We start from the raw sequence: 102,311 nt of genomic DNA on the forward strand, positions 1-102,311 counted from the left end.
CGAGCTTAAAGCGTTCGTGCTGGACATGGAGAAAATCTCGTTAGGAACTCGAGGAGAGTGTCCCTCTTTACGTAGCTCTGCGGACGAAGCAAGGAGCTTTGCTCTGTCTCAAGGATATCGGGGATCGACTCAATCTTAGAGGCATATTCGTGATCGTCGAAGCGTGCTACAAACCTTACTACCGTCTTACCAGTTACCTTAGAAGATTGAAATTAATTTCGATATTGGACGATTGAAAACTCCTTTTACCTCTTACGCGGACCATCGTCCTCCTCTCCAAATTCTCGATACGAAGATTACCAACAGAGATAGTTGGTTCTCTCGTTTTCTTTTTCTTGCCAAAGGGAGGAGGATACAGGATACAGGATACAGGATACAGGATACAGGATACAGGATCAAATAGAGGGATTTGAATATCCAGCCCTTTTCTCGAGAGGCTGTTGCACACTTTGAAGAGAGTCCTTTGCTCGGTCAAATCCTTTTTCCTTGCTGCGTGCAAATTATTCATACATTACCGAATAGAAATTAATTTCACGGGGCGGCGAGGCCGTAAATCAAAAGCGTTCCGCTCTATAACGGGTAGACCCTAAATCACGTCGCGGTAATTGCAGTACCGTGCGCGCGTTATACGTACCGGAACCAACGCTTAACGAACAACGGATATCGAACGGGAAAAATCGAAAAGTAACCGAGACAAATTCTACGAGACAAGGACGAAAAAAAACTTAAAAGGAAAAAGCGAAGCAGGCGTGCAGCCCTTAGCGAACGCGCAAAGGAATATATTTTCTACCCTTATCGTCGAGGTTAACAAGGAATAGCTCGAAAAAATTTGGAGCTAGAGGCACGTCAAGGTACGACGTATCGAATTCAACAACCTATCTCGATTCTCGGGTCAGTTTAAGGGAACCTACGCAACATACATATATAGAACTCGTTCTTTTTTCTTTCGCGGGCGAGAATATAAAAGACCGACCGTCAGTTTTACCACCCCCGTTCGGCAACAAGGCTAATTTTTTCCCAAAGACCCTTCTCCGAATCGAGATCACGTATGCTATTCTCGCCTCCGGGCACGATATTCCTTCCTTGCAATTTCACGCATACTATTCTTTAGCAATTCCGGAAAAATGTTGGATTGTAATCGTGTATTTTCGCGCGAGAAGAGATAAAACTGTCGCGTCTAGTGTGCGTAGAGTGATCAGGAACGTGTCTCTCGGTCAGAAGATTGCACTCGAGTACAAGCTACGAAGACGATCGAGCGACTCTTGGGGCTCCAGTAGAGGGAGGATACCGTGAAAGACGTATAGAGACGTTTTTCGACTCTGATAGAGAGAAAGAGAGAGAAGGAGAAGGAGAAGGAGAAGGAGAAGAAAGGACCGTGGCTAGTGATTGGATTACAGTCAGGGAGTCCCCGTGGACTCGCCAAATGACCGGGACAAATTGCCCCTCGCCTTCGGGAATACTTATATATATCCAACGGCGATCGAGCGTGTCTCTTTCTCTTTCCTTTTCGCGAAAGAAACGTCGTTACCAAGGAGTCTTGTATATTCTAAGGAATCTTCAATGAACGAATACACCTATGGCAACGTTTCTTCTCGAGTGATATCAAGTCAATCGATTTGGTATTGATCGATATCTCCGTAGAAAGGATCGATGGATCCTCCGATCCTATTTCTTCGTTCACGACGTAATAACTGGGCGTTTACCCCATTGTTTATAGTCTCTTAGGATCGTAAATCCTAGTAGTGCTGGTGGTGGTGGTGGTGATGGTGGTAGTAGTTAGGTGTTACTGCTCGGCTAGAATTCGAAAGGATCGAAACGACCGACCGAGGAAAAAGAGGTTGGCTCGCTCGTTCGCGGACGATAGTTGCATCGTCTCGTTGCTGCACCAACCACCCTGTGCATTCGTAAAAAGGGGATGGTAACGACTCTCTCAGGATCTCTCGAAGCGCTGTCGTCGTCGAAACGCTCTTGATTCGAGCTTTTACATGCTCTCGCTCTCTTAGGACGTGTAAAAAAACAAAACGACCTGTCACATAAGTTTCCTCCAATGAGTCATATCTATTGTCCTTAATATTCTTCCAGGAATAAAATCTCGCATTGAAAGTGCGTGGATTAGAAAAAGTTGAAGGAGAAAAATAGACTAGAGTAAGACGGTGAATCGAAGAAACTAGACAAAGGTTCGAGTCTCTGATCAAAGGTACCAGCAGCGATTAGTTCGGCCATTAAAGAAATCGGTGGCTATGGGAAGGTTATTACCCGGGTAGAAATCGACGGTATTATCTCCGCGCTCAATTAGATTTCTAAAGAATCGCACATAGTCCATTTGGTCCTCTCGTGTGATCAACCCTGGTCATATTTTTGTTCTTTAACTGAGATATCGAGTTAATAATTCCTATCTTATTTTCTGCTTGCGACGTAAGACATGCCTGACAAAATAAGTCGAAAGAAAGGAGTTTCCCATTTGAAACAAATAGGAATGCTTGCGTCAAAGTTGCGTTCGTTTCTCTCGTTATTGCTAAAGTATTTATCGTTATCGTCGACCGATTGACTAAGGATTTACGTTTAGACTTTTTCGAAGAACGACTATGAGAATTTAATCGTTACGAGATAAGCGTTGCGTTTTCCGTGAAAAACTTTTCGATTGGCCGTACTGATAAGACCCTACCAAGAGTAACGCGGTTCCTTTCATATTAGGCTACAAACAGACAAGTATTTCCTTCTCCGTGTCACTGACTTGTATCGAATTTGTATAGGTCTGACTTGTAGCTTCGAAATAGAAATAGACTCTGACTATGAGATCTTTCAGTAGTAAATGGGTCAAAAAAAGAAAAAAGAAATGAGAGCAAAAGGGAAGATAACCCCGAATTTCGAAGCAGTCGATCCATTGTAGTCTTTTAGTATCCTTTGCGAATCCTCCCCGAATCCTCCCCTTTCTCGGTTATATCGCGTAGGGTTATAGATTCAAGATATCCTGTGTTGGCCGACTTTCTATACGAAATAGTTCATTTTCACAAGAAATATTTTCTACTCGAAAATTAAACAACGATCCTTTTGACAAAAATGTACAATTCTATTAAAAATTACCAACGTGTATAAACGTGTATACCAAAATGATAAAAATTGATTGAGTCGTACATCATAGATATCGGAAATCATTCTTATTCTATCAATAGGTTAAAGAGAGAGAGAGAGAGAGAGAGAGAGAATTTGGCCAATTAAGTAGTTGTAGTCCTCCTCTCCTCCCAGTTGACGAGAAGAAGAAGAAGAAGAAGAAGAAGAAGGAGGGTGGAAAGGATTTACTGCCTTTTAACCCCACGGAAAGTTGTTCGATAAATAAGCTATACAAGCGGTGCTTTCTGAGCCAGGGATGCCAAGAGGAAGGAAGAGATCGAAACGAAGGGTAGGACCACTCCGTGTTGTCCCAACAGAGGCGATCTGATTGCCCGTTAACGGACTCGAGTTAGCGTCAGTTCTGACTTTCACGGCTCTGTGCAAGCAACAGAGAGAGAAAATCTAGCTAAAGTGTTGCTCCAAGGACCAAACTCGTTTCGACGAAGAGAGAGAGAGAGAGAGAGAGAGAGAGAGAGAGGGCCGAGTGCAAGCTCCTGATTAGTGGCCATCGTTTGGTCCTTCCAACAATCGTCGTTCAATTTAGCTACCGATTCGATCTATTTTCTGCCATTTCTCTTTCCTCGAGCTCTTTCAAGCTCGATGATCGATCGCGACCAAGAAAAATCCTTCCTTCTTTCGGGGACTTGAATGCGGTAAAGCAAGATCGTTTTTGAAAGAAGAAACTTGGTGTTTTGTTAATTTCAACGAGAGGGAGAGAAACGATAATGTTCCAATGGTAATCAATCTAAAGAAACGTTCGAGAAGATTTCTTATCGAAGCTCGTTTCTCTTCGAATGTTTTCCTTTTGGCTCGAGACTCGGTTCCCCGAGGTGCATTATCTAATTGCTTTCCTCGATGATTTTCCGCAAGAGCGAGTAGATATCCCGAGTACATTCCCATCCAATTGGTTTACGTTCGAGCAAATGTTTGTCTGTATCTCGCTCGATCTCGCTCGATCTCGCTCGTATGTTGATTCTTAACGTTCGAAGAATCGTTCAGAATTTTTTATGAAAAAAAAAAAAAAAAAAAAAAAAAAACTAACATTAGCATCCGGATAAGAGTGGGTGGATTACGTGAATGGTGCCGCGAAGAAAAACTACTCTCGATATGATTGAAGAACTTTAGTCGAATATTTGGGATAAATTGAAATATGCCCGCGGTAGTAAATCCTATCGCTTTTCGATCCCACCACCGGCACGAATCATATAACTGTCTTTGAGAGGGGTAGTTGTTAAGGGGTTGGGGATGGGCCAGAGGTTGACATATTTCTAGGTGAAGGGTCGTGGAAGGCCTTAAAGTCGTAGCGTGGATAGTCCCAGCATGGATTTAATATGGCAACGATCTTCTCTTATCCGAGCAGTCACTAACTCATGATCTTCGACGTTTTAGGAAGTAAACGGCTAACCTCTTTGGAATAAAGGCCAGACGACGTTACAAACTTTAGCCCCTTTTTCTTCTTTCGACTTCTTCATCCTCCTTTCATTTTTCCTCCCTTTTGTAGGTTAACCAGCAGGGGCCAGAGAGAAGTGAAGGAAACGAGCTAGAAGAGAATCACTTTCAAGAAAGCATTTCAAAGGTGTCGCAAGTTTTTACTTTGAGAGCTTTTCTAAAGATTTTCCTTCGGTTGTTTCTTCGCATTCGCGTTTAAAGGCATTATCATTGGTTATTTATCGTGTAATTGTTACGGGTCAGTCCCAATACTTGGCTCGAAAGAACTCGTCCAAGTTATCCACGTAAAAGATATCTACCTAGCTACATACATAGAGAACATATAGATGTATATGGGTGGTGGCAGGTGTAGCGTTACGGACAAAAGAGCAATACTCGCTTGTTCTCTCAACGGTTCCGATAGCGTATTGTCGTTCTTGCCGGCAGCGTGCAACGTGTATTGTCCTCGCCATGGAGGTCCACTTGATCACGATCCAGCGGTACTTTAAGCTCGCTCGTGTACCAGATAAGATGTCGATTGAAATTCATGCAGACCTCTTGAACATCTTCCACCCCCGAGGTAGCCTCCTCCTCCTCCTCCTTCTCCTCCTCCGTAGTAGGGCTAGGTGGCGTAGCCCTACTCTTGCCACCTATCGCTGCCGTAAATCGCTGCACGAGTATTGTTTCCGGCCTCGAATCCGCAACTGGATCGTCCGATTCAAACACACGACTCCATACACTTCTCACCTTTTCCATCCTGGGAAGGATTTACATTCCTTCTAGCAGTTTTCCTCTCGACAAGAAAGAGAACCCTTGAAAAACGAACGAGTTTGGTACGTACGGCATTGCGTTTTGCATTGTCTTTTGCCTTGTCTTTTGCATTGTCTATCAGATTCGAGATAACTGACTAAGTTGTTCAGCGAAAGGATTTGACTTAATAAAAGTGTGTGTAGAGCGAAGGTCGATAACGATTTACGTCGGTAACGTTTGGGAGCACAAATTCTCAAGGATCGATCAAAAGCTCGAGCAAGTTATATAGCAGAGGAACCTCGACGAACGACGAGGGTCCTTTCTTTCTTTCACATCCCCGAGGAGTAACTAACTGAACGAGAGTCGGGATAGAGGGTGTTAAGGTAATGCCCCATTAGTATGTGGAGCCCGTAGTAACACCGTAACACCACCACAGACGGTGGTCAAACCGTGGTTTGTCCCTTTTTCCTTGCACCAATACGTATACAAACGTAAGGTCTTAAGCACTCGTCTCTCGGATTTGTAGGAAGCAACGTACGCCACACACGTATGCGAACGTCGTAGGAGAGAACGAGACCTGTCAATAGCCGGCTTGTTACAGCGACAATGATCGGCTTAACCAACGGGAAAGATCCACCCGCACGTACTGGATTTTCACGAGAAAGGACACGGGATAGCGATGTCAACATCGTTTCCTTTCCTCTTCTTAATTCCGCAAAGATCTCGCGTCATCTTTCTTTCCAATTTCTTTCCAAATTTATTAGGGATACCAAACGAGGATTGATTTATTGATTAATCGAACGCATCATTCGTTGAAATTCTTTTTCAAATCTGTGTAGATTATTGTTATGCAACAATGTAATTTAAGATAAGGGAGCAAGTCTCAAGAGGCGTAATAAACTAGCATAGAATTTCCGAGATTTGTTCTCGCTCGGAGTCGACCGAGAGGGATTAGGTTCTCTATATTTTCTTCTTCGTAGGTTCGTGGGTTACACGAGACGCGTGCGTGACGAGAAGCTAACTTGGTTATCAGCCAACGGAGAGGCGTACATCGGCTATCGCTAAAACCACCGTCGCCATCTCTTTTGCTTTCGTCTTCCGAGAAGCAAAACTCTACTCCGCTATCAACTGTACAATACACCTATACGCAGTAGTATACCAAGTTTACGATTTAGATTTTATTCTTCGTTAACGGACACATCTTAAACTATTGACTTTTCAAATGATACCTATGAGAAGACAATTTCTTACTCGGTTACGATTATTTTTATTTTGAACCCTTCTTAACTCGCCAAACTTTTGGAGATAGCAAACGCTTCGTTCTTGTTTCACGACAGTTGTTAAAATCGTTCTATCGCGATCTTCTTTTCGTAACGTGCCAATCCGATTTTCCTCTTCCCTTTAGAGTTCTCCTACATACGTTTTCTTCTATTTTTCGCTCTTCAAGATAAACGCAAATCGACTTTCAAAAATGATATTGTTCTTTGCTTGAAGAAGAATACTCGAAGAACATCCGTGCGAACACCCGTGCGAACACCCGTGCGAACACCCGTGCGAACACCCGTGCGAACACCCACCCACAAACTTATTTTTCAAAGGTCAAAAAGACGACATAAGGACATAAGAACTAAAAGAGATAAAAAGATATAATACCAGGTCTCTCATTGTGTACTCGTTTACTTTATTTTCTTTTCCATAGTTTTCCAAGGAAATGTAATTTAATCCCTTAAATCTATAGAGAAACTCTATCCTGAGATTAGATAAGCTTCGCTCGGAGTAAGGACTTGAAACGTAGAAACATATATAATATTTTGTGTGCATCAATAATGTCAATAAATCCCTAAGAGGCCTAGTTATATTCGCGTATATACTTTTCTAACTTTATAATATGTACTCGATAACACCTTATCCTAGAAGGTTGTAGGAAGGAACGTGACGTAAGTAGAGGTATCCTCTTTCGAGAGCCACCACCCATCGACTTATCTCGATTCTGCAACAAGGATGCAAGTCACCCAACACGTACTATAGGAAGACGTTGATGTGAATTAATGGAGGCTTTAGTCATAGTTAGCTCGCACGAGAACGACCGAGAAAGATAGGGGTGGGGATTTGTCGGCGGTACGATATTAATTAACTCGACCCCAAAATCGCTTCTTAACCCCCGTGAACTCTCTTCTAAACGATGCCGCGCTTCTCTCGTGCCGGGGGAACGTAAAAAGGGGGAATGTCGAAGACTCTGCACGCCGTGATTCTCCTTTAACAAATCTCCCATAAATATTACCTTCTTCTCTCTCTCTCTCTCTCTCTCTCTCTCTCTCTCTCTCTCTAATACAAACATGGCCCGTTTGGTGTGGAATGATATAGTCCAACGCTTTTTCTTTTCTTTCATATTTTCTGGAAGTTTGACAATAATTATTGCGATTGTAGGTACTCCGATATGAAGCAAATTGAAGTTGAAGAAGATCCTCGACGAGTAATAGGCGTCCGTAAAGGAAATAATAATATTTCACGTATTAAAAGGATCGAGCTTCTTGGTGTAGGAATGATTTAATAGGAAGGAGGAGGGTCGATGGGAGAAAAGGATTTCTCCGAGGAAAGGAAAGAAAATGTTCAGGTGGAGAAAAAGGGGTGTGGAGCGAACCGAAAGAAAGAGGGACGGATCGGCCTCCAAGAGTCCGAGGGAAGTAAAAAACCAAATTTATAATCCGTAAAAACAATTATGGAGAGCACCGCTACTACCATCGCCATCGTTCTCTGCAAAAACGGCCAATATCTTTCCTTTGATTTATACCTCTCAGTGGTGATGGTGGTGGTGGTGGTGGTGGTGCCTTCGTAGTTCCCACCAAAGCCCTCATATTAAATAGAATATTCAAGATTTAGCATGTCCACCTTCCGATCCGTACAACTTTTCCCAAATCGTGCATGTGCGTGTGTGGGTCATTATACGCAAAACTTCGACTACAAATCGAATTTGGCCAGCGAACGTCGGTCCTAGCGAAATCAACCTAGTCGTTTCAATAAATTCAACGCCATAAATCTTACGTGGGACATGCTATATTCTTTATATGCGTAAGCGTGTCTATATATGTGTGTACGCGGCACATATGTATGCATCCTTATGCATATGCCGCCCATGCCCATCCGGTGCCACGACGTTTTCGCATTCTACAAGTTGCCTACCCTGGACAGATCCAAACTTTCGACCTTTTTTGATTTTCTTCTACTTTTTCTTTCTTTATATACGAAAGCTCGCTGATTTATGCTACATCCGATGCAGTAGACGAAAGTTATGGGACATTTTTACGAAGATTAACGGTCTTAAGAAACATCCTTGACGACATTTTTTTCTTCGTACAAAAATTCATTATGATTTATTCCGATTGATCATTTAATCGAATTTTCCTATCCCTTCCGTCGAGGGCGTCAAATTTGTACGCGCCTTTTTTTACACCTCTTGGAATTTGTCCGTTAGTACGTTCGTCCTTATCTTTCGTCGAAGAGCATCCCCTTCTGCGGTCGGGCAATAAAATCGGACTGTGGGCAGTTTCGAGCAGGCGGGACGAACGCCTTATTGCATGTAAAACATTTATGTTCCGTCGATATTGGTATAGTCTCGCGTCTCTTATTCTTTTTGTCTCTGGAAAAAAATGGAAACGATTCGCTTAGGAAAAGGAAAAGAAAAGGGCAAATAGTAATTTAGTAAGATACGCCTTATTAGGCATGTCACGTAGCATAGCACGCGTCCCATGACGGGATTATAACGAGCGATTCTCGCGTCTCCCATAACGCAACGCGCCGTTACGTTGAATCGGTCACGTTGACGTTCAACAGTTGCGTAGTGCGTCGCGACGGCCGACGTTAATAACGCGTCGAGACGTCATGCGGACGCCTCTGCCTTCCTGCCATTTTCCCCTTGACGAACTTATTACCCTCGTTACTGCAACCCAACGACGACAACGACGACGACAACGACGACGACGACGACGACGATGACGACGACGATGACGACGTCCCCGATATTCCTTTTCTAACAGATCCTCATGATTTTTAATATTTCTGACAGAGTTACGCGGCACCACCATAGATATTCCATAGGTGTAGGTTAGTTTTGAAATCAATGTCCCACGGCGAGCATAAATAGCGTTATTTTGAGTAGGAGGTGGACGTTTAGGGTAGAACGCTTACGATCGCTTCGTTGCTTCCGTGCCACCACGTCCATGCCCCTCGTCTAGGGGGTGGTGGTGGTGGTGGCTACCCTCGAAAGCTCGTCGTGGCGGGCTTACACGCTTGAAAATTCGATTCACTTGACAGTCTCCCCGCTTGTCGCACCCCTGAAAATTGAACGCGAGTTTGGCGCACCCAGGGACCGTTTAAATGCCCTTTACCATCTATTTTAAACAATCGTCTTCTTATCCCATTTGAAAACTCGTATAAATCAAAGTCTCTAGTGGATATTCCTCGGCGTTTGCTTCAGCCCTTCATATTTTTCTTCCAACATTCCTTTCGAGTTGTTTAGAGTTAACGATCAGCTGTTGGCTCGTGTCAAGTATGATCCAATTATCGCTGACCCTTCACGCTATTGACATAATACCCCGTAGAAGGTAAGAACGGTATACGCAGTTTGCGACACACACACGCACGCACGCACACATTGTGGGGCTTCGATTGGCGTGGTCCCGATGAGGTAACTTCAACCACATTTTCACCCTTAACTCCAAACGGTCTTACCCCTCGCGTCCGTTGCAACCGTGTGAGGCTTCCGTTCTCGACTCAATCTGCACCTACTTAACCTTATTCGACCGCCGTTGAATTCCTTCTCGTGTGTCCGAAAGCGTAGCAAAAATACCAATCTCCCTGAAAGAGAAGAAAAAGAATGTAAGATAAGTATTTGGAAAGGAAAGAAAATAATAAAAAACAAAAGGAACAAGTCTTTGTCTTCGGTATCGAGTTTTTCGACTAGGTCCAGAGATCTCTAAAGCCTTCGGTAAATTTCTTTTTATGGGCCGAATCTCTGACATCATCGACACCCATAAAATAAGACAGACGAGGACCTCCTTCTTCCATTCTCTTTTGTCTCTTTCGAATCTTAAAGAGATTCGACTAAATCAATCGTACTTTTGTGACAAAAAATAGCAAATTCTTCTTCGTTGCTCGATCTTTCGATAATACACCAGTATATAAAATACAAAATTAAATACTGTGCCGACGTTGAGATATAAGATGGGATCTAGGAAGGGGATCGACGTTTACCAATAGATCTTTTGGGGAGAATGCAGAGTGAAACACAAAGTGCCATATGAGTTTGATTTTTTGGAAGAATGCCATAATGATTCGAGGGAGAGAAGACACCCTCTTTTCCATTCCCTTTTCTACAAACTTATCCACCGGTCCAAAGCTATCTGATGTCGATGCTTGCTATCTTTATGGCACTGGCGCATACCTACGTATATACCTATGAAACACGATAGAGAGAGAGAGAGAGAGAGAGAGAGAGAGAGAGAGATGGAAATATATTTTTAGCGCATTAACAATGGTGAACCGATTAAAATAGACACGATCCCATAAATACGTACCCTATGCTAATAAGAAAAGTAAGTTGGAACAGTCGGACATTTCGTAGTACTTTTCTTTGTCCCTTTTGAAAAAGTGCAAGAGAGAGAAAGAGAAATATCGTGAACGGCACCCTTCTTTCCGTCTTCCAACTGTAGCAAGGGATGATCTGGTAGTGCGGCGATCGCGCAATAATACTAAAAAGATAAAACCTCTGGGATGAAGGAAAAAGTAGTGAAGCAGGGTGGTTCGGTCCACCCTTCGGTCCACCCTTCGGTCCACCCCTCGGTCAGTGTCTCAGTATTGCCTCGAAGGCTGGCAAGAAGGAAAAGTAGGAGAACCATAAGCTGCCGACCACCAACTCGCTACGGGGCTAGCATTGCGTGCTTTAGGACGCACACTAAGATTTCCTAGACGATCGGACGTCCGATCGGGAGCGCGTGTTTGTGTGGTGCGCTAATAATGGGCGGGTGGTTGGTTCGATCAGCCAGTTGACCGTGACTAGATAAAAAATACTGCCGGACTGGTCGTCCTATCCACTCCTCTTTCACCCCTTGCAAACTACCACGAATATATTGTAGGGGTAACTCGCAAAGCCGTCTATGTGTGAATAGGGTGGAAGGGTGGAAGGGTGGAAGAGGGTAAAAGAAACTGTCGTCTACTACTGTCGTCGAACGCGTTGTCATGCTAATCGCGTACGAGTCAACGGTGATACGCGATAGCCTTCCGCACCATGCCGATGTAAGTTAATGTTTTACGAAGCTACCAAAAGGAATAAGAGTAGCGCCTTCGACACTCGTAAATCCAAACTACACAATGAAAAAAAATCCAAATCGTATCCATACCCTTGCGAGAACTTGACTTATGAATTCTCTCGGAGGATGGACGACGGTCAGATGCCTCGAGACATAATAAAATAAACTGTCAGCGGCAGCTCGCATAAAAATGCTAAAGAACCCGATAGCCCATATCGTTCCCTGCGCGCGTGCACCGCACAGATGTTCTTCTCCGTTCTCGAGTCAAAGAAAATCAAGAAAAATTTCGAAATAGAAGCTCGAGCGAAAATGTCTTTTAATGTTTTATATTTTTAAATAATAATATTTAATAGTCTATATATGTGTACGATTTCAAATGCCAATGGACTTTACCAAATGGAATTGTATCTATCGCTCGATGGTCATTCGCGAGTGCGTCCTTGATAAACGCATCGTAGATCGATCGATATCTCTATTTCACCCTCCACTAAATCATTGCCGAAACATTTAACCTTTGTATCGTAGACGACTCCGTCGCCGATTCCGTCCTATATCGTAACTATCCATTCATAAATTGGTCTTTCGTCCGATTCGTTGCTATCTTTGTTCTACCGAGTAAAAGAAATGTTCTATGGTTACAACGGCCAATAACTGGTAATAATAATTAATGATATTCTTATTATATTGGAGTGTTGTTTCTACGCTTTAAGGAAAAATATCTACGTATATTCCAATTTGAAATATCGCTACGGATTAAAGAATTTGACTAGAGTAGCAAGAGGGGATGGGGTGAATAAGGATAATCGAAGACAGCGTGCTTGGAATAATGATGATAATAACTGGACTCTGGTACTCTGGGTAAGTGAGAAGTGGGGAGGGTAAAGGAAGAGAGATGGTCGAAGGTTGTATCGCGAGTAGGCGGAGCAAACGGTGGCTGAACTGGCGCCAGGCGCCTCGATCGCAAACCAGGAGTACCAGAACCACCCTACAAGCCGATAGGTATTTCCCTGTGTCTCGTGGGAACACCTCGTGAAGAGCGACGGCGCGAGAAAAGCTTGCTACCCTGCTACCCTGTTACCATCTCCCTCTTAGACCCTCTCTCGGTCTTTGTCTCTTCCTAAAGTATTAGTTAAAGTCTTACGCGATCATCCTTATTAAAGGAACAATTTCAACAAATTTCCTAATGTATGCTTCATTTCACGCGTACAGATAGAGAAAGCTAAGATATACGCTCAGGGATGCGTCAGGGTTGCGTCACGATTGCGTAACGGTGAATGAAACAAAAAGAGAGGAAAGCGAGAAACGAGAAGTAAGGGATGGACCGAAAAGATTTTTAACGAGATTATCGCGGTAGATTGCACTCGCCTTCCAGGGGTTTACGTCTTTTAAAACCGTTAACGATATCACTCGTCAATCACGGTTGATGACGAGCCGATGAATGAGTGATGTACACGAAGCGAGAAAAATGTGAAAAAGAGAACAAGAAAAGGAGTTGAAACGCAATCAAATTTGTCTTTTGGCGGGGGGTGCTTCGCACCAGTGGGTGTCCCTCGTGGCTATTCGCATGAACGAACGCGAATCGAATTCACGACGACGACGACGGCGACGACGACGACGACGACAATAAAAGTAATTCCATCTGGACCAAACAGACAAGAACTGTCACGTTTGATCTCTTTTTTCTAAAATTTTTCGTTGCATTAAAAATATATACGATATTTAGGATAAAAAGTAAGGAATAAAGATTGTGTGGTTTTCGTCGAGGCGTCGTCCTCCAATTGCCACGAACAATTTGGATCTCACCCCCTTGCTATTTCTCTCTCTCTCTCTCTTTTTCTGCACTCTACTCTTAAAGGGAAAAACGAGTGCTGGCACCCCGTAGCTGTTTGACTTAATTTTATGAGGGGTCGCTTGGGACGTTGGGAGGGTGCCGAAGTCATCCTCCACCACCCTCCAGCCTCGTTCACCAACAGTACCGACAACCAAAGGACTTCTTCCTTCTCATCTCGTGGTGGCAATCGGCCCTCGGTATGAGGACGACGAGGAGAGGATTGGGAGATGAAATCTACCAGCGTGGTGGCTTAGCGGATAAAAATTATCCGTTTAAAGTTGAGAAGCGCTATAAAAGTGTAGTTAAGCTAGACGACCGAGAGAAGCGAATCGCGCTTTGGGTGCTAAGGACGATAACTATAATTGGTAAATAACCAGGCAAGGGTGGCATCTTGAAGATTGAAACTTCTTTATATAAATTACATTTACGACGACGACGACGACGACGACGACGACGACGACGACGACGACGACGACGACGACGACGACGACGACGACGACGACGACGACGACGACGTTTATTTTTGCTACACCAAGAAAAAATATTTTAAATATAATTGACGGGTAGAAAAAATTAATTAAAAAAAGGAAGAAAGAGGAAGAAGATAAGATAGAAAAAAGCTGGTCGTTTGTAAAGAATTGAAAGAAATCCGAAGACGAAGAAGATGAAGAAGAAGAAGAAGAAGAAGAGAAAGGGATGTTCTCGGTAGGGAGAAGACGAATGTGCTGGTAGTCCAGTAAGCTTGACTCCCTTGGTCAGAGGTCACACATTGTTCGAAAAAGAGGAAGCAGGACAATGCTATCGCGTTACGTCGTCTCACTTACGCAAGCACACTCGTCTGCGTGGTAAAAAAACACCTGATATTTATGGTCCAGCTGATCGGATCGCACTAAATCACTAGCGGTCTACGCCTAGGAAGGTCCTGGCTCCGTCTGCTATGGTTGGAACGAGCCCCAAGTATTTTTCTAGTAGCAACGACGAGATTGAAATTGAAAAATGTTTCTTCGTTTGTTTCTACTTTAAATACGAAGGATTAGATGAACTAGTAGTTGCCGAATTAAGTAGCTCGAATCTATCTGAAATGCGTGAGATGTTCGCGTTGTACGAACCACTCGATCGTATCTGCGGGCATCCGCGAGTGGTAGGGTAGTTTGATCTGATTAGCGAGTATCGATCCTTTTTGACGAGCCGATTCTACGACTGGGTCAGGGTAGTCTTGTTCAGGGTCGTTACACCGAGGGATCTCCATCAATGTCTCACCTAATATATCTGCGACAATTGTTGAAAGGTAGGTCTTCGATATTTCAACAAATAAACCTATTTTGTAACACGCTATAGTAGGCGTATCTCTGTCAGGAACATCAAGAAGAGGAAAGGAAATAAAAGTCGGAGGACAAGATTTTCGTTATCGATCTGCGATTGGTGGTCGACGAGAGACTCGGTCAAGGTACTCGTCTTCGTGATCTCTTTACTTCCGCATCTCTCTGCAGGTTTCGTTCATTCCTTCATTCGGTGAATGCGGAAGCTTCCATGTGTTCCTACAGGCGTGTGTACGGCTGTGTGTACGGCTGTGTGTACGGCTGTGTGTACGGCTGTGTGTACGTCTGTCTGTGTGTCTGTAGGTACGGATATAACGTACGTGCCGCGTCATCAACCACCGCGAACCTACGTCGTCATCAGAAGTGAAAGATGCTGGCGTCGCCGAATCTTCCTTTCTCTGGCTTCTCCGTCGCGGAGAGAGTAAACGTGACGTCACCGGCTTAAAGCTGCGACGACGAAATGAGCTGGACCGATTGATTCGTCCTTCCCTCGACCCTCTTTTCCCTTTCTACTTCAATCCTTCTTCGAGTTTTTTCACCTTTCGCGAAAAAAAAATATTTTTTTATCGGTCGACAGTTCGATGTCCTCTTCGAAATAACTTTCGCTTTTAAAGAAGCTGAAACGATTTCAATCAGAACAATAGGAATTCTACTCTTTTCATTTCATCTAATCGGTCACTGGGATAACACGTATGTGTATTATTTAAAGAGAAAGAAAGATATGCATACAATATACATTATATTAGTTACACGTGTGGTCCGCGATAAGATATCGAGGATTGAAGATATCGAGTTGCAAGAAGAAATATTTTCGAGATTAACTACTATAAACAATGAACGAAATTATTCGACAAATAGAGAGTTTATTATCAACGTTAAGAAAGACGATAAACAGCGTATCCTGGTCTGATCTTTTTTGATATTCGATTTAATCCAAATTCGTATGAAGAAGAAAAGATAGACAAGATGCACGTGCACTGCGCTATAGCGCAGGAAAAAAAGAAAAAGAGGCAAGGTGGTCGAGAAGAGTAGCTACGGAGAAGGGATGTTGATAGTGGGAGGTGATCTACGTCACGAACGAAGTAGAGAGAGAAAGAGAGAGAAAAGAGACTGCAAGAAGGGTGAAGCTGGTAGATAGAGATAGGCCACGATGCTGGCGTGACTTGACAATAAAGCTCGTCTCACCTCCAACTCGTTTCCTGCCTTGTCCTTTGCAACCCCTCGCACGCTCTCTTTTTACTATTTTTTACTCTCCTTCTGTGCAACCCCTTTGTAACATTTATCTCTCTCTCTCTCTCTCTCTCTCTCCAACGTCGTTTCTACCTATCAGAACGTTTTTCTTGTAGTTTCTTGTCAACAAAAATCTACAAAATTGACTAATTATACATTGTGCATATTTAAAAATTTTGTAAAGATTTTACAAATAAAAATAATGAAGGAAGGAACCTGTTGAAAGTTGGAACGATTAGTTTTAATCCTGTCGAGCAAGGAAACAACGTCTGTAGTTAGGGAAGCTTGTTCGAAATCAAAGACAAGCCTATTGTCAAGCAACCCTCTGTGGACTAGTCGGTTAAATCCTCGTTAGAAGTTTATCAAACTTCAAGCCTGTCAGTGGGCAGCAGCAGCAGCAGCAGCAGCAGCTCGTGCAAGAGCAGTTCGCGCTCTTCAACGTTGGAAGCTTTCATTCCAATGTAATATGTCAGCTAAATAAATGTTCCAGTAGGGTCTTGGAAAAATATGTAGTTGCGTTAAAATTCACGCTTAAATAATAATACCAATAATATATACATAGATGAAATAACTCCATAGAGAATTGACGCAGAGATGGAAATGGAAAAAGAATCGTGCAACGCAAACTCGAGCAAAGTTTATCGCGAGCTAGGGGTTTGCTAGGGAGGTGATGCTCGTGGAGGTGGATGGTGGGGTCAGGTTGGAAGAGGTGAACGTTTTGTTTACCGACGTTCCATCCCGATGGATTCATCGTCGAAGCGACGTAGTCAGCAGAAACGGCGTTGCAAATAAAGCGAGGGAAGCGCGAGAATGGCAAAGCTTCTCCATATCCATTTTCTCTTTTCGTTTTCTCTTTTCGTTTTCTCTTTCCGTTTTCTCTTTCCGTTTTCTCTTTTTAATGCGTCTTATTTTCCTGAGTACCTCTACTCGTGTACAATTTGGACATAGAATTTTAGAATTTGACATTTTTGTTAGAAAGAAAATCTGGAAAATAATATTATTCATTTGGATATGAAAGTTGACAAAGATAATCGTACTTGGAATTCTTGAAATAAAGATTAACTCGATGCGTGACACATAGCAAGAGTATTTAATTACTAAACGTAAGCAAGATATTGGTTTCGCTACTTGAAATTCGAGTAGGTAGAATGCGCGAAAATGTGGCTGCGCGAGGAGAAGGAAATTTTTGTTAACTGGAAGAGGAAACTTTTGCCTTGTTTCGGTTGCGTGCGTGGACTGGAACGAAACGCTGACTCCACGATATTTTTCTTTTTTCATTTTATTATTTTTTCTTTCTTACATTAAAAGGTAGTAGTTAGGGTAGTAGCAGGTAACGCCGATGGAAGTAATAAAGTAACTAAGGTCAATCCAAGGAAATGGTTTTGGATGTTTCGAAATAATATACCATACTCCGACGACTATCTGAAACTGTCGGATTGCGTGTCGACGTTTATTTATAATAAGAAGTATAATAATTATTTGTATGTACACACGAGAGACGATGTAACGGGAATTAAAACATTCTTAAATCGAATCGGACAAGTTTCGGCCAGTGTTGTTTTGGCCGAACGTGACCTATACGAGAAAACAATAATATATTTATATATATATATATATATTTATTTATTTTGTTTGTATATGCATAATATTTTTCTAATTAGGATCGGTGGCGTAACTTTACGCGCAAGTTCTCTCGAAGTTTTGTCCTTAAAATATGAACGATTAGCACCGACCTTTTCATATTTCGTTTCATCTAACGGAATTATTCCTTTTTCTTTTATTTATTGTTTTATCTTATCCTACATTCGCAAAGTTACGCCATCGTCTAACGCATAAACTACTCGACTTCTTCTTCTTATCGTCAAATTCGTAGAATAGACAAATGGAGATTCTTTTTTCGTCGAAGAAGTCAAGTCGTAGAAATACCATACAGGTATACCGTATACCGCGATTACTTTTTGTGCCATAATCATATTAAAACGATATATGTCCCTTTTTTAGCCCACTTTGGCCGTTTGCGCGTGTGATCTGATTGCGCGACAATGTACATTCACAGTCCAAGTTTCCTTTTTCGAAACAACTCTTGTCTACTCGACTCGCAAATGATACAGACCCCCGACCTATGATAGATATAATTATAATAGCGTAGGTATAAAAATATAATTTAAAAAAATAAACAAAGTAAAAAAAGAAGACAAACTTTTGGCAACAAAATAAAATTTCAATTATTATTCAATTATCTATTAGTAAGAAGAAAATGAATAAAAGGAGTCCTATCTTGTATCAAAACTTATGCAAATGTCCTAATTATAAGTTAAATTGACGTTAGAAGAGAGCGCGCGAGTTCTTTAATCGCGATAATTCTTACCAAGATCCGATAACTATTCCAAGCGATGCGATCATATATTACATAAACAATGTAGTATGAATCTATGTACACGCGTAGATCAAACGCTAGAGACGAGATTTTTTCATAAGTGCTTAATCCTACATTTGCCTTAACTTAATTCTAGACATCTTCTTGTGTCCTCAGTGTATCGTCGAAAAAAGAAAGGAAAACTACAAAAAGAAACAAACGAATAGCCAGCCATCCATCTATCCTCATATAAAGTTGTGTTTATAACGTTTATGCACGCACGCACGCACGCACGCACGCACGCACACACGCAAAAGAAGTGCTTTTTGCTTCTGTCATTTTTCGGAATTATTTGATTATTTTGGTGTCGAAATAACGCCCAGATCTCAGAGGTATCGGTCGAACGTTCTTCCCCATCAATCTTCCTCCCCATTTCTCGATCCATGATCGTTCTCGAAACGCTGTAAAAAAAATTGATCGAGAAACCACACAGAGATGAAAATGAAAAACATCTTGCAACCCTTTTGATTAGTCAATTTTCAAATGAACGAAACAAAACTTTCTAACAGAAAATATTGTGGATCGTGGGAAGCAACGAGGGATTACAATGTTGATCCGATCCGGAAAAGCTGGTTGCCGCGGAGCTTAATCTTATTTAAATGCTGACCCCGAATCGACCTCGGCCTTAATATCGTTACAGCGCGTAACCGCGAGCACAAAGTTAACGTTTCTTTTTTTATTCTTTTTTATCCTACGAAAAACTAGAAATGAAAAAGACAAAAAAAAAAGTAACGATATAATCGTTTATAGCGGCATCAATCCCGTTATTTTTCCGACGGAGGGGGCGCAGCCTCAACGACCACGATGATAAACCTGTAACACTTGGGAAACAATGATGTAATAGTTTTTACGAAGGCGTTAACGCGTCAGCCGTCGCGTCGTTTATCTCGTTGCACATCTTTCCGCGTAAATGCTTTTAAACGAGCCCCAGTCTGCGACATTATCGCCACACGGCAATCCCTGCTTTCATGAATTTTTATGCCTTGATACACCGTCCGAACTTTACATTCAAAATATTTACCAAATCATTTTTTTCCCCGATGTTTCTTTTTCATTTGGAACCATTGGACTCACCGACTCAAGTATTCGACTATCGAGATAATTGCGTTCAGGTCCAGCAAGCGCCTCCTCGGCGCTGTCGATGTCATAGGTAGACTTCAGGACTGGCCGGTGCCGGTTGTTGTTGTTGTTGTTGCTGTTGTTGCGGAGGTGGTGGTGGTTGCTGCTGCTGTTGTTGTTGCTGTTGCTGCTGCTGCTGCTGCTGCTGCTGCTGTTGAGGATGTTGATTTTGCGACTGATGTTGTTGCTGAGGTTGCGATTGCGTTTGCTGTTGAGGAGGCTGAGGAACTTGCTGTTGATGATGGTTGTGATTATGACTGTGATGATGACTCTGACGAGCCCTCAATATTTCACAGCGTTGCTTGTAGAGATCCCGCTCTTGTTGGGTTCGAGCCAGCTCGATTTTTATTCGTTGAAGTTCGTTTTGCAGATTACTGTTGGTCGTCTCGAGATCGTGACGTTGTTGTAATCGTTTGCTGCGACAGTTTTGCGCGTAGCCCCGGTTCTTCAAAGTTCGACGTTTTTGCTTCAAGCGGACAACCTTCGCAAGAGGATCGATCGCTTATAACGTTTTCGTTCGTTCACTTTTCTGTTATCTACATTTCTCTTTCTATCTCTCTTTTTATCTCTCTCTAATTCGCGGAACGATCGATCACCACCTCGAGAACCATAAACTTTCGTAGGTATTATCAGTATAGACTGATGAACGAATTAATTTCAAGTTCTCGAGATAGTCGTAATCAGTCGTTTAAAAGCAACAAAGGTAAATTCTGATCAATCTTTCTATGAGACGCGTATTAGGAAAAAGCGATTTGTTGATCAAACTTATCTCGTCATGGTTGTTTTAAAGGGAAAAAAATAAAAAGGCGAAAGCGATCGAGATGTTTTACCCGTATTACCTTGATCGAATGTTTGAAAAAATGAGAGACCTGACTCACCTCTTCCCGCGGGCAACCATGGAGGCGTTTGTTCAATTCGCGTACGGAAAGCGACATGAGGAGCTCGTCGTTCATAAGCTCTTCCTGTGAATTGGCAGGTCCACAACTCGAATACAATCCATTGGCAGTTCTGTGAGCAGGACTAGGACCACTGGCACCACAAGAACTGACCGAGCAAACGCTCAAAGGCCTACCCGGTTGCATGGGCATCGCATGCATGCTATCCTCCATGTTCTGCATGACACCCCCGCCCGCGGGAAGCATCCCGCCGCCTGAACCTGGACCACCATAGTATTCGATGTGACCGGACATCGTGATGTACCCACCTACGAGCGATAACGAGCCTCTCTCGTCGTTAAATTCTCTTATCCGATCGCGTTAGTTACACTACATAGAATCGCTCTCTTTCTCTCAATGAATTCTTTCGCGTATAACCAAGTGAAATATGTAAAAGATATATTACCGGGATGCCTGGTATGTCTCGGCAAGTGTTGAAGCTCCTGAAAATGATGATGATTGGTGGTCGATGAGGACCAAGCTTCGTGATGAGGTTCTTGCGCTTGTTCCTGAGGACAATGTGGTCTCAAATCGAGGGGTTCTTGCCTGAGGGATTGGGTTAGCCAGCCCATACTGACGCCGGGTCCAACTTGCATGTCATCCTGTAATATGGATCCCGGTTGTTGCAGATGCAAGAGGAGTCCACTGCGTTCGCGAGGATCTCGCTCCGCGCGTTGCAGCTGCAACGGGGGTGGAGAGGCAGAGACCGGTGGCGTGTCCGGCGGGGTGCCTGGATGCGAAAGGGTCGTCAAATGCGGAGCACCACCGGGTGGTGCCTTTACCAGCACCCCGTGTTGCACTTGTATATGAGGTTGCCCGTACAACGGATGGGGTTGTTCTAATTCGTGGGCCGGTGGGGTCAACGGTGCAAGAGCTAGGCCCTGAGCTTGTACCTGTCCTGGAATTTGCACCACGCTTCCGTTCACCATTACGTTAGGCGAACCCATTCGTACCTGAAACCAAAAATAGCGATATCGTTGACTTGAATTATTATCTAAAATATTTAAGTATCTATGATATATCGATATAATTAAGGGAATCGCATCAAATGAATTCTCACGTAATAAATAAGTTTAATCAAGGTAATATCGCACAGTTCAACGATACGATCACAGTTACGTGGAATAAGTTTTGCAAAAAAGAATATCGTCGAAATTAATGATGTTACACGCAATAATTGAGCGAGTAGCGATATCGTCGTTATCTCTTGAACTTCACTAATGAACTTCAACTTTTATTAACGACACCAGGGAGATAAGGATTTATAAACGTAATACTCGGACCGACCGACACGCTGCACCGTCATCGATAATTTCGCATTATGCAATTAACTTAAAGATTTATTCTTTAACGTTACGCGAAGAGAAGAAGCACGTGTGCGTTGACGGACCGGCAAATGCACGATACTCTCTCTCCCCTCTCTCTCTCTCTCTCTCTCTTTCGAGTCTTCTCACGATTCGTTCGTCCATTTATAAATATTTCTCTTCTTCTTCTTCTTAATTTATTGGCAAACACGATTTTTTCCAATTTTATCGTCCTTTGAAAATATAGTCTTTTTTTTACATATAATAGGAGAATGAAAAAAAAAGCCAAAAGAGGAGGAGCACCTCTCGCTTGACGTCGGCGGGATCGAGATGATCGAGGACAAACTCCTGGACGTATTCCCTCGCTAGGTGGTCCTCGGCTTCCATCTTAACTTCGTCGACCTCGACCTCCACCTCCTGCGCCTCCACCTTCTCTACCGCATCCGTTGCAGCTGCATACGTGAGCGTCTCCTCGGTGACAGCAGCTATTTCTCCTCCAGCTCCTCCTTGACAACTCGTCGCTGTTTCTAACGTCGTGACCACCTTTCTTGGCAGCCTTACAGCCGAAAAGAAAACAAAGTAAAAGAAAAAAAAACAAACAGAAAAAACGAGTAGGTAATTATCCACGTGAGTTTCTTCGACGATGCACGAACAACACGAACAATTTGCCTCCTAAACACTTGACACTTTTCCTTGCACTTCGATAACACTCGAAGCTGCTTCTTCTTCTTCTTCTTCTTCTTCTTCTTTCCCGCCAAATAATAATCCCTTTTCTTAGACCTCCGAGCGGACAACTTTTGCTCGTCAAAATACGCGGGTGTACCGAGCGTAGTTATCACTCCGAGAAATATTTCGATATTAACACGATAGACGGAGAAATGGACAAGGGGGGAGACAGAGAGAGAGAGAAAGAGAGATGAATAGATAGACAGATAGATAGATAGATAGATAGATAGATAGACAGATAGAGAAAGAGAAAGAGAGAGAGAGAGAGAGGAAGAGAGAGAGAGAGAGAGAGAGAAAGAGAGAGAAAGGTATTAAGAGAAAAAAAAGAGAGGGATGCGCGCCGGCAGAGCAGAGAGATGCGTCGTCGTCGGTGTCTCCGTTATCTGAGTGGTGGCCGATACGCTCGAGCGCAGCGCGCCGCTCCGCGCCGAACGTGACGGGGGTGACATGACATTGGCGCGCATGTCACTAAGTGACGTCACCTTTGGGGTGGGCGTACTCTCTGGGACCACCCCAAACAACGGTCATGAGTTGGGATTCGTTCGGTTGCCGCCATTTGCTCACGCCCCTTATCTTCAACTCCTTCCATTTTCAACCACTTATTTTCTTCTTTTGTTCTTTTCTTTTCTTTATTTTCTTTGCTTCTCTTTCAAAGCGTTTCTCTTTTCCAAAAACTCCTATATTATATACAAGGTTGGCCCACCTAACTGAAACCACTTCGACATCTCTGCAAATGTTAACTTTCATCTAAAAGCCTTGGTTGCACGATGCACCCCTTTCAATTTTCTTTTTCTCTTCTGAGATCTTTTTGCAAACGGTCCACCCTCCCCCTCTCGATATTTTCTCAATATGTCGCCGATAAAAACTTGCCTGCTTTTGGCAAAATACGAAGAAAATTGTAAAATGAGTAGAACTACTTAAACTACTTATTTCGATTGATTCCCTCGATGAAAATCGCTCAGCAATAGTCTCACTTTTTTTTTTTTTTTTTTTACCGTTAAATTGGAGCGTGAGTATTTTCACGCGAAAAGTACAAGGGAAAAGAGAAAATCGCGGCTTCGTATCTAAATAGGTTTTCGCAGACGTCCACGGGTCTTAACCTTTAGCCCTTCCTCGTACCCATTTCCGAGATGCCAGGACTTTAAAATACTTCATGAATATCAAATTTTCCTTATTCGCTGTCGCACCTACCTCTCGAACCCTCATCTTCCTTTCCTTCTTTTTATTCTCAACTCTATTACTTCTTCTTACGAGTAAGATACCAAGCAAGGTTCTTTGCCATTTTGCTTCTAATCCTTTACAAAGGTTTAATCGAATCGAATGAACGATCACGAACGAACGCGGAGAAGATGCAAGTAGTTGGATGCGTCTAAGTCATTTCTCAAGGTAGGAAGCTTTAAGGTTCTATCCGTACTTTAATCCTAGGAAAGAAGAAGGTGACGCGAGAAATCGGAGAAAATTTTGTTGGTCTAGACGGGGCGAATGTCGGCGAGGGTCGAAATAGAAGGAACAACGCCGATAGGATTGGCCATTTTGTTTGAGCGAGGAATTTGTCGACGCTGCACCGCTGCTCCGACGACATCCTTCGACCCCCTTTTCCCTCCTCTGACTCTTTCTTTCGCACGATCGTCGCTTACGATTTCTTGACGTGTTCGCGAAATTTTCCATTCACGATACCGAATCTACCTCTGTATTGACTAAATTGTTTGTCGACTTGAAAATATGATCAAAAGTCAAATCTAATTATATCACATTGATTACGCTTTTTCATCGATTATTCTACGAAAAAAATAAATATTTACCTATATAAATGTCGATGGACAAATAACTTGCAGTAGTCCTAATTGTGTGAAGACGTTTTAGATTTGTCCGTTCGGTTCGGTTCGGTTCGGTTCACAAAAACGAGAGAAGAAGAAAAAAAACCATCGAATCGGAAGATGCAATCGGAACGACGTTTGCTCGATATCTATGTCAGAAGGCGAGATCAATTTTCCTCAAAGGCGAATAAGTTTTGCTTGACTTCGCGCCACTATTAAATCTTTATACCGCGAGGTCAAGAGACACTGATCTATCGTATCGTTTGGGAGGGAAACGTCTGGCATAGACCCGGTATAGCCGCGGGTATAGCCGCGGTATAGCCGCGGTATAGCCGCGCAACTAACTTTACCGCGAGATTTACGACGGCAATTGCATTCACAAAAGCAAAAAGAACTTTCAAATCCGACCAATCGTTCTTTTCATCTTAACTCCAATGCCAATCTTCGAGTCGTTTATCTATCGGCATTCAACATTTCCAAAAACTACTCGCAAAATTACAGACTTATCTGATCTTTATATACCTAAAACGATAGAAAACTTGTTCGCTCGCGCGAGATTTATTTTATATTAGTCGACTTTTCCAACTATTCCAACTAATCCTACCAACCAAGTGGGGGTATCTTTAAAAATCGAATTAAAGCCGATACTCTCCTCCGATTTTGTTTTTTGTTTTTTGTTTTTTTTTTCCTTTGGCGGTCGTAAAAATTAAGTCATCCTCGTAGGCTCTATGAAGGTACTAAGAAGGTTAAGTTTATGGACGAGTTTCGGGATGATGTCGAGACCAAGGCTATCCTAGGACAAAGAGAGAAATTGGAGGATGGAGGAAGAGAGGAACGGGAGAAAGAAATGGAAGAGGATGAGGATGAGAAGGGTAGAGGAGGAGAAACGAGGGAGAGTGCTGAGCCAGCATAGCCGGCTTGCCAGGCTGCACATCGATACCAAGCAGTCAGCCAGCGAGCCAACCTACCGATGAACCCACCTCTATACTCACCTAACACCCACAACTCTCTCTCTCTCTCTCTCTCTCTCTCTCTTCCTTTTATAAAAGAAGACGCCATCGACGACGATAGGATACAAATTATTGCAGCGATATGATACAAGAGAAATTCTCTCAATTTTTAAGAACGTTCGATATGATCTATCGTAAATTATAACTCGATAAAAAAATCGATATAATTTATATCTAGTAGAAACGGCGGTTGCTGTTTATCCAATGAATAAATTATTTCTCGTCGAACGAGAAGAGTACTTCAATCGGCAGTTACTGCTACAGTTGACTAAATATTATTCAAAAAAATAGATTGCAAATTTCAAAACTACCCCTTTAGAAGATCTATTTTCAAACGTATTACGATGATAATAATAATAAAGGTCTCGGAAGTCGAACGTTTAGACCGTTAGTCGGTCTTGCATCAATTCTTTTCCTCGTGCTCTTCCTCGAAGATGAATCGAGATAATGCCACGGATACGATCTCGGAGGTCTATGCGCAAACTGTTGCGGTGATCGAGTGGCCAGAGCCGATATTTCCAAGGAAAAGCTACACCCTCGTTCCATTCATGAGCGGATGAGACGAGAAAAAGAGAGGAAGACGAAGACGCAAACAGGGGAAACACAGGGGAGGAAAGAGAGAGAACATTCGAAGGATAATCCTCGAGTCATTTGTCTGGCAACCGTTGAGACGTTCATTTGTTCGAAGCGCGATGACGGATGACACAATGAAGTAGAGATCGTGCGACGGTCTTCGAACGGTAGTCGAGAACAACCCTCTCCCTGTAACTCACCCACCCCTACTAGCTTCTACTTTATCTCTCTCTCTCTCTCTCTCACTCTTAGGAATTTGTTTGCAGTCGGTGGTTCAATTATTCTCGGATCATCGCTGCTTTGCATCGGCTTCGCGAACAATCGAATCCTCGTTGCTATTTGTGTCGCAGCGATTAAAAACATAACGTTCATTGACAACAGTTTGCTCCTTCTACGTTTTAAATGGGGGTTGACAGAGGCTAAAGATCGCAACGACCGGACGGAGACGGATAGAGTTTTCTTTATGACAATGAATATTAACAATTTTTGTTCTTATATATATATATATATATATTTAATAGAATAATAAAGCATCCATGCTATAGGAGTAAATATTATATAAAGAAATAATTGAGAAAGGCGGCGATCACCACGCGTGACCACGATGCGGAACACGCGAAAAGAATACGAAACGGAAGCAAACGCATTTGGCGATTTCCGCTGGGTGCCGGAACTGCCGTCATATTTGTCACTGGAACGTTATCAACGAGCAGCACTTTATTATTTCAGCTCGATAGGTATGAGTAAAAAGGGACTTTTGGTCTTTACCAAGATCCTTTGGGATTTCAAGAAAGAATCGTAGCTTCCTCTTTTTTTCTCTTTCTCTATAAATTCACTTTTTATGTAGTAGCTAATAAAGTCGCTCGAATGTCGACTTTTTCGTCATCAATTCGTCAGCAATTGCCTTGGTATGTTAATTAGAGTTATATACAAATAATTATTTCATAGATTTCGCGTGGGAAGGAGACAAGAGAATAAAGAAGTTCTTGGTGTCGAGTCACACCTGGCATCTACGATCATCCACGGTTGTGAGTTCCAGTGACGTCACGTCCGGCAGTGTGCAGAATAAGCAGAAATCGTGTAATCGGATTCCGGCGCATTTTGTAGCGTAGAAGTTTGAAAAAATGAGAGACACGCGCGTTCGCTGCATCGCGAAATACGAATTGAAAAAATGAGCGAACTTTACTAACCAATTTGTTGCGAAAGGAATTTCTGCTTGATAAGGGAAAAAGGAACAAGAATAGAAATGAAATTTATTTCATTTGTTACTATGTCGAAGAGTTTTTCGATATAACTCGTAAACGATTTTGTAACATTGTATACGATCCGACGAAAAACAAAGTTAAAAAGAAAGCGTTATCTTAGAAACGTTGCATTTCTCAGAGGCTATCTATCTTATCGTAGACCTTGATATTTTTTCTATTATTTTCCTATTAATATACATAGATCGTTCCACGTGGCATATTCTTTCTTTCTTTCTTTCTTTCTTTCTTGCAATTTTTCTTATTATGTCGTAACAACGCGTGTCGATCTAAACTGAAACAACTTGTGGTCTAGGAAAGAAATAAGAAGAGCGTACGCAGCAAGAAAAAATACGAGCAGGGAGGAGAGAGAAGAGAGAAGAGAGAAGAGAGAAGAGGTAGGAATGAAGACAAGGGGCCAAAGGGTTGAGAGCAAACATCGTTAATTTGCACGCAGGATGGATCTGGCAAAAGGTCAACATTACCGCGGTATGTATATGCTCGGCAAATACTCTGCACTGGACCGTGTAATCCGTTGGTTCGTACTTCTTCCAGCAGTGAATTTCGCCAGGTCTCGCGCGGCCCTTGCCCTTTTCGGCCTCTCTTAATAGTCTAATTGGCAAATAGATCCCGCTGTTTTCCAATTCCAGGCCGGTCCTATGTACGATCGATCGATAAAACTCCACTTCGCAGCGGGTGTTTCCACGCTCTTCGCCCCCCCCCCTTACTTTGATCCAACATCTGCGAATGCGGATCTAACCAAATTTTATTTATCACACGAACGGATCTTTTTCTGATCATTAACGATCGAATCTCCAAATCGTAGGATTTTAGATTCGTAGGATAGCTTGCTGAAAAGAGACAGAGTCGAACGATTACCGGACAATAGAGTTTGTTAGTGGAGATTCACCTGGATGTATTGTTCTCTGCAAAATGTCTATTCAGCTTTAATCCCGCGAATCGTTTCTTCTCCAATCGAGTAAATCAAACGATGCACATGTGCTTTCTAATTCTTTCCAAGCCTAACGAGTTACAAGGTGCTGAGCATTTAGCCCTTCTCGTCTTAGGCTCCGTAACTTTTCAACTTCCAAAGGATAAGGAAATTATTTTCATCGTTTACAGGTTTTATTGAAAATATTCGGAATAATATTTATAAAATTGTTTATTCAATTTTCATCTTATCTATTTCTTAAAATGATACGAGTAGCTTATGATAACTAAAATATGATACAAATATGGTACTCTGTCTGCGCTCATAAGAATACGAAGCACGGATGCAACCGATTTATGCACTTAGCTGCGTAGAAGAATTAGGCGAATACGAACGCTTGCGCAAAGATAACAAAATCTCTATGATCGGTTCTCTATCTCTCTCTCTCTCTCTTCCTCTCTTTACGTGCCGTTATCTCCGTTAAAGAAATTTCATTTTAGAAGGCATATCTGTATATATATTCCTAACTTAAGATAGATAATCGATTAATTACACATTTACATGTTCGCTTGCGAGATAAATAATATCGTTGACTGAGAGAATCGTGTTCTGCATTTGTGTAGAAGAAACACATGACGTATCTTGCCAAATTACATACGAATAGTACATTTAGGTTTCTTACGAAAGAAACGAAAGTGCATCAATTATCGAGGATCAACCATTTGTCAGTTATTTGTTCTATTTGTTTGGCGAGAATCGGATTTCTAAGACGTATCTTCAATTCGAGCTTTCCTCCTGTTGGCTTCCTTCCCTCCATTAACTGTCACAAAGAGCCATCGTGTTATAAAATAAAGTAGCGGTCATAATATTAATCTTAGGATCCTATGTTATTATTACATAACTTACTGGAAATGAGTCATGTAAAACGCATTTCATCTCGAGCGGATTCAATTTTACTGTCACGGTACCCAACAAACTGTCGCTTCTGAAAAATCCTCTATAACGATACAAACGTATAAATTCAATTAGAAGGAAGATTTTAATCGTTCGAAAAATACAGCATTACTACAGTCTTAACGTTGCTACAGCTTGCTCATGAAGACACTCACGTTAGAAAATCTTGTGCAGCATACGAAAGACAGAGAATATTTTTAAGTGAAAGTCTGTTTTTTTCTTCGTTATTCAAAAGAAGAATTAGATCTTTAATCGAATCACTGTCAATGTAGCAAATCACTTGACAATCAAATTTACGCGATGTGAAATATTTTCAAGTTTTTCGTGAGATATTTAAAAATTGCATCGAATTGATTGAATTAGGCACTTATTTTAAAGCACTATAAGAACAATTATACTTTAAAAGCCGCTTATATGTATAAGTCACATTGAAAACAAAATAAAAATAAATCTGTATTTCTTTAGCACGAAAACTTCATACCTTGGATGAGTGCAACACAGGATGGGGTTCAGCGAGCATCTGTAAGCAACGTCCTATTCCATTTACTATAATAATCTAATACGACTAAAAAGTATCTTGAAATATTCTCGGCATCCAAGATTTCGTGTTATCAAGTTTTAATCAATGTTGAAGAAAAAACATTATAGAAGATTAACAAATTGGGGAGAGAGAAAACTATGGGTAGAGAGATGGGTAGGAAATATTTATTTCTAAACAGTGGAAAATGTTTACTTAATTAGGAGCTGCAAATGATAGCTAGTAAATTATTAAACACGCTAATATTATAATAAAATTGCAAGAGGAAATAATATTAACTTTACCCTTTTGCCCAGACTTGACACTTGAGAGCATGTCGTTTGAATGACCGTTGGCATTGTCGTGAGCTGCGATCCAGAATTCCTGTTATTGGGAAGACAGCTTGGTACTCTGGATTGCAAGTACCTTTAATCGTCGATGTTCTGTCTGCAGGGGGATTCTCCGAAGGATAAGGAAACTCAAACATAACATAAGTATCTGCTTCTCGCGCGTAATTGATACCTCTGATTATCGATATCTCAACATCGCTATCGTTCAAGTCTGTACAACTCCTATCAAGTGAATATAATTGTTATATTTCAGGTGTTTTAGTTTTCTCAGAATGGAAATTCATTTCTCGTACTAACTGAACTATCGCATAAGTTTTAGTTTCATAGTGATGCAACGGAGGCGGTAAGGAATCGCGTCTTCTAACGCGTAACATATCCAAATCTCGAGTATATCCTAGGGCGAGTCGTTCCCATCTGTTATATCCCGGTACGTCTCCCAATTGCTTTGAATGATCTCTCGTAGAAAGGCACCACTGAAATAAGAACTTGTAAATATTTCTACTTCGAATCTATTTTTCAATATTAATTGGAATAGCAATTCGAATAGGTATATACTTTGATTTGTTTAATTAATTGATTCTCCAAGTTATCGTAAATTTGTTCATCACTTCCACCAGATTCCTCCAAACAATCTTCGCTATTGATCAATTGAAAATTTTCATCTGTTTGACCCGTTAAACCGTGCGCACTAAGTTCCATTTTAGCAACCGGTGACAAAGGTATAGAATTCATATCGACTGGTAAACCAGCTATACTAGCTTGAATCAATGGCTGTATTCCTTTCGCTTGTCTTAAATAATCGCGCGCCAATTCTAAATCTCCATCTTTTTTGGCTTTTAACGCGGCCTGTTTTAATTCGTGTTGACGTTGCTGCAACTGTATCATCTGTTTATCTGCCCGTGTGGTGTGCTTTTGATTTTTATTTACTACTTGAAAGAAGAAATATATATAATAATAATTAAACATTGAGGAAGAAAAAAGAAATCTTCCAGTTCTTTTCGCGAATGTCTAATTATTTTCAATGGAGGTGCTCGTTTCCGCGTAAATATTTCAAAGCAAACAATTAAATATATTTATAGACAAATACCTTTATTTGTTCTTAGAGGTGGACTTGGCACACCTGTTTCGGATGTTCCTTCCAAATTAGATTCTGATTTAGATTTGTCATCTTCTTTCGCTCCTTCTGCAGCAGCTTGAGTACTTGTAGAAAGTGGTGGAAACCCTGGTGGAGTAGGAAGTTCATCTAGAGGCACAGGTCTTCCACGTGCGTGATTTTTAAGTGCTTCCTCGAACTGCTTGCAAATACGACCATATCTTCGAGCCTTAGAAGAATTTCCTTCACTTTCTGCAGCTGCTTTCGTTTGTTTGTATACTTCAAGACGCTCTTTGAGAGCGCTTTCTATATCTTCTATTCCATGTCTTTGTTCCATTGCTTCGTCCATTTTATTTGAAGTTGATGTATCTTCTGGTTCGGCATGTTGTTGAATTTCTACGTCTTCTTTTTCAACCGATGGTGACGCTGAATTTACGGCGGATGCAGAAGGCCCAATTGGCGTAGGTGGCATATCGGATAAATCAATCGCTTCTCCAGCATTAATTGCCGCAATAACTATATCAAATTGTTTAGCAATTTTGACATATTGCATAGCCTCTTGCATATTACCAGCTTTTTTCCATGCAAGTGCAGCAACCTTATACTCCTGCTGTCGTTTCTTTAACAAAGTTAACGCTTCCTGATCGATCTGAACAGTTGGAGCAGCTGGTGGAGCAGCTGGTGGAGCAGCTGAACCAGCATCATTTTCAGAACTAGGTGGTGAAGGATTCTCTTCTGGCATTGCAGAGGATACATCGTTGTCTATAACAGATATAGAAATAACAATTAGTAGATTTTTTACAGATAGAAAATGTAATAATAAGTCAAATAATACCTGTAGGTTGTTCTGTGGGTTCAGAAGTAGCCGAAGGAGGTAAAGGAGGTGGAATATCGGCTTCGTTTATAGCGATACCCGACTGAGCATCCTTTAAAAGTTGTTGTAACGTCTTAACTCCTCTACCAAATCTCCTAGCTTTACTAGTTTCATTTTGTTGTTTTGCTTTCTTCTCAGCTTTTTGATAAAGAGTTAATCTTTCTTGCAATAATTGTAATTTCTCATCTGTAGGACTATCATTTGCCTTGTCAAGACTAGTTTCAGGAATTTCTTCTTCGGGATGTACTTCTTCATCCGATACAACCGCCTCATTCTTGGTAATCATATTGAGTTCTTCCTATTGCGAAAAAGTTCTTGCACATAATTGTGCTAATAAAACGTCAGGCCACGCGCGTTACTTTGTATTGAACAAATAGTTGTATATAATTATACATACCAATAAATCTGGATCATCTTCCCCGTCGGACACATCCTCATCTATATCTTTTACACTTTCAGATACCATTGCGTTTAAATCGGATGAATCTATCCTCTGAACTATTATAATGATTTCATATCAAATATATTGACGGTTAAAAGTTAATATGAACAATAAAGGAATATTAAAATCTTACTTTTAGGCTTTTGTTTTCGCGCTACAGTACTGTTACTTGTTAAGGCAGCCAACTCTGCTTCCAAATCCTCGTCATCTTCATCTTCTACAGATTGTCCAAGATTGTCAAAATGATCAGGTACTTGGAATATTCCATACTTCAAATGAAAATAGTATTATTAATAAAAATCAAGTGAATTATAAATAGGTACATACTCATATATATATATATATTATTAGTGAAATTAACCTGTTCAAGATTTCCAGACCTAGGCTGCCTTTTTGGCTCTTTCTTTTTACCAAACATATTGAAATATTCCTCTGAATATAAAGAAAATATTGACCAAAGTGGAAACTCGTCGAAATATTACTAAATTATCAATGATAACAGTAGAAAAATATTAGTGTTACATCTGTCATCCGTGTTAATGCGACGATTTAATCATTTCAACTTATCGATTTTCGTATGATTCAATCTGCATGCACTATCGATACGTTACGATCGTAAGCTATCGATATATCGTAAGCTGTGCATACTTCAAGTTAGATGGAGTTACGTGTGCATCGTTGTGGATGGGACTTTAGAGTAGACTGTAGAGTTGAACGAACCATGTGCTAGTTGAAAACAAAGTGTTTATAACCTATAATAAATAATTTCTTTTTAAAATGCAGAAATATCAGGAAAAACGTTTGACTCCAAAACATTTGGATCCAAAATATTTAACATTTTCATTTTTTACAACAAAAGAAATAGAACAGTTGAGTGTTATGAAAATTCGAACTCCTCTGTCATTCAATATATTGGGTCATCCGTTAAAAGGTGGTTTATATGATCCAGCATTAGGTAATTTCACATTCTATAAATAATCTGTATCATTTCCTTTTTGCTGTTTTTTTTTACTACTACATTATCTTTTATCTAATTTCAGGACCTTTGCTTGAAAGTTCAGATCCTTGTGCAACATGTGGTTCTACGGTATACAAATGTCCTGGTCATTTTGGTCATATAGAATTACCGATGCCTACTGTCAATCCATTATTTCATAAACCGTTATTTATGTTGATCAAATTATCTTGCCTGAACTGTTTTACTTTACAAATCCCAACGCATATAAAGATGTTACTATGCGCAAAACTAAAGATCCTAGAAATGGGTTTACTCAGCGATATAGACAGTTTGGAAGAAGAAATAAATTCAGTTACATCAAAGTCACAAAATATACCTGAATCCGATCTGGTATATATTCAAGATATAATAGAAAATTACATACGAAATCTTGTTAATAAAAAAAAATATGTATCTAACGGTCAGTCGAACGAAACTCTCTTGAATACAAAAAATGTTATCGCTCAGCGGCATTTGTACATTGATAGCATACTAAAAAAATATACCGTTGGAAAAATTTGCATAAATTGTCACGAAGCTATACCAAAAATAACAGCTTTAAAAAATAAAATTATGACCACTAAAATCAGCGATGGTGCTTTTACTTCAACTGATATGATGTCAAATAATGTAGTATATAAATTGGAAAATGTCATTATAATGCCCGATCAATCAAAAGAATACTTGAGAAAGTTATGGCAAAATGAGGAAGATTTTATTAAAATGATTATTCCTTGTTTAAGTAATGTTAAAGAGGAGTACGCGACGGATATATTTTTTTTTGACGTCATACCCGTTTTACCACCCATAGTAAGACCCGTAAACTTTCTTCATGGACAAATGATCGAACATCCTCAGAGTCAAGTATACAAAAGTATCATACAAGACTGTCTTATTCTTCGGAACATCATACAATATATTCAGCATGATAATACTAATCTACTTCCAGAAGAAGGAAAAATGGTTTATGATCAAATAAAGGGTAGTACAGCTGTAGAAAAGTTGCACTACGCGTGGCAAAGTTTGCAAACAAATGTAGATCATTTAATGGATAGAGAATTGAATAAAACTTCAGATTCCGCTAATTGTCTTGGATTGAAACAAGTTATTGAGAAAAAGGAAGGTATCATAAGAATGCACATGATGGGAAAAAGAGTTAACTACGCGGCACGTACCGTTATTACACCTGATCCAAACTTAGATATCGATGAAATCGGCGTTCCGGAAATTTTTGCTCTTAAATTGACTTATCCTGTTCCCGTGACACCCTGGAATGTATTGGAATTGCGAAAGTTGGTTTTAAATGGACCAAATGTTTTTCCAGGAGCAGTTACAATAGAAAACGAAGATGGAACTGTTCAACGTCTTAGTCCTATTGACATAACTAAGAGAGAAGCTGTCGCAAAACGTCTTTTGCCGAGCAGCGATAAAGCTAATAGATTCTTTAAAGGTATTAAAGTCGTTCATAGACATCTTCAAAATGGTGATATACTTTTGATCAACCGTCAACCAACATTACATAAATCAAGTATTATGGCTCACAAGGCACGCATTTTAAAAGGGGAAAAAACGTTACGTCTTCATTATGCTAACTGTAAAAGTTTTAATGCAGATTTTGATGGAGACGAAATGAATGCGCACTTTCCGCAAAATGAACTTGCAAGAAGCGAAGGTTACTTAATCGCGAATGTATCTAATCAATATCTTGTACCAAAAGATGGTACTCCTTTGAGTGGGCTTATACAAGATCACGTGATTTCTGGGGTTCGTTTAACGATGAGAGGTCAGTTTTTTAATCGAACCGATTACATGCAATTAGTTTATTGCGGATTAGTTGGACATAAAGGAGATTTGCAATTGTTACCACCAAGCATTTTGAAACCTGTCCCATTATGGTCAGGCAAGCAAATAATATCAACTGTTCTTATTAATATTATTCCCCCGAATACTGCAAGGATTAATTTAAACTCAACAGCAAAAATTAATGGTAAACAATGGCAAACTAATAAAGCTCGCCCATGGAAATGCGGTAGGGAATTTACAAATTCTGAACAAATGTCAGAAGCAGAAGTCATTATAAGGAATGGCGAACTTCTTTGTGGCGTACTTGATAAAATGCATTATGGTGCAACACCATATGGTCTGGTACATTGCGTTTACGAATTATACGGAGGATCATATTCTAGTAAATTGTTAAGCGCATTTGGTAAACTTTTTCAAGCATTTTTACAACGAGAAGGATTTACTCTCGGTATAGAAGATATTTTAGTTGTATCAAAAGCAGATATGAAACGTAAAGAAATTATTTTGCAAAGTAGAACGTTAGGAGAAGAAGTACAAAAGAGTTTATTGGAAATGCCGGCTGATACGCCTTCAGAAGTATTATCGTCTAAAGTAGAAGAATCTTATTGGGCTGATCCTAAATTTCGTACTCAAGTCGATCGAAAATACAAGAATGTACTAGATGTTTATACTAATAATATTAACAAAACGTGCTTACCAGCAGGGCTTTTGAAAAAGTTTCCCCACAATAATTTACAATTAATGGTACAATCTGGAGCCAAAGGATCTATGGTTAATACTATGCAAATTTCCTGTTTGCTCGGGCAAATAGAGTTGGAAGGTAAGAGACCGCCGTTAATGATAAGTGGCAAAAGTTTACCAAGTTTTCCTGCCTATGATCCAACACCAAGAGCAGGAGGATTCATTGATGGCCGTTTTATGACAGGAATACGTCCTCAAGAGTTTTTTTTTCATTGCATGGCCGGTAGAGAAGGTTTGATCGATACTGCAGTCAAAACTAGTAGATCTGGGTACTTGCAAAGATGTCTTATAAAACATTTAGAAGGTCTAGTTGTCAATTATGATTCTACCGTTAGAGATTCCGATGGTAGCTTGATTCAAATTTATTACGGCGAGGATGGTCTCGACATACCCGCCTCAACGTTTTTAAAAAAAGATCAAATAGATTTCTTAATAGATAATCAAAACGTTATTGTCGATCCGAATCTGGTAAAAAGTTTAAAACAAAATTCCAATTATGAATCTACTTTAAAGTCTGTGAAAAGAATTAAAAAATGGTCAAAAAAGCGTAGCATCTTGCCGAATAATACTACGAGAAGAAATGAATTTTGCATATTTTCCGAGGAAAATTATAATCCTAATAGCGCGAAATCTAAATTTATCGATAGAAATAGTGGAAGAAGTAAAGCAACTCTGTCGTTGTTAAGAAAATGGATAAGGATGGACGAAGAAACGAAACAATTATATAAAAAACAGTGCTCCAAATGTCCAGACCCTTTAATTTCCAAATTCAGACAAGATACTGAATTTGGGGTACTTTCGGAAAGATTGGAAAACTTAATGGACGAATATATGTCGAATAAATCTGTTGGATCTAAAAGAAAAATCGAGAAGAAAGAATTGAGAGATCTTTTGTGGATGAAAGTAATGAAATCTATATGCCCACCGGGTGAGCCCGTTGGTTTGTTAGCGGCACAATCGATAGGAGAACCCTCCACTCAAATGACGCTAAATACATTTCACCATTCAGGACGTAGTGAAATGAATGTTACCTTGGGTATTCCGCGATTGCGTGAAATTTTGATGATGGCTTCGAAAATGATCAAAACTCCTTCTATGGAAATTCCTTTCAAAAAGGGTTTGCACAATCTCAGCAAAAAATCTAATGAATTACGCAAAACATTGACTAAATGTATGTTAACTGATGTTTTGAAAACTATTAGAATTGATAGAGAAATGGTACAGTTACCGAATAGAAGACTCGTTCATACGTTACACATTGAATTTCTACCTTATAAGTGTTACAAAAGTGAATTTTGCGTTAATCCAGAAAGTATTATTAACAAAACCGAAAACATGTTTTTTAAAGCATTGTTTCAAGAAATGAAAAAGTCTAAATTAACCGGTAATCTAATACACGTCGAAGAAGAAAAGAAACAAGGAAAAAACGAAGATGCTTTATTAGACGAAGATGAACGTGAAGATCAAGACACCTCAAAGACACCTAAAACAACAACTAATATTAAGAGAGATTTTGGAGAAGAACACGAATCCTCCGACGAGGAAGAAGTTGCGGAAGATGCAGATGCTACGGTCAAGAGAACAATGTCCCGGCACCAAGAAAATCAAGAATATGAAGAAGATTCGGAAGATACGGAAAATGAAATAGAAGATGGTAATGAAAAAGAGGACAATAATAACGAAACCGTAGACACAAAACTTGATGTGAAGAGATCGAACGAAGATAGCAAGTTGGAAGGAGAAGGAGAAGGAGAAGGAGAAGGAGAAGGAGAAGAAGATGACGAGAATGTAGAATATATAAATAATGATGCGAAGGATATACAAAAGAGACGTCAACATGTATTGGAAAAATATTTGTATGCTTTGGAATACGAATTCGATCAAGACAAATCGCTATGGTGCAAATTCAAATTCTGGGTTAATAAATGATATTGCTATTATAAAATACATATGTTGATAGTATATGATGTTTCGCGTATTATATTAAAATCAAATATTTTCCATTACAGTTGCCAATGAAAATGATCAAGATAGATTTGCCGACAATTATTAGAAAAGCAGCAAGTAAAGTCATTCTCTGGGAGACTCCTAATATAAGGAAAGCATTTACTATCGAAGGTACCAATGGAGAAACTATTCTCAAAACTGATGGATTAAATATAATAGTAAGTAAAACAAATACTATACTATATTACGAATAAAACGATAATAAAAAGATAATAAAAAGATACATTTGATTTTGTCTGTTTTTTGGTTTTTAGGAAATGTTCAAGTACAATGAAATTTTAGATTTATCTCGATTATATTCTAACGACATTTATGGAATTTCGCAAACTTATGGCATCGAAGCTGCTAATAAAGTAATAATAAGAGAAGTCAAAGATGTATTTAAAATGTATGGAATAACGGTAGACTTTAGACATTTGTCTCTGATTGCCGATTACATGACTTTTGATGGTACATTTAAACCTCTTAGTCGCAAAGGAATGGACGATTCCGCCTCTCCTTTACAACAAATGAGTTTCGAAAGTTCTCTCAACTTTTTGCGAAATGCCACGTTGCAAGGTAATCATTCTCTCTCTCTCTTTATCTTTTTTTATTTGATTACAAAGAAAAAATATTATAAATCATGTTGCGTTTTAATTTGTAGGAAAAAAAGATGATTTAAAATCGCCATCCAGTCGATTGATGCTTGGTCAACCATGCAAGTCGGGTACAGGAGCATTTTCTTTATTAGCAAAAATACATTAAGAATGTTTTAATCGCAATAATTAATACTTGACGCGAATAATGTATATGTTGTATAAAGAATATAAACATTTTTCTAATGTTACATCAAATAAGTTTCCATCAATGCGCCTATGGAGGTTCATAAAAACCATGCTTAGTTTGTACATATTGTAAGCCGAGTGCACTTTATTTCGCAAAATTGATATACAAACGGTATGATAAACGGTAAAAAAACATAACGGTGTTACGGACAAAATTTCATTGCTTGAGATGTTATAGTATTGCTTTTAGACTAGTATTCAGAATTACGATCTAATATTTGTGTGACTCGTGCGTGCATATCATTGCTATGCATAGATAGATTATTTAGCTTAAAAATACAACACGTTGAAGAACCATTCGTTTTCATTTATTTGTGAGTTTGGATCGTGCTTAACAACAAATCGTAATTAGCACCAGAGAATTTTTCCAACTAGAACAAAGAATATTGAAATGTACAATTATATTATTGCAATATTTCATTGGAATTATATTAATCGGAGGTTTGCGGAGGAAAGGATACGATGATTATGATAGGTTCGAACTGTGAGCTTTAATTATATTACGCCTCGTCCGATAATCGTCCGATAATCGTCCGATAATCGTCCGCCGCAAAGAGTTAATGACTATTAATAATAATACATTTGGAACAAGGGAAATGTTACACAGAATCTGTAATCGTGCTTAATATAAATGACTAAATATATATTTTCAAAGTTTATACATACCACTTTGCCTTCCTTGATAAAAACAAAAGTAGGCATGTTGGTTATTTCGTACTTGTTAACTATATCTTCACATTCCTCGACATCGACTTTAAGGAAAATTACGTCTTCTCTTTCCTAGAACCAATAAACGCTTATTAGGCGTCATTTGTTAAAGGCGGAAAATCATTTCCTATTGGATAAATTATTGTACCTTGGCTAATTCCTCGATCTTTGGTCCGATTGCTTTGCAAGGACCGCACCATGTCGCGTAAAAATCAATTACGACCAGAGTACTGCCAGCCTTTTCCAATTTTGCATCCAAATCTGCCTGCAAGTGTAAGACAAACAATTCTTTTTATCTCAATAAACGCGAGTGGGTTTACACAGAGCTAGAGGGATATATTGAATAGAAATCAGTTAGCGATAAGTTATCAAACACTTGATGAATTAATATTTGTCATTCAAATAATGTATATACGTGTTAAAAGTCTACCTTTGTTGTGATTACGTGGTTTATAAAAGATATCGAACTAAGAATGAAAAAGATAGCATAGCAAGTAACAATGATATCATAAAACAATCTCGATTAAATTCTTGCGACATAGATACGCGTAATATTACGTTAATATTACTAGTCATCGTGGTGCAGTCCCCCTAGTCGATGCGATGCATAATTATTCTTATTAATTACATTATTAGCGTTTAAGGAGAAATAACGAAAGAATTGCATTAGTTAAAATTAAGCTGATTGAATGAAACATGCATGTTTGCGGCTAAATTGAATATATCAAAACGACATGTTTTTTTTTCTCATTTTGAAGATCGATCTATCGAAGGCCAGTTCCTGCCACGTAAAAGCATGATATAATCATGCCAAAGTATGTCACCATTGCCGCCTCGATGAGATGCATCCGCTTCTTTCGTTTTTCCAAGGTTATGCCATTATCACGTTTTTTTCTTCTTTCGAAAATGGGAAAAATAATCAATAATAATATATTAAAATAAACTTACGGAGCTTGCAACATGTTCGACGGATTTCACCATTTTGCCGTTTCGTTAGGTAGTTTGCCGTTCGAAAGTAGTATTGTTCTTTTGAAAAGAAGTACGTTCGAAGCAGCTAAGTTTTCGTTAAAGACTGACCGACCGCGCTCTATGATCGAACAAAGTGAAGCCTCGCGTGTCGCTCTACACTTTTCTCCTTTTCTCACACCTATGTATATAAGTATGTATGTATATGCGTAATCATTCTTCTTCCTTCCCCCGACTCAATGAAGGAAACCGGTAAGTGGAAGGAGCGTGAACAGGGCGAGGCATAAATGCGCGCGAATCTTCCCAACCAAGCGGGAAGGTCCAATCCAAATCAGACAAGCAATAACAAAATTAATTACTCTAATAGTTTTTCGATTATTATTACAAATTTCTTATCGAATTATTGTTATTATTATTATTATTTTTTTTTTTTTTATATTTTATGCGCATTTCTCTACGTTTTCCTCTAATCTCTTTCTCCCCCTCCTTTACCGATGATTCTTCAAAATGATTGGTACGTTTCCTTTGAATTCTAAGCGCGGGATTTTTAAATGAACGACAAGAGAAACATTCCATCGTTTGATCGTTGAAAGCGTTCTTATGAAGAAATACGTGGAGGTTAATACATTAGAAGGTTCTTCGCGAAGGACAAGTTTGAATTCGGAGAAGGAGAATTCGTCATCCTTCTCTCCTACTCTCCTAGATATTCACGGATTCATAATGCTCAAAAATGCCTGCTGATCTCATGAACGTTCGAGAATGAAACACTTGAAACATGTACGAGTAAAATATGTGAAACGCGTTCTTCTTTCATTCATAGGTTTGCTACAATTAGCTGAGACTAATTGTCGACGTGACAGATTGCTATACGTCACTTGTTTAATATTGCATCAAGTTAGTTAAGTATGACAAATATACGTTATTCGTTGCAACTAACTAATTGCTATGGAAGACAATGACGTGAACAAATGTTTGCATAAAATAGCTTAGATTATCCCTTTTCAATTTTGTTACAAATGCATCGATTACATCAACATGCGCTATAAACAATTTTATTTTTGGATCATGCCTGCAAAAAGAAGATATTTTGAATGTTTACAAAACGGATCATACTTTCAATAGATATAGCATTTGTTGCAAGTGTTCTGATTAAACTGGATTTTCAATGAAAGTATTAAAAACAATGTGTGTTGATTAGAAAAAAAGGCCGGTAATAGTACAAGCGCCGCCATCAAGCAGTAGAATGCCATAACTAGAGAATTTAAAAAACTACTGTTTAGTGGCATCTAGCGTAACAATATGAAGAAGGATTATTACAAATTATTCACATTACCAACAAGTAGTTCTTGCTACATTGGCAGTAAATTCAAATGGTCACACCACATATATGTGTGGTAGAAATATTAGATGTAGAAATGAAAGGATTCTTTGAATACTTTCGTTTGTGCAAATTATAAGGAAAACTCGAATAAGACGACAGAGAATTAATATTTAGGATGAAAAAGTGCATGAGAAGGGACGGAAAACGAGGTGATTGTTTTCGTCATCGAGTTTTGTCGGCAAGTTACGTCGGCAAGTTTCGTCGGCAAGTTTCGTCGGCAAGTTTCGTCGGCTTCGAGGGAAAAGGCTTAGAGCGCAGAATCGAGGAGGGCGCGGATGTCGGGATAGAGAAACGAGAGGAGAAATCGTGTTGCTAAATATAATACGTCGAGGCACGCGGTTTCCAGGACCGAGCGGACGGTTCGTCGAAAAAGTCCGCGAAACTGTATCGTTCTTTCACGGGGCTTCTACGAATCGTCGTCGTCGTCGTCGTCTTGCCCGGACCTTTGCGGACACGTTCGTCAGCAGTTCGTCGTTCTCATACAAGACTCGCCGAGGTTGGAGAAAGCCGGTGGTGAATTGTTTCTCTCCCTCTTCTCCCTTTTTCTCTCGCATTCGATTACAAGGGGGTAAAATTATCACGAACGTATTTTTCTTCTGTGTACGTATTTATATACATATGCGAGCAGGGTGGTGGGTGAGCGCGTGACAACGAGCAACCTAACATTTTTCTCGCTCTCGTGTCTAATCATAGAAAATAGAAGCACGTATTTTTGGTTTTTTTTTTTTCTTTGTATTTAATTCAAGATCGTATATTCTTTCGTAATTAATTTTTCGCGTTAGATTTAGTATCATCGATTGGCCCGTATGCGTATCATATCCATTTTAGGTCTGATGCAATTATTTTTGGCAAATTTTTCTTTATCTAGTTTCGATCCATTTAGTTAAATTATTCGGTAATTAAAGTAATTTGATGATTTTTATCGATCATATGTAACGTATATAAATTGTCATGTCGCGTGGGTGGTAGAAATGAAATTGTTCAGCACAAAATTGAAACAATTCTTTCAGCTGACAGACAATTTATCAAGCCTGTCTTTGAACGTTTCAATTTTACGAACACATACGTACAAATACGTAGGTATTTATGTACATAAATACAAGGTATATAGGTGGTAATCACTGTTTGTTGACGAGTTAACATGTTAAATTTGTTTCTAACAGGCATTGTTCTTTTGGCATTATTACAAGATGCATAGGAAATACCTACATAGTACGAGCTCGTTGAACGCGGCACAACAAACTCCAAATCACAACACGATCGATAGAATAGTAATATAACGATGAATGAGATAGTAATCGGAGAATCTTTGCCCGAAATTGATTCCTTGATGCCTGCGAAGGAACGGAATATTTCAAGCGCTTAAAAAAGAAGAAGATAAACGCGTAATAGAAAAAGAAAGTAATAAAAAACGAAGAATAAACGATTGCATAGTCTTAATGGGTTAGCTCTATCTATTTTTTTTTTTTTTTTTTTGTTATTTAACGTTAAACGTATGCATAATGCGTATGGATTAACATTTAAAAGTAAAGATACGTGTATACTTAAAGAATATGATGACACTGCAAATATTACCGAAGTTATTATCTTTTTATTCTCAAATAGCTTGCATATTTTTTTTTTTTTTTTGTAGTAAAACACACAGTTTAAATCACACGAGTTCGACCGTGATAGGCAAAAAAGTTTTGAAACTCTAAGTGCTTCGCTGTGCTTGTGCACAGTTATCAAATCTATATGATTAATTGGTCATTTCATTCGTAGAAGAAAGAAAGGATTAAAGCCAATAAATAGAGATGAATATTCCGAAAAGCGACGGGCTCCTATCGGTGGTTTTACCTTCCGAAATTCCATCTTCTGCAAGCTCGCAACAGCTCTTTATAAATCAGGACCAACAGGTGTGTTTGTATGATATAGATAGCGCCTTATCTCTCTTCTGCAAACTCTGAAATCTCAACTAAGCTTAATAATAGGACGAGGAAGCTTCGGATTGTCCACTTTTGACCCCGAGTCCACCACCTCCGGCCGTGCAGATTAATAATTCCCTCGAATCGGCGCCGATATACAGGCCTCTCGAAGGAGTACCTTTGGAGATGATAACAACGCCTACGCTCGAGAACATAAACGAAGAGGATGGACTTAATGCTTTTATGAATCTCGTTAACAGTTCGTGCAAACCTCTTCACGATGGTAGGTACTGCGTAGGCAAGGAAAAAAGGGAGGCATGTTCTCTCTTTATGATAGAAAGAAAAAAAAGGAAGAAAGGAAGACTCTATGTGCATTGTTGTTGGTTGACATGGTCGTCGCGCGACTGTAAATACCTTACGTAATCGTACGTGGTCGTCATCGTTGTGTAGTCGTAAACTCAGAGAACGCAAGGCGCCTTGTCACAAGGATCCAGTTTCAATTTATACCTCGATTAATCTTGACGAACTTGTTCTCCCGCTCTCGAGTAGTTCCTATGCAGTCAAAGAAAACAATTCATTGAAAGAAATTGAAATTAATAAGAACGAATTAAAACTAATTGTATCGATAATTGTACGAGTAGAATTCCGGCAGCATTATTATTTCATGAAAATTGGGAACACATTGTCTTGTAAATACTTATTTGATAGAATTATTATATTTGAATGAACTTTCAGAGCCGAGTTCTCGCGATCCGATGGTGGAATCGAGTACAAGCGGTAGCAGCAGCGATACGAACGAGCCGGTTTGCGCTCAATTACTCACGCAGCTGAATACTGCTTATCAACATTTAGCACCAGACGCACAAGCTCTAGTAAGTATTTAATTAAAGTGATTAAAGTATCGCCAATCGAGTTACTTATCGCATCGAGTTTCCTCAAGTGTCGAAACTTGAGGTCTGCCATCGCGAACCCGACTAATACTTATTCTTTTTAAATTGTCAATATTCGCGGGTTATCCTCATCGAATAACGAAACTATTTCATTCATATACAATGGAATCTACATTATTGGTATGTATATTGGATTATGTTCAGCGACATTATTCATTCAATTCGCAAAGTGGGGACGACATCTCACCGGTAGACACGTTCATTTTTATTTTCCAGTTATTTGTTGGCCTCTTTTTTTCCTGCTTTTTTCCTCCTTTTTAGTCGGCTTTCCTCTGGACTAGCAAGCTGTGTGTTTCCTTCCAACTATTAACAAAGTCAGCCGTAGTTTGGTACGAAACTAGTAGTAGTATGACAAATTGTAGAATACGATGAAGAGGGATAAAGCAAAAAAAACATTTTTTAGAAAAGGATGGAGATTGGAAATCAATCCTACCTGTTCAACTACTAATATCAAATTGGAAAGTTATTTAAATAAACAAAAAGAAAAAACCAAAGCTTATAATATATACGAAATGGATTTGCAACAGGTTAGAGACGAATAAATAGGAATGTTTAGTTAAAGAGTCAGTTGATCAGTTAGAGAGTCATCGACGCGTTATACTTACACTTCTACATACGTATCGTATGTGCGATGCGTCCTATCTCACATGCACGCCAATAAAACGATAATGAATCGCATCTAGACGCAGATAGACGCGTTTGCTATACACCGGTCTAGCGTTATTTATAAATCTTTCGCTTGTGATTGACACTTGTAATTGGAGCCTTGGCCGCCGATCACCTGCTTCTTATTTTCCCCATTGACCGAATAGAAAAGTCTTCTTGAAAACATGCTACAAGCGGATTGTCATATGGCGTTGTCTATTATTAATACAACTGATGCTGTGGATCATTCGAGCTCGTGACAGAAATTTATTAATAAAATAGAAAAGATTGTAAAAGAAATTAACGATAATGGAAGGAATATGGTGGGACATTGGCAAGATCAACGATACCGTTAACGGCCATTTAAAAAAGCGTGATGGCCATTAAAAAAAGAGAAGCTTTGAACGATGCCATTGGGACGGCCGATTCGCCCGAAGGAACATATCACACATCGTATCGAGATATAGGCCAAATTATATTGAATATTTGCCAAGGATGTAATGCTTGCTTACGAAATGAAAGAAAGGACGTCGTCGCGATGCCTCAATTATCAAAGTCTCTCTCCCTCTCTCTTTTTATTATTAAGCAATGAAGTTTTGTGTCCGTAGCATCTTGGTATGAAACGCAAAGCAATGTATGTACAGCTTGTACAATGTATGTACGAATTCATAATAATTTGTTAATTCGACTTTTATGTGTTTCGTCTATTAATAACCCAGTGCTTATCGCTTTCTAACAAATCACAAATTATACTCACGCCATAACTCTACAGTTTTACAATCAGGAGAATGGTGGGAAGCCACCGCTCGTTGGAATACAGCTGGTCGTCCCAAAATCTCCGAAAGATTATCGATTTATGAAATGGAATTGGCCTCTGATAAGAAAAACATGTTTTTGGTCGTTGATGTCGGTTTTGGCTGGATGCACCGCACTTGTTATAGGTGTCCTCGCGACGATGCCCAAAAGGTAGGATTTATCATCAATTAATTAAAGAAAAATTAATCCAATTTTTCTAAATATTCATTATCTATACCTTTCAGATGCGATCCTAAGGTAGAATGGTGGCAAGGCAACGTCTTCTACGAGATCTTTCCAGCTTCCTTTCAAGATTCCTCGAAGGGCGGCGATGGTATCGGTGATTTGCGCGGCATTACGATGAGACTGGATTACCTCAAGAGACTCGGCGTTCGTGGAATTCGTTTGAATTCAATTTTCCCAGCACCCCACTATCCAGAATATTATTCGGACGTTAGCAACATGACAGACATAAACGTGAATCTCGGTACGTTGAAGGATTTTGAAAAATTGGTACACGAGATACATCGTAGAAACATGAGCCTTATCTTGGATTTACTGCTTTATCCGTACGTAAAGACCCTCGAAGGTGAGGAAATGGCAACGATGATTAACCCGAATAAAACGGACAAAGTGATCCGCGAAAGAAGAGCTTTGACCAAGGATTCGATACTCGAGGATGTAGTCTTGCAGTCAACGCAACCTGGCTCGATTCAAAAAGTTCAAGAAACTTTGTCAATGGTTAGCAGTACTTTAGAACCCTTCGAAGAACCAAGAGCTTTGCCAGTTTCGTCGGATCTCATAGGTAACGATCATCCGATAAGTTTGGCTATTAAAACGTGGCTCGGTAGAGGGGTCGATGGATTTTATTTGAAGGGTCTCGAACGTTACGTTCACGAAAACAACTTTCCAAGTATTCTAAGTCATTGGAAATCCCTGCTCGGACCTCGGAAGATACTCATTTGTCACCTGGATGCACTAAATGCTGCGATGCATTTTGACAGTTCGAGAAACGCCATTTTGACGAGGATAGATCTGATCGACGTTGCTTTACGCGTATCCAATGGAACCGAGGATATAAAAGCGCAGGTGGAAAGTATAACGAAAGGTATACTTTTCGAAAAAGCATCTTATCCGTGGGTTCACTGGTCCATCGGTGGCGTTGATTTCAGAAGAATCGCTTCCAGTATCAACGTCAAGAACGCTTCGATGGCTGTCTCTCTTTTGGCTCTGATGCTTCCTGGAACACCCAGCATATTTTATGGAGACGAGGTAAACGCAAATCTCATCAATGCATGATAAATTAGTTTCCAAATGTAGGAGTATCCTTAAGTATCCTTAAGTATTTTTATATTTAGAAAGGTATATTGGATTGCGAGTGCGAAGATCATCAGGATTTGGCACATTTGCATAATCTTGCACCGATGTACTGGGAGAAGAAAGATGGATTGGATGATAAATTTACATCGGTTGGGGTCACTGCCTGGTTACCCGAAGCTTCGAAACCTTTGGAAACGAGTCTGATCGACACGATCGCCGAAATGATCAAATTGAGGTCCGATACTCCGCCGATTTACGTTAAAGCTATTGCCAAGGATAACGGAATCATTGCTAACTGTGATATTAGGTAATTTCATTTATGAATTGCTATTAGAATTGGTTAAAGCTTACGTTGATTCTTTCCTCAGGTACACGAAGGATGAGATTATTGTGATTGAACGGTGGTATCCTCGTAGAAACTCGTACGTTTTCGTTGCTAATCTCGGCAACGAGTCGAAATCGAAAGATTTGTCGTCCCTTTATTACGGTGGTCACGTCGTCGTAGGACCAGCCAATAGATTGAAACAAGATGTTTTCTTCAAGGAACTTAACGTTCCACCTGGCGAAGCTTTCATCATCAAATTGGACAAGTGAGAAAATTCTAGCAGAGTTCCTGAAAGCAACAAAATAAATTGTCGACTCATATATTTTCGATGACGCGTCTAGTGCCAAGTGTTATCCTATACGGAAGAAACTTCCTATCGTTGTATTGCACGTCGACAAATTCTTTCTTTAACGACTTGATAAGAAGCAAAAAAAGAAAAAAAACAAACCACGACGACTAAAATGTTCCGTAAGGTTCTACGATACGATCTACCGATCGGATTAATCGTCACGTCTGTAGAATCGTTATTCACATTCCGAAAGAACAAAGACAGTCCGATTTTGTAGATCGAGTTGATTACTTTATACGAATCTCTATGTGTTCACTTTGATAGTCTGGCCTGTGGAACTTTCAATCTAAAGATACAACGAATTGTACATTCTCTTGAGTCTCCACATAATCTTATTTACTTGGAATTGTTAATTGAAATGCGATGAATATTTATCGAAACATTTTACCGTGGTACTTTTAAGTAATACAAATATATAGAAATATTTTCATGAGAATATATGTACCACGATAGAAAAAGAAAAAAAACACATTAATCTTTTTTTAATACGTACTCGTCGAGTCGACGGTAATTTTAATTACGTCAAAGAGTAAACTTTCATTCGATCAAATATTTGTTAACAATTGAAATATATTTTCGATCGATCGGAATTCAAGCAATTTGCATTAGAATTATATCTTTTCTATATTATATATATATATATATATCTTTCAATACGTCTGTGTATGTTATTTCGGAGAAACCTTAACATTCCCGAAAACGTACTTATATAAAAAACATATTGTACATAGTACAGATATTCTCTATCCTAATGTTTATAAATAAATGAATAAATGAATTGGTTTTGTTTTTAAGGACTCGACTCGATAAGCAACTAATACCTTACAACTAGATCCGCTATGGGACGTAAATGCGAACATTATGTGAAAATTGTTGTCGGAGAGGTTGTGCATTTTTCAAACTTTAATCCACGCATCGATTTTCAAGTTGGCAAGTTATGTCGAGAATAAAAAGTAGTTAAACAGTCACTTTTCAACAACTTGATGGATAATTAACTTACGCTCTCGCAAGAAGAGAGCAACAAACTGATGAGTTTTTTTTAGCAACGGCTGGCTCGTTAATATGAGGGAGAAGTATTTCGAATAAAGTATTAAAAGGATCGTGGCAAGGAAAAAAGTTTAGGCTTAGGAATGAATTGGTCAATTTTATGGTCAGTCTATCGTAACCATTAGCGAGAATAAAATGAAAGTGGACATCGAAGTAGGAAATAATAAGGAACTTGATGGTTTTGCTTGAAAGTTTTGTTCGTATATAAAGTAACAATTGTTTGATTTCAGATAGCGAATTTCGAACAGCTTTCCGATACTGTAAAAGTGTTAACATGGAATAGAAAATGCCTTGATGTCGTGGGAATATGGCCTTTGAACGTTCGCGATCCGATATTCCTTTTTTCATTTGTATACTTGTTTATTCATTGTACCCTAGGAGTCATGGATTTAACTAATTACTCGAAGAACTTTGATCTTGTCGTTGCAAACGTTACGGAAAACTTGGTTATGCTAAATACTCTCATCAAAATCACTATTTGCAGACTGCACAAAGATTCGTTGGCGCAGTTTTTGATAAACATAAGAGATGATTTTAAAATTGACAATTACAAGAATCGGCAAGAAATGTTGATATTTTTCAGTTACAATAGATTATCTTTTCTATTCACCGTAGCTGCATTATCCTCTATGGGTTTTATTTCGATAATTTATTTCTCCCTGTCATTGATAACAAACGTGCAAATGTGTAATTATTTGGAACATTTATATTTTCAACGCTTCACTTGATCATTTAAAAAGATCTGCAAATGTGACGAACGGCATTTTTTGCAGTTGCCGATAATTCGTCTTTTGGTTATCAGCTGCCTTATAGGACCAGGCCTATCATAGAAATCAATGGCACTACTACCTATGTTCTTAATTGTTTATATCAAGTTATTGTATTACCATTGATTACCTTTGGTTCCGTTGGTTTCGATTGTTTCTTCATTACATTGTCTCTTCACGTAACTGCACAATTGTGCTTACTAAAAAGCAGAGTTAAATCAGCTTTGGAAGATCCTAATGGTTGCCAAATCGGAATGAAAAAATTGATTAATAAACATTATCGATTAATAAGGTAAACTTGTCCTCGATATTTCTTGGCGTTGTTCATCAAATGTCTTGAATTTTTTTCGCAGCTTGGTAGATATCCTGGAGGATGCTTTTAATCTGGCAATTCTGGAACATCTCATAGGAACGACTTTTAATTTGTGTATTTCTGGTTATAATACGATACTAGTAAGCTTTATTGATTAACAACAACAACAACAACAACAACAACGACAACAACAATATACGAAACAATAATAAACTCTTGCAATGAATTATTTCAGCGTTCATCCAGTGGTCAAATTCTCGAACTTTTTCTGTTTGTTGTATTCTCAAGTATTATCCTGAGCACGTTGTTCGTCTATTGCTATATCGGAGAATGTATCATTCAAGAAGTAATTAATATAAACGTGAATAGTATTTATTACAAAATGTATTTGAAATTGATCAAATGTTCATTCATTTAGAGCACTAATTTTGCCGTGGCTTTATACGAGTACGAATGGTATAACATATCTCCGATTGATTTAAAAATGGTTTTAATTTGTATGATTCGAGCAAACAGACCTCTGCAATTAAGTTCTGGAAAATTTTTCGTCTTATCTTTATACACTTTCACCGATGTAAGTACCTTTTCTACCACTTATCTTGTTACTTTTATACGGGCTTTCATTCTTTTTTCACTTTTCTAGATATTAAAAACTTCAGTGGGATACCTGTCGGTGTTACGAACATTGCTATAACTTATATACAAATTTGTGCTATTCATGTTAGATTAAGTTGATTAAAAATTATAATGTCGTAATATGTTGTTAATACACAAATTTCTCTTTTTCATTATTATATTATCGAAGGAAAATTCACCGTTTCACTGACAGGAATTGGTATTTGTTTTTAAAATAACTGCGACCTTTTCTTCGACGAGAACAAGTAAAAATGTTCAAAAGTACTTGGAAAAAAACAAAAATTGTACATCTTCACGGTTTCCAAAGTTTTTTTCCTATTTTCTTCGTTAGTTCCGAACGTAAGAACTTGTCAACTAAATTATAGGGTAATAAGAAAAGGGTTGATATAATTGTAGAGCCATTATTTTTTTTTTTTTATCAAAGACGTATTAAGTACTTGATTAAGGGAAATTGCATGGTCGATAGGCTAGAGAAGAAAAAGAAAGAAAAAAAAAGTAAGAAAGAAAGGATAGATAACTGTATCATTCATGTGGTATTCTATACCATTCAATTGTGTTGTAATCCATTATTAGAGGCTCGTCGTCTAGCAAACCTATCAATTTTTCTTACCAAAACTTGCATGACTTTTTTTTCTGCTACGAACGTCAAAGTTTTCCTCTAGAGTTGATCGACGGTTCAAGGGCCAGTTTCTCGACAACTTTCGCGCGAATCAAATGGAAAATGACGGAAAAGTAGGGGCAAAATTTTTCACATTTTTTAAATTAGTTTTCTACTGAGAAGTAGTAGCTTTAGAAAGTTGTTTGTCGCGTTGCAGGTTATTGAATCTTCATATGCCATCAAGGTGTTAACATGGAACGAACGATTGCTTCGTATCTCGGGTATTTGGCCCTTGCAAGTACACGATTCGATATTTTTAATATATCTCATTTACGGATGTCTCATCGTGTCTACGAGTTTTCTCGATCTGTTCGATCATTTGTTGGATTTCGATTACGTTATCAAGAACCTTGAAGAAAATACATTAATGTCAACTACTCTTATAAAGATGATCACTTGCAGAATAAATAGCCGACCATTGGCTCGGTTTATGAAAGAAATTCAACAAGATTATTCCGATGAAAATTATCGAAATACGAAGGAGAGATCGATATTTAATAGTTACAACAAATTATCGTATAGATTTATCACGATAACTGTACCATCGATGACTCTAGTCCTCGTCACGTATTTCACTAGAGAAGCTTTAACGTCTGTGCTATCGGGTAACGTTTTACACACGATCGATCATTAATATTTCATTATACGATATAATTATCATTTATTTTAGTTATGTCTAATTCGACTTTGGAGTATCAGTTACCTTATAAAATAAGACCGCTCATAAAGCCAAAAGATTCGATGAGTTTCTTTCTTGGATGTATATATCAGAGCCTGTCCATTCCTCTAATCATTTCTGCTTACGTTGGGGTTGATTGTCTTTTCGCTAGTTTGGCCATTCACATAACTGCCCAATTTGCGATACTGAAACACAGAATTGAGGAAAGTTTAAAGGATAGAGAACGAGGTATAAGGAAAGTAATCATTGAACATTGTCGTCTCATCAGGTAAGAATTTGAGAGGCTTATTAAAGTGCCAATAAATGGAGAAAAACTTGATGATAAATATTTGGAAAATTAGCTTTTTCTTTTGACGCCAAGTCTCAGTGAAATGAAAGTCCTTTGAATTGTTTTTAACGAGAAATCGCGTGACAAGTATAGCTGAAGATAGACGATAGACGACTATTTACTTACTTAATAATTGTAAGTATCATTTCGGAAGTATACTCAACGCATTTCAGATTGGCAGAAACATTGGAAGATAATTTTACTGCAATTATTTTTCAACAATTATTAGCGACTACGTTTCAGCTTTGTTTGACCGGCTATCAGATGCTCGTGGTATATCGATTAAATAAATATACGATGATACTATATACTTTTTTCTTTCTTTTTTTCTTTCAAACAGAAACAGTTTCAATCATTTCTTTATCCTTCTCTTTTCAAGTCTTTGGCCAACAAGGAAGATGATCAAGTTATTATTTTTGTAATACATGCTTGTGGGTTATCGAGTACATTATTCGTATATTGCTACATCGGGGAATGTCTTATTCAGGAAGTAATTTGATTCGAAAGTCATTTGATCTATCAAAACGCTAAGTTATTCGCAATGTAATCAAGTTTGATGATATTTTGTTAACGTAGAGCATGAACTTGAACGAAGCGTTTTACAATATTAAATGGTACGAGACGTTAACGACAAATTTCAAATTAATTTACATTTGTTTGATGCGCACGAGAAAACCCCACCAACTGACGTCTGCCAAATTTCGCGCCTTGTCATTGTACACTTTTACAGATGTGAGCATTTAAATTTACTGACAAACTATCTTTTATACATTCATTTCAATTATTTATCAATTGTCCTTGCAGATACTGAAGACATCTATGGGGTATTTATCCGTTTTGAGAAAATTTTTATAAATTAATTCATCTCACGTTAAAGAGTGATTATACAAATTGTTGCATAATAGACTAAATGTTATAATAAAAATCTTGCTTGTTAGACATAGACGAGGAAACATACGAGGAAACATTATTTTCGTGAAGATATATCAACGATAATTATTGAATAGCAACGTATTAATAACAAAATTCAAGTTAAATTTTTATAATTATTTATAAAAACATTACGCCTGTAGGACTGCAACCCTCGAGACAAACTCGAGGGTTTGAACTCCAAACTGTTCATACACGTGTGTATGACGAGTTGCTTATCTTTCGTTCGGGCAGAACAAAATTTCGTCCCAACAGGTGACGCTCACAAGCAACATTTTCAAAGTGTTTCTGGAGGGTGTTGCATTCCTACAGGCGCACATTTTTATATAATTATTAAATAAATAATTATAAAAATATTGTATAATAAATAATCCTAGTCCTGATACGAAGCACTCGTTTCATTCCCTCGAAACTCCTTGCTTTTGTGAAGGTTTCATTTCTAACTTGTGTGATTGGCACACACTTGTCGTTTAAAGTATTTTGTAAATTGCCGCCACGTGTACGCCTGAAGAATGGTTCTTTCTAATTCAGTAGAGAGCGCTTCTACGTAGAATCTTTTCTTAGAAGAGTTCGCTTCTCTTAAGTTTCCTTGCTTCCCTGTGTAAATAAGAACGATTCTTAATTGCTTCCGGCTGTGTTTTCAACGTGATAAACTCGTTGTATCTCGTGGTTTGTACCACGTGTTCCATTTGTAATATTACTTGTATAAATAAACTTGTTAATTAGGTGCAAATTTGGAATACTATATCAAAATGAAGAATAAGCCGTTGCGACACAAGGAAAAAAATACTTTTCAGGTACTGTAATTACATGACTGTTAAATATCATCTTCTTTGTAATTGAACATTTGACAAATCATACAATTTTGTTCTACAGTTTAAAAAATTTTCCGAACGGGTAAATGAAATAGACATTGATATTTTTCATCGCGTTGTACACAAAAATGAGGAAGATGACGACGAGGAGATTGAAACGTATTTTCATGAAACATTGAAAAAATGGAATTTTCTAAATTTAACAGAGGGTTATTGTAGCTTTAAAAGACAAGTACATGACATTGTTACTCTTCCTCAATTGTTAAATAAGAAGCAGTTTGTAGTTGATTTACTTTTGGAATATCTAAGAAAGCAAGATGTTTTATTTTTGCAACCTATACTTGAGTGAGTATTGTCAAATTTCAATCTTAATTTATCAACGTTCATATATTATTATTAACGATAATTAAATAATAACGTATAACATATTACAGGTTGGTAGTAGCTTTAGCAAAAGATCTACAAAAAGATTTTTACGAGTATTTTTCAGAATTCTTAAATGTCATAGTCAGTTTATTGAAAACAAAAAACTCCGAACAAATAGAATATGCATTCGTAGCTCTTGCCTATTTATTCAAATTTCTATGGCGATATTTAGTGAAAAATGTGAAAACCGTTTTGGATTTATTGTTGCCACTTTTCAATGATACACAACCATATTATATTAACAATTTTGCTGCTGAAAGTTTTGCATTTGTCGTACGAAAAGTTAAAGACAAGGAAGAATTTATCAAATTGTTGTTGAAACTTATGGAGAATAATGATCGTGGTGCTATTGGCTGTGGAAAATTAATGTTCGAAGTTATATCTGGGACGCCAGGTCAATTTCATTCTTGTGCAGAACAAATGCTATTGATTTACTTTCATTCTCTAAAAGATGAATCTATAAACCAAGATCTCGCATATACAATTGTAAAACAAGTGGTTAGTTGCATTCTAGAGAATATACATTATACCAAATGCGATGTACTTTGGAACACTTTCCTTAAAATGTTAGACACAACAACCAAGGATGTTGTTTTATTGGGAAGAAAAAAATCACCTAGAGCTTATTTTATGTCTCATAAATATTGTTCTCAAGTATAAAAATGGAAGATTCCTCAACAATTCTGCACCTTTGATTAAAAAACTGATGATTATGATGGACGATTTTCAAATAAATAATGTTTTATCAGAGATAATCAATGCGCTAATAAATATTCTTCTATCTGACATTAAATTGACTCAAGAAACCTCTTGTAATATACTTGTTAAAATAATGTCTATAAATAATGTCGAATTATTATACATTTCTATTGAAAAATTGATACATTATTCGTCATTCGAGTCTCTGGTATTACCACATTTGTTTAAACGATGTAATACCATTGGAATACAATCTGAAGAAGTAAAGTTACTGGGTAAAATAATAAAACAAAAAGCACCTCCTTGCCTTTGGGGTCTAACGTTGAACAAATGGAAGAAATTCAACCTAGATATTAAAAATATGTCGGAGGAAAGCATAGATTATTTCTTGACAGAATTGAACGGCCTAACGAATTCTACGTCATTAGATGTTTTTTGGATAATAATGATCGTACCACATTTTACATTTCTTCCCGAGGATGTTAAAGGTTCGATAAGGAAACAATTTCTAATAGTTTACAATGAAATACTGCATTACGAAAATACGGAAAATTCGGCAAATAATATGAAACTTAAGAGGATTAATTTTATATTTTTGTTGTTGCTCGATACAATGATTCATATTTCGGAAAAAGATGAATTTGATGCATTTACCAAAACGCACGATATACGGATAATGAATGTGTTAGAAAAACACAGCGATGATCCTTTCATTCTCAATGCGGTAGATCTCTATTTAACATTTTTTTACAATGGATCACAGTACCACCACGACAAATTGTTCAATCAAGTATTTTTTGATACGTTACACAGTTGCATAGTGAAAAAGTTAAATTCGCCTATTCATTTAATTCGTTTGGTCGTAACACATATATATTCATTATTTGCTAACGTCGAAGGTATAATGTTATCTAAAGAAAGTATTGATAAAAATCCTCTGGATCTGATTTATTTAGCTGAAAGTGTGCCACCGACGATACAAAAATATCGAGATAAGTTGTTACATTTACAGAGTTTAACGTTTGACAATAATGCTATAACTAATTTAGACCCAAAGTATTATGAAATTCCTCTTAGATATTTATTAGGCAATTTGTATATTAATTTTTCATTATTATGGGATCCGGTAAATAATATAATAGCAAGCTACGCCACCAAAGCTTGTACTCAATTTTGGCCAGTATTTCTTTCCGAATTAAAAGATGCAAGTGAAACTAATAAGATGTATCAGGATATATATCGATGTGACATCATTGAAAGTTTGAAGTTAGAAATATATAAAGTAGATGATAAACCAGATAATAATAATTATCAAATTCTTCTTTGGAAGTGCATGTCTAATTTTGTTAACTATTGTGAAATGAAAAATAGAGATTTAACTAGTATTTTTATCGAATTTGTAAATATGAACTTTTTCAAATTGAATTCCGAAGATGCTAAAGTTTGTAGCATTAAGAAATATGACAATGCATCTAATACAAATGATAACATGAACGAGGAAGATGATAACGACGATGAGGATGATGACAAGGACGATGAAGCAACCGAAAAAGACGTGTCTGTAAAAGTAGACAATACTAAATTACCTGCACAAGATAGAATATACAAAGTAAAATTATTACTCGCGCAAATGGAGATATACGGAAACATGAGCAATCCTAATGTATTGTATAGGGAAGCAGAAATGCATAAAATATATTTGGATTTGCTTTCTTCGAAAAATCCGGAAATACAAAAGGCCGCTTTAAATTGCCTTTGCACATACAAGTATAAATATCTTTTACCGTACAAAGATCATTTGTTTAATTTAATTAGCGAAAAGAATTTTAAAAATGAACTCGCACGTTTTAACGTCGACACGGAAAGCAAATTTATATTGGACGAAGATCGCGACGGTCTTATGCCTGTATTGATGAGAATAGTTTATGCAAAAATGATCATGAAAACTGGAATGCGAACTGGTGGTAAGGCTGGTGGATTTTTAAAGCGTAAAATAATATTGCGTTTTCTTGCTGGCTCTCGAGAAGATGAAATGATCATGTTCGTTGAAATGGCCTTTAAACCTTTTCGCAGATATTTATCATTTTCTACAAACGCGGATGTCGATTTAAATGTATTAATGGAGAATATCGTAGATACTATTGATCTAAATAACGTCATTCCACCAAAACGTTTACAGAGTGCTGTGAATTTATTAGGAATTATGATTGAACAATTTGGAGCGAAAATGACGAGTAAACTTTTACCCTATTTACTTGGTATACTGATGTGCATTAGTGCTAAAGTCAAAGGAATTTTACAAAGATCGGATCAAGTTCACTCTGGTTATTTATCGAGCATCAAAACTATTAAAACTAGTTGTATCGCTATAATGGCAAGATTCTTTTCTCATTTTGAAGATTATCAATGGAAAAAGCACGAATTAGATGCCGTTTTAAATGTCATAGTATTTCCTTGGTTGGAAAAATTACCCGTGGAAGGAATTCATAGTCCTACAGCTTTGTTAAAATTATTTATATCTTGGAGTCAAAATTCTCGTTATTATCCACTGTTCGTAAGACATCAGGAGAACAATATTGATATTACGGTTCTTCCATACGTTATGAAACTTTTATTGGGAACGAAAACGCATCCCTCCGTAATTAATGCAATTTTGGAAATGATTGAAAAAATGCTAACAATGGAGGATTACGGTAAAAGGAATTCAGATCCGGATCGTATGGATGTAGATACGCCTGTTCAACCATTAGAGTCTGTCCTTACAAATTTACTCCCTTTGAATGATAAACTTTTATCGGAGGGTATTAATTATGGATCCGTTATTTTACTTCCACACGTTGATGATATTTTAGAATACATGAAGAAAAAGCTGAACAACTTTAACAGAGGTATGAACAAAACTGAATTAACTATTCTATCGCGTATTTCTGAGTTTGCAAAAGATCCCGATACGTGTGATACATTATTGCTACTTATTTTACCAATATTAATCAAAAAAGCGGCAATGTGTGAAAGTGAAGACATTATTATAGAATTTCTAACGACCGTTACGAATCTCATAAAACACGTGAAATCACCGGAAATTCATGTTAGAGCTCTCGCACCCCTACTTGCTACGATATCATCGGTACCTGCTCGCAAACTTTTAATACAATTGTACGACATTATTGCTGCAAGATCTGCCAAGGAAAATCAACCATTGATCAAACTAAATTATAACTTATTATTGGGACTCAATGCGTGGGATCGCAAATGGATTGAACAACCTGACTTTCAAAAACGACTGGACACCTTTAGCAATATTAATCATTTAATCGAGTCGAATGAGATGACTTTAAATTGTGGCGTGTCTATTATTTACAATTGTTACTACTTTTTAAAACATGATTCGGATTTAGCCATTAAAGATTATGCTGGTCAGTGCCTTAAGACTATTGGTCCTAATTTGGCAAGAAAATACAAAGATAATCCATCAGATAGACGTTATTTAATGGACGAAACAATTTTACAACTTATAAAGAAAGGAATAAACAGTAAGTCCGAGGTGTTGTGCTTCCAATCAATCAGCTTTTTAGGACACATGTCGTTAGAATGTCCCGAAGTACATTCTATTTTACGCGACTTATCAGTGTTGTGCAATAAAGCAGATCCCGAAGTAGACTTTTTCGAAAACATGCAACATTTGCAAATGCATAGAAGAGCTCGCGCATTGTTGAAATTCTGTAACGTATCTAAGACGTTGACCAAACGACCAAATCCAAAAACGCTCACGCAATTTATTCTTCCACTTGCTTCAACCTATTTGTGTAACGAAACTTACTTAAATAAAAACAACATGATAGATGCAGCTATTGAAACAGTTGGTACCGTTTGCAAACTTCTACCTTGGTATCATTACGAAATCATATTGAAATATTATTTAAATGCATTGAAAAAAAATGTTCAATTTCAAAAACAAGTTATTCGATTAATTGTCACAATACTGGATTCTTTTCATTACGATCTTTCGAAATACAAATCTTTGGAGAAAATTTCCCAAAAGGAATCAACCTTGTCTACCGATGAAAATGAACTGAATGATAATGAAAATGAAAATGAAAATGAAAATGAAAATGAAAATGAAAATGAAAATGAAAATGAAGAAGACACGGAAGAAAAACTGGACATGGAATTGAATAATGAAAATATTCCTGATATAGAAGACAACGATGAAAAACTGCAACAGGCAGATTTGCCATTATTGCAAAGACAAATAATTTTATCGCAATATGGAGCAAAACGAGTTATATTTAGTATATCAAAAAGATTATTACCACAATTGTATCGTTCTATCACAGCAAGGACTCATCAAGATAGTACGCACAAGATTAATAAGAGAAAAGTAATAGCCGATACCGAGGAAGAGGATTTATCGAGAGTTCCTATTGCATTGGCATTAGTTAAGTTATTGCAAAAGCTTCCAGAAGATATTTTGGAGTCCCATCTGCCGGGGTAAGTACAGGTCTCTTTATACCTTATTAATTTTCTCTTTCTTCTTTATTTATTTTTCTTTTCTTTTCTTTCCTTTCCTTTCCTTTCCTTTTAGCATCTTCATGAAGCTCTGTACTTACTTGAAATCTCGCCTAGAATCTGTAAGAAGAATTACTCGTCAAGTGTTGCAAAACATAATGATTACTTTAGGACCAAAGTATCTTCATCATCTTTTAAAAGAATTAAATAGTCTTTTAACAAAAGGTTTCCAAGTTCACGTTCTCGCGTATACGATTCAGTCTGTATTAACTGTTTTGAAGCCACAATTTACGAAATTTGATATCAATAGAAACTTGCAGAGTATTTTATCGGTAGGTTCAACTTTTCTATAATTCGTACGCTATTTCGTAGAAACAAATTTCTATTAATTTTATTAATAATATAGGTTTGTGAAATCGATCTGTTCGGATTAACTGCCGAAGAAAAGGAAGTAATTGGTATTACCAAACATATTTCAGAAGCTAAAGCAACGAAAAGTTATGACATATTTCACATATTGGCAGAATGTATAACAGAAACTTGCTTGATCGATTTGATAATGCCATTAAAAAATGTTCTCGTAAGAACGCATTCGCATAAGATGGTGCAAAAGGTTGTGGAATGTTTGAAAAATGTTTCCCTTGGTTTAGCAGATAATACTTTTATACCGTTGGACAAAATGCTTATATTTTTGTACGGAGTTGTGTCGGAAAGTATTCCAGAATTATTGGCAAAAAGGAAACAAGAAAAATTAACGGAAAAACAAGCAGAAGTATTGCAGAGGCAAAAGCCAGATTGTTTGTTAATACCTGCTGAACCAAAAAATAGAATGGGAATAAAAGCCGCGTCTAAAACAACATCGAATACGAATTGTCACGTGATGATTGAATTTGGTTTAAAGTTGTATCATATATTTCTAAAAAGAGATAAAATATCCGATGCGGAATTTAAGCCGTATTTGGAGCCCCTTGTATCGGTTTTAAGTAACTGTTTGAAGTCCCAACACGTTAAAGTAAAAATTATATATACATATATATATATATAGCTATATTATTATACTTATTGTATTATATGAATGAAATGAATGTTCATTTTTCTCATCTTTTTTTCTACGTTTTACAGTTGTGCACTCTAACGTTGCAATGCTTAAATTGGATACTTAAGATGGATTTAGTATCTGTTCGCGAATCAGTAAGTGACATTTGTTCTTGCATCTTCGACATTTTACACAAGTATGCAGCAGCTGGTTTAAGCAAGGGAGATAATTTTGATCTCGTAATGGCAGCTTTCAAATGCATGTCAGTACTAGTTCGCGATGTGAAGCATTTTACAATTAATGCTGAACAATTAAAAATTTTGCTTTTATACGCCGAACAAGATCTGCACGATAGCGATAAACAAGCAACAGCCTATGGATTGCTAAAAGCTATAATCAAAAGAAAGTTGACAGCACCGGAAATGGATGATATTATGAAAAAAGTAGCTACATTGAGTATCACATCGGAATTGGAACATGTCAGATTACAATCGAGAACCGTATTTTACTCCTATCTCATGGAATATCCTCTTAAGAAACGTCTCGACAATCACATAACATTTTATTTATTACAATTGGAATACGAAATGCAATACGGTCGTATCAGTGCGTTAGAAATGATTCATAGCATTATTACAGGATTTCCATTGGTAAGTTTTTCATTTGATAATTACTTATTTTTGTAGTTATTATTGAGTTTATATAATATTTGTAAATTTGTTCTTTCAGAAATCGCTTATTAAATACTCAGGACTGATATTTTTGAATACTGGTGCCAGATTGGTAAACGATGACGATCCAGTATGTCGAAAACTCTGTGCAAAGTGCATTAAGGAAATGTTAAAACGACTAGGTCACAACGAGAAAGATAAACTGTTTGATATTGTATTTGTCTGGCTGAAAGACTCTCAAGTATTTTTTTCATCTAATTTCAATATAATTTCAATGTAATTTTAAAAAGAAAAAAAACAAAAGATAATGATTGTTTTTCCACTAGATGATTCATCGAAGATTAGCTGTACAGTTATGTGGTATATTTGTCGAGGTTGAAAAGGCAAATTTTGAGTCACGTCTCATAAATATTTTATCTATTTTATTACAACAGTTTAACGAAAATATTTATGAGCTCAATAAAATACAACCTGGTTATTTTGTAAGATTACATTCGGAAGAAAAAACAAATAAAAAGCTTCGGAAAAATTCCAATATAAAAGATCCAGAACGATTAAAGGATCATCACTTGTATCAAGTGTTGCAATTATTATTGAAATTGTCGGCTTATTGTCCAGGTTTTCTAAAAAATAGAAAATACGATCGAGAAATATCATCTTTTGCCGGTTGGTAGTAATTCATTAATTCCAAATGAATTCCATGAACATAATTCATTTTTCTCGATACATAATTAATTTTGTTTTTATTTAGAGTACAGTCAATCATTGTTGGCACATCCACATTTGTGGGTTCGTTTAGGAGCCGCGCAGTTGATCGGTTTTGTACTCTCTGTTCTCGATGTGGACAAAATTGTAGAACTTTTGCAAAATCCCGATAAACACTCGACAATAGATAGTTATATTTATTCTAATCCAGTCGATACGTTAAGGAGTTTATCTTTGGATTTGATTGCGCAACTTCAACCAGATACGACGTTTGAAGAACTATCCGATCAAGTAATTAAAAACTTAATCTTTATTGCAAAGATTTTGAAATCACTTAAGAATTCAGAAAACAACGACAGCGACAACAATAAGGGTAAAGATGATAACATCCTGTCTCTTAATTGGCTAATGAGAAGATTGAGAAAGAGTTTAAATATAGAAATAGTTCAAGCACCTAAATCGATATCGGTGGTAAGTATTTGATTGAACAATAATATTGCCTAAACTTTATGACCTCAGTTAGAAATGCATAAAGAACAATTATTTTCAGAGAAGTGCAGTATTCAAATGGATTGCCGGTGTAGTGGTTACTATACCAATCGAACAATTGAATGGAATTCTTTTTAATTTAATGTCTCCGTTGGTAAGAGAAATGTCAACGATCGAAGAATCGAATGCTCCTTTGCGTCAATTGGCAAAGGAGGTAGCCAACACGATTAAAAAACAAATAGGTGTCGAAGAATATGCGAGATTGCTCAGTAACGTGCAACAAAAGCTAAATAGTAAGAAAACAGAACGGCGAAAGATACGGAAGCAACAGGTAAATTAATTTTAATAAGTCAAATGTTTGTTAGACTTTCCTCCTACTAAACCGTATTTATAATTGCAGTTTGTGACGGACCCGGAATTAGCGGCGAAACGTAAAATTGCGAGACAACAGAAAAAGAAAGAAAGTAAAAAGAGAAAGTTAGATAACGCAAGAGGTAAAAATATTTCCAGGAAACGGCCGAAGAAAGAAATCGATTTGGATAATTTTTAATTATCACGTTAATGTATTAGGTGTACATCGATTACCAATTGATACACCTTCTCGTCGTCTATTGTATATTCTTGTTTTTTTGATTTTTTTGATTTTTTTAATTTCATTTTGTAAATATGTAACATATTTATCTAAAGCAGTAAATATATTTGGTACAAATTTTTAAATACTATTGTGTAACCTATTTGAAAGTTTATATTAGGAAATAGATATGATTTTATCTTATCTAGAAATGGAAATTCGTGTAGCACTTATATCGATTATACACGTGGATGCGTGTCTACTTGCTACGCCATTAAAATTTATGATATCTACTTTTCTTTTGGTGTTCCGCTTAAGTCAATATTTAATGAACTTTGACTCTAATTATTACTAATTTAATGATAATTAAATGACCTTGTTCCTCGAGGATCTTACGAACTTATTCCGTATCTCTTTAAAAATTAATTGCAATTGATTATTATTGTAAAATAATGAAAATTACCTTGACCTTCAAAATTTCCACTATTACAAATATACAATGTTATTAGTTTATCGGGGTTCGATGAGCAACATATCTCAACACTTACACACAAGAAATAGTTAAACGTACGTGTCTGTGGACATCCATATATATATGTTCGCTGAAGTACGGCCAATTAAGAGACTTCTTGTAGCTCCGGCCGACATCCATTATAGTTACTTACGGGCAAAGAGCCAAGTACTTTAATTGAATAACCAGTTAAGATTTTGTCAAAGTGTGATATAATTAATAAAACTTTCACTACTGGTTTGTCCTTTTTTTTTTTAATAACAATATTCATTAACATAATCGTAGGTTAATTTTAATAATTTCAATATAGATTAAAATTATTAAAAAAGTACTTTCATCAAAATGTATGTCAGTGTATTACTATGGACAATAACCATTTTGTTAGTAATTTTTGAGTATATGCAACGACGGAAACAGAAGAAATATCCACCAGGTATAAATATTAATCATCAATATCATAATAACTGCATAAGAATGTAGTTGCATTAATTGATCGTATTAAAAGCTCACTTTTGCTTAATATCTACCCTATATTATAATATAATATTAGAAAAATATTGTTGTTATGTTTATGTTACGTAAATGTAAGCCAATGAATTTTTAGGACCATTTTCTTGGCCATTAATCGGTAGTCAATCTCTTTTGCGAAGATTAACTCATAAGCATGGTAGTCAACATGTGGCATTTTGGAAGCTTGCTCAAAAATACAAAAGCGATGTAATAATGTTGGGACTAGGTACGCGAAAGATCATAGTAGTTTCTGGCGTGAACTCCGTTCACAAATTACTACGTAACCATAACTTTGACGGTCGGCCTTGGAACGAATTTATTAAGTTACGTAATATGGGAATACGAAAAGGTAAAACTATATTTACTATATCTATGTAACGTGGACGTTTATTACTTACTGCAGCATTAATTCACGATTGTTTATTATCCTTTACTTCTATGTGTATATATATATATATATATAGGAAAAAACATTTAACTGAAGATAATGAAAATTCTTTCATATTACCGCGACTAAAATTGATTATATCTATTATCGTATATAAATTACAATACGCGTAGGAATTACAATGAACGATGGGGATGAATGGAAGGAGCTACGAACGTGGGTAGTCAAAATACTAAAAACCCTTGGATTTGGCAAACAAGAGATGTCAAGGCTCATCCAGGATGAAATAGTAATAATTATAGAAAGTCTAAAGAACGGTGGTATACATCGATTGAAGCCAATTATCACACCAACTGTCCTTAACGTTCTTTGGACTTTCGCAACGGGAAAACGAATTTCTGAGTTCAAACAGTTTGTATTCGTATGCTTCGTTTAATATGTCGTTGAAATATTTCATATAGGAAAATATATTTCTATCTTTGCACGCACACACATAGATTGAAATATTTTATCGAACTAATGGAACGTCGTACTCGTACCTTCGATTCCTCCGGAGGAACTCTGTCTAATTTTCCTTGGATTCGTTACATTGCACCAGAAATGTCGGGTTACAATCTTCTCCTTAAAGTCAACGATGAATTGAAGCAAATATTAATAGTATGTTGGGATAGTATCTTCGTCTAAGCCAATTTGTTAAACAATCTTAATGACTTTCTTCAATTTCTTGGTTATTTAGAATACGATAAACGATCACAAAGAGAAATATGTCCCTGGTGAAGAGAATGATTTGATCGATATGTTCCTTCGTGAAATGTATTATGAGAAACAATTCAATTCCATTTTTACAGGTAAAACAAACTTATATATTCCTTTCTTATCGAAGTATATTCCACGTTTATCAAACTATTCATTATTTTCCCAGAGGATCAGTTGCTATTGGTACTGTTGGATTTGTTTATTGCTGGCATCAATACCACCGCGACTACCTTGGATTTTCTTCTTCTGCACATGGTCGTTTATCAAGATGTACAAAAAAAAGTCAAAGAAGAAATATCTTCTAAAATAGGATTGATCGAGTTTCCAAAAGTGGAAGATAAGTCCAAGTAGGTCTTCTTTCATTTATTATACAATGATCCAATGAAACAGCCTAAATTCTTGATTGTCGCAGGCTCAATTATGTAGAGGCTGTTATTACCGAGGCTCAACGTATCTGCGGAATAATTCCAATATCTGGACCACGACGAGTTTATGAAGAAACGGTTTTCGAAGGGTATACCATACCAAAAAATGCCACTATTCTCATAAATCAATACAGCGTTCATATGGATCCGGATGCATTTCCGAATCCTCACGAATTTAAACCAGAACGTTTCCTAAAGGATGGTACATTTCAAATGGATTCCAAATTGACGCTTTTTGGCAAAGGTAACAACTACAAATGTATTTTTCTATCTATTCTAATCTAATTGCATATTCATTGTAACACTGCTCTAAATTAGTTGATTTTATTTTGTAGGAAACAGACGATGTCCTGGCGAGAAATTAGCAAAATCCGTTATTTTTCTTCTGTTCGTTGGTATTATGCAAAAGTATACGCTACTTCCTGTACCGAACAAAGGACCTTACGTCATCGAAATAATTCCAGGATTAACACTTTCTCCAAAACCTTACGAGGTACTAGTTGTACCACAATGATAAATCTTTATGTTATAATAACTATATAAATAAACTTCTTATTGTTAATTTTTAATACCTATAAATCTATTTATTTATACATCAAATTAATTCAATGAACATATGAAACGGAAGGTTTAATTCAATGAGTGCACTTCCATTTCTCTTTTTTACTGTAATGACTAATAATAATTATTATTATTATTGGATTTATTTGAAATAGACATATATATATGTATATATGTTAAACTCAATCGCAAGATCAAGCAATCTGTATAAGCTAAACGACGCCACATTTGTTTGCCGTACAACGCTGACTCTCGAAAGAAAATTTTCGTTAGAATACGGTTTGTTGTTTCAACCGCGTAAAAATCGTTTTACGCGTTCAACGAAATCAAGCTATTTCGCAGAAGTCCAAATCTATCACCAGTGGCATGTGCCACGTGGCGTGCATTTCCCTACTTTATATCGGATCTCATCGAGAGCTTAAGGTAGAACGGTTTCGGTGATATAGTGAAACTATCGTAACCATTCGGATCCGGTACGCCATGCTCAGGTGAGATATCAATATCGAAATAATATATAAAATAAACGAAATATAAGAAATATGTTGAACGAGCAAGTAATTCTCCGAGACAACGTCTCTTTCCTAAAATTCATACAATACAATATGATTAGATAAGGAATGAAAATTAAAAAAAAAAAAATACTTTTAAATGAGAAATCACCTAATCCGAAAGGTATGTTGGAATTGTTTTGACGAAATTGACCGTTCTCGTCGAGAAAACGTTGAGGACGAAATTCTTCCGGATGATCCCAATAAACTGGATCATTGTTAACGCTGACAAAATCGTAGAGTATCAAAGTTTTCTAAAAATAAAGAAACAAATCTTCAACGTCCTAGTTTATACGATAACATTTTTCAAATTAGCTTTGTTATATACCAAAATCTGACCTTAGGTATGCGATATCCATTAAATTCAACGTCCGCAGTGGTCTTGTGTGGTACCCCAAAAGGTGCCATAATCAAGTATCTTTGTGCCTGTGTTAATAATTACTTAAAAACTTTCCTGATTATAAAATCGATTAACGACGATAGAGCAAAGTGATTTACCTCTGCTAAAAAGGCTTCTACCATTGGTAATGAGGAAGAATCTTCGATCGTTGGTGCTCGTGTTCTACCTGTTTGCTTATCCAATTCCTCTTGAAGTATCTTTACCCATTGAGGATTCAATGATAAAAATAATACGGTAATAGCCAACATGTCGCTCGTTGTTTGGGTTCCGGCAAGCAAAAGATCCAGACAGAGGATCACCAAATTCTCGCCTATGAATTAGTTTTTTTTTTCTTTTTTTAAAGAATCAAGAATAAGAGTTTGTAGAGGAAGAAAAAGTATGGACTTACGATCAAACACTTCATCGGGATTGTTTTCTTTGCGAGACGCTATTTCCATTAGAAAAGCTTCGATCAAGTCTCGCGGCTGTTCTTTATCCGTCAAATCTAACTCGTGCTTGACAATCTCATCATCGATGAACTTCCATTGCTTCTTCAAAATTCTCATCGTTTCGTCGTAATTGCACAATTTCGGCGCGATGAAACGTAGAAACGGCATATGAGATAACAGTCCACCCATAGTATCCGCTATCCTATCATTTACAAATAATATACATAGAATTAGTATTTAATTGATCAAATAGTACTTGAAAGAATATCTTAGCACCTGAAAGAAGTATGAACACTTTCTAGTATTTCTGTGGACTTTTCATCGTCGTATTCGAATCTATTTCCGGTTAACATCGCCCATAGTGCATTAATAACGGCTACGTCAAAAGCAATGTCCATCTGTACTGGTCCGTGTTTGCATTGTTTTCGTAAATTCTCTACGAGATATTCAACTTCTTTGGTCAATCTTGTGGTCATCATCGATTGACCAAATCCAAATGTTCGTAGATGACGCATCGTAAATCTTCGACATTGGGACCATGTTCGACCCTCGGTGAACAGTACTCCTTTCTTTTTACCAAAAGAACGGACTTTGAAGAAAAATGATTCTGGTCGACCGTTAAATTCGTCTCGAAGCAAAGCTTCCTTCACTAAATCATAAGTCGAAATAATAACAACTTTTTGCCATCCCAATTTCAATCCTAAAATTGGCCCGTACGATTTCTCCAACTCTTTAACCGCCAAATGCGCAAATCCGTGTTTAGATTGTAATCGTTTGAAAGTCACTAAACATCCTATTATCGGTAACCAAGTAGGACCTGCCAAAATGTACAAATTCGTGTTACTTTATTTTCAAATTGTACGTTCGATAGAGAGAAAGAAAACAAAATTTTACACAGAAAAAAAATATTCTTTGATACACTTTTATTACTGTATTACTAATGATATTTTTGTATATTCTTAAATTATAAAACGTTTAATTGATTCAACGTACCTGGTGGAAAATATTGTGGTTTAAGGCAATCGTAGATGCAGTAGAGGCAAAAAATCGTGAAAATAAGAAAGACCGTCGTTAACAACATCTTTGTCAGCACTGATGATATTTTAATTCCTTGACGACTTATATATTCATAAGTGTCAAAGGAAATATCACATTATGCCTATGTATACAAAATATACAAACAAATTTATGGCTAAGATGTTATCAACGTAATCCTCGCGACCTTAGACGAATATGGTTTCTTGTAATGTAAGAATTATCTCATAACAAAAATCTTGTTTATTCCTACATTTCAAATTTTAACAGCATATGAGAATGGATTTTTATTTTTTTGAACGCTTAACAAATGTTAATCTTTTATACTTCAAAAATAGAGTTATTTCTATTGACGTAAAAATAGACGGGCACGTCGAAGTGCGTAGACGTACGAATAATCGATACGACGTACGATAATAACTTTATTTACATATTTAGTTATTATTTACTTTTAATTCTTTTTTTCACATTGTTTTCGTTTTAAATATTCAAATGAAACAAAATATTTCACGTATTTAAAACTTCTAATAATTGTAGTTTTCGATTACGGTATAAGCGTACAGAAAGAAAGAAGAATTTTGTTGAAGTGGACAGTGTAAACGCGCATAAAAAAATGCTTAACCCAGTGGACTAAAAGCCTATTTCATTCGGCCGAATCAGCAACTCGAAATTACAGGTCATTCTATTTCGTAGAATGACCGACTTATGATGGGGCCTAATTCGCATGCCTAAATAAACATCGTTATAGTTCAAATTATCGTATTAAGCTGAGCTACGAGCAAAACGGCTAATAATCAAATAATTCGGTTAAAGTTAGCAATACAAAAAACCCCGAATAAGTTCCATTTAAGTTGCATGTGAGAGTTTAATGTGTTTTTATTTTTTATTATTTCTTTGAATACGGTAGATCTGGTAATGGATCGATGAGGAAAGCCAAAGAAAGTGAAAATTAAACTGTACAAGTTGTTTTCTCTTTTTGCATTTCGATCGGTACATTGCGATCGACTGAACCCGGTCTTTTGTGTCTCTCTTTCTCGGTTGTAAGCTCCTCTACTTGACCAACGATTAAACTTTAGAAACGGACGGACGGACGGACGGTTCGTCGGAGAGAAGAGGAGCGTGGGTGCCGAACACTTTCACCAAGAGTACGGACATTGTGTACGGACATAACAAAGTTTTCGATACTTTCACTCGAGTGACAAAGGCACGAGTGCGTGTCCGTTGCATCATATAGACAGTGAGTGCGTTGGTAAAATGGATCAAAGATAGGATCTTAACAAAATATTTAATAAACTTTATTTGTAACATCATTAATTAACAAGAGAAGTAAGAAAAAAAAACGATAATAAAAAACGAAAACTGGTAGAAAATGATAAGAGCGATGAGATTCCCTGAAGCGTATAACAAGAGGAAGACTTAGTACCTCAACGGGATATCTTCAACTTAGGTTAAATCTTATTAAGGTAATATATACAAGGACTTATGTTACAGTACTCTTACAGCGAAATGTTTGTACAGGTAGCAGAGTTCCTTCACGCGAATTAACGAGTGCGGAAGGTAAAGTTCGAAGACGCGCCGTTTTGATTAGACGTTGGAACCGGCGGTGGTAGCAAGTTTTCCGCTAATGAGGACCTCCTACCCCCTTGGATGGAAGGAGTCCATCTAACTTGGTTTGCCTCGGCTAGCTGTTGCTGATTCCCTTTATTTTGATTCCTTGCGAACTCGGGATTTAGCGGAACCACTTGCGTGTTCTGTTCTCGATCATCCTTTCGATCGGCCCATCCTTCATTATGATGAGGATGGTGGTGATCCTCGCTAGGGAACCATTCCGATATCCATACCGGTTTCCAAATCTTCTTCCACGCGGGCACCCAAATTTCTTTCCACGCCGGCACCCAAATCTGCTTCCACGCTTCTTTCCAAGCTAATTTTTTGTCTGGTATCCATTCGAGTTTTTTCTCAGTTTTCCAAATTTGTTTCCAAGCTTCTTTCCACTCCAACTTCTTGTCCGGTACCCAAATCAACTTTTTATCTGGTTTCCATATTTGTTTCCATTCTTCTTTCCACGCCAACTTCTTGTCGTCAACCCAGATTTGTTTCTTAGCAGGTCGCCAGATCTGCTTCCAAGCTTCCTTCCACTCGAGTTTCTTATCCGGTATCCATATTTGTTTCTTTGCCGGTTTCCAATATTTTTTCCATACCGGCTTCCAGATCAGTTTTTTCTTCCACAAATCGTGACTGGTATATTCCCAGCCCTGATGGTCCTTACCGTGATAATGTTCACCGGGTATACCAATTTTCACCCATTCCGGTACCCAAAGTTGCTTCCAAGCCGGTACTTGAATTTCTTTCCAAGCTGGCACTTGTATTTCCTTCCACACTGGTTTCCAAATTTTCTTCCATTCGGGTACTTGAATTTCTTTCCAAGCTGGAACTTTGATAGGCACCCATATAGGTTTCCAGATTTTTTTCCAAGCAGGTACCTGAATTTCTTTCCACACTGGCACCTGTATCTCTTTCCAGACAGGCTTCCAAATTTTTTTCCAAGCTGGTACTTGAATATCCTTCCAAACAGCCTTCTTCGTTGGCTCCCAAACAGGCTTCCAAATCTTTTTCCACGCGGGTTTCCAAATTTGTTTTTGAGCCGGTTTCCATATTTTTTTCCAGCCTATTTTCCAGATTAATTTCTTTTTCCAATAACCATGATCATCGTGATGATCGTCGTGATGCTCTTGCGCGTGATGTTCTTCGATGGCTCCACCAAGGTTATCGCCACCACCTCCGAAACCTCCACCGTAATCTTCAACACCTAAACCACCACCGTAGTCTCCTCCGGCATCTCCGTTCCAACCGCCCAATCGTTTATCAGCCGCTGTACCGTACCTGCGTATGTGTGCATGTATCAACATTTATAGCCATTAATAATATTTATTGCAATAATAATAACAATAATTGTGTGTTCATTTATTCGTTCTTGTTCTAGATACACGAGAAAGTATAGAAATATACGTACGGAACTTGCTGCAGTTGCTGCTGCTGCTGCTGCTGCTGTTGTTGTTGTTGCTGTTGCTGTTGCTGTTGCACTTGTAGTTGTATTTGCTGTATTTGCTCCAAAGCCTTGCCCGCCACAAGAGCGATCTGCAGTAGCACTACTAGTGCAGTCTGAAAACGTTGCAATTACAAGAAAATTATAGAATTTCACCATGAGACATTGGTCTATCCACTTCTGTGTCACAGCTTTGGCTACTTCAACTACAAAAGAGAGTATCGAACTCTAAAGAATGCTAAAGAACTTTCGAAATTCACTGACGCACGATAATCAATGACAACCGATTGATCGAGCATAATTCTTAACATAAAATCGCTTTCGCTCTTTAGCACACTTTGTAGAAAATAGATTCCACTAACAAGACTGGAAGTAATTGGAATTGCAAGTTATAATTTTGATTCTAATGACAATATATTGAAACTAGACGAAGTGGGGGATTTTCATTAGTCCCTTTTCAAGTCCATTAGGACAAAAAGGACAAGATAAAAATGACAGAAAAAGGTGAGATAAAGGAAGAAGTTAGAGAATATAAAATAGAGAATAAAGAAGAAAGAATTAGTTCCAACTGACCGCGCATCCCGGGCGAATCCTCATATTTGTTGGAGTGCCGCCCGTTGGACTCGGGCTACGTTCTCTTCTTCCCTAGGCGCTGGAAAACGTGGTTTACTTCGTTCAATCAGTGGAACGCCGTAGTTATATAGGCGCGTATCCTCCCCTGAGGACAGAAGGAAGGAGCCAAAGCAGAAAGTTGTGGCGATTGGAAACGCGGTGGGGCTGCTGGTTAAGTAAGCTGGAGGTAGAGGTGGATTTACCTGGGTGGAGAAAAAGATACTCACTGTCCTGGACACAGCGAGTATACCTGATTCCGCAAGTGTACCTGACTCTGCCCATGTTCGTGTTGGTGTTGATCGTCGCGGTAGTCGAACTCTCCCCTCTTTTGCTTTTTTCTTTTCTCTTAGTCCACCTGCTTTCAATTTTTTGTATCTATCCATTTGTTTTTTTCTGTAATCCTTCTTTCCTTCCTTCCTTCCTTCCTTCCCCTCCGCTTGCCCTCATCGCTCGGAGAAAGTGATTGAGCGTACGATCCAATCTTAACGGGCCATGTATACCGACTTCTTCGCTTCTTTGATCACGGACAAGTACCCATTGTACTTTCGACCATGACGAAGTTCACGGAGCAAGGTTATACGCCAAGGCTATTCCGACTCTTGTTCCAAACTCTTCTTCGAGATTTACTGCCTTCTAAGAAAACGTGCAACATTCGATACTTATCTCGATAAATTTACAATTCTAATTTAGTATTTATCCATAAGATATTGTCATTAAAAATGTACTTTCCTTTTCCTATAGGTCAAGTTTATTGCTCACTGAGAGAACATAAATGACTCCCCGGATGTGGTCGCGAAGCAATTATTGTTAAAAAATGGAAAGTAAGGAAGAAACAAAAATACAATTGTCAACATATCAATCGATGGCTTATACCGGTTTCATCAATTGCCACGATTACGTGGTCGCTCTAGATTTCCAAAGCTAGATAGATACGCGAGAGCAATCCTCCGCATACCGAGAAACGTTTCACCATGACCCATATAGAAACTTCCGGAAAGTTTGAAATAGGAATTATTCAAGTAGATTTGCGTTTACAATATACCGCAATTTTGTGACCAGAAGAAATACGTCTTTAACCCACCCAGGTAATGCGTAGGCGAATGGATCTCGCTTTCCATTATTTCATTGCGCAAAAATACGATTATTGGTTTTCTTTTTTATATTATTTTTAGAACGATGATGTCCCCTCTCCACTAGCGATCTATCTAATATTTGAAAAATGTCAAAGGTGTGACGGTAAATAGAGATAGATATGTATGTATGTCTTTTTAGAAATTCCAAATTGAGGGGTCTGTTTGACGTACGATTCGGCCCAGGACCTAGGAAACACTTTCGAAATCTCTCTTTTTCGGTCCCTTTTGAAATATCTGTAATATAATACGTTCTCTCGAAACTTGTCTTCTTTGATATTTGGGTCGTGTCGAAGGGAAAAGGGAAATACTCCTAATTATTTCTTAGGAAAGTAAAACGAGTTCGTAACATAGTCGAAAGACTACTATAATCTGGTTCACTACCATAAACACGAAAGAATAGCGTGTTGGCTAATCGATGAGATAGTTAGTATTCGATGTTAATTATCAATTCGAGACACGTCCCGATCAAGAATCCTTCCTATGGTGCAAACGTTTAGGTGTAAACAGTATCATCGTGTTACGTTATCGATTACAACAATTTTTCCTTACTGAACTAGATTTGATCTTAGTAATACTTCATAATTATTTATCTTGATGTGCAATTTGAAAGATCGTTAAGTGCACTGTTATATCATGTGCAGTTAGACTAATTCCGTTCTGGTATTTGGCCTCGACAAAACATTCGAACGCGACGGTAAATAGAGATTATGGCTACGTGTGTATTTGGACCCGTGTAAAGTCGAACATCCGGTCGTTTCGGCATAAAAAGAAGAGTTGTTCAGTGAAAGTAACAAGAGCAAGTGGCCAATTGATGTAAGAGCCCATCGCTATTGAACCACGACCGTTTTATCGTTGCGTACCGGACACCATTCGTGACTCCTTATTCGCATTACTTATATTCTAATCATTTGTGCTATGAAAAAATTATTTTACATCGACCTATAGTATTTACAAAAATTTTGTCAAAAATGGAAGAAGGGAAAACGTTTGTACGTTTATACGCTCATACGAAATTAACATTGGACGTGTTAATGTCTAAATTATCTACCATTAACTTTCCTCATTATGACAACTTTATGAAGCTGAACGTATTCTCAAAGATAGTGGAAGTTATTAACGTATAATGTACTATTTACGAGAACAATTGTTACCGAGTACAAGTGCATTGCCATAACTGAAAAGATAGTAGGATACAACTAGTAGCATAGACTGCAAAGGTTACAAAAATAGTACATTTTTCTGTGTCATTCTTTTCATTTACGTTTTCTCGTTTGTTTCATGCATTTACTATATGTATATATGTAAAGAAATTTCCCACGTAGATGGTTCGATGCTCTTCTACCTCAACCTTCGCTCCTTTACTCATGTCCACGGGAAAGTTGCAGATGAGAAAGGTATATAAAATACATATACACGTATATTTTTATTGAATCGCAAAGCCGTATTCCAAAAGGAGTACGTAGAGACACGATACGGCAGCAAGAAGAAGAAAACAAACGTGACGAGCAGGTTTTCGACCTTTTTAAGATACCAATGGTGCACGCGCTTCCGCTATATGTAACGAGCGAGAGTCGCTTACAAGTACAACATATATACTGGTATTTAAGTAGAAACCGGTATAAAGATGTACCGATACGTTCTTTGCTAGTATCACATCTCGAAAGTGAAATTTATTAAGACCTACGATGGTTGATGCGACCTACGAAGTGAAATCTTCCCATAGATATGTCTAATAAATGTTGATGACTAGTGCACATAAGTTTTGCAAGATCCTACTTTGTTCTCCAAAAATGATATATCAATTTTAAATTTTCATATTTTGCCGAGTTAAAAATTGAGAACCACTGTGTAAAAAGAAAAAAAAACCGGATGGAAGAGATCAGAGGGACAAAGAACCGAGGAAAGGAAAGAAACGTGCGCACATGCTCGTCTCTTCTTTGGCCTGTATATATTTACGTGAAAGTGGCCTTGCCACAGTCTCGTCTTACTTTATAAAGACAATCCTTGACTATTCGCGTTCTGCATAACCTACGACAATTGGCCAACATCGAAACTGGCGTTGTTCAAATGTATTTTGTATTGATACTTGTTACCTCAGCGATTTCCAAAAGCTTACTAACGGATCACCGTGACAAACGGTCATAGCATCAAAGTTCCGGTCATGAATCCATCCACGTTTCGCTTTCTATTGAGTAATACGGGTATTCATATAAGTCTTCGTGGGCTATGGCATACCACATATAAACCATCAACGACTTTCGATAGCAGAAAACAAAAGTTCTAATAGATAGAACTACGTAATTGGTTAGCCTAGTCGACTAAAAATACGCTCTAAAATATTAATAAATAAATAATTATTCAGATATGTCAAACTCTATAAAGATAGAGATAGCCTAGTTAAATTTGATAAGAAGAGAAGGAAAACTTTGACAAATGTCCGACCACTACTCTTAACTATAGAAAGTCATATAAAGAAAGATCTTGAGAAAGTATATGTAGTGGTGGTAAGAGTTGGAGCAATAATAGTAAACGCAGTGGGGGAAACAGCTTTTAAATTGGCTGTATGCGCGAACCCAAGTGTCATACTCTCGCTGCGATATTCGAAGCAACGCAAAACTCGAAATACGATCTTCGAAATATTCCTTAAATATTCTTTCAATATTTATAGATATTTTGACGGTAGATCGTTCACGCTATGCTCATCTTTCTCTATTTATTATCCACACACAGGTACGCGGCAATCGCTAAATATTATTCTTACATATGTGTCGTTATTTTCGGCTTCGCAAATTGATTTAAATCATATTCCCGCTAGTAAATCATATTGAAATACCTTCAAGTAGTAAGTAATATAGACATTCATAAATCAACTTGTATTTTCTATTGTATAATTTATGTACCTTTGAGTTACTTTATGCCAGAGATGTAAAATCTCGTCATTGACTGCACTGCAGACAAATACAATAAATTCAAATAGATGAACTTTTAACGAACTTTATAATTAACGACACAATTTGTAAATAGAAAAAGAGGGGAAAGAATAAATTTGAATAAAAATGAAAGTTGTAAGAGCTCTAGTGAATTGATGGTGTTTCACGTCTTCCGTGATTAATAATAATTACAAAAAGATAGGAGGAATGTTGTCATACATCTAGTTAAATTAGGTTTTATATTTGCTTATCTATCGTTCGTTTAATTTATTCATTAGAAATGATGACAACGTGATCAATTACATTTTTTGTCAAATTGAAAGCGCCGTCCACTTTCTTCGGTGCGTTTACGCAAACAAATATTATGTTTGCGTTCGTTGATTCATCGCAACTCGAAAGAAGATTAAGAAGATGAACCGGTTGTGTGCTACTTCCGTTCTCCCACCGACTTGCCCGTTCTCTCCCGTTAGATTTTTTCTTCCTTAATCATCCCACACTCGTTCAAATACGATCATGGAGAAAGTAAAGGTCGTGAGTTCGTCTCGCGACCCTGCCAACTTTAACATCTACATATATACTCCTCTTCCCTATCCCACGATATCCTTAGAAAGCATCTTCTCTTCTCTTGGTAATCCTTTACCGTCATCTAGAAAACTATACTTTCATCGAATAAATTCAAAAGCGACTACCAATTATGTTACAAAGTTCAATCGATTCATTTCATTTCTCTTTATTCCTTTATATTCAAATCGATCGATTGGGGATTTCAATCAATTGAGCACACGTGTTAGAAAAGTATATTTATTACATGAAAGTAGATGCAAAACGTACAAAAAGTATCGATGCGCGTGCAATCTTCTAATCTTCTTATTTACAAGGGGTAGGGACTTGTGATTATTTCGGTACCTACAAAATAATGAAATCGCAATAATACGAGCCCAAAATATTCTTTGTCCTCCTTACTTTCATACGATGGCTGTAACACAATACTTTCTATTCCACTCGATAGGACAATTTCAAAGGATTATCAACCGTCGAACCTAAAGTAATAGATTTATACTTCAAACGCGTTCTACGAATTTGAAGGAAACTCTCTACCAAGTAACTTATACTTAGATCTTCAAGAAACTATGCTAAAGTTATATATTATTTATAGCCATGATGGCCTTCGTCATGATGGGATTCTATTTGTACCCAAACTTTCTCCCAAACGGGCTTCCAAACCTTCTTCCAGGCTGGTACCTGTACATCCTTCCAAACTGGTACCCATTTGCTTTTCCATTCATCCTTCCACACCTGCTTCTTTTGCGTGACCCAAATCTGTTGTTTTTTAGGTATCCAAACTTGTACGGACTCTTCCTTCCATACAAGTTTCTTATCCGTTACCCAAACTTGTTTCTTTTCGGTCTTCCAAATTTGCTTCCATTCAGCTTTCCATTCAAGCTTCTTGTCCGTAGCCCAAGCTTGCTTCTTCTCCGTTCTCCAAATTTTCTTCCAGACCGGCTTCCAAATAAGTTTCTTTTTCCAGAGATCATGACTGGTATACTGCCAACCGTGTTGATCCTTACCAACGTATTGTTCGCCAGGAATACCAATCTTTACCCACTCTGGTACCCAAATTTTCTTCCAATCTGGTACTTGAACCTCCTTCCAAATTGGTACTTGAATTTCCTTCCAAATAGGCTTCCAAACTTTTTTCCAAGCTGGTACCTGGACCTCCTTCCAAATAGGTACTTGGATTTCCTTCCAAACAGGCTTTTGTACCTTTTTCCAAGCTGGTACTTGAATTTCTTTCCATTCTGGTACTTGCACTTCTTTCCAAATTGGTACCTGAACCTTTTTCCATTCTTGCTTCCACGTCAATTTCGATTCTGTTTTCCAAATCTGCTTCCATTCGGCTTTCCAAGTGAGCTTTTTTTCCAAACTCCTTTAGGTTGATCATGCGCAGGTGGACCATAAGACGGTGCAGGGGGACCATAGGAAGGTGCTGGGGGACCGTAGGAAGGTGCCGGGGGACCGTAGGAAGGTGCTGGAGGACCATAAATAGGACCAAGCGCGGATCCTCCGCCTCCTCCTCCGTGATGTCCTCCACCAAACGAATCGAAACCTCCATTTCCACCGCCTCCGTGATGAGAATCGCCACCCCCATAGCCGCCGCCACCACCGCCGCCTCCGTGGTGAAAATCTCCACCCCCATAGCCGCCACCGCCACCACCGTGGTGAAAATCGTCACCCCCAAAGCCTCCGTCGCCGCCGCCGCCGCTATGGTGAGAATCACCACCTCCATAACCGCCGCCACCCCCAAAGCCACCACCACCACCTCCGTGATGAAAATCGCCACCCCCACCGCCGCCACCGCCACCACTTCCGTGATGAAAATCGCCACCCCCATAGCCTCCACCGCCACCACCGTTGTACGACGATCCGTGGTCATCGCCTAACGAGCCATGATCACCTCCGAAACCACTATCGAAAGATCCTCCTCCGCCAAAGGAGCCATGACCGCCTCCTCCATTGTAAGAATCTCCACCGAAGGATCCGTGATCACCGCCACTTCCGGAAGGCACTCCATAGGACGACGAAGGAGCACCATAAGAAGACGACGGAGCACCGTAAGAAGACGATGGAGCACCATAAGACGACGAGGGTGGTGGTGGTGGTGGTGCTCCGTACGAATCGGAAGGACCTCCGTTCGGTACTCCGTAAGAAGTGGCAGGTGGCCCGTACTGTGGACTAAGCGGTGCCCTGAAAATATTTGCAATTAAATAATACGGATTGATTTTTGATCGTTTGATTAATTATTTATAGAATAACTTACTCTTTCTTCGTTCTTATCGGATCTCCAATGGTAGAGACGACGAAAAGGGATCCCAGCAATACCTGAAAATATGCAGAATTAAAATACATGTATAGATATTGACTCGTCAAGGATAAAAAGCCTTTGTTTTACGGCCAATTACACGGCAGTTCGACAGAAGTTATGCGCATCAACATAATCGACGTGTAGCTGTACAATAATTACACGCTTTTCGCATGATAATAGTTCGCGGTGCTGATACTAGGAATATAAAAATACAACGGTAAACGCTGATCGTTCAATTAAAAATGCAGATTGGATGGGAAACGATAATTGCTCGGCTGATTACACCGCGTCTCTTTAATTAACGCTATACGACTTTTCACCGAGAGAATCCGATGTTAAGCATCTCCTCTGTGCTTCGCGCGGATTTCTATACCTCGTGCGATTTTATGAGCACGTCATTCAAAAATGAAAGTCTTTGGAAATTGGGTCGAGAGAACCCTCGATACTCTCATCTTTTATTTCTTTTTTTTTGTTTTGTTTTTTTTTTTTTTTCCCCAGCCGGGAGGATCGTGAAACCTTGTCCATCCATTAGGTTGGACCAAGCGAAAGTATAGGTATGCCATCATTTCGTCTTTCTTTCTTATTTCATTTTTACCCTCGAGCGATTTCGTCTTACATCCGGTTTTTTCTTGTTTCTTTAGAAGATACTTTTATTACAGGATAACCGAGCTCTTTGATTCGATGTAAATATTCCCCTGAATTTGTCCCTCATTCCTTTCTTCTCTTACGCAACTTTCCCTTTTGTCCAGCGAAAAGTGACGAGAGGTTTCTAGATATTTGTCAACTAGTAGAATACCAACAATACTCGTAAAGATCTATGCAATAAACCAATCATCAAACAAATTTTATTCATGAGATCCTAAAATACAATACATACGTTTACTATGCTAGCAGCTGTACGATAATAACAATACCTGTTGACCTATTCTACTGAAATAATTAGAGAAACTCGTTATGCATTTTATTTCGTATGTGACGTGTATACGACGACGACATTACCATCTTGACCTTTTTCTCCTATCTCTTTTCTGTAGATCGTAAAATAAGAAGTTTTGAATGTTAGTTAAATATATTTTTGACACTGGACAAATAGTTAGATAGAATTCAATGTCATATTGAATCCTCCCCATCCTATCGTGACACGTTGATACACTTTCTCGCACGCAAAGGATCATGCGAAAGCATCAAGCGAGCAGAACGATTCGAATCTCTATAAAAAATGAATGATAATATTTGTATTTTACGATCAGAAGACTATAAAAATGTACTACGAACATAGATCGAAGTAAGACGTTGAAATTGAAAGATGATCACTTAATCGTCGGACAGAATAAACACCAAAATCACAAAACTTTCGGATTGTTCCTCAAGGATTGCACTGATCTCAACGCGCACTTGTTAATCGTAAAAATTGAGATAGAAGACTGACCAGTGCGAGCCGCATCCTCGATTTCCTGGAGTCCTCTCGTTCCCGACGATCAAACAAAAAGGAGCACCAAGTATTGGTGCTGTTTTGTTTTTGTTACGGTTCGTCACTCTTCTGACGAATTCCTTGGAACATGCGAAGCTTTTATAGTAAATGCGTTTCTCCAGTTAGACTCATAGATGCCCTAGGCATAAAGACATACATAGAGAAGTGGACGAGTAGACGGAGGAGGGGCATCAAATAGAGGAAGAGCGTTCTGTTATACGGGACTCCCAACTCTTTCATACCAAGCTACAACATCCTGAGTTCTCTTTTGGAGGGGATCCAACGAGGAGACGTCCTCGTTGCCCACCTCCTAGACGTGAAAAAAAAAAAGACAAGGCGAAGGAGACGACCTACCTTAGACTTTTTATCTCTAAATCTTTTTTATATATCTGGAAACGACAAGATATTTCAAAGAGAGAAATATATAAAATGGTTTTTTTATTCTTTTGAAAAAGGAGAAATAGCAAGAAGAGGCGATAAAATAGTTATGTAAAAAAGGAAGAAGAATAAAATGACAGGAAGTAACGTGTAGGTATACCTAGTGTACGTGTCTCGCAAAAATCCGATCTCATCCCATAAGAAAAACAACTATTTAAGAGATCGCGCTTTCACTATCGCGAGGATTCGTAGACACGCGCTTGAATAGGCTACGGTTAAGTTCAAGATCTTCTAGAAGAAAACGTAGCTCCGAAGCAGGAAGATTTGAAACGGGTTCCTTGCACAACGATCGAATTGCTTACCACTTGCGCAATTAACTACGAAGATTAGATACGACCACGTACGAGTTGTCTTCAGATTACCGTTAGTTTCTACAAAAAAAAAAAAAAAATTCAAGGCGTGAAAACTAATTCGCTTTTTTTTCTTTTTCACTTCCAAAATAACTTGCTTGTTCTTCGACTTTTAACGGAATGAAGGAAGATATTCTTCCTAATTGCAAGACGAAACGTTTAACATCCATTAATACGCTTAGGCATCATTGAACTGGTTGCATCTTTGACTTTCTTTCGATCCGAAGTTATGGGAAGGAAGATCCATGCTCTTCCTTTCACTGGTTTCCTTCTCTATAATATATGAGAGAAAGATTACATTTTCATCGAACATCTTCTTTTCTATGCACCTATGTTTTCGATAGTAATCTCTTTTCTTCTTGATTTTCTATTAACTCGTCCTCTTGTGACGTTTCACTATGGAAGATTTATAGGCTCATTTTGTCTGATTCAATAAACGTCGACGTACGTCGACGTATGTAAGTGCGATTATAACTTTCCACTTACGAAAAGAATCCTACCGGTTTTCTCGAAACTACTTGGCCACTTCAAACTGCCCAACATAATCCTCATTTGGTAATTCTTCGACTTTGAAATCATCGAGTTTTATTGCTAGGAACTACAAAACTCTGTGGTCCGATGTTACATAGAATTAGACGCAAAACCGACAAACAAGCTGCAATAGAACATTGTGGATTTCACTTTTTTATAGCTCGCTTTCAAAAATGTACATATCGTAATATTCTCGATAGAAAAATCTTCTCAAGGAAAGTTCTTTTTGATATTTCCAACTTTCGTCAATCCTTCTATCAACTACGATAAAATATATCAATTTTCTTCGATATTTGCGAATAAATAATTTTTTCTTATAGTTCATTTACCTAACTTAGAACTTTAATGAAAGTACGAGGATTAAAATAAACCACCCGGCACGCGTCCTAATTTTGATTAATAATCTATATTTAATGACGGACATTTGAACAGCGAAGATCTCTAGAACGGTCATCGTCACGAAACGTTCACTTTCTTTCCGTGTTTACATGGCAATAATCAGCTGGTCATTTGCAACAGCAAATGACTCTCCATGTATCTATTATATATATATATATATATACGTAGATCTTCCTGTCAATGAACTCTCCAAATAAACAAATGACCAAAAATACTTCAATTATTGGTTCAATAAAAATGCCATTTGAGTTTCAGCTTGTCTAAAACTAGGAAACAGGAAGCTATTTTTTTATTATTTATTTGTCTTATTCCTCTGTCATTCCTAACTTATGCGGGTTGCTCGAACACTGCTGGTGGAAAATTGTGCAATTAATCGACTATTTCGTAAAAACTCGTTAATTTGCAATAACAATTGAAACGTATGTAGGTACACGAGCATTTCAAAATCTCATGAAACAATTAGACCCGATATTTGATAATAATAATTAGTCGTTTTGTTTTTAGTTGCACGGTCATACCATGAATATCATGTTTTTATTTCGTAACATAAAACGTATTTGCGGTACGACGCTAAAGCGATCTGTTTCAAGCCATTCGTCTGTTACTACAAACTGACAGACTATTAAAATTCGCCAAAAATATCTTCTATAAACTTCATGCCGCGTATACCACAGTCGTTTCAACATCGACGTAGCATTTATTTTGTATTTTTGTCCTAATTACCGATATTTTTCTATATCTATGACAAGAAGTTTCTCATAGAAATATTAAAAATATCCAACTTGCCTTTGAACTACAACGAGATCTATTTTCGAAAAATACGTTCGTTTTTTCGAGATCATACATAAGTAAGTTACCTATGCACATACATATGTAAGTTATGAGAATTTCACAAATTCAACATTCCGTTCACGCGAGGAGAAATACTTTCTTCGTACGCACATATGTTAAGTAGATAGATGTACGTACGAATACATACGTACGTGTAAAAAAAAAACAAACAACTATTTTGTAAGTATTAGCGTAAACCTGCGCGAAAGTTACCGTAGTAAGTAATGCAGGGAAACTTTATCGATCGTAACCAATAGAGTCTTTAGAAAAAGTATTGTGTAAGAAATACGTGGATCTCTGTTTGATTTGTTCAAACTCATTTTGAGATTTCTTCATTTTTTTTTTTTTTTTTTTTTCATTTCAAGGATTACCAACGATCGAAGAAGAAAAAAAGGTCGTACTTATTTTCTTAGCGATTCGTTATCGGTCAACCTCGATCGTTGCATCCTGTCCATGCCTAGGATCGATCTTCCTAATTGCATCTACGCGTGTCAGCACGTCGTCGATATCTAATTGATCTCGCTAATGACGATGCCTTGTACATATACAATTTCGCAAGCTCCTCCTACGATTCACTCTTCTCAGCTGTAAAAAATGTGCGTCATCGAGTTCATTATCAAACAATATAATCATTTCCTAACATGACAAGCAAATTCTTTTGAATTCTTCGATAGTTTTGATTTAAATCAAAATCGTTGAAATCCAAAATGATAAATCTTCGTTGAGTGTGACTCGAGATAATGCATTAAGAGAAAGAGAGAAAGGCTGATTCGCCATTACAAATTCCGTGGGGTCAATAACTGATGATGAGATCCACATTTAAAAGCCTTTCTTGTATGTATTTAAGGAAATATTTGTATATGCGTTTACGTACTACATTGAGATACATAGTTAAGCCTCTAGAAAATAGTGAATAACGTTGTATCTCCGTCAGAGTTTCTTGTATCGTCTTGTCAACATTTCTTTTCTTTCTTTTTTTTTTTTTTTTATCGTCCGTACAACAACCAAATACTCAAACGATGACGCCTCTATCTTCCACTTTCTCCTAAGTATCTATGTATTCCTTGCGATGTGCCGATGTGCCGATGTGCCGATGTGCCAACGATAATCGTCTAGCCATTTAAAATCTCTCCACGATTTAGAATAGAAGATGGACACGGTGTGCGCGAAAGAGACAGGACTAAAATCTTGTCATCTAATTTAAGCCCTTAAAATTCTATGCTATTCATTTTTCGATAATAATTTGGTTTGTTTGATATTATATTAGATAAAAATGGTAGTACCCTTGTTCTAAGTGGTACCGAATTGTGCAAGAACTGTTAGAACGAAGGAAGTGATGTAAATGTTGTACATGATGTTCGTGACATGAGTTCTTATTTTCCTCGTGTGACGTGCCTCATTTCTTTTTAACTTCGTAATCGTTTGTTGTATAACACGAATTACGCGCATTAACATATCTACTCGCGATTAGACATAGTTATGCCTAGAACATAGTTTACTCGCTACTTTCGAAAAATCAATTTATAAACGAAACTAACTTTTTTTCTTACCATTAATGAATAGAAACTACCCTTTTTATACTTTACAAGTAAGACTCAATAGAAGTTTAAATAAAACGTTCACATTGTCGAATGTCATGAAAGGTTTCTCCAGGCATGGAATGAACGTATTAATTGGTGCGTATGGCTCGTTCACTTTCGCACCTGCACGTACTTCACTCTCCAATTAAAGATGTAACTTTCTTCGGGTAAAAAAAAAAGTCACATGGCGATACCGCGATATGATCATTATACATTAATATTTTTATTTCATTATTTGCTAGAGTGCAAAGAGTTAATACTATCTGACTTAAAAGTAATACCCGTTTCTTATGTCGGTCAAGGTTTTAATCGAAAAACGAGATTTCAAAAACGACCATTTCTATCTTTCACTTTGGGTATAATCATCCGTGTGACACGTCCAAGTTCCTGAAATTCCGAAAACTGGAAATTAACCTGGAAATCAATCAATCAACTAAGTAGACATTTACATATATACATATATACATTTTTAAATCCGTCATTTAGCATAGCTTCCTGTACAAAGAAGGAAAGAAACCCGCCGATAGGGTTATCGCATGGTTATAGAAATATATTTACCTTGCCATTTCTTTAAACGCCTGGCAAATATACTAAGCTAAAGTCAAGGTTCAAGTTAGTCGGACTACTACCTGTCTTTACATTATTAACTTTCCAATTACCGTGAGAGAAGTAACAAGAAGACAGGTGATTGGAAAAGTATAATGTAAGGGGAAAAGATGTTAAAAATGACTTAACAATCGTGTCAAAAATGATTGTAAATGTAAAGAATGAAATCAGTTAAATAATCATTTACATTGGATTTGAAATGACACGACGGGACGCATAGAAAAGACGCATAAAATTGGAAGAAAGGAACCCCCCTCTCTAGGATAGAAATTTAATGCGCTGTGAATTTTCTCACAGTCGTAAACGTCGCAGAAACAATAATCAAAAGTCAAGACGACGGCGCAGACGTCGCCATCATAGATCTTATCAATAATCAAAGATCGATCGGTTAGTTGTTCTCACTGATTTCATTTAATCCGACTACTAATTCTGTACTAATGAAAACGAAAGGGGAATACATAAATAACGATTACACCCTATATGCTTGAAGATATTATTCTAAAATCGGTCGGCTTAAAGGAGGAGAGCAGTAAATCGTCGCGCTTTTTTGGAAGAGACAAGACGCTCCCCTCGTTTATCTTTCTGTTTTTCGAGAAGATGCCGAAGATAGTTAGAATACGTTAGCCATCATCCATATCCATATCCACTTTGATTTGTCTCTTGTAATTCTTTTCATATCACAAGAGCAGCGGGTATATAATAAAAGGAGTGAAAAGAAAATACAGGTCGTTGGCATGTTGGAAAATTTTTTCAAAGCAACGTCCCCCTGTTAGCGTCGCAAGGGATAAGAAGAAGAGTTTCCAAGAAAGCGAACGCCTTCTCGGTATAATTACCACAACTGCGTTTACATATTGGCTCGGTAACTGGCGGCGTGGGTGTTAGAAGAGCATATGTGTAAACAGTAATAAAACATGTTAGTCGTGGGGCTCCTGGACCGATCCGAAGCGTCCACCTCCTTCTCATCGTCAGCGAACACCAAACGAGAACGTTCCTTGAAAAGCTGCGATGGGCGGAGCTGGACCAACCTCTAAGATCTCTCCCTGTCAAATTAAAGACCCTAAAGAGCTTAGAAGAATCAGCTCAACGAGTCGGAGATCGCGGAAAACGCAGTCTCGCGCGAACGACGTGCTGGCACGTCGAATTTCTCGACGTTACACGTTCTAACATCGATGTACACAAAGATAAAGATATCAAACGAAATCAATGATGGAATCAAATGGGAATTTTTTATTAACGAGGAATCCAAGATTTCATTTCGAATTGTCGGGGAACAACCATTTGGCCAATTGGACTACAGAAATCTTACCAACGATCTGCACTTTATCAAGCGAATATTACTACAATCTTCCCGGAGTCCCGGAAATGTTGAGATTGGAGACTACTCGAACATCTACCAGTACGAACATGAACAGTCCTCGCCATCTCTCCTGTTGGACTTTACCTCTGATCGGTTACAAAGTAAACACCTCGCCTCGTTACGAGAAACCACCCTATTCTTACATAGCTTTAATAGCCATGGCTATTAATTCGTCACCGAAACAAAGACTCACTCTATCCGGTATTTACAAGTTCATCATGGAGAGGTTCCCTTATTACAGAGAAAATCGGCAGGGTTGGCAAAATAGTATTCGACATAATCTCAGTTTGAACGATTGCTTCGTCAAGATACCACGCGACAAAAGTAATCCTGACGAAGAGGAAGAACACGGAGGGGCCGCAGGTAAAGGCAGTTATTGGTGTCTCGATCCATCCGCCAATGAAATGTTTGAGCATGGTAATTACAGGCGTAGAAGAACTCGCAAACAACGAGCCTTTTTACAGAGTAAAGAGGAATCCCGAAGATCTTTCTTACAACTTTTAGACGATGATCGAGGAAATATCGAGAGATGGTGTGATAGCGTTGAAATTCGGAACACAGAGAACAAGATAGAAAAGGAGAAGGAAGTGGATTACGCGAGTGGTTCGGAACGTTGCATTAAATCGACCATGTTTACTATCGATAATATTTTAAGGAAGGCAACACCCGAGGCTAAAAGTTAAATTTTCATTACCACAAAACATCCTCTTATATCTATTTATTAGAAAAAGAGAAAGAGGGTAAAAAGAACGTGTACCATTTCTTCCATATAGCATTGATGTCTTCGTTTTTTTTTCTTGTATATACAGAGACTAAAATGTATAACAAAGCTAGCATACAATATACAATATAGATTACATTGTAATTACATATATATATATATATATATATATATATATTAGGTACAAATAAAACTACGACGTGAAAGCCGTTACTTTGGTGGAAGACATTTAATAAAACGGTGGTACGCAGCTTCTCCTACCGTTTGTGCGCAGAGCTTGTATGTAAAGCTTATGTAAAAAATATCCTATATTTATATACACGCTTCGCAAGAAGCCTTAGTTTCTTTTAAATCAATTTATAAACAGTCATCGGTTCCTTGCACACGCGCACGCAAGCATTACGACTTTACCAACCTCTTTACGACTCATACCAAATGTGATAAAAGAGAACGCGTTATTTTTTCAAATGCTATCAAATGAATGTCTGTAGTGTATCTTGTATTGCGTAGATTCTATATAAAAACTACTTTGTATATGAACGACCGCTTTCATACTAGTTCGTTTGTTGTACAATTTATAATACTTCAAAAAGAATCTTATAACTTTCTTACCTTATTAATTTGACTATTCTTACTCTGTAGATTTAAATGCAGTAATGTGTGATACTGGCGTGTGGATTATTTATAATAAATATATGCTATGGCATACGTAACACAATATACAAAGATATAGGACATATTTCATACCTTTCCGTAATTATTTAGGCTAAAGTAAAATGATACTAAGCATTTGGATTTTTTCTCATTAGATTCAGATCGAAGTCCATCATATCTTTAACTAATTCCTGCAACAGCACAATAAATAATCAATGAATCGATTGAAAGTGTACAATTTTTGGAACAAAATAAAACAAACCAAACGTAAATGGAAACAAACCTCGAATGTAACCGTCGGTTTCCATCCAAATTTCTCCTTGGCTTTAGTAGCATCACCCAAAAGAACATCCTAAAAGAAAGATATCGAATATACATAAGGCTAATCGAATCTGTCTTTCATAGTAGCATTGCTGCTATTGGATCCTTACAACTTCAGTAGGTCGGAAATATTTCGGATTAATTCGTACTAATACTTTTCCGCTCTCCACGTCTTTCCCTGTTTCGTTAACTCCTTCTCCTTCCCACTTAATACTACGTCCAACGTACTGGAATCCAGCCTCTACAAATTCTCTTACACTGTGAGTTTCTCCCGTGGCTATAACATAATCATCTGGGGTTGATTGTTGAAGCATAAGCCACATTGCCTGCAACGCGTGTTTCAATCAAATTAATAGATATCTATATTAGAATACTCGAGTGAAAATGAAGTACTCACTTGTACGTAATCCTTAGCATGACCCCAGTCTCTTTTAGCGTCAAGATTTCCTAATTCAAGAACATCTTGCAACCCTAAATGTATCTTTGCTATAGATCTTGTAACTTTTCTCGTTACAAAATTTTCTCCCCCTTCTAGGACTTTCATGATTGAATAATATACCATTGCAAGCAAACATATTGTAAGCCTCTCTATAATTAACTACGATCCAGAAGCTATACAATTTGGCGCATGCTAAAAATATCATAAATAATAAGTTACAAAAAATAGAAAAATTCTACAGAATGCACTTACCATATGGGGAACGTGGATAGAATGGAGTTTTTTCATTCTGTGGTACTTCTACTGCCCTACCATAAAGTTCAGAAGTCGATGCATGATAAAATTTGACCGACTTTTCTAAACCACACGTTCTTATAGCGTCTAGTAATCTCACTGTTCCCACAGCATCTACTTCTGCAGTATACTCGCTTACTTCAAAACTAACCTAGATAATATATCAAAACATTAGTTAGGTAAGAAAAATATCATTGATATCTAGCTATAACGTAGATACTTAATGAAATTTATACCAACCATAACATGACTTTGAGCTGCAAGATTATAAATTTCAGTTGGTTGCACCGAACTGATTACTTTAACCAAACTACTCGAATCTGTCATGTCTCCATAATGTAATTTCATTTTACCCTGGCGATGGCACTTAGGATCCTCGTATAAATGCTGAATGCGAGCAGTATTAAAGGAACTTGCTCTCCTAATAATACCATGCACATCATATCCCTTTTCTAATAAAAATTCAGCTAAATAAGAACCATCCTAAAATAACAAGAATTAATACATATTAATAATCAAATAAAATGTAATTAACCAGTTGAAGATATTTAGATTAATCTATAATAATACACAAAAAATGACAGCTAGACATTTGTTATATCAAATGTAAACTTACTTGTCCAGTAATACCAGTAATTAATGCCACGCGTCTATCGTCTCCGGTTGCCATTTTAAACAAATACTAATTAGTCCTTTTTATTTTTATGCTAAAAAACGAATGTGGTATTTCGTCCGTATCAGTAATATTATCACTGTTTATCAGCATTGATAGTAATAAAATAATCATTACTAACACTGATTGTGTGTGTGTGTACAATCAACTTTCGACTCGATAGTAAACTGAACATGCAACTATCGATATATCGAAAATTCAAATTAATCAAATTGTCGAACTTCGTCGACATATTGTATAATTTAGCTGACAATAATGTAACTTAATATTTTTTTAATGTGTCAACTTTTCTTACTTTTATCAAACGTATTCGAAATGCAGTCTACATATAAAAAAAAAAAAAGTATTTCATAATATTTAATATTTTATTTTAGCTGCATAACTAGATGGCGCTATGAAGTGACAATAAAATGATGTCCTATTACTCCAGTAAGTGGAAAGTATTAGATAAAAGAAAAGACATTGTAAAATATTTAAATGTGTATTCTTAATGTCCCTAATTTTCCACAATAAACTTTTTCTTGTCAAGAATATTTTTAACAATTTGTTCTAATTTAAAGCAAATGTTCATAGTGGTAATACTGTGTATAAGGGTATTCGTTTTACCACAACGTTGGCACCACCAAGGTGGTATCCAACACATGACCGGCAATAAGTGTTTTTATCAAAATGAAAAATAATATTCAAAAATTAACAAACTTCGTAAGCAAAATTCTTTATGGGCATAAGACTTTCAATAATGTAAGTGCTAAACTTGAAAGTGCAGTAGCTAACACAAAAGATCAACTTGCTAATGTAAGTATAAAACTCAAATATTTAATATAGAATGATATGATATTGGTAATATGTTGATCATATGTATTTTAGCATATCAAAAATTTAAATATTATACAGGAATTTAAAGCGGTACCATTGCAATCAGAAAAACCAATGCCACATAGACTCGTTATTTGGTGGCAATGGTATCAACAATTGACAGGTTTACATTCCGTGGAGAAAGCTAGACAACAAGTCATTTTATTACAAGATCTTTTAATGAAATGCCAAGAAAAGAGACGTACTGCTCGTCAAGAAGCATTTATGATAAATAACAGAATAAAAGAAATATATAGCGAGATGTTAAGCACAAAAAGAGAGGATCCAAAGTACGTCAAATTGACGATGGAAGAAAATAATAGTCTCCGAGAACAAAGTATAATTACTGAAAAATTAATTTTATTAGAAGAAGAAGAAAAAGATAATTTTTTATATTTAACAACCACTATTAAAGAATATCACGATGCCCAAACAATGTATTCTCATAAACACAAGTATGTAACTATCTTGGCAACTATAACTTCTGCAATATTATCAATTATATGTTCACTGATATATCAAAGTAAAAGGTCAGAGGACATGGAGACAATTCTATCTTTATTACAAAAAAATAATGAATCTAATATTAAGAAAAATTTCGATTCCTTAAAACAATATTTCGAAGGCAAAATGTCTAATGATACATCTTCAAACCAAGTACAAGAGCAATCACAAAATACGTGGGAAACTACTAAATGGGCTTTATATATAATTACAGCTATTCTGGCCTTGAAAATGTTAAACTTCTAAAAAAGCTGAACTTTCGGTGAAACAGTTTATTCTATATTATTTTTTCCGAATATTTAAATATAGTAGCGATAATAAAATAAGTTGTTTTGTTTATTTTTTAAATATTTAATTGTATATTTAAAAGAGTAATTAATATTTTCAGAACTGTATATAGATGAAACTTATATATAATATTAGTTGAAATACTAATTCAAGAAACAAATTTATTTGTGTCCTCTTACAAGTTCTCTTCTTATTTTTCTATTTTTGTATTAATCTTATATTAATCTTAAGATTAATAAACAGGTGTATACTTCAACGATATAAACTTTAACTATGTATAAATTTGATTTTTTTAGAAACAATGATTGAATTAAATTACAAACAAAAAAAATTGACAGAAGATCAATTGGAATAGGTTTTAAAACTTATTCCACAATACAGAAATTTGTTATATTTCAAATTGTTCTAATAAGTTAATTAAAATATGTTTTCAAAAAAACTTCAAAAAAAATTTGCATCAATTATTTATGCGTGTCTTTATTTAGGTAAGCAAACTTTTTATTGATTCCATGATTTCCATTCCATTCCATCTGGTAGTTTTCTTTCAACCGTCCCTTTACCTACCACTGACCAGTTTGTACTTAAAACGGTACCACCTGACTCTAGCTGTTTTATTCAAAGAAAAGAATCAATCACCATCGCTATCTTCGTATTTTTCAATTCACATGTCAATAATATTTGAATTATATTTCTTTCATGAAGTATTTGTTGTGTCATCAAGCATGCTACTTACAAAAGATTTATTCATAGCACGTCTAACTTCGTCAGAACCACTACCATATATCTGTTGGAAAAGGGCATTAACAGCAGCTTCTCCTTCCGGTTTTTCCTCTGCCTCTTGTTTTTCTATTTCTTTTTCTACCTTGTTCCAATCTTTAGATTTTTTAGAAGAACTCGGATACTTTGGTGGTTGATTACCACTTTGAAGTATTTCTTCGAAAACATTATTGAATGACTTAGGTGGCTGAAAAATACTCAAATTTCCAATTGTAAGGAATAATTTACAAGGAATTTACCTGGAGGTATTGGTTCAACCTCTTTTTTGACTGGATTTCCCTCTAAAATGCTCCACCTTATGCCATCCTGCTTCTTCAACTTGATTTCTATTTTAGATGTTAATATTTTGTGTGAACATTGATCTGGTACTACTGGATGAGCCAAGTCCAATTCCAAGCTATAGTCGCTACCAGAAGGTAGTTTCGCTGAAACACTTAGCTAATAATTATTCAAACGTGCTTTAAAAGGTCTACATAGAACATTGAATTGAACAAATATAATACATTAAATAGCACTTTTACATACCGTAGTCTTTCCATAATCAATTTTTACACTTTCTGTATTTTTGGCAAGTATTGTGATGATAATATGTGTTTCTGTTTGATACCAATCATGCTTGATCTTCGGGATTGGCATCTATAACAAAAGCACTGCTAGCTATATATGATTTTTAAATACACAAATAACTAAAACACATTTGTTATTAACAGCAATAATATTAATTAAATAATCCTTACATCATTTTCTTGAGTTTTAATTGATCCATCTCCGCTGGCCATTTAACCTATTAAATTTCAAACTTTTGAGCACTGACAAGAAAACAAGCTTTCTCGAATTTTCAGCTCCTTAAGAACGATTTGTTCCGAATGTTTGATTGTGTTGGTATTGGTTATATTTACAGATCATTTTTTAATGTTGGTATGAGCTCGAAAGTTCAATAACCAATCAACCGCTTCAGTCTTGTAAAGTTATAATATCGTGATATTTTTCAATAAAATACTTTTCTTTATGTAATATTATGCTAAAGCCTTGTAATATTAGATAACATATTAAATAGATGATCTAGCAAAAAAGCTGTAATATAATATCTGGCATAATGGAATTTTTTAACAAGAAACTTTCTTCTCTTGATCGTCACGCCACGTAGGCATGCAAACTGATACTAATTCCACATAATTTCTAATGGCTGCCAACTCATCAGAAGGTTGACTGAGGAATAATACATCTTAGAATATTTTTAGGAACATATCGTTTATTTTCAAGTATTTCAGAAATTTATTAACTTATATTGTTGAATGAAAGCAAAGTAACAATGGAAATTCTAAACATTGGGATATTTCTTTTAATGTCAATTATAACAAATGTCAACTGTATCAATTGGTACTTGGAGCCAAATACTCACAAGTGTTTAAAAGAAGATGTTCAAGCAAATGTATTAGTTATGGGAGAATATTTTGTTTCTGAAGAATTCGGTCAAAAAGTTGATTACGTGGTACTTGTTCTTTTTATTCTCCTGAAAATTTTGATTATAAAGGACTATCCTACAATATGTCATAATTATTTACTTGATACTAGTGTATTACTGTCAGTTTCGCTGTCACTTTTATATGTCTAGAAATGATTTGTCTATTCATTTGTATTTTAGATCAGAGATACCAATCAACATATCCTTTCTCAGAAGGAAGATATTCCACATAATAAGCTATTAAAGTTTTCATTTATTACCGAAACAGCAGACACCTTTGAAATTTGTTTTATTTCACGTGTACCAAGTCGTAAGTTAATATTTCCCATAATATAATATATACAATATGCATTATTATGAACACGAGGTATTATTGGAGATATATTCAGAATTATATTAAGTTGTAATATTAATTTTTCCAGATCAACGTGGCGTGAAACAAGAAATAATGCTTACTACAAAACGTGGCATTGAAACAAAAAATTATGAAGGTGTAAGTTATATAATGCATTAAAATTAAATTCAAACGATGTTTGAATTTATCTGTTATAATTTGCTAATGAACAAGTTTATTTATATATATATGAATTATTAATTTAGATTGCAGAAGTAGCTAAATTAAAACCCGTGGAAGTAGAATTGAAACGTTTGGAAGATCTATCTGAAGTCATAGTACAAGATTTTGCAAGAATGCGAAAAAATGAAGAGGAAATGAGAGATACTAATGGTATTAGCATATTTGGATTATTTGTCAAGATCAAAGTGGTGGTAATGTGATTGGAATGTTAAAACATTTATTTTCATTAATATTTATTTTCTTTTCTTTCAGAGGCAACCAATGCTCGCGTCTTGTATTTCAGTATATTTTCTATATGTTGTCTTTTAGGACTCTCTACTTTGCAAGTCTTTTATTTAAGACGTTTTTTCAGAGCAAAGAAATTAATAGAATAAAAAAATATATATATATATATTATACATATATATATATATATATATATATATTTTTTTTAATTCGGATCATATTGGACATGTATGTTGTGTAAAATACATTTTGAAATATAAAATAATTTTTTAAATAATCGAATTGTATTAAAAATACATAAATATGTCATGCCTATCATTAATAATACTGTACAGTGATATCTAATCATTTCTTATATATCTGTTAAGTATAAATCTAGTAAATACGAAACAATTAATTCGATTATTTTCAAATTTTCATGCCAATTAATTAACAATTTAATGTATCAAATAAGTGTGTACTATTCGACTCAAAAGATATATCTATAATAGATTGAATAAATCTTTAATAAAATACACGATTTGAAAATTGCCGCGGTTTGTGACGTAACAGTAACGGCAGCCATATTGCATTTTCTGGTCAATGAAAACGATTTCGATATGAATGTATTGTGTAACCTACAATTGCTTATTTACCGTTTTCTTTTCCGTCACCTCACGTCAAGTCGGTAAAATCACGTTTAGGTTAGAAAAATGGCCAAATTAAGACGAATGGCTTGGGGTCTTTCATCCAATTTTGCATCTAATCGTTACTTTTCTCGTTTGTTAACGTGAGTAATTCTTTATGTGAATTTTACTGTTACTCATACTTAAATTTTTATCGTTGAAAAATTTTATATTTGTCGAGTTGTTGTTTGATTGAAATAAAAAAAAAAAATAAATTTGTTCATAAAAGGAATGATTTTTTCGGTAGTAAAGATTTATTGTTTAAATCTTTTCAAAATCCACAGTGCACCATGGTGCAATGTCCACACAGCTTCATCACTTAATGAAGTTTCTACGAATACTGCTGTTGACACCGATGCTGCTGCATTGATTATCAGTGATAGCTGTGCGAAACGTCTCAAGGAAATAGCAAAAGAAAGTGCATGTTTGAGGGTTACCGTAGAAGGTGGAGGCTGCTCTGGATTTCAATATAAATTTGATTTGGATTCAAGCATAAACGAAGACGACAAGTAGGACTTAAGAATGCAGTGTAGTGTTTGATATGTGTGAAAAATGTATAGATCTATAGATTCAAATGTATAGATGCATTTCTGTTGCAGAATATTTCAAAAGGATGGTGCTAAAGTGATTATAGATTCAACGTCATTAGAATATATCAAAGGGGCTACTATAGAATATCACACAGAGTTAATACGTTCTGCATTTAGGATCATTAATAATCCTTTAGCAGAACAGGGATGTAGTTGCGGTGCTAGTTTTTCTATCAAAATCAATTAATTTCCTTACTACTGGGGGTTTTTTTTTAGCTATACGTTTATAGAGAACTACTTTAGATATGTAATATTTATAAATTTCTGCTATTTTAGGATTGACCTTTTTTTCTTTCGAGTGAATATTATATATATACCGAGATTCACAAAATAAGAAACTTATGTACAGACAAACCGTAAATATAAGTGTTATAAAATGTTGTTTGTAAGTTAAGTGTTTCGAATAGCAATGGTAGATGAGATTAGATTTATGAAGCGTATTATTTTATTACACCGTTATATTATCTTTAATAACGTATATTTCCTATCTAATACTTCCTTCATAATCTTTTCAAAAAACATATTCAATTGTAATATTTTATTTTGATTTCATAAATAACATAACATAACATAACGTAACAGAATCAGAGAGCATTGTAGCCTGTTTCCTTCTTGCTAAAAATCAGAGTATGAGGACAGATAATATATTGTTCGTTTGGTATGAATTCCTTATATACATAACTTTAAATTGATCAATGAATATGATTATACTAATGTTGTCAATGGAATGTCTCTGATCAGTGGTCAATAACTGAATGTAAATCATTTTGGTTTTCCTTTCCTATTGTTCTATAACATAATAGTTAAGAGACATTAATTGATATCTTAGAATATAATTGAACAAAGTATTAAATGTCTTGTACCTTGTTTGCTAATTCGAATTTTAATTGTTGAATTTCTTCCGTCTGACAAATAAGTTTATCATTCATATTAGCAAGATGTTCGCTCATGGTACTAAGTTGTGCTTTATAATTTCCTTCTTGTGTCTCTTTATCTTTTTGTAAGCTATTGCAGTTAGATAGAGCTTCCAAAAGTGCTAACTCACATTTTTCTCTTTTCGATTCACACGTTTCCAAATGTACATTTATCACTTCCCTCTAAAATAGTAGATATCATCATTTTGTAATCAAAAATTCAAATATTAAGAAGAAATAATGTAAAGGTCTCTGTAATTACATTAGCAGCCATGGCCAAATTTTTAACATGACAAATGTGTTTTTCCATTATTAATTTATTAATCTCGTCAAGAAAGTAGTCTCTTATTTTTGCTTCGCGAGCTTCTATTTCCTCGGGTAATGCAAATGGTGCCTGTAATCTTCCAATCTGCAAACAAGGCAAGAAACGTTAGACGATAGGAAAGGAATCTGGAAATAAAAAGAAAAACTACCATATTATTTATTTCCACAGGATTGAGAGATTCTTTAGCGACTGATACATTTGCTTCTTGTTCCTTATGTTCGTATTCATCGTATTTTATTTTAATCATGTGATATTGTGTTTTCCAATGATGCAGTTCTTTTTCTATGTCATAAGATTTGGAAGATTCATAATCATTTCTTTCGTCTGTTAATTTTTGAACTTTACTATCGTTTAAAGATTTAGATGATCTACGTGATGGAGATGGCGATGAAACCGGAGAAGAATCTATTTGATAATGATTAGAAAGTCCTGCTCTTTGTTCACCATCGTATCCTTCCCTCTTGCCTTCAGTACTAGACCAAGATATAGTTTCTTCTTGTCTTTGCTTTTCATTAAGTTTTCTCTGTAAATCATTTCTCTCCCTGTCCAATTTATCTATTTCTCTGCGATGTTGACAATCTAATTCTACTTTAGATTTTTCAACGTGTTCCAACTTATATTCCAATTCTTGTATTCTTTCGCTTAAACTTTCAATTTCACTATCTTTATCTGCTATTTGCGAAAGCAATTGAGCATTCTCAACTATCTTCTTTTGAAATTCTTCGTCTAAGATATGGTTCGATGAGACAGGTACTTGAGTATTATTATCCGATAGCTTGCTTTTCCCTTTCCTAGATTTATTTTGTGCTTTGTCAAGTTCATCCTGCAATACAGTTATTCGTTTGGTCAACTGTTGATTGCGAAAAGTCAGACTATCTATTTCTTGTTCCGCTCTACGAAATTCTACTTCTTTCTCTTTTAATTGTTCACGTATCTCCACATTACGTGCTTGTTCATCTATCACAGCCTTTCTTAGAACGTTCGCCTGAGCACGAATCTGTGAATAAAGTATTTATTCCACAGGTTTAAATAGTTATCCTTCAAAGAAATATGGCTGTATAGATTGAAGAAGTAACAGATGGTAAGCGATAAGATTTTTATTCAAACGTAGATTTACGTAGTTACATTGGATTTACTTACTTTCGAATATTCCGTTGCTATCTTTTGATATTTTGTTTGCAGTTGCCCATCGACTCCCTCCATAACTTGACTCTACCGTCACGTTCTTATCGTGCTACTCTAATTTCGTGTATATATCAATTTAACAATCTAGCATTGTTATAATATTTGTTGCCTAGTACTTCCTGTTTTAAGGCATACATCAACCCCGTTCGTAAATGACACCTTCCGCGAATAGTTCATAAGTCTGTGGAGTAAGTAACAATCGAACTCAAGGAAGCCACACTATGTGAGACACCGTATCAGTTACGAAAGCTTACAAGCAAGCACTAAACGAGCACGAAGCATGCACGAAGAGCTTAAACAGAACGTCCCAGTATCTTCTTATCTTTTATATATCGAATTTGATACTCGGTGCAACAGCACACACCACCGTCAAATGACAGCCAATTGTCAAGATACGCCGTCGCCGCTGCTGCATCGGGAACAACTTAATCACCCTTATATTTTACGGATTTATTTGGATTTTATTCAATCGGTACTTCACCGACAGTAGGAAAGATTTACATCCAATTTACATCCACAAAAATCCCTACTTTTTGTCTTTAATTCTCACGATCGGTTGATAATACGGAGGAACGCTATATAAATCGATAATTTCATATTTATTATATTTTTTTTACCATTCATTTTAATTCAATATAATATAAACAATATTCGCGGTAGATTTGAAAATCTCGTGCTTAATATCAATTGGTTGTTCGTCCAAGTAAACGCTTCTTATTTCTACCGATAGATGACACTCGAAACAGTCGCGTTGATTGGTAGGATCGTTTGGAACGCGCGAAAACAATCATGGCACTTGCTGTCCAATTTCATATAGTTACGTTGAGTTTTGTGCAAGTTTGTCCTTTATAATTTAATATTGGTGGACTTTTTTTGCAAGATTTTCATCGACGCCTGGAACAAAGTTCGTTTCATTTACAAATAATCTAACAGTAAGGTTCTAACAGGTAAGAAGAACTAGATATATTACTGTATTACTAATACTACTGTTATTGCAGTTTCTTGTAATGTTCTGTCATGATCGCTTGGCGAACATCTCTCGATAGATAATCGTTTAATTTAAAATAATCCTATGTATTTGTTCTTATCGGCCTAGAACAAAATATTGCAATTTTTTTTTATTAGAAATGCGTTTTTTCCAAGTACGTTTGTAATAGATTTAAACACGTTACGAAATACCTTAGCAGCGTGCGATATAAGTAAACACTAAACATATAGTAAACACTTTGATCATTTAACCTTGTAGAGAATAATAGGAATCTAAATAAGAATATAATGTATCTAATTCTGTTTATCAGTTATGTCTAGAATATGAACGCAAAGTTACATACGAGGATTAACTATAGAAAGCAAGTAATATAATAAAAATTACGTTGTCGATATATTTATCAAAGTCTTACGATTTATAACTCGAAGATAAGCAGCATTTATTGCTATCGTTTTGTGTCGTCCTTCGATTTTGTTATTTGCGTGTCAATACTCGAAGACATCCGAAGACAAGTCTGATTGCTGATAAAGAAGATCGACGAGATTATATATATATATATATAGAAAGAGAAATACTAAGAAAGAGAGAGAAAGAGAATGAATAGGGAGATAGTCCATTGCACAGTTTGCAATTTTAATGCCGGTTATACAAGAAGGAACATTCTCCACCCTCCGAAGGCTCCTGCAAGCCTTTTATGCCGGCGAAAACGCTGAATTTACATTTCCGCTTTTGTGAAAACCACAGACACGCTGATGTCGCTTATTAAACATTCTGAAAGTCTGTTAGAAAGGACGGTTTATATTCTTCATCTCTTTCTATATTTCCCTCTCGACTCTATCTTTATCCAGGTTCATTGCTTCCTTACGAATCTGTAAGATTTTTCTAAACTTTTGAGATTTGATTCTGTCTCACTTTCACTGTCTCTCATCTTTTTATGATTACACACTCGTAGTAGGGTGTACAAGAGTGTCATTCATGTTTAATTACGTGTCCTTTCTCTCCATCTCTTTCCCTTCATTTGTTTTTTTTTATCGACCGTTGGTGTTTATGCGAAACGCGATACCGTGTCCGAAGTAAAATTACACGCGGAGCTAATTGCACATTTAGGTATGCAGGACGTGATTCGCGCGTGAGGAAGAAAACGTGCTACGACCGTTGAAATGTTGAGATTTTGTAAGTCGAATCGAGAGGGAATGAGTCTTAACGTTCATTTAAATACTTTTGCTAGTCCTCGTTATTCGTCTGTATCGAGTGAACAATAATTCTTCACAATTTTCATTTCAAATAGAAAAAAACGAATAAGAAAAAATCCATTATAACGATTGGACAATGTTGTCTAAAGTATTTCATTGCAACAGGTTTCTTTTTCCTTTTTTTTTTTTTCAAGCGAAAACTTCTTTAGAGTCGGTCAATTTAATTTAAGCTATCACTGCGCAGGTGTGATAAAAAAATTACATTAGAATACAAAAAATACAAAAATCAGAACGTTTTTATCTTAATTTCTATTTATTACAAGTAATACACCCGTTATATACATGCAAGACATTTGAAAAGTCATATAAACTACATTGAATAGAAGAATTTTGATAGAGGACAACCCGTTGGTCTGAAGGTGAATTTCGAAGAGGACGGTACTCCGATCATATACTAGATGATTTTAAACAACAATAGAAACTTCTATCTATTAAATAACAATTATTTTAATATTTTAATGCACTTTACTTATTTACAGCACAAATTTACTCTCAAAGTCACAGTTTTTAATGACGTATTTCCGTTTCACCGATTCTAAAGAAGTTTTCATTTCAATTGTTTATAATTTTAAAGCAGAATAAATTATTTGTTTGTTCGCTAATATTTTGTCATGATATTAGGCAAGCTCATTAGTTGAAAGTTCGTTATCTTAATGCAAATACTTGCGAAGGTACATTTGTTTTCAGTCGAGAACCGTTCATAGATTCTCTTGCAAACTATGTCGGCATTCGCGGCGGTCATGTAATTTATGGTAAAACGATCCTGCGGTTAGTCTAGAAACGATCATTATACATATCCTACGTTCTTCCAAATATTTCTAATATCTTTGTTTAATAAACCATTATATCTTGTAGACTTTACATGAGAGAAATATGTTTTTATATTGTAATATGATTTAATGGTTGAAATGAAAGTCCATATATTAACCAATTAACTTTTTGATCGATCGAATAGATATTCTTAGGTATCCGATAATTATTAGATCGTCTTTTATATATACATAAATATTTTTCTATCTACACGTTTAGAAACCATGTAAAGTAACGTCGCTCAAGTGCGACACCTTCGTGATCTGATGAAAGCGAAAAAAAAAAGGATCCTACGACGTCATCGAAGGCTATTTATCGTGTCTATCCTCGAATTTCTGATGCGAAAAAAGAGAAAGGTGGGAAAGAAGAATTTTGTTTCAATATTCAGTCGAAATTATTCGTGGAACGCGATAATTGATATCGATGAATTTCGCATTGGCAAGCCAATAGATAATCACGTATATATACTAGGGGATATTTGCATTTTCGTGCTTGTACGCTGACTATCTCTTTATTTCTATCTTTCTCTCGTAATCGGAATTAGACTCGGTCACGTGTCGAGAAAGAAGGCTCGGCCGAGCGATCAAAGCTCTTGGTTGACGTCGATCGCTTCGATTTTCCGTCCTCGCAAGCTTCATTGAGCAGCTTTTTCTATGCTCCCATACTAACGTACGTTAGTTCTGCTGAAACCTGTTTTACCTTTTCCTTGCCTCCCTTCAGGGTTGGGTCCATCGTTAGGTGGGCTCTAAAATTAGATCGACGCTCGATCCATCTAATATCTAGTCAGAAGATTTGAACAAAACTTTTTT

At 36.9% G+C, this 102,311-nt stretch overlaps 19 protein-coding genes across 38 annotated transcripts; 10 read left to right on the forward strand and 9 right to left on the reverse strand.

Annotated features, from left to right (window-relative positions):
* Positions 1 to 17,393: 17,393 nt before the first annotated feature.
* tj (Maf family bZIP transcription factor traffic jam) lies at positions 17,394 to 24,605 on the reverse strand. Of its 4 annotated transcripts, none has more exons than XR_016177645.1 (5): positions 24,277 to 24,605; positions 20,851 to 21,397; positions 20,379 to 20,713; positions 19,465 to 19,990; positions 17,394 to 18,791 (listed from the first exon to the last, which is right to left on the reverse strand). XR_016177645.1 is itself a non-coding variant. In XM_089175567.1 (4 exons), the coding sequence occupies exons 1-4, from the start codon at positions 22,133 to 22,135 to the stop codon at positions 19,535 to 19,537; spliced, it is 1,422 nt and encodes a 473-aa protein (XP_089031693.1). In that variant the 5' UTR covers positions 22,136 to 23,316; the 3' UTR covers positions 17,394 to 19,534. The 4 variants fall into 4 exon arrangements, 1 of the variants encoding a protein (XP_089031693.1); XR_016177643.1 differs by lacking the exon at positions 24,277 to 24,605 and adding an exon at positions 22,052 to 23,315; XR_016177644.1 differs by lacking the exon at positions 24,277 to 24,605 and adding an exon at positions 22,052 to 23,310 and having other exon boundaries at positions 20,388 to 20,713.
* A 1,832-nt stretch (positions 24,606 to 26,437) lies between these two features.
* Positions 26,438 to 38,650, forward strand: RpI1 (RNA polymerase I subunit RpI1). Of its 2 annotated transcripts, XM_089176216.1 has the most exons (6): positions 26,438 to 27,604; positions 33,060 to 33,231; positions 33,317 to 37,734; positions 37,827 to 37,982; positions 38,079 to 38,382; positions 38,468 to 38,650. In XM_089176216.1, the coding sequence occupies exons 2-6, from the start codon at positions 33,156 to 33,158 to the stop codon at positions 38,566 to 38,568; spliced, it is 5,055 nt and encodes a 1,684-aa protein (XP_089032342.1). In that variant the 5' UTR covers positions 26,438 to 27,604; positions 33,060 to 33,155; the 3' UTR covers positions 38,569 to 38,650. The 2 variants fall into 2 exon arrangements, with proteins under 2 accessions (XP_089032342.1, XP_015182840.2); XM_015327354.2 differs by lacking the exon at positions 26,438 to 27,604 and having other exon boundaries at positions 32,921 to 33,231.
* l(2)gd1 (lethal (2) giant discs 1) lies at positions 28,260 to 32,846 on the reverse strand. 8 transcript variants are annotated; one of them, XM_015327359.2, is made up of 12 exons: positions 32,638 to 32,846; positions 32,410 to 32,545; positions 32,232 to 32,332; positions 31,796 to 32,132; positions 30,955 to 31,722; positions 30,423 to 30,796; positions 30,165 to 30,340; positions 29,823 to 30,089; positions 29,482 to 29,520; positions 29,156 to 29,165; positions 28,953 to 29,043; positions 28,260 to 28,866 (listed from the first exon to the last, which is right to left on the reverse strand). In XM_015327359.2, exons 1-11 carry the CDS (start codon positions 32,692 to 32,694, stop codon positions 28,963 to 28,965), a joined length of 2,346 nt encoding a protein of 781 aa, XP_015182845.2. In that variant the 5' UTR covers positions 32,695 to 32,846; the 3' UTR covers positions 28,260 to 28,866; positions 28,953 to 28,962. The 8 variants fall into 8 exon arrangements, with proteins under 8 accessions (XP_015182845.2, XP_015182842.2, XP_015182841.2 ...); XM_015327356.2 differs by lacking the exon at positions 29,156 to 29,165 and having other exon boundaries at positions 30,423 to 30,793; XM_015327355.2 differs by lacking the exon at positions 29,156 to 29,165.
* Positions 38,527 to 40,552, reverse strand: LOC107069783 (thioredoxin-2). The gene is made up of 4 exons (XM_015327379.2): positions 40,305 to 40,552; positions 39,505 to 39,621; positions 39,315 to 39,428; positions 38,527 to 39,019 (listed from the first exon to the last, which is right to left on the reverse strand). The coding sequence occupies exons 1-4, from the start codon at positions 40,335 to 40,337 to the stop codon at positions 38,957 to 38,959; spliced, it is 327 nt and encodes a 108-aa protein (XP_015182865.1). The 5' UTR covers positions 40,338 to 40,552; the 3' UTR covers positions 38,527 to 38,956.
* Positions 40,553 to 41,944: 1,392 nt separating this feature from the next.
* On the forward strand, positions 41,945 to 48,785 carry LOC107069785 (maltase A2). Of its 8 annotated transcripts, XM_015327384.2 has the most exons (9): positions 41,947 to 42,779; positions 42,867 to 43,104; positions 43,465 to 43,598; positions 43,674 to 43,890; positions 44,343 to 44,479; positions 45,975 to 46,168; positions 46,243 to 47,269; positions 47,356 to 47,624; positions 47,686 to 48,785. In XM_015327384.2, exons 3-9 carry the CDS (start codon positions 43,497 to 43,499, stop codon positions 47,909 to 47,911), a joined length of 2,172 nt encoding a protein of 723 aa, XP_015182870.1. In that variant the 5' UTR covers positions 41,947 to 42,779; positions 42,867 to 43,104; positions 43,465 to 43,496; the 3' UTR covers positions 47,912 to 48,785. The 8 variants fall into 8 exon arrangements, with proteins under 8 accessions (XP_089032391.1, XP_015182870.1, XP_015182868.1 ...); XM_089176265.1 differs by having other exon boundaries at positions 41,945 to 43,104; positions 45,987 to 46,168; XM_015327382.2 differs by lacking the exon at positions 42,867 to 43,104 and having other exon boundaries at positions 41,947 to 42,303.
* A 45-nt stretch (positions 48,786 to 48,830) lies between these two features.
* Positions 48,831 to 50,761, forward strand: LOC107069745 (odorant receptor 13a). Its single transcript, XM_089176809.1, has 6 exons — positions 48,831 to 48,875; positions 49,269 to 49,758; positions 49,812 to 50,045; positions 50,098 to 50,258; positions 50,354 to 50,464; positions 50,537 to 50,761. Exons 1-6 carry the CDS (start codon positions 48,831 to 48,833, stop codon positions 50,759 to 50,761), a joined length of 1,266 nt encoding a protein of 421 aa, XP_089032935.1.
* Positions 50,762 to 51,363: 602 nt separating this feature from the next.
* LOC107069746 (odorant receptor 47a) lies at positions 51,364 to 53,367 on the forward strand. Its single transcript, XM_089176812.1, has 7 exons — positions 51,364 to 51,486; positions 51,570 to 52,017; positions 52,083 to 52,359; positions 52,593 to 52,692; positions 52,799 to 52,909; positions 52,996 to 53,151; positions 53,224 to 53,367. Exons 1-7 carry the CDS (start codon positions 51,469 to 51,471, stop codon positions 53,272 to 53,274), a joined length of 1,161 nt encoding a protein of 386 aa, XP_089032938.1. The 5' UTR covers positions 51,364 to 51,468; the 3' UTR covers positions 53,275 to 53,367.
* A 579-nt stretch (positions 53,368 to 53,946) lies between these two features.
* LOC107069784 (small subunit processome component 20 homolog) lies at positions 53,947 to 64,021 on the forward strand. Its single transcript, XM_015327381.2, is given in 12 exon segments — positions 53,947 to 54,146; positions 54,226 to 54,509; positions 54,599 to 55,196; positions 55,198 to 59,780; positions 59,875 to 60,130; positions 60,205 to 60,810; positions 60,921 to 61,484; positions 61,564 to 61,746; positions 61,832 to 62,171; positions 62,257 to 62,681; positions 62,761 to 63,030; positions 63,100 to 64,021. Coding segments are annotated over 12 exon segments (8,304 nt in total). The 5' UTR covers positions 53,947 to 54,101; the 3' UTR covers positions 63,250 to 64,021.
* Positions 63,886 to 66,429, forward strand: LOC107069787 (cytochrome P450 305M2). Its single transcript, XM_015327392.2, has 9 exons — positions 63,886 to 64,018; positions 64,092 to 64,214; positions 64,386 to 64,640; positions 64,853 to 65,090; positions 65,177 to 65,336; positions 65,416 to 65,527; positions 65,602 to 65,782; positions 65,848 to 66,104; positions 66,196 to 66,429. The coding sequence occupies exons 2-9, from the start codon at positions 64,124 to 64,126 to the stop codon at positions 66,372 to 66,374; spliced, it is 1,473 nt and encodes a 490-aa protein (XP_015182878.2). The 5' UTR covers positions 63,886 to 64,018; positions 64,092 to 64,123; the 3' UTR covers positions 66,375 to 66,429.
* Positions 66,430 to 66,545: 116 nt separating this feature from the next.
* On the reverse strand, positions 66,546 to 68,938 carry LOC107069786 (methyl farnesoate epoxidase). Its single transcript, XM_015327391.2, has 7 exons — positions 68,791 to 68,938; positions 68,074 to 68,614; positions 67,758 to 67,999; positions 67,468 to 67,679; positions 67,309 to 67,395; positions 67,082 to 67,223; positions 66,546 to 67,002 (listed from the first exon to the last, which is right to left on the reverse strand). Exons 1-7 carry the CDS (start codon positions 68,876 to 68,878, stop codon positions 66,812 to 66,814), a joined length of 1,503 nt encoding a protein of 500 aa, XP_015182877.2. The 5' UTR covers positions 68,879 to 68,938; the 3' UTR covers positions 66,546 to 66,811.
* Positions 68,939 to 69,219: 281 nt separating this feature from the next.
* Positions 69,220 to 76,673, reverse strand: LOC107069747 (uncharacterized). The gene is made up of 4 exons (XM_089175764.1): positions 72,694 to 76,673; positions 72,452 to 72,596; positions 71,846 to 71,994; positions 69,220 to 71,715 (listed from the first exon to the last, which is right to left on the reverse strand). The coding sequence occupies exons 2-4, from the start codon at positions 72,473 to 72,475 to the stop codon at positions 70,374 to 70,376; spliced, it is 1,515 nt and encodes a 504-aa protein (XP_089031890.1). The 5' UTR covers positions 72,476 to 72,596; positions 72,694 to 76,673; the 3' UTR covers positions 69,220 to 70,373.
* Positions 76,674 to 77,333: 660 nt separating this feature from the next.
* LOC107069748 (uncharacterized) lies at positions 77,334 to 83,798 on the reverse strand. The gene is given in 3 exon segments (XM_089175757.1): positions 77,334 to 78,472; positions 78,475 to 79,298; positions 79,372 to 83,798. Coding segments are annotated over 3 exon segments (1,686 nt in total). The 5' UTR covers positions 79,461 to 83,798; the 3' UTR covers positions 77,334 to 77,699.
* A 200-nt stretch (positions 83,799 to 83,998) lies between these two features.
* LOC107069758 (uncharacterized) lies at positions 83,999 to 87,683 on the forward strand. The gene has a single exon (XM_089175913.1). It carries the CDS (start codon positions 86,826 to 86,828, stop codon positions 87,660 to 87,662), a length of 837 nt encoding a protein of 278 aa, XP_089032039.1. The 5' UTR covers positions 83,999 to 86,825; the 3' UTR covers positions 87,663 to 87,683.
* A 66-nt stretch (positions 87,684 to 87,749) lies between these two features.
* Positions 87,750 to 90,215, reverse strand: Gmd (GDP-mannose 4,6 dehydratase). Its single transcript, XM_015327316.2, is given in 8 exon segments — positions 87,750 to 88,545; positions 88,638 to 88,706; positions 88,786 to 89,001; positions 89,073 to 89,201; positions 89,203 to 89,306; positions 89,367 to 89,559; positions 89,649 to 89,891; positions 90,025 to 90,215. Coding segments are annotated over 8 exon segments (1,071 nt in total). The 5' UTR covers positions 90,079 to 90,215; the 3' UTR covers positions 87,750 to 88,482.
* Positions 90,216 to 90,487: 272 nt separating this feature from the next.
* Positions 90,488 to 92,334, forward strand: LOC107069757 (mitochondrial potassium channel). Of its 2 annotated transcripts, none has more exons than XM_015327318.2 (2): positions 90,488 to 90,876; positions 90,976 to 92,334. In XM_015327318.2, the coding sequence occupies exons 1-2, from the start codon at positions 90,751 to 90,753 to the stop codon at positions 91,684 to 91,686; spliced, it is 837 nt and encodes a 278-aa protein (XP_015182804.1). In that variant the 5' UTR covers positions 90,488 to 90,750; the 3' UTR covers positions 91,687 to 92,334. The 2 variants fall into 2 exon arrangements, with proteins under 2 accessions (XP_015182804.1, XP_089032029.1); XM_089175903.1 differs by having other exon boundaries at positions 90,491 to 90,876; positions 90,949 to 92,334.
* Sgt1 (suppressor of G2 allele of skp1) lies at positions 91,876 to 93,435 on the reverse strand. Its single transcript, XM_015327322.2, has 5 exons — positions 93,243 to 93,435; positions 93,031 to 93,141; positions 92,745 to 92,943; positions 92,462 to 92,661; positions 91,876 to 92,334 (listed from the first exon to the last, which is right to left on the reverse strand). Exons 1-5 carry the CDS (start codon positions 93,282 to 93,284, stop codon positions 92,227 to 92,229), a joined length of 660 nt encoding a protein of 219 aa, XP_015182808.1. The 5' UTR covers positions 93,285 to 93,435; the 3' UTR covers positions 91,876 to 92,226.
* A 242-nt stretch (positions 93,436 to 93,677) lies between these two features.
* bai (transmembrane emp24 domain-containing protein bai) lies at positions 93,678 to 95,049 on the forward strand. Its single transcript, XM_015327323.2, has 5 exons — positions 93,678 to 93,997; positions 94,151 to 94,280; positions 94,393 to 94,463; positions 94,571 to 94,697; positions 94,800 to 95,049. The coding sequence occupies exons 1-5, from the start codon at positions 93,818 to 93,820 to the stop codon at positions 94,919 to 94,921; spliced, it is 630 nt and encodes a 209-aa protein (XP_015182809.1). The 5' UTR covers positions 93,678 to 93,817; the 3' UTR covers positions 94,922 to 95,049.
* Positions 95,050 to 95,191: 142 nt separating this feature from the next.
* On the forward strand, positions 95,192 to 96,454 carry LOC107069761 (iron-sulfur cluster assembly 2 homolog, mitochondrial). The gene is made up of 3 exons (XM_015327324.2): positions 95,192 to 95,541; positions 95,722 to 95,946; positions 96,037 to 96,454. Exons 1-3 carry the CDS (start codon positions 95,465 to 95,467, stop codon positions 96,212 to 96,214), a joined length of 480 nt encoding a protein of 159 aa, XP_015182810.1. The 5' UTR covers positions 95,192 to 95,464; the 3' UTR covers positions 96,215 to 96,454.
* A 96-nt stretch (positions 96,455 to 96,550) lies between these two features.
* LOC107069754 (uncharacterized) lies at positions 96,551 to 98,892 on the reverse strand. The gene is made up of 5 exons (XM_015327310.2): positions 98,407 to 98,892; positions 97,415 to 98,263; positions 97,204 to 97,350; positions 96,891 to 97,124; positions 96,551 to 96,816 (listed from the first exon to the last, which is right to left on the reverse strand). The coding sequence occupies exons 1-5, from the start codon at positions 98,467 to 98,469 to the stop codon at positions 96,790 to 96,792; spliced, it is 1,320 nt and encodes a 439-aa protein (XP_015182796.1). The 5' UTR covers positions 98,470 to 98,892; the 3' UTR covers positions 96,551 to 96,789.
* Positions 98,893 to 102,311: the final 3,419 nt, after the last annotated feature.

The sequence above is a fragment of the Polistes dominula genome, unplaced genomic scaffold, assembly GCF_049000335.1.
Source record: "Polistes dominula isolate Pdom_NZ unplaced genomic scaffold, Pdom_raw_medaka contig_32, whole genome shotgun sequence".
In the NCBI taxonomy this organism is placed as follows: domain Eukaryota; kingdom Metazoa; phylum Arthropoda; class Insecta; order Hymenoptera; family Vespidae; genus Polistes; species Polistes dominula.

Bases quoted from the DNA above. Each gene is read 5' to 3' on its own strand.
- tj (XM_089175567.1), bottom strand. From the start codon at position 22,135: ATGGAAGCCGAGGACCACCTAGCGAGGGAATACGTCCAGGAGTTTGTC. The intron at 21,398-22,051 runs GTGCTCCTCCTC...TTTTGGTTTCAG, and splicing joins CCGCCGACGTCAAGCGAGAG to GTACGAATGGGTTCGCCTAA. The intron at 19,991-20,378 runs GTCTCTCATTTT...CCTCTTGCGAAG, and splicing joins CGCGGGAAGAGGTGAGTCAG to GTTGTCCGCTTGAAGCAAAA.
- RpI1 (XM_015327354.2), top strand. From the start codon at position 33,054: ATGCAGAAATATCAGGAAAAACGTTTGACTCCAAAACATTTGGATCCA. The intron at 37,735-37,826 runs GTTAATAAATGA...TTTCCATTACAG, and splicing joins GGTGCAAATTCAAATTCTGG to TTGCCAATGAAAATGATCAA. The intron at 37,983-38,078 runs GTAAGTAAAACA...TTTGGTTTTTAG, and splicing joins CTGATGGATTAAATATAATA to GAAATGTTCAAGTACAATGA.
- LOC107069783 (XM_015327379.2), bottom strand. From the start codon at position 40,337: ATGGTGAAATCCGTCGAACATGTTGCAAGCTCC. The intron at 39,622-40,304 runs GTAAGTTTATTT...TTACACTTGCAG, and splicing joins TCGAACATGTTGCAAGCTCC to GCAGATTTGGATGCAAAATT. The intron at 39,020-39,314 runs GTATGTATAAAC...TCTTTGTTCTAG, and splicing joins TTATCAAGGAAGGCAAAGTG to TTGGAAAAATTCTCTGGTGC.
- LOC107069785 (XM_015327384.2), top strand. From the start codon at position 43,497: ATGAATATTCCGAAAAGCGACGGGCTCCTATCGGTGGTTTTACCTTCC. The intron at 44,480-45,974 runs GTAAGTATTTAA...ATAACTCTACAG, and splicing joins CACCAGACGCACAAGCTCTA to TTTTACAATCAGGAGAATGG. The intron at 46,169-46,242 runs GTAGGATTTATC...TATACCTTTCAG, and splicing joins CTCGCGACGATGCCCAAAAG to ATGCGATCCTAAGGTAGAAT.
- LOC107069745 (XM_089176809.1), top strand. From the start codon at position 48,831: ATGGGACGTAAATGCGAACATTATGTGAAAATTGTTGTCGGAGAG. The intron at 48,876-49,268 runs GTTGTGCATTTT...GTTTGATTTCAG, and splicing joins TGAAAATTGTTGTCGGAGAG to ATAGCGAATTTCGAACAGCT. The intron at 49,759-49,811 runs TCACTTGATCAT...CATTTTTTGCAG, and splicing joins ACATTTATATTTTCAACGCT to TTGCCGATAATTCGTCTTTT.
- LOC107069746 (XM_089176812.1), top strand. The intron at 52,693-52,798 runs GTATATCGATTA...TCTCTTTTCAAG, and splicing joins CCGGCTATCAGATGCTCGTG to TCTTTGGCCAACAAGGAAGA. The intron at 52,910-52,995 runs GTAATTTGATTC...TTGTTAACGTAG, and splicing joins GGGAATGTCTTATTCAGGAA to AGCATGAACTTGAACGAAGC.
- LOC107069787 (XM_015327392.2), top strand. From the start codon at position 64,124: ATGTATGTCAGTGTATTACTATGGACAATAACCATTTTGTTAGTAATT. The intron at 64,641-64,852 runs GTAAAACTATAT...CAATACGCGTAG, and splicing joins TAATATGGGAATACGAAAAG to GAATTACAATGAACGATGGG. The intron at 65,091-65,176 runs GTTTGTATTCGT...GCACACACATAG, and splicing joins CGAATTTCTGAGTTCAAACA to ATTGAAATATTTTATCGAAC.
- LOC107069786 (XM_015327391.2), bottom strand. From the start codon at position 68,878: ATGTTGTTAACGACGGTCTTTCTTATTTTCACGATTTTTTGCCTCTAC. The intron at 68,615-68,790 runs GTACGTTGAATC...ACATTTTGGCAG, and splicing joins ACCACAATATTTTCCACCAG to GTCCTACTTGGTTACCGATA. The intron at 67,003-67,081 runs GTGATTTCTCAT...TATGAATTTTAG, and splicing joins CAACATACCTTTCGGATTAG to GAAAGAGACGTTGTCTCGGA.
- LOC107069747 (XM_089175764.1), bottom strand. From the start codon at position 72,475: ATGAGGATTCGCCCGGGATGCGCG. The intron at 71,995-72,451 runs GTCAGTTGGAAC...CAACGTTTTCAG, and splicing joins GGATTCGCCCGGGATGCGCG to ACTGCACTAGTAGTGCTACT. The intron at 71,716-71,845 runs GTACGTATATTT...ACACATACGCAG, and splicing joins CAGCAACTGCAGCAAGTTCC to GTACGGTACAGCGGCTGATA.
- LOC107069758 (XM_089175913.1), top strand. From the start codon at position 86,826: ATGATGGAATCAAATGGGAATTTTTTATTAACGAGGAATCCAAGATTT.
- LOC107069757 (XM_089175903.1), top strand. From the start codon at position 90,751: ATGAAAAATAATATTCAAAAATTAACAAACTTCGTAAGCAAAATTCTT. The intron at 90,877-90,948 runs GTAAGTATAAAA...TATGTATTTTAG, and splicing joins CAAAAGATCAACTTGCTAAT to CATATCAAAAATTTAAATAT.
- Sgt1 (XM_015327322.2), bottom strand. From the start codon at position 93,284: ATGGCCAGCGGAGATGGATCAATTAAAACTCAAGAAAATGAT. The intron at 92,662-92,744 runs GTAAATTCCTTG...ATGTTTTCGAAG, and splicing joins GGTTGAACCAATACCTCCAG to AAATACTTCAAAGTGGTAAT. The intron at 92,335-92,461 runs GTAAGTAGCATG...TGAATAAAACAG, and splicing joins GTGCTATGAATAAATCTTTT to CTAGAGTCAGGTGGTACCGT.
- bai (XM_015327323.2), top strand. From the start codon at position 93,818: ATGGAAATTCTAAACATTGGGATATTTCTTTTAATGTCAATTATAACA. The intron at 93,998-94,150 runs GTACTTGTTCTT...TTTGTATTTTAG, and splicing joins GTCAAAAAGTTGATTACGTG to ATCAGAGATACCAATCAACA. The intron at 94,464-94,570 runs GTAAGTTATATA...TTATTAATTTAG, and splicing joins AAACAAAAAATTATGAAGGT to ATTGCAGAAGTAGCTAAATT.
- LOC107069761 (XM_015327324.2), top strand. From the start codon at position 95,465: ATGGCCAAATTAAGACGAATGGCTTGGGGTCTTTCATCCAATTTTGCA. The intron at 95,542-95,721 runs GTGAGTAATTCT...CAAAATCCACAG, and splicing joins TACTTTTCTCGTTTGTTAAC to TGCACCATGGTGCAATGTCC. The intron at 95,947-96,036 runs GTAGGACTTAAG...TTTCTGTTGCAG, and splicing joins AGCATAAACGAAGACGACAA to AATATTTCAAAAGGATGGTG.
- LOC107069754 (XM_015327310.2), bottom strand. From the start codon at position 98,469: ATGGAGGGAGTCGATGGGCAACTGCAAACAAAATATCAAAAGATAGCA. The intron at 98,264-98,406 runs GTAAGTAAATCC...CTTTATTCACAG, and splicing joins TAGCAACGGAATATTCGAAA to ATTCGTGCTCAGGCGAACGT. The intron at 97,125-97,203 runs GTAATTACAGAG...CTACTATTTTAG, and splicing joins ATTTGGCCATGGCTGCTAAT to AGGGAAGTGATAAATGTACA.